Source organism: Anabrus simplex, chromosome 1, assembly GCF_040414725.1.
Source record: "Anabrus simplex isolate iqAnaSimp1 chromosome 1, ASM4041472v1, whole genome shotgun sequence".
In the NCBI taxonomy this organism is placed as follows: domain Eukaryota; kingdom Metazoa; phylum Arthropoda; class Insecta; order Orthoptera; family Tettigoniidae; genus Anabrus; species Anabrus simplex.
Genome location: NC_090265.1, coordinates 1048103804 through 1048247982, shown reverse-complemented (window position 1 = coordinate 1048247982; position 144179 = coordinate 1048103804). Strand labels below are relative to the sequence as shown.

Genomic DNA, 144179 nt, shown 5'->3' with positions numbered 1-144179 from the left:
ATTGTACAGATCTACCACTAACCTTTTGCGCGACTTGCCCATGCCGTTTGTCACAGGGACTAGTTATCTCTGTTATTTTCATATTTTATTAAAGCCAAAGATGAGCCTGAGACAAATAATGAAAAGTAAGGAACTTAATTTAGCTCATACCATAAGGCATAGTGCACTCTCAACACTGCATCTCACCAGTATGATGGGTATTGATCGTATGCTGTCTCTCCTTTCAGCCAAGTGTGTGGTTTTCCTATGAACCTCACTGAAATAGCCGTGCAGTCGTGACGAACTAACTAGTAGTAGTAGCAGTTGTTTCCCCTCCCAAGCCTTGGACACTGTTGTAACGAATAGCCAGCATTAGCAATGCAGCGAATCCCTATAGATAAGATAACAGAGCACGTGGGGTGATATACGAGGTCAGCAGGCGGGAAAGCCACCTCCAACCCCCCAGAGGAACGCTCGGCCGCGGACCGATCTGGCAACAGGTGAAATCCAACTGTACTTTGTCCTACACACCTACTGTATCCCGGTCAAGTGCTCCTCTAGTAGCTTTCGTGAGAACTTCAAGCGGGCACAGTATACTTTAATGTTATTTATATTGTATACGTCATTTGGTTTTCGGTCACGTTAGCGACACAGCAAGCAAAACGGTGAACATTCTGCGCAACAAAGTAAGATTACATTTATCTGAAAGCGATAATTACAGTATAATAATAGTTGAAGAGGAGTCTCCGTGGCTCACACGGCAGCGCGTCGCCTCTCACCGCTGGATACCGTGGTTCAAATCTCGGTCACTCCATGTGAGATTTGTGCTGGACAAAGTGGAGGCGGGACAGGTTTTTCTCCGGGTAGTCCGGTTTTCCCTGTCATCTTTCATTCCAGCAACACTCTCCATTCTCATTTCGTAGCATCTATCAGTCATTACTAAATCACTTTGGGAGTGGCGACCCCATCGTACTAATAGCCTATATCTGCTGCATTCATTCCATTCCTGACGCGGTCAATGACTGGAAAACAGGTTGTAGGTTTTCATTTTCAATAGTTGAAGAAGTGAGTTAACAGAGTAAGGTACTTGTAAAAGTTTATTTTTTTTATTATTTTTATTTTATTCCTTCACGGATTGTTCTAATGAATCACCTCGTATCAGAAACTCACAACATGTGTGTATTGTGTATTTGGGTCATCAGTCCATTGACTGGTTTGAAGCAGTTCTCCATGTCACTCTAGTTTGTGTTAATCTTTTCATTTCCACGCAACTGATACATCCTATTTTTACGCTAATCTGTTTGTTATATTCATACCCTGGTCATCCCTTGCCACTTTTACAGTCTACATTTCTTTCAAAAACCAACTGAAGAAGTCCTGGGTGTCTTAAGATGTATCGTATTCACATTTTGTGGTCAAATTTAGTCAAATCGTTCACCTCTCACCAATTCGGTTCAGTATCCCTTCATTCGTGATTCGATCTCCCCTTCTCACCTTCTTCTGCAAAACCTCATTTCAAAATCTTCTATTCTCTTCCTTTCCGAGCTACTTATTGTCCGTGTTTCAGTTCCATACAATGCCACACTCCAGACGATGGTCTTCAATGTTCGAAGTGAGCAAATTTATTTTCTACTGCTCAAGTAACAATATTCATCTGTCTACATCTTTTAAGACTCTTTCCTAATCTAATATTTCCTACGTCACCTGACTTCGACTTCATTCCATTACTTTATTATTTATTATACACAAAATAACACTAATTGTTTGCTGCGTGGCACGGTTATATTAGGATGCCAAGAGGGCGGCGCTATTGCATCACCTGATGACATCACACAGAGTTGTTAATAATAATAATAATAATAATAATAATAATAATAATGTTATTTGTTTTACGTCCCACTAACTGCTGTTTTACGGTTTTCGGAGACGCCGAGGTGCCGGAATTTAGTCCCGCAGGAGTTCTTTTACGTGCCAGTAAATCTACCGACACGAGGCTGACGTATTTGAGCACCTTCAAATACCAACGGACTGAGCCAGGATCGAACCTGCCAAGTTGGAGTCAGAAGGCGAGCCTCTGAACCGTCTGACCCACTCAGCCCAGCACGAGTGGTTTCCTGACAGAAGACTACCGAGTACCTATACGTTCCGAAATCTTGAACGACGATTGCAGACAGCTGGGACGCTTGGAATGGTACCTCCTGTTAGAGATGCTCCTATAACGTCTGATCCATGTGAAGAGGCTCCGTTTTCTTTAAACTCCAGTGGTTGTTGGAGAACGAGCCACTGCTCAAGCTTTTATGAATTAGGTTTCAAAAGGACGGAGCCCCACCTCACGGATCAGTAGTCGTCCGGAATCATCTTCATGCTTCATATCCTAATAAATGTATAGGAAAGGAAGGGGCCCGTTCCCTGGTCCGCCGGATCACCTGATCTTATGCCACTTGGCGTCTCACTGTGTGGGTCATTTTAAAGAAACAGTGTATGCACAGGAGCCTGAAAATCGACGTCACCTTCGGAAACTTATCAGCGAGGCATGCCAGACTGTTACATCTCACATGTTACAACGAGAAGAATGTTTTTACAGCGTCGTGTTGAAATTTGTATAAACCAAAGTGGTCGCATTTGGAGCACTTCCTATACAGAATATGCAGAACACACTGCCTCCTACCAAAAGATCATCATGGCGTTATCCAACCTGGTTAAGTAACATCCGATGAATGTGGTCCTTTCGAGGACCAAATAAAAATCATTGGAACAAGTAGATACGTGGCTAAAGCACATCCCCTGTAAACGTCATAGAGCGGAATACTAGGCTGGGAATTGAATCTGTTTCCTGACAGCTTGGCAATAGCAGCGATGCGTGATTTAGCCATCTTAGCTTCGAAGAGCCGTGGCGTATGACTGGCACGTATGAAATCTGTCCGTAGTACAATTTTTATTTTATTTTTTTGCTACGGACTTTACGTCGCACCGACACAGATAGGTCTTATGGCGACCGTAGTACAAATAATAAACTTTCTGTCCAAACGTAAGGTAGTGTTATTCGCAGCTGTGGTCGTTTTAACCATTCGTTATAGTGTACGTCGTTGAAATAACATTGGCACTAATGATTTCACTATAATCTCGAGCATGAACTCGACGGTACAGTTATACTAAGGCAATATAGGATCAGGTACCAATGTTTTTAGGTTGGCTATGATGTACACGCTCCTAGGGTCGTGTATTCCAAAAAGAAATACGGGGCGTTCGGGCCACCCGGTACAATACAGTGAAGTTGCTGCTGTTACTTGTTGAAGGAACTAACCCGTACTGCAATGCTGAAGACACTAAATCCATACTGCAGATATTCATCACAATATGTTCTTGTCTTTTTTCTTTACTGGAACATCTCGAGACGCAACTGAACTACTGTAGAAAGCGCACTTCCCAACAGCTTATTAATGTACCATGTTTACGATTCATTATTATTATTGTTATTATTTATTTATTTTATTGCTAGTGTCTTTACATCGCACCGACACAGATAGATCTTATGGTGACGGATTCATTATTATTAGGATAGGTTTAAACCAACAATGAAGATTATAAAAGAATATAAAAGGTTTTACAGACTTACACTGGAGAAGATTGCCGAAATTAAACGAATTTATAACTAATGCACTTGTAACATGATTTCCATAATACATTTAAATTCTTCTGAGTAAAGGAAAGAATTTTACTACCCACGATATTCGTCCGGGCGTCCCTGAAAGATATCTGGTTGCTCCGCGTAGTGCAGTCTCAGAATCACTGCTATAGATTTATTATACGTCAAAATGCAAGATAAACCATTGAAGCGATTTCTATTTCGGCTGCATGTGAAAGGTGATCCCACGATTTTCTGCCGCAAATCCTCGTCTAATTAAGAAGTAGCTTTACTGATTGCTCGCTTTCCTAGACAACGTCGAATCGGTGAGCCTCAACATCGGGATTTTCTCTTTGTTTATAGGCATGCGGTGCAGTTTGGAAAATAAGTGTAGTCAGTATGGAGTATACTATACACTGTCTGACAAAAATGTTAAGCACCAAGAAGGAGTGGTCCAGTTTTATGGTGTACATGCATACCATTGATGTGTGTGTAAATGATTAGATTTTTTTTTTTTTGCTAGGGGCTTTACGTCGCACCGACACAGATAGGTCTTATGGCGACGAAGGGATTGGAAAGGCCTAGGAGTTGGAAGGAAGCGGCCGTGGCCTTGATTAAGGTACAGCCCCAGCATTTGCCTGGTGTGAAAATGGGAAACCACGGAAAACCATCTTCAGGGCTGCCGATAGTGGGATTCGAACCTACTATCTCCCGGATGCAAGCTCACAGCCGCGCGCCTCTACGCGCACGGCCAACTCGCCCGGTAATGATTAGATTTGTAAGGATCTGTAATGTGTAGAACGCATTCATTATGGCACCGTCCTGTTGTTATTACCAGTCAACTGCTGTACGTCAGACAGTTAAGCAAGACGTGCAGAGAGGACTACGTACAGTACGAAGCAGCCGCGATGCTCGCAGACGCGTTATCCACCAACTGACAGCATTTGACAGTGATCGCATTGTGGAACTGCATGAGGCTGGTTGGTCGTATCGTGCAATTGCCAAGCATCTGGGCCCGATGTTGGACTCAGTGGCTACACGAGTACACGCACTCACGTCGTGCAGGTTCGGGTCGACCAAGAAATACCACCCCGAGGGTGGACCGTCGTATGGTGCGCCAAGTATTTCGGGATCCCATAACTTCGGTACCAGCCATCCGTGAACATGTACTGGAGAACTACATCATCCTGTGACTTCCCGCACAGTGTCTCGACGACTTGCATCCGCCGGATTGGGGTCCTACCGCCCCCTGCGTCGGTTACCATTGACACCAGAACACCAGCGCCTGCCTATGGAGTGGTGCCTTGCCCGGGAGGCATGGACAGAGGACGACTGGCGTCGCATCATATTCAGTGATGAGTTCCGCTTCTCCATAACCTCCGATGACTATCGTGTGCGGGTTTGGCGGCGTTGAGAACAGAGTGCAGATCTTTCCCATATTGTAGAAATATACAGTCGTAATCCCTGGCATCACGGTATGTAGAGCCATAGGATATGCGTTCAGGTCACCTCTAATAGTGCTTCGGCAGACTTTAACGGCACAGCGATACGTCACAGACATTCTGCGTCCGCACGTCCTACCCCTTGTGGCACAGCACCCTGGGACAGTGTTCCAGCAAGATAATGCACGTCCACACACAGCACGCGTGTCTTTGGACTGCCTAGAGCATGTTGAGGTCCGCCCGTGGCCAGCAAGATCCCCGGACATCTCCATCATTGAACACGTGTTGATGACATTGGAAGGGGACTCCGTCTCACTACCAACCTGCGGCAACAACTGTGGACGAACTTGCCTCAGGAGAGGATTCAAAGGTTGTTTGACACCATTCCAAACCGCGTAAGGGCATGCATTGCGGTCGGGCAGTGGGGGTGGGGTGGGGGTGGGGACAATCTACTAACCTGGCGCAAACATTCCACCTGTAACTGCCAACGGCCTTGTCTCTTTCATCCCATATTGTAATCAGTTCGATAAAGGCACATGGTATTTCAGCATATGTAGTTTCATTCACTTTCGATCACTCCTCCTGGGAGCTTAACATTTTTTGTTAGGCAGTGTATGTAAAACTTGTCTATGTGTACTTGTTTCACGATTATTAGATAATTTATGAAATTTTGCTTTCCTCACTAAATATTGTTTTTATCTACACGCTATTTATCCTATAATACACATACAGTACTAGTACCTTTCCTTAGGATATTTCCACTATTTATATCTGACTAAAAGTAAAATATTGTAGCAGTATTAACTGTTAGAAACGTCTGGAACTGATCATGAACGTACATTGTAGAAACATAACACACACGCATCTGGATGGTAGGCAACCTACATTTCGACCCCTCGCCAATTGTGCCCATTACGGCCAGAGCGATCCTTTCCTGATGACCAGTAGCATTACCAATGAACTATTAACTTCAAATTTTCGTCCTCTGCCTCCGTTCTTAGGAGTCTCGGCTTCTAAAGTTGGATTCCGTGAGTCTGTCTTGACCACTTTTCTCCCTTCATGAATGGCTGCGAAGCGTAGTTGTTTGAGATGCTCACCGTTTATGATCAAGATCCATTGCCGTCGGCTGGCATTTCTGAGTCCGTAGATGTGAGTGAGTTTATTTACCGACACATTAATTCAACGCGAAATTACGTCACTCGAGCTTCTTTTAAACTCTATAATACTACCTTTGAATGAAAAATATAACATCGTTATTTGTGGGAAGTACAATAATTTGAAGTCCCAATAAAACACACACACACACAAAGGTTTTTGAAAATGCTTGCATGGGAAAGTGCTCTGGGATTAGGAAAGTAGAGGTATGGCTTCAATTAAGATACAGCGTTGTCTGGTATGAGAAGGTGAAACCATGAAAAACTATATTTAGGGTTGCTGACTATGGGATCCGAAATCGCCACCTCACAGCGGTATGGCCAAAACCTGCGTTGCCAACTCGTTTGTTAATGTCCTCTAGATGCACTGCTGTATTCCATTTGCGATCTTTTCAATGCACATGTTTCTTGTAAGTTTCAGTTAAATTGGTCACAATCCGAGTGGACCCATTTTGGACGGATTCTTTACTCATTGACTGTGGAGCATGATAGTTGTCAGTGTGTCGTGCTGTCGGTCATATGTTTGTGAAGTTTGTGTGATTATATTTCATTGAGCCAATGTTATTTATACAGGAAGTAAGTGAACTGTGGACTGTAAACTTTGTCTCAATTCGGTCACAGTATTAAAAGTATCGCACACGAACTATTGTCAGTCTATTGGGCTTGGCATCAGGTTGGATGGCACTTCGCTTCCATAGTTACAGTAGTATGCTTATCAGGCACGGAAAAGTGGCACCCGCTACTACACACGGTAGGATGGTGATATGCGCGCTCATATAACATTGTTCGAGTTTGGGCAAGGACAGCACTGGAGTTCCAGGACGTGAGGCTTCAAAACCAGTCACGGAAGCAGCGATCTACTGAAGGTGGGAAGTAAATGAAAAATAACAGATATTAGGGCTGATCTGACTCATACAGAAACATTGTAAATTGTAATTGGTAAAATTATATATAGGCCTATCCTATATATAATTAGACCATATCTGAAAATCCCTAAATTAAAAAACTCACAAAAAACATTGTTTCGTTTATCCCAAAATCTCTTTGTAAACCTTTTGGGGCTAAGATGCCATGCGACATACTGTAGAAATTTTTATGTGAGAAACAGTCCTCTGTCAAGTCTAAAACAAAAAAAGTTTCTTTATTTTTAAAGGAGATTCCAAATACCTATTTCCACTTCTGTAACATTTTTAGTTCTTGCGATATAGGCCCTAAGTATCCTCATAAAAATAATTCAACTCCTATTTTCACTGCTTTTCACCTCAGTTAACTGGCTTTTCCTAAAACAAAAATACGCATATTCCTGTATAAAAGAAATTTCCAAATACCATATTTCACGTCTGTAACATGTGAGTTTTTGACATACTGTAGACATACTCATTTTAAAATTTCACCCGCTTTTCCAATTCTGTCCACCCCTAAAGTGGATTTTCCGGAAACAGAAAGGACATGTTTTCAATTTTAAAGGAGATTTTAAATACTAATTTACACGTCTGCAACATCTTCATTTTTTGAGATGTATGTATCTTCATAAAAGGAATTCAACTCCTTCACTTCTTTTCAGCCACCTCCCCCATTAAATGGACTTTCCGAAAACAAAAGTATGGGTTCTTTTATTTTTAAAGATGATTTTAGATACCAATTTTCACTTCTGTAACATCTTCAGTTTTTGAAATATAAATATCCTCAGGAGTTCAAATCCTTCTTCACTTCCTTTCACCCCCACTCCCCTTAAAGGATTTTCTGAAAACAAATATACAGGTTTCTTTATGTTTGAAGGAGATTCCAAGTACTAAATTTCACATCTGGTACATGTTGAGTTTTTGACATATAAGTATCCTCATAAAAAACAATTCAACCCCATTTTCCGTCTTTTTATCCCCCTTAATGAATTTTCCGAAAACAAACAAATACGTGTTCCTTTATTTTCAAAGGAGGTTCCAAATACAAATTTTCACATATATAACATATTAATTTTTTGAAACATAAGTACCCCACATTAAAGTATTCAACCCCTCTTTCAGTCCTTTCACCCCCCTCCACCCCTTTAAGTGGATTTTCCGAAAAAAATAGACGTGTTTATTTTTAAAGGAGATTCCAAATACTAATTTTTAGGTCTGTAAGATGTTAATTTTTTGATATATAGGGTGACCCACTTAAAACTTCCACCGCAAACATATCTGGAACAACAAGAGATATTGAAAAATGACTTTCTCGAGCATGAAGGCAGGGAAGGGGCTAATTAAAGTAAATACTATGAGGCAGTCAAAAACGTAAGAAGACATTATTTTCAACATGAACTTACGTTTATTTAAATGGACACCCTGTATTATTTCTTGCGCAATCGTTAACGTGAAAAATCTCATCAGGCATGGCGTCTGTTTCATTACAATAGGTCAATTACATTCCGAGATACTGCGACGTGAAGTTGACGCTTGAGATAACCCGAGATTCAAGTGCGAACCTCACTTTCCTCTTAATCGCGATGTGAATGACTTACTACGATACGACAGGCGCTGAAGTATAAATGAAAGAGTACAACAGTCCAATAGTGTCTTCACCTACCGACACGACTGCTGCCCATTCAGGTGGCCTGCAGATTCTGGAATGCCACATCGGTATTCCGACGACATCTTCAGCAGTATTGCTTGGTTTTCTTGGCCAGGTTCGCTGCCTTTCGTGTTAGGTAGTCTCACGAGAATGAGCGAACCCCTTTCCAGTCTTCAGTCCACAATTAAAATCCTTATACAGGCTGGAAATCAAACCAAGGCCCTCACGTGCACTGTGGTGCTGACTTTAAACCGCATTCATTTCATTTCAGAGAATTTGGTTTTTGAACGTTATTGGAAGTTCAGGAACACGTGTCCGTTTCCTTGTTCCCAGAAAATGAGAGATACTGATGGTAGAGTAACGTCAAAACAACACAAGTTCGGATGTACAGTAATTAATAATGCTGTGTGTTTAACACCCCTTTTGACCAGTATCATTCTTAAGAGAAACCGGAGGACCGGAATACCTGTAAATCATGGCACAAAACATTCCTATAAGCCCTGAAATTCTCAGTTCCATTAGTTAGTTTTCCCGGTTAAAATGAAGATGTAACTATATATATGTTCAGGTTACAAGTGATTTCGGTGGCTGCTAATCGATGATAGTCTTTTTTCTTCAAAATCACCTTTTCTTTGTTGTTTAGAATAGTTTTTATCATCCCCTAAGTGTTAGTATCTGGCTACCCTAATCGTAAAATAGATGACTGAAATCCTGCTATCGGGCGTGGTGGCAGAGTGCCATTGGTTTCCCACCAAAATCGCCACGGGTCAAATTTCGATCAATGTATTGTACCGGGAACGCCGCCACGGGAAAGAAGTTCGAAGTATGTGTGTTGAACTTCGCGCGAGGCGGAAGATAGGCAGCCCGCCGAACTCGCTGACGTACTCAGCCGTGACGTAGGCACTTCGGGTGTGCTCTACACGGCCAAGCGTGACCATATATGGTAATGTCCCGGCTCATGTGCAAAAGTCTATTTAGCGTTAAAATGTTGTTATTTTGACACTGCCATCGCGGAGGCCATCGTAATAGACGCATCCTGTCAAATTCTGAGGAAAATCCGCCGTGTACCCACGTTCTAGATGCTTCGCCACAATCTGGTATAAAAGGAGTGCGATCCGGACTACAGAGTTAGTGTATGTTACTCCACCGTCTCTGCGACACGGGTGACGGGTAGAGCGCTACGAGTGCGGACTGAACGTATGGTCGGACGAGTCTTTGCATTGCGAGTGTTTGGTTCCAGCGGAGTTGGAACTTTGATTTACTTCAAGTGCCATGTTAGGACTTATGTTTCAGTGACTAACTGAAGGAACTTAGAATTTCTTTCGTGAGTGTCGTAACTTGTACAAGTTCTACATTTAGAACTTGTATTTTCGTAAACAGACTTTGGGAACATAGAAATTTTCCAAGTGTCTAATTTGGACTTGTGTTTTTTTTCTTGCTATTGGCTTTACGTCGCGCCGACACAGATAGGTCTTATGGCGACGATGGGACAGAAAACGGCTAGGACTGGGAAGGAAGCGGCCGTGGCCTTAATTAAGGTACAGCCCCAATATTTGCCTGGTGTGAAAATGGGAAACCACGAAAACCATTTTCAGGGCTGCCGACAGTGGGGTTCGAACCCACTATCTCCCGAATACTGGATACTGGCTGCACTTAAGCGACTACAGCCATCGAGCTCGGTGGACTTGTGTTTTGCGACAAGCTGTGGAAACATAAACTTTTCGTGTGAATGTTACAATTTTCCAAGTACCACATTTAACTTGTGTTTCATGACAAACTGTGGAAACTTAAGAATATTTCGGAGTATTACGTTTGAACTTATGTTTCGTAACAGATTGTGGAAACATGAAATATTTTTCGAGTTCCGCATCTGGACTTGTGTTTAAACTTGTCATCGTAACGGACTGTGAAAACATAGAGTACCCATGCCATATCTGAGTTTGTGTTTTCCTTTCGTGATGTTCCGAGGGAACATAGAACTTTTCAGTGTCATAATTGAACTTACAATTTATGCTTCCTAATCATTTTTCATGGACAGTGTTAGACTCTTTCCAAGTGCAGTTTTACTTTAATGATCACTTAATTTTGTTTATCGACAGAATAGGACATTTCCGAGTACCATTTAATTTACCTAATTTATTACAAACGTGCCAATGTGTCCTGAACTTGCATAAACTGTGCATCTTGTGCTTAATATTGTGCTCTAATCATCAACTGACGAGATTAGTGAATTAAGAACTGTGATGACAATGATTAGTGACACAACAGAACATTCTAGTCTGTCATCCCAGTGTTAACAAGCTCATGTCATGAACTTGACATTATAAATTACACATTATTTTCTCAAGTATTAATTCGACTAACATCTAACACAAGGTCAGATATTCAGTCCAATCGTCTTATTTTCAAGTGACAATTTATGAACATTTACGATTCAGCGAGGTGTTTGAATCAAGATTTTAGTAACACTTGCCATATTTCATTTGCAATGAGTGAACGCAATAATTTAAAGGTCAATCTATTTAACAGTGCTGCAAGTAAGTTGAATGCCGTACGGGGAACTTGTATGTGAATCACGCTTCACCTTTCATCAACATTGTCGTGGGAGATCGAACCGAGAACTCTTAAATCCTCGAGAACTTCGAGAAATTCCAGAACGTCGAGAACTTCACATCCAGGACGGGCGTGGTTCCTGTCCAGACCGTGCCCAGCAACCATCCCAGGGTCCGGAGATCCCAGCCTGTTACGACGCTTCAACACAACTTGTATGAAGGTGATATTAATTTGTCTTCAGTGAACAATAAAATCAGATTATTTAAAAAAATCTCTAAGTTCAATGAACTAATACCTCTCTCTGTACCAACTCCAATGTTTTCATGCCACACCCTCAGAAATAGTCCATGCTCTTCAAGCTAGTGTCAGCGCCTCAAAAACAGACATTTTTCCTGGTACAGCATGTGGGATTATTGAAAGTTACGTTATTCGGATTCCACGTAAAATTGAAGATTCCATGGCTGAGATGACGATAGCAACAGCCACGCTTTGGAATCTTCCACATAAATTCGTTATAAGGAAATTTAATATCGTATTCCATAGCACTAGGTGGTGTCCGAAACAAGTCCGTGTCCAGCTTTATATGACAGCAAGTTTTATAGTGATGTTTTAGTCTGTAATTAGTGATTTGAAGGGCTGATAAACCGGTTGTTTTACCTCTTTAAAAGGATAAAATCACCAGCACGAACTACTGCAGTCACTGCTTCTCATCACTCTCATCTTATCGAACCCGTCAACTTGGGCTCAGAAGGCCAGCGCTCTATCGTATGAGCTGCCCAGCCAGGTATGTCTCAAGAATCGGTTTCCTACTTTACATATCATTTATAGCTACTGTAGGCACGTTTCAAACTGATGTTTAGTGTGTAATCAGTGATTGTGGCGCTGACTCCCGCTATTTCGCCTGTTAAAACAGTTTAGAATTAATTCTGTAATGATTGTGTGTGGACAATCCTTTATTTTATTGGGACTGGTAGCCATTGCTCTCTCTCTCTCTTCCATTAGTAAATCAGCTTTGTAGCGGAAGGAACATCGTTAAAAGCGAATATTTATGAAATATTATTGAAATGCAGCCTGACTTAATGGAGCAGAAAATGATACATTCCGGAACAATTAGAGAGCGGCTAACGGACATGCAGTATCATCCACCAGCCAGGTCTGCCACGCTTAGCCATGGAATTTCCCTGTCCTCACTGTGCTCGCTTTCTTCATGAAGCAGCGGAACGTACTAGAGTGTAAAGCACGTATTATTGTTTCGTGTCTGCAACAAAACAATTCGGATTTACCCTGAAATCATCTTAGAGTGGTAACTGGGGAGTGTTCTCGGCTCGGAGACAAGTGTGCTGGACCTCCTATGGTGTACAACAGAGTTCTGCATAGCAGACTGCAGTTCGAAGGCTCGGTCAGTTCGTGAGCCGTATCGACTTGCCTTTTTGTAGGCAAATATTATTATTATTATTATTATTATTATTATTAATAATAATTTGCATTCGGGAGATAGTGAGTTCGAACTCCTATCGGCAGCCCTGAAGATGGTTTCCCATTTTCACACTAGGCAAATGCTGGGCCTGTAACTTAATTAAGGACACGGTCACTTCCTTCCCACTCCTAGATCTCTCCAATCCCATCTCCGCCATAATACCTATCTGTGTCGGTGCGACGTAAAGCAGTTTGTAAAAAGTAAACAATTAAATTCTGTATAGCCTCAGCTACCGTGTGCATACATTTTAATTTGACACAATTTAGGCAGCCTGCGGGTCAGTTTTGATGTTTGATTCTAACCCATGATACTCATTGTTTCATATGGACCACCTGCACCACAAGGCTGGCGTAAAACGCATGCGATATGTGTTTATACGAAGTACGATCAAATATAAACGGGATTTTTGTTTCTGAACATCAACAGTTGGTAGGACTGGCCTCGCTCTTCTGCTATGCTTAGGCGGGACCGCTAAGAGTGGGGAGAGCGTGCTGTTATATATTTTTCGCCGTTTCGTCAATAACGCATGTAGGCTCTTTCCACCTATGTGATTTTTCCCTGGCCCTTACTACCACGCCTTAACACCACTTTACCAACACAAACCTTGCCTGGTAACGCGTCTGACGTGCAAACAGGCAGGTATCCCTACAGTACCTTTCCACTCTTCCCTGCTATCTCTTTCTTCTTAGAAATTAATGGCATGTCGGAGGCAATGTAGTTTGAGCTGATTGCCACGCGGGGGGAGCGGGCTTCACCCCCCACCCCCGAAAAAAGGTCAGTAACGTTCATTATGTCGGAGCAACGGGTGCACCCTTCCACTGGGCAACGCATAATTATAAAATGTCTTGCTCGTGAAGGAGTCATTTGCCAGAGATTGACTGCACAGTTCGGTGATGAAACATTGTCAAAGACGCGTGTTTGGCTGGCATAAAAAGTTCAGCAACACGATCGCCGTCCTCGGACCAGCATTGCGGACGAAAATATTCGTGCGGTTAAAGACTTATTGACGACGAGAGGCGGGCATGAGCGACTCACAGTCAGTGCTGCTTACTACTGCGAGCTTTTGAACAAGGCGAGGGTTGCATATCGCCGCAAAAGACGAGGCCATCGGATTCGACAGGTCGTCCTCCTCCATGACAATGTGCGGCCCCATACTGCAGCCCTGTCTCCAAGCTACAGGAAATGCACTGGACGACACTTGATCATCGTCCTTACAGCCCGGACTTATCGCCCTGCGATTTCCATTTTTTTGGACCACTTAAAGAAGCTCTAGGAGGGCAATGGTTTGAAGATGACAAGAGTGTGGAAGACTTCGTGTGCAACTGGCTGGTGACACGACTCTGTTCTTTTTACGATGAGGGCATCGAAAAGCTGCCCATATCCTGGGACAAATGCATTTCCAAAGCAGGAAACTATGTGGAAAAATAAATTGGAATTGCCTTGTGTTTTCCAATAAATGAATTGAAATAAAAGATAACATCCCGTTTGTATTTGAACTCCGCTCGTATAATGTACCATGCATTATCCAAAACTTTCCTAAGGCATACCTTGATTAAATCGTCTTCTTTTTCTTATATTGTAATATAAGATACATAACCAGTGTACGTGAATGGATGGCTTCTTTCTTATCCTTAAGCTCACTTCATTATAGAGTGACATTTGTAGATTGCCTTTCGTGGTCGGAAATAGCCGTGCTGCTAGATTAGTGGCCCTGCTTCACGAATCCAGGTCGGCGCTTCTTCGAGGTAAATGAATAACATTGCATAAGAAATGGCAGGTACACAGAAACGAGATGAACACGTCCAGAGCCTGTGAAGTACACTGTACGTCCCTACTGTAATGGAGAGCCTGAGATATTTCACCCACTCCTCAGCAAGCTGGGTAGAAGAAACAACAAAACACAATACCATAATGCTCTGTGTGTGCTTTTTTAACGTTCAGAACTTTGTTAGCTTTCTGGAAGTAACTTCGTCAATGATATGACCTGTTTTGTTCGTCTCCCGGGCCTCGAAAGAGTCATGCCTTGGACATTGTTAAACATTCCATTCAGAATGTCAAGTATTTACTTCCATATTCGTTATAATCAGGGCCAGGATTTGATGACCTAATGAACGCCTAATGAAGTGTGGTGTTCGTTATATAAAAATTGCCAAAAATATCGATTATTTTTGTGTCGATTCAGTGAATCTAACTTTTAAGATTTTCCAAGTTTGTCGATATACGAAATACAACGCCTAAAACACTACAAAATAAAACTATTAGGAGCCTAACAGAATGACATGTGTCGTTCTACAATTACATCCTCAGATTTTATCAAACCACTTTTAACCATGCGTGTACAATATTGTTTACGTTGCGCAAACTTGTCAATGGTTGTGAATTGGTGATATTATGAACAGGTTTGACAAATTATATGAATGTTGAAAGCTCTTATTGACACTTTAGCAAATCCGAGAAAGTTGTCTATACACGTTCAGTACCTGCTTCTCAGCGGGACACTTGAATGCCTGGATCGGCCATTTTTATGTCCGGCCCTCTTAACATGCACCACTTAACACAATTTACCATTACTCCTGAACTATAAATGTTAGAAACATGATACTTTGTGCTTACCTCTAGTAGATATTGAGGGTGTGATATCTGATGTCACAGGTTCCAGGATGGAGAGGAACACTTCACTTATTGCAGTAACATATAGTTTCACTTCTTTGTTTTTATGATAGGATCACTAATAACATAAATATTTGAGAATTACATTTTAGGCCTTCCCCTAAACTACCATTTTTCTCAGCGTCAGTACAATTATTTATATCCTAGAATGTAGCAACTTATTCCCCGACTTTGCATAACGATTCTCATTAAAATACGACCACTAATAACATAAATATTTGAGAATTAAATTTTAGACCTTCCCCTAAACTACCATTTGACTCAGGGTGAATACAATTATTTATGGCCTAGATTGTAGCGGCTTATTCCCCGGCTTTATATACCGATTTTCATTCAATTCTCTTCAGGCGTTTCCTCGTGATGCGTGTACATACAGACAGACGGACGGACGGACGGAGAGACAGACAGATGGACGGACATTACGGAAAATTAAGAAGTGCTTACTGTGGACATGACTGATACATAAATGCCATCCTTTTTAAATTGTGAGCAATGCCGAGACAAAACTCTTATTTTGTATATATATTCTACACTCGGTAAGAACGACACGAACTGCATTGGATTCTCAAGTACTGACTTGACGCACGAGGAAGTGCTGAGATATTCCCGCTAAAACAGCTGAGATAAACGTGAGCCTACTCAACGAGACGGTTATCGCAACAAGGTCAACCAACTTCCTGCTACAACCAATAACGCTGACTAAAGTGTAAGAATGCATAGATGACAAATATAAACAGCATTGCTTCGCGTGGAACATTAAACGTCTTACGCCGTCCACGGTCCGCAATGAGTTAAAACGTGCTCTGGCTTCACGTCAGTTACCTCCAGCACTACCAGCTGGACTGATTTCAGGTCACTGGCCTCAACTGTGGTCCTGGAGCCGCACCCCCGCGTGGCGATCGGCTCTAATCGACATCGCCTCCGACGTGCCGTTAGTTATTAAAGAGGAAAGAGACAGCAGAGAGGATTAGGAAGTGATACATGGAAGTATCTGCCTGTCCCCATGCTCAGCATGCTACCAGGCAGATGTAGTGATGGGTATCAATGGTGGTGGAATCAGGTATTCAGCGTCAGAAGAAAACCACATAAGCTTCGGCCGAAATAGACAAATCTGTATGTAAAACTTAACACTGGCCTCAACTGTGACTGGCTAACACAAATATATAGGGTCAATTCATAAGTTCGTGCGGTATTCTTTTGGGTTGGCAACAGTGCGGCGTGAAGGTATTGCATATCATTATTCCGTTGTTTTAACTGAGTTTGGAGTTTGTGTGTTTATTATGTGTGTATATTTCAGGCAAACGGATATGGAATGTCAAGTTGAGAAAAGTTAGCATTTCCGACACATTTAACTCTGAGTTTTTTTTTTTTTTTGCTATTTTGTTTTACGTCGCACCGACACAGATATGTCTTATGGCGACGATGGGAGAGGAAAGGAATATGAAGTGGAAGGAAGCGGCCGTGGCCTTAATTAAGGTACAGCCCCGGCATTTGCCTGGTGTGAAAATGGGAAACCACGGAAAACCATCTTCAGGGCTGCCGACAGTGGGGCTCGAACCCACTATCTCCCGATTACTGGATACTGGCCGCATTTAAGCGACTGCAGCTATCGAGCTCGGTAACTCTGAGTTTAACCGAGGATCTAGTGCAGCAGGAACTGGGAGAACAATTTGTGAAGTGTACGGGAATGAACTAATTGCCGAAAGAACAGCACAAAAATGGTTTTCCCGCTTTCGAGCAAGACGGTTTGACTTGTCTGATGATCCACGTTCTGGAAGACCTTCAGATTTTGACGAAAATCGCTTGAAAGAGTTGCTTCATGTGAATCCTCGTCAAACAACGCGGGAAATGGCGCAAGGTTTTTACTGTGATCAGTCAACTATTGTACGCCATTTGCATTCGGTGAGTAAGGTACGGTACAGAAATTGGATATATGGGTGCCACATGTGTTAAGTGACAGTAACAAAAATCAACGAGTAAACATCTGTTCGTCATTGCTTGCCCGACACCGGTTGGCTTGTGATAGGCACGAAGCATTCCTCTCGTACATTCTCACCGGTGACGAGAAATGGTGTCTGTATGTCAACATGAAGAAGAGGAAAGAGTGGCTCAGCCCATCACAAACAGCAACTCCCGGTGCCAAGAATAGTGCCCATCGACAGAAAATCACATTGTGTGTTTGATGGAACAAAGATGGCATTCTTCACCTTGAACTTCTTCCGAAAAATGTAACGATTACCTCTGCTGTGTATAGTGACCAAGTAAGACGGCTTGCCGTTGTTATTGACAACAAAACACAAACTCTCGTCCGCATACAGCGCAATTGACAAAAAGTGTGATTGTTGAACTAGGCTCGGAACCTCTTCCTCATCCTCCGTATAACCCTGACCTTGCCCTCTCAGATTTCCATCTTTTCCGCTCTATTTCTAACCGCATTCAGGGGCAAGTGTTTCCTGACGAAGCTTCTGTTGACCAATGGCTAACAGATTTCTTCCAGTCAAAACCAAAAGAGTTCTACAGGCGAGACATTCAATTGCTACCTGAACGGTTGGAATGTCATAGACAGTTGAGGTGAGTACATCACTGAGTGATTGTGATTGTGAGTTACAGTGCGTGACAGTGACAGTAAAATAAAATAAAATAAAACTAAAAAAATAAAATACCTAAGAATCGCACGAACTTTTGCATCGACCCAATATTTATAGGGGAGGTAAGGGAAGGTGGAGGGGAGGCAACTCTGCCTCCTTGTGGGTGGGGGTGGTAGAATAACACCCACGCTCTCCCCTGCCTGTCGTAAGACGCGACCAAAAGGGGCCTCAGGGGCTCTTAACTTGGGAGCGTGTGTTGGCGACCACGGGTCCCTTAGCTGATCTCTGGCATTGCTTCCACTTACTTGTGCCAGGCTCCTCACTTTCATATGTCTTATCCGACTTCCCGTTGTCAACTCTTGTTATTTTCCGACTCCGACGATGTTAGGTGTCGAGGCGTAGGGAGTCTTTCGTTTTCACGCCCTTCGTGGCCGTCGCCTTTCTTTGGCCGATATCTTCATTTTTCGAAGTGTCGGATTCTTTCCATGTTTCTCTCTGATTAGTGTTATATAAATGATGATTGCCTACTTGTGCTTCCTCTTAAAGCAATAATCGCCACCACCACCATAACGAGAGACATATTTATGATCATTGGATTTTCGACAAGCGAAAAGTGGCTTCATTTTTAAGGTGAGGGAGGATATGTGCTGTTAAAGTGCTTAATTTCAAACTGTTTAAGAATTGTGTAGGAAACTGAAGGAGTTATTTTTCATTTTCCATTATGTATAGCGGAAGTAGGCTTTGGAAAGAAAACTGTATGAGGGACGAAATATTATAGTGTTGTAACGGCCTATATCCCGGTCCCGTGGTGTAGGGGTAGCGTGCCTACCTCTTACCCGGAGGCTCCGGGTTCGGTTCCCGGCCACGTCAGGGATTTTCACCTGAACCTGAGGGCTGGTTAGACGTCCACTCAGCCTACGTGATTACAATTGAGAAGCTATCTGACGGTGAGATGGCGGCCCCGGTCTAGAAAGCCAAGAATAACGGCCGAGAGGATTCGTCGTGCTGAGCACACGACACCTCGTCAGCTGCAGGCCTTCGGGCTGAACAGCGGTCGCTTGGTAGGCCCTTTTAAGGGCTGTAGTGCCATGAGGTTTGGTTTGGTTTTTAATGGCATACATCAACATTAGTAGAGAAAAGTAATAATTAGTATTAGTAGTACCGTAGTCAAAACTTGTTTTATCATATTTGTATATTCTAAATAAACGATCAGGAAATAATTTACTAATACAGTGTAATTCAGCCTGACCACTGTACTTGACGTCCAAAAGCAGTAAATTTGCATATTCCGTAGAGAGGGAATCTACAGTTTAAGAACGGTCATAAACGAAGTCCGCATAACTTCCCCATTAATTTGTATTATTTTGGACTACTTGCAACCGTATTCCAGGAAGATTGATGCTTGTCGGCATTGAATAAAGAATGGGAAACAATTAGTCACCTAAAACGGTAACAGCATTCCGTGTCATTGCTAAAATAACCTCACAAAGGAGTTACAAGCTGTTTCAGTACAAAGTACGAAGTAAACAAATACTATAATTTGTGGACTTGCGGTATTTAATAGCGCGATCGTTTAGCTGCAAAATTATACAAATTGGTACGAATGTACGTACATGCGACTGTTAAATCGCGGTGATTAAAGAGAATGCAATCAAATATATTTTCTTGGTGACGCGATTGTCTGACCCGGAATGAGTCACAAAAGCAGGAACGGACCTGCGCACACAAGCAACTATTCCGTCGTAGGAGTGGAACCCGCCAAATGCAACAACCTGGTTTCCCAGAAACTTAGCTCAGTGAAAGGAGGGGGTGGGGGTGGGGGGATCGAACACATGTTTTGGATTATCCGTAGACACTCGATCGTTCCGGAAAAAATGACGGTCGAAGTTTCCGAATTGCTCTACATGCCTATTAGCGCGTAACAAATTCAATCGGCGTGATGGCGCAGTGGCTTTCGCCGCGGCTCCGTATTTTTCCGCATCCCGATGAATTGTTTTTTAAATTTCATTTATTTACTTTTGTTCATTGACGATTACTACACGAACAGTTTTATTCAATGTATTTTAAAATATCGTTTTCCGTGGTTTCCCATTTTCACACCAGGCAAATGCTGGGGCTATACCTTAATTAAGGACACGGCCGCTTCCTTCCCACTCCTAGCCTTTTCCTGTCCCATCATTGCCATAAGACCTATCTGCGTCGGTGCGACGTAAAGCAACTAGCAAATATATATCGTTGTCCTTATTCGTCTATGTTCTGTGTGGTAAATGAATTTTATGCTCAACGATGCCGAAATATAAATATACACCAGAAAACTGAATGAGGCCATTATAGGTCAAGCTTCGTTATGGTGCAGGTCATCCACCAATCAGAGTTCAGATTTTCATTATGATACAACTGTTTGACCAATTAGGTAAGGATAGCATCGCACCTGTGCTCAACGCACCAGATTCGCACTTGTTTCCAAAATCAAACATGTCGGACACACATATTAACATCAAGGCGCCTTCTACTTCCAATATTCGACAACAACACGGCACATTCCTGCAAATTCACTTCACCAACTGTACAACAAACAATTTGTATTTGAAATAATGCTAGGTTATGATATACTTATATCAAAGCTTTGAAAACATATGACATTGTCAAGGTCTCTGATCCACTCACGGAAAATCAATAACTCAACTGTCAAGCGATATCTCGACAGAAATTTATGAATATTTAAAAAAATAGAGTTGTAATTATCGTCGAGCATGAACATTCGTATGCAACAAGCCTATAATGGCAATAATTAAGACACGAGTATGTTTATAAAACGAGTGAAGCTATTAAAACATCACTTTATTTATTTATTTATTTATTTATTTATTTATTTATTTATTTATTTATTTATTTATTTATTTATTTATTTTATGGCTTTTTGGATATTATTATTATTATTATTATTATTATTATTATTATTATTATTATTATTATTATTATTCATTTCAGCCTGTCAGTTGAACATTGTTTAAGTAGCCTGCACTGCAATGTAATAATAATAATAATAATAATAATAATAATAATAATAATAATAATAATCGTGTTCGTTAACGTGTCTTCAACAACTATTGCTCTTAAGAGACGTCAAAAATCCCGAACAGGGCTTCTCTAACGTGCCAGTAAATCTGCTACAGTGGATGTCTCGCATTTAAGCCGTTTTAAAAGCCAACCGATTCTTCTTCTTTCTAACAATTTTCCTCAATTAGTTGTGGTCGGCACTTCATGTGGACTTGACCCAGTTATATGGCCGGTTGCCCTTCCTAGCATCAGCTCTGTTTCTGTGGCGGTTACTAGCGTGATTTGTTGTACATAAATTAACCTGAGTGTTAATACGAACACAAACACCTAGTTCCCGATGAAGAGGAATTAACCTCTACAATTAAAATCTCCAACCCGGCAGAGAATCGAACGCAAGGCCTTCTGAATGCTGATAATTTAACAAAGAAGCCAGGCCAACCGACTCTGCTAAGTTTGGAGTATATGAGACGAGAGTTTAACCAAAACGCTCATGAAATACCAATTTTTTAAGAATGCTACGTGGACTAAATAAGAGAATATACGAAGAGCAAATATAATTTTATACGTGCGTCGCGCCATATTCCATAGTTCCAGCTGTTTACTCGTGTCTCTCTTCAATCTGTTCTCGTCTTTTCACCTCGGAAAGCAACTATAAAGTATTTCTAAATACGTATGAGAATTCCATCCCTCTTTGTTCTAAGGAAGTGACATTTTGTGGACAAATCAGATACAAATTATTGTGTTTTGTTACCATTATAAGGTACGCTGTAGCAGAAAGTACAGTAGATAAATAACCTTATGCTGTTTCCCGATATCATCTCCAGTTTCTGTTTAGAGCAAGTAGGTTATCTGAAGTGACGTTAATTACGTACGGCGCCTGATGTCAGCGTCGGGGAACCCGAGAACAGCGCCACTGCAGCCATGGCTAACCGCAGCAGGCCAAAGGTTGCCTCGCCTTCATTGTTAAGCTGTCCGAGCATTAGATGTGTACAAGGAGATTGAGTGGTGCGACGTGGAGTGAGAAAACCGGGACACCCTCAGTTTGAATGTTGAGAGGTTTTCTCAATAAAGAGTAAAGTACGGGTTGCAAACGAACATTTCATTTTCCTTCAAAAACAACGTTCTCTTTGGTACTAAAATGTTCAACAATGATATCCATGTTGTTGCTTTATGTAAGGAACTTGAGACATCGTAGTCAGTTGTGTCGTATACTTAGTGTAAATAAAACTAATTATGGCTTGGATTGGACGTGAAACGGTCGTAATTTTGTATATTAGAGGTACTATCTCAGAACTCATTTGGAATAGAAAAGGGGATTTGAAAAGAAAAATATGTTTCAGTATGTCTGGTAGTAAGAGTTGGGCATCAACCTTCTTTTCTCCATACCATTGACTCAGTGGCCAGCTTCCCTATTTAGTCAATATTATAAACAGTTTTGGTACGTTGGTGATCGCTCGAGTGAACGAGCTAGCTTTAACTTTAATTTTGGAGGGTTCGAATCCCATCGTTGACGGCTATGAGGGATGATTGTTTATACTTTCCCATTTTCACCTAAATATGGCTCCGGATGCTACCGTCCGAGTCCTAGCCCAGCGTCGTCTATGATCTATGTGTGTTGGCACGACGTTAATACGATCGTGAAAAATTTTATTTTTGATTAAGTTATTATAATTTTAAGGAAGTTAATAATTATATACCCGGCGCGACAGTTTAGCGGTATCGAACCTGCCTCTTACCCGGAGGTCCCACGTTCGATTTTCGGTCAGGTCAGGGATTTTTACCTGGATACGAGGGCTGATTGGAGGTTGATTCAGCCTACGTGAGAACGATTGAGAAGCTATCTGACGTTGAGAAAGCTAAAAATGATTGAGAGGATTCGCCGCTTGGTAGGCTAAGGTCCATCAGGGCAATAGCGCTATGGGTAAGGGTGGGTGGATTATTTATATAAATGATTAATTTGAGATAACTTCCCATTTCGTTTTATAACTATGTATATAAGAGAGAGGAAATGATTATATCCGACCTCTGTAGCACATACAACCCATCAAGGCCTGAGCCTGCTACGACGTCAGCTGCCCGGCCAGAATGCTTGCAGATACTGGAGGAGCACGTGGTCAGTGTGACGACGTTTTCAGTCTACTGCTACGTTTTCTTAACAAAATATGCTGCCTTTCTTATCAGAGGTCATCATAAGGATCAGTGAAGCTCGTTTCAGTCCTCAGTTCAGAATTAGCATCCTTAGATTATCCGAGAATCGAACGTGGGATTTCCGAGTACGAGGCAAGCACACTACTCCTATACGAAGATGATTCGATACGTATGAGAGCTCTTCAAATAAAACTTTTTCTAAAAGAATTAAAGAAGGAATGCATTTATTTATTTATTTATTTATTTATTTATTTATTTATTTATTTATTTATTTATTTATTTATTTATTTATTTATTTATTTATTTGTCGTGACCCTAAGGGATGTTCAACAGACTGAGGACTTGGGTTCGAATTCTGGGAGCGTATAGTGAGATCGGCAAGTTTGAGATTTAATTATATTCTAAAACCAAGAATATTCACACACCAATATATACACAAGTAATATGTACAATTTTAAACACAATATCTCTGACACCATTTACCATTTAGATCTCTTTCAGATCTTGCTAAGAGTCTTTGAGTCTTTCCGTATCACACACAAGAATGCATATAGTACATATATTCACTGGTTGAATACTTAACTACGGGGTATAGTTGATCCTTGTACCGCTGAAGTCTTCGTTCTTCTTTCTTCTCTTCTGTATCTGCGTGGCGATCCCTGGAACCCGTTGTTTTACGCGACGAGGCGATCCTTTCCCAAATGAGATTGAGTTACTGACCTATGCGATTAATTTCTAACACCTACTTTGACAATCGGTGTGGTAAACCCTTGTGATCGCTTGTTGACGAATCGCACTTACATTCTGAGCCTAATATCCCTCTGACTAGCTTATTTTACTGCGTACTTGCGGCTCTACACAATATCTATCAGCACTCCAACAGTTCTATGAGCTAATTATTCACTTCTCTGCGCGATAGGGCCTACGACCGACACGAGCTAACAGTCAACTGCTGTCTTTGAGGTTTCAGAGTCAAAAAGCCTCCTTCGAGGGATGAAAGTTGAAAAGCCCTGTTGTTTACAAGTTACCAAGTTATATAGTTTCTTTCTATTCTTTCTCGAATAATCCTACTGATTCATATACCACCACCACAAGTCACTAGTTCACGTCACGGCTGCACTGTTCTGTGATTGCTTCTTTAGCATGGAACCACCCAGTCACGTTGCATTACACACATTGTTCCAGAGCACTTTGGAAACTGTTTCTATGTCTCTTACACGTGACTCCGTACATTTCCAACCCAAAAGAAGTGCGCATTTAACTTACACAATGCTTCACAATATTAAGACACAATGCTCTTGGCTTACGAGCTCCCATACAACATCGAATGTTCTAAATCCTTCTTTGAAATATTCTGTCATTTCTCTTATTATTATTATTATTTTTATCATTTATGAATTATGAGTTATGAACATACACAAACTCTCCTGTAATTTCCCTTCATATATATATATATACGTTTATATGCCTGCTACTTTTCAAATCATAGGCTTTCTACTCTGGAGTTCGCGGATTCTAATCCCGTTCGAGTCCGTTTGCTCACTCTGATATATGCGAAAGGCGTGTCTGGAATCGTCGTTCGCGACATATTTATCTATTTATTTATTTATCTATTTATTTATTTATTTATTTATTTATTTATTTATTTATTTATTTATTTATTTATTTATTAGCGGTAGCCTTGGGGTTCACTACGTCTTCAAATCGCAATGAATTGAAGGAAAACGTTCAGTGAAAAGCGTATATTATCGTTGGACTGATAAGTGTTTAATAATAATAATAATAATAATAATAATAATAATAATAATAATAATAATAAACAGAGGAGTTAGGTGCATGGAGTTTTCTAAATTTAAGGGCAAAACATTCACTTAGTAAGATATATTTCTTCTTTCCTATTGATTTACTCAACATTTGTATTCGTTTGAGTATCAGCAGACGTGTTTTATTCCTAACTACATGATTTCAGTATACCTAGATTAACTTAATTGTTCTAACATAAACGACCTGCAGTTAATACAGATAATGTTGTTTAGTTTTATTCTGTATTCGTATCAGCTTCCCCTCTTCTACCGTTAACCAATGGGACCACATCAATGGAGCATCCTTTATTGATCAGTTATGACCTTTATCGAAAATTTTTCCTCATCACTTTCTCGCCGGTATCTTCTAAGCTTATCAAAACTATAGGTCATCAGTTGAAAAACGTCTCGCACTGGGCGAAAAAATGCCTACGCTTACGGACCTCTGCCCCTTTTGCATCTGAGCTTTAATTTTGATCTTTCCTTCCTTCTCTTCCCTCGCTTTGCCTTCTTGAGGAATTATATATTTTTTCTATATTTTTCCCCAGGCATCGTAGGGATATAGCGGTCTCTGGTACCAAAGGTGTGAAGTATAATGTGTGAACAGCTCATTGTGGATGGTGGGCACGATATGGGCATACGAGCGACAAACAACTCTCTTTCCCTCTTTAAATACACGTATAGTGAAACGTTTCTCCGAGACTTTCAACACTTGATGGAGGATAACGATAGCTACTTAAGTCGAGACGTGCGTTACATGGAGTGCATCACCACATTACCAGAAACTCTTTCCCTTACCTAGTGCTTAACTTTTAAGAACCATGCCATTACACGAAGAGCACCAAGTTTCTCTCCATCATCCCCAGAGACACTTATCTTGTGAGAGTGCAGGTAGGGGTCACCACACAGCGCGGTCTGGTTTTTATTTCGCCTACCCAGTACTCTAACTAACTTACTGGCATCTTCTTCCATGGTCTTTGCCATTCATCAGTTCTTTTTATCCACGGTCTTTTATTTCCAGCATAAGAAACTTGCACCAATCCTACATTATTATTATTATTATTATTATTATTATTATTATTATTATTATTATTATTATTATTATTATTATTCAGTAATAGTAGTAACTTTATCATATATTTCTAAATACGAACAAGGACACCTCATTTCACACTGTATTGGTCCTGAAATACGCCTCGCCGGGATATAACCTGCACCTTTAAAAACTGAAGGAAGGAAAGGCAGACAAAAAGAAAGAAAGAAAGAAAGAAAGAAAGAAAGAAAGAAAGAAAGAAAGAAAGAAAGAAAGAAAGAACCTAGGAGAGATGAACTATCCATTTTATGGTGTTTGGAAAGCACTACAGAAGTACCATCGAGTGCATTCATCCTTAGTTACACTGCATCGTGGTGAAATAGGTACATCACCAAGAACTCGCTTACTAGAAGAGCAAATATACCAGTATAACTGTTACCTCCGTCCGACTCGTTGGCTGAATGGTCAGCGTACTGGCCTTCGGTTCTGAGGGTGCCGGGTTCGATTCCCGGCCGGATCGGGGATTTTAACCTTCATTGGTTAATTCCAATGGCCCGGGGGCTGGGTGTTTGTGCTGTCCCCAATCCCTGAAAGTCACAAACCACACATAACACTATCCTCCACCACCACAACACGCAGTTACCTACACATGGCAGATGCTGCCCACCCTCATCGGAGGGTCTGCCTTACAAGGGATGCACTCGGCTAGAAATAGCCACACGAAAAAGAACTGTTACCTCCTTGAATCAGCATTTATCCATTTTTGTTCTGATGTCATCGAACTTTGCCTATTAAGTTCGACGAACTGCTAGTTTACATCGTGCGTTCTAACTCACGCTTCTACCCTTTCCCTCAATTTTATTGGGATTGACAGTTGATGTAGACGTCGCCAGTTTTACGGCCGGTTGTCCGTCCTGACGCGATCTGTGTGGAGGAATACAGCCCCATTCACTAATCTTTGATGAATTGTAGTGTAATGCGTTCTATATATATGAAGATAAGTTTATTAATGCGAATATAAACACCCATTCCCTAAACCAGAGGAATTAACCATAATCAGTTAAAAATTCCCCGTCCCGGCCGATAATCGAACCCAAGGTCTTCAGAACCAAAGGCTGTTACGCTGATCATTTAGCTAAGGAACCGGACTATTAATGAATATTTATTTCTCCAATTTTAAAACAAAGAAATACGGTACTCATACGATCAACACGAATCACGAAAGTAGAGATCAAATGCTGTATTTTTACGCAACAGTGTAAACTACACTTGTTCCGTTTTCTCGTTTCTAGGCGTTAGCGGCATTGTTGAAATATTTCGAAATGAAAAACAAGCGCCACGTTTGACTATGCGACGGTCAGAAGTTGAATTCTGCAATAGTTCGCAGATTATGAATCTACTGTACATACAGGCATTTATGTCTGTTGAATGTTGTTATTAGGGCCCGGATTTTAGGATTTCAACTATTTTTTCCCTCGCTATTTAATGAACAAATTTGAAGATACTGTACATATTCATTTCACACTTTATGAAGCAAAATGTGTGAATTTCATTGTACCTAAAAATACATAAATGAGGGGTTGACACCTTAAATTACAAAAATAGCTGTTTTGCCTTTTTCGAATGAAAAATGCTATTTTACCGTAAAATTATTATACTCCAGTCGTCCACAGAGTGTACTTTAGGCAGAAAATATGGCGAATTGTTGCTGCAATTCTTTTCTAACTTTAATTGCTGTATAGCTAACCAATGCCTAATTTGGAAAATGGATTGGTGCAGATCGATACTTTACTACGGATGGTCAGGTAGTCTTCCGTCAGGAATGCTGCGAGCAAGTAAGATTCCCGTAACTAACCTGCACTGCAATATCCTAGCACGCTCAGTGAAATTTACTTACGATTTCTATATTTTATTTCTTGTTAAATGTGAGTAGAAATCCCATACTCAGCAGCTAAAATCATCAGTCGCGCAGTTGCTTGTGTAACTAGGAAAAATGAGTCCAACAGCAACAGTAGGCAAATAATCGTTTCTTCCACCATCTACAAACCTGAAGATAACTATGCCAGGTGTTTGGACGCAAACGTCTCATGGAACGTGCTAACCAAGCTAACATACAAGTAACCTAAAATGAAGGTTTAAACCACCTAAAAATCCGGGCCTTAGTTATTATAAAGATCAACTTCAGTCGAACTGGAGCTACTTTGTGGATCAAAAATAACCGCGATTTTTTTTCATTCTACACTCAACGAGATACAGTCTCCTCATACCCACAATTTATTGCAAGTTTGTAAAGTGTTGGCTTGAAACATACATGCAACTGATAAATACAGATATGATCAGTAGAAGGAGAACTGAAGAAAAGGAGGCATTTTTGACACAAAAATGCTAGAATGGCAAGATGGCACCACCTGCCGGTAAGACTACGTTTGAAGTGTGTCGTTTAAATGTCTTGCCATCACTTTTCAAACTGATACTTCAACTAAATTTTAACATAAAGTTAAACTGGCATTTAACTCTATTTTAACAAACGTAACTGATATTACTAAGCATTAAGAGTATCTTCTAACAATTTGTTTAACCCTACGAAGATTTTCATACCAATGCTGACGTCTCTGTAAAATGAGAAGGAAAATATTGTTGGTTAATGGGGCTGAAGTAATATCAACGGTGTCGAACTACTTAACTGGTTGGGGTAGAATTGGTAAACTCCAGTTGAGAGAATACCACTCGGCTAAGTTAATGAACTCTCTGCAGAGAATTGCATTTCCAGGTGCATAATCTTACCTCTGCATGTTTGAAAGTAACACTTATAAACTGTCACCTGCTGCTGACTAGCGCCTAGCATGGGTTTCACACGCAACACGCCATGATTTCATGCCATGCAGTGTTGTATTCTTCGCGCCTTTCAGTCCTGGAAGCTGATGGTTCCCAAGTTGGATATCTGAACAGCTTGTTTTAGCACGAAGTTGTTTCATTACGACCTGTAAGATAATATTCAGATCTAATTTGAAAATGTCCATTCTGTGTTCATGAAATGATACGAAAGAAATAATGCCTCTCTCTTGTTGCTAACATTCGCATGAGATGTAAGAAGGAAAGACTGCATGACGTACCGCAATGTTTAAACAATATTGCATCAATACCAGAGGGGAACAGAACAGCATCATTCACAAGCTTCTGGGCAAGGCATGGAGTACCAGTCCCACAACGTCAAGGTTCTCAGTATTGGTCCTATGCATCTCGGCCTCAGGATATCCATCACAAGTCTGGAGTGCCTCTGCACACGCTACGCGCCAAGTAAGTTCGCATTGTAGTAAAGGATGTGGCGCCAATTGTAACTAGTTGCCTAAAGCCAATACCTGTCCGGATGCTATTTCTACCTATTTTCATAGCACCACCACACATCCGGAGGGAAGTAGCAGCAGAAACGGAGTCGTCCACTACTCATACTCAGTTACCGGACAGCCAGACGAAGACTCGGGTCACGGAAGAATTTCCTTTCATGGGCCAAAAACCTGAAAGGGAAGAAAACTGCCTCTTAAGATGGAAGAGTGAGTTGGATGATTGTTTCTTGAAAGCCAAGGAAGATGGCCCTTAGTGGAGAGATATTTTATCCTGTACTGAGAACGTTCAATCGCCTGAGGATAGGAGTATCAAGGTGTAAGGTGACCATGAGGAAATGGAGCCTGCTACCACATGATGCAGTCGCCCTGTACGCATTTGTTGCTATTCAAGATCCAATCCATTTGTTAATTGGTATGCTCTCGCTGTTATGGTCCTTGTTCCGTGGACGATGGCTAGGCGATATCGGCCATTTGCTATTGGACACTTCAACTTTGAACAGTGTACGGTCAGAAAAGGAAGACATTATTATTATTATTATTATTATTATTATTATTATTATTATTATTATTATTATTATTATTTTCAAGCTGTTTAACGTCTCACCAACTCAGAACTTTTGTAACGATGGATTAGGAAAGGGCTAGAAGAGGAACAGAAACGACCGTAGCCATAGTGAAGGTACAGCCCCAGTTGCCTGGTGTGAAAACGAGAAACCACAGAAAACTATCTCAGAGCTGTCGATAGTGGAGTTCAAACCCATCATCTCCCGAGTATAAGCTAACAGCTATACGCCCCGTAGAGGGCAGCCAGCTCGCTTATTATTATTATTATTATTATTATTATTATTATTATTATTATTATTATTATTATTAACTGCAACTAGTAATTTCCATACACTAATACGATAATTCAGATGCACCCTCTGAACCGAAGGCCACTGCGCTGACCATTCAGTTAACGAGTCGGACGAGAAAGGATCTGATCAGTTATGTTAGCGTGTAGTCCTTGGTTGGGAGTAGACTTTTCTCAGGAGGATATTTTGATTCACAATGTCATATGCGGTAGTGAGATCGACACAGGCCACTCCAGTGATTTATCTGGGCTCGAACCCGTCTTCAGTATGTTTGATAAGATTAATAGTTTGTCCACAACGTGATTTTGAATTTGTTTTTCGTCTCTTGGTCTTGCCACTTAAGACTTGTCACATTGTCAGCTGTTATTTTGTTAAAGGTATCCTTTGGCTTTGTTGTTAAGAATTTTCAAGAGCTTCCAAGCACTCCTACTGTGTCACGGGTGGTGAGCAATACGTATTCGCAAGCTTGAGTTGTATCTTCAGCAAACGGACCTTTTTCGAAGAGGTCCTTGCAATGATCAAGTAGGGGATTGGTATCTTGCGATAGGCCAGCAATGTATTTGGTTCTGTGGCCTCTAGGTATTGCCATTTTTTGTACAATTTGCGTAACTTCGCACCGATACAGACAGGTCTTACGGCGGCAATGGGTCACAAAAGGGCTAGGAGTGGAACGGAAGCGGACGCGGCCTTAATTAATTAAGGTAGAGCCATTGCATTTGCCTGGAGTGGAAATACGAAACCACGGAAAACTATCTTCACGGCTGTCGGCAGTGGGATTTGAATCCATTATCTCCCGAATTCAAGCTCACACCTGCGCGACCCTAAACGCACGGCCAACTCGCTCGGTAGGTATTATCTCCTTGATGCATTCTTGAATAAATCAATGAAGGATCCCCCTCCCCACAAAAAAAGGAAAACTGCGATAATAACGGCAAGCGAGCGCACCTTAGGCAATATTGCCATAGTTAAAGCGCACTGGTTTCGAACTTTCAGACTGTGGAAATGAAGTGACATCTGCCGAAATTCTTTGGCTTCTCTGTTCGTTTTTACTTCGAAATAGAGGCATGTAGTCGTTTCAAACTGAATCCCGCTAATTCGTCTCCGAGCTCCCTGTCATAATCCCACCATAGTTACAGACATCAAGATTGCGATGACTAGATATGGGCAAAGAATGGATATCATATTCTGAAAAAAGTGGTTTACTTAAATCCAGAGAGCAGCCGCACCGAAAATCGTCCACTGCTCACGGAGGTTGACCTACGAAAGCTAGGAAAACGAAACTGGAGGATACTGATAACCTCTCGAGAATAATGCGATCAGTACAAGGGCGATTGCATGACAGGTGAACACCAGGCAGCCGTCCATCTGGCGAATACTGCATGAACATAAATTTCACCCATATCATCTTGAGTTACACCAAGAGCTCCATGGGAGGGATTTCGAAGTTCGAATGGAGTTCTGTCGGTGGCTATTAGGCAGGCTGAACAATGATGCAGCATTCGTATGGCATATCTTGTTCTCGGACGAATCGCGCTTCCGCAATAATGGGAAAGTCTATCGCCACAACATGCACTATTGGAATCTAGACAATCCTAACTGGGTGTGACAGGCGGCCCATCAAGTACGATGAGGAGTGAATGTTTGGTGTGGAATCTTGGGGTATCGCCCGATTGGACCTTAATTCTTTGAGGGTCATTGGACGGGCCCACGCATCTGCACTTTTTGCGTCAGGAACTCCCACTGCTGCTGGAGGATGTGCCCTTGCACGATCATTTGACGATCTGGTTGCTCCACCACGTTCGACTTTGCCCGTTAGTAACCATCTGAACGAGGAACTCCCAGGGAAATGGAAAGGACGAGGAAGTCCTGTTTCTTGGTCCACCAGAACACCGGATTTACCGCCGTTAGACTTCTTCTTGTGGGGACATTTGAAGAACGTCGTTTACATTCAAGCGCCGGAAAACCCCGACCAGCTCCTGCAACTCATCACGGATGCCTGCCGAGCAATTACACCTGGAATGCTTCAGCGCGAATGTACATAAACCAAAACGATCATCACATTGAGCATTTGCTGCGATAAAACATTGTGAGCAGTTGTGTTCCTAATATTTCCGGTCTGTGTGTGTCCGGTCTGCTAAATAATCGGCCCTTCTTAGGACCACAAACACATTCATTCACACACAATTTGCATGAAACTGGGTATTGAAATTTCATTGCGTGCGGTACATATTAAATATTTCAAAAGTGTGTAATCTCCGTCCCGCACTCGAACCTCCCGGCTGACATGCAAGGCCGCTCCACCACGCCTTTACCAACTACACTACGGTTCCGTACGTCAGACTGCGCAGCTTATAGCAAGTATTAGGTGTACTGCGGTCAAAATATCAATTTAGTGTTTCGCCGGCGTGTCAGCTTCATATGATCTAGAAGACACTCATGTCCTCCAGTGTTTAATACGAGTATAACATTACGGCGTCCTGTCATGGTGAGGCGGTAAATACCAAGTCATACGGTTGTGTTGTCAGCATACCGGCAGGGTAGATGTTTTCTCTTTTTAATGGGGTATGCATACTCAGAAGCATAAGTCGCTGACAGTCGTGAAAATTCCATTTCTATTTAAGGCAAACATGTGTAGGAGATACATATCTAAGAATTCGAACAATTCGCCTCTGCTACGCCGGAAGCGTATCATAAATCATAATACTAAAACTCCAGTTAAAGATAGGAATTTAAGGAGTTACCCAAATATTTTTAGCTGAAAAATACCATTTGATTTTTTTCTTTTTTTTCATTCACAACTTATACTTGAAAGAAACAATAACATTTCCAAACACTTTTTCAAGTGAAATCATCGTACGTCAGCCAGTTATTTTAAATCCATAGATGTAGCAGTTCCAGTGATAGTGTGTTGTGACCGAGATGCCTGTTATCATTATATGCTGTGGGACTGTCTGACTCTCTTGTTGATGGCATTAAGATTATCGGTTCCACTTAAGAATCACAGACAACGCAGTTCTTTATTCCGTTCCCATGTTACATTTGTTGCTAGTAAATGATCAGCGTTCTGTTTCAATGCTGCTGACAGTCTCACCCCTTCCAGCTCACTACGAAGTTTCTGCCTCCCTCGCAAACCACCTTGGAACAGCAACATTTGTGTCGGAATTGCGATGTATAATGCCACGCACAGAGGTTGAAATTAGTTTGTGTGTGACAGCATACGTCACGAGGCGTCCCAGAGACGCCAGACGCCGCGTCACCTCGACGCCCTACCGTTCCCCTACGAGGTTTACTCTGACTCAAACGGTGGTATGCATTTTAATGAGACGTATCTGGAAGGGGGGAAGTTTTTCTTCATCTGCCTTGCGTATCTCATTTATTGTTGCTTGTATTGCCTTCAATTTCACGGTACTAACACTGACAAATATTGTACATTACCATGTGACGAGTTACGGTACTGGTGTAAACTGCTGTCAGTTTTAGTAGGCTGGGTGGAATGTTAGTTTTTTATTATTTAAATACCAATTTAATACTTGATGTAGGAGATAAACGGGCCTTGGTTTTTCTCACCTGATAAACGTCACAAAATGAGCTAAAATTTTCTAAAGACGATTTAAGATGAGCAAGAAAACGATGCAAAATTATGAAGAAAATTATTTATTCAGTCAAGGTAATACACTTATTCGTTGTCCATATTATCTTTAATTGCTAAAGGAATGACTATTAATACATATCATTTATTATTATTAAATGGCGAGATTTAGACGGCTTTTACTTTGGCTTTCAAACACTTGAAATTAATTACATCAACATCCTTGTAAGTATGAATTTATACCTACCTTCGTCAGTGATAACTCCTTCATCCCTTCGTCAGCCCATTCCAGAAAGTTAATTTATTTCGTAATTTCCTAACTGAGGACTGAAACTTCTGATGTTTGAGTATCCATGCTTCTTCAAAGTTCTGATGATATTCAGGTACGTTACTGAATGTAAATTTATAACACTGCATAATTACGTAGAACAAAAAACAACGTATAAAAAAGAAATTAATAATGTGAGCTTTTATTCGAGAGATGGTGGACTCGAACCCCACTGTCGGCAGCCCTGAAGATAGTTTTCAGTGGTTTCCTATTTTCGCACCAAGCAAATTCTGGAGCTGTACCTTAATTAAGGGCATGGGCGCTTCATTTCCACTCTTAGCCCTTACCTATTCCATGTCGGCATAAGACCTGTCTGTGTCGGTGCGATGTAAACCCAATTGAAAAAAGAGTGTGTTTAAAGTTGGATTATAGAACATTATAAATACAAATTTTCATTTACACTTTTGCGTCGTTTGTTTTTTATAAATCACGCATTCTGTGCATGATGTCCCCAAGAAAACTATGTAAAATTCTTCTGTTTATTTTCTTTTATTCGTTAAACTTAAATTTGATACTCGGATTTTTCTGACAATCCTATTGTTTTCTCCCTAAAGCACCACTTCCACCACTACTCCTTCATAACATGTATATATATAGTTCCTCCACGTATTAACAGAACGATCGCGTCTTTTTGTGTATTTTTCTCTCTTCTCGGGTAACCTTTAGTCATATTATTGGCCGCTAAGTTTAGTGGCTCTGTTATGCCAGAGGAGCCTCAGAATATTTTCCCGACAATGACTACCATCTGCTCCGTGACTGCCTTACGGGAGATGGAGTTTCGTCTTGTCTTGATCAGGAGCATGGTTCCCTGATTAAGTATAGCACAGTAGCCTGGCTGAACCATACTCCGCTGCTGCACTCGGCCATGAGGACACTGGTGACAATAACTCTCGGTCAGCTAACCTTTTTTCTTTAGCTTTAATGTATAGTCCAGAGCCACTTTCTCTCTAACTCTAACATCAGGACAGACAGACAGACAGACAGACAGACAGACAGACGGGCTGAGTGGCTCAGACGGCTGAGGCGCTGGCCTTCTGATCCCAACTTGGCAGGTTCGATCCTGGCTCAGTCCGGTGGTATTTGAAGGTGCTCAAATACTTCAGCCTCATGTCGCTAAATTTACTGGCACGTAAAAGAACTCACGACACAATTCTGGCACCTCGGCGTCTCCGAAAACCATCAAAAGTAGTAGTAGTTAGTGGAATGTAAAAATCAGTAACATTATTATTAGGCCTAGTATTATTATTATTATTATTATTATTATTATTATTATTATTATTATTATTATTATTATTATTATTATTTGCTTTACGTCCCACTAACTACTTTTACGGTTTTCGGAGACGCCGAGGTGCCGGAATTTAGTCCCGCAGGAGTTCTTTTTACGTGCCAGTAAATCTACCGACACGGGGCTGTCGTATTTGAGCACCTTCAAATACCACCGGACTGAGCCAGGATCGAACCTGCCAAGTTGGGGTTAGAAGGCCAGCGCCTTAACCGTCTGAGCCACTCAGCCCGGCATTATTATTATTATTATTATTATTATTATTATTATTATTATTATTATTATTATTATTCAGTACAGATAACATAATGACTCAGGTTATCAGACATGTTTGAAACGCTCTGAGTATACGGGGCTGTACTATACTATGATGTTCTAATTTTCATATGTAATTCAACTATAACACTTGTCTGATTGTGGGCTTTAAATCTTCTTCGTATTATTCTTCTACCATTTTTCCCACATCTGTGGGGTCGCGGGTGCGAACTGTGTCGCACACGTGGACATGACCCTGTTTTATGGCCGGATGGACTTCCTGACGCCAACCCTATATGGAGGGATGTAATCAATATTGCGCGTTCTTGTGGTGGTTGGTAGTGTATTGTCTGAATATGAAGAGGAAGAGGTTGGGACAAACACAAACACCCATTCCCCGACTCAGAAGAATTAGTCAGACTCGATTAAAATCCCTGAACCAGTCGGGAATCGAACCCGGGACCCGCTGAACCGAAGGCCTAAACGCTGACCATTCAACCAAGAGTCGGACGATTGTGAATTTTTAATATTTTAATAAAATTATAAATTTGGCTGCACACTTCAAATGTTTGCCTCGTACTTAGTTTTTTCTTAGATTAGGTATACAAAAATGAAAGTATGTAGGTTTTGTTTTTTTGTTACGACATATGGGAAAACGGCTTAATAGAATTTCACGAAACTGGGTATTTAAGTTCAGGGATATCAGGGACTTACTTTATTTTGAGTGTCAGAGCACTAAAATGGACTACATATAAAATACAAATGGTACAAAGACTTTCATAGATATATTAATAACAAAAAAAAAACTTAATGAAAAGAAAGAAAGAAAGAAAGAAAGAAAGAAAGAAAGAAGGAAGGAAAGTCCAAGGTGGTGGATCTGGGCAGTGTAGTTGACTTAATATCGAACACACAGCTTGGAGATGATGCTGCGTTGTTATGTTGACTCCTTATTATGAGGCATTGAAAAGATCTTCCATAGAGCATGGTGTTGGGCACAGTCTGCATTGAAGAAGATGGGGTGTTGTCTTTGGCGACCCACGTTTACATATGATTCTATTTGAAAACCTCTCTGCAACAAGTTAGATTTGCATCTTGTAACACCTGAACGCAGTCTCTTCAGCGCTTTCCATATCAACCATCCTTCTGCATGACCAGGAGGAAGTTCTTCGCGCGGCGTTATCCATTCTCCAGGGCTGTTGAGTCTCGCTCGCCATTTACAAAGTCGAGCTTGGTGTGCTGTCCCTCCAAAGAGCCTCTGTTGCTCTGAGGAAGCTAGGCGAGGGCATGCTGGCTGATGGCAACACAGAGGGTGAGTTTAGGTTGTGATAGATTTTAATTTTTGCTGTATGGCGCTATCTCCCGACGGATGTCAAGAGGTCCAATTCCAGCAAAGTGATGTACTTTATCCAAATGCGTAGGCCATGATGCGGCAGGTTTCAGTAATACAGACGAACTTAGGTCGCGCGCGGCCACCCTGCTTTAAGTGTGTATACAGTCTTACAAGAAATCGTACCTGACAAAAGATGCTGCAAGTGTCGTCCCTGCTGGGTTATACAGGCATTGTATGTGGTAACCACATTCTGGCTAACGCGAGTGAGTTTCGCCACTCTAATGTTTCTCATTTCATTCGTAATGCTTTCTTGCAGTTCCTCCAGTGTGTGAGTTTTCTTTCAGTTGACCCCAAATGTAAAAATCACACAGTGTTAGAACGAGGGGGAAATAGACCAGCACTGATCACACTGTCTGCAAACACTTCCGAGATTGTAAAAAGGGAATCTTCTGCTGTATGAGCAGGGGCTGAATCTTTCTTCTTCCATTAACTGATGGAAGAACTGCGTTAAAATGTCATCTTGGTACATCTCTGCATTTACTGTCTTCTAAACAAAAAGGCCCAATTATTCTTCGAGCACTAACAACACACCAAACACGAATCTTCCCATCATAATGAGGGACTTCATAAACACCATTAGGATTTTCTACACACCAATAACTGTTCACACGACCATTAAGATGAAACCAGAACTTTTACATACGAACATACGGTGTTGCGATGATAATTGTCTCACCATGTTAACAACTGAGATTCAGACTGGCGACTGATGCTTGACAGGTCGAACAAGTGTAGTCTGGTTGCAAGGTCAAGAACTATGCGCGCGCCTCCCATACTGCAGGACCCCAATCGGATAGTAAAAACGCCGTTTCGACGGTCTTCGTTTATACGAGAGATCCTATACTTTGCAGCAGAACAGCACAGCGCGAATGGAAATGCCGTCTGTGTACTTAGCTGTGCTCCCCAGTTTTCGCACCACATTGTTCCCAGCTGAGACTTTTTGCTTGATGTTGGAGCAGTGTTTCTTAAAGGTGACAGCGCGATCCAAACACACTCCCGAATACTTTGGGGTTGCACAGTGTTCCAGGGCAACTTCTTCCCAAGTGATTTGGAGTGATCTAGCAGCCACTCTATTCTTCAGATAGAAAGTACAGATGTGCACTAGGCTATCTATTAGATATTAGTGCCGTATGCTCGCCTTCCGAGTGGGTAGGCTGCAAACGCGACTAATATAGTAATAATAATAATAATAATAATAATAATAATAATAATAATAATAATAATGTTACTGGTTTCACATGTTACTACCTACTTTTGCGGTTTTTGGAGACGCCGAGGTGCCAGAACTTTTTCCTTCAAGAGTTCTTTTACATGCGATACTGGTGTACATGAGCACTTTCAAATACTGGTGAACGGATAATAATGTTAGAGCTACATACATCGGTTGAAGTTTCGTAGTGGTATATATCGGTAAGAGAAGTTCTCAGTATCGTAGCGTTTTAAATATCTGTGTGCAGCCCTCCCAGCCCCATTTAGACCCTGTTAGACGCTGTTATACATTCGAAATTTTCGTCTTTTTGAGCAATAAAATACCTTATATTAATCTGATCTCCGATTTATAGCGTATTCAAAAAGGTCAAAATTCCAAAACAAAAATGCTCCTAATCGTGTAAACATTAGCAAAGTTGTTTACCTTAAGTTTTAATAATAATTTTTTAAAGTGTTATTTGTTTTACGTCCCACTAACTACTCTTTTACGGTTTTGGGAGACGCCGAGGTGCCGAAATTTAGTCCCGCAGGAGTTCTTTTACGTGCCAGTAAATCTACCGACACGAGGCTGACGTATTTGAGCACCTTGAATTACCACCGGACTGAGCCAGGATCGAACCTGCCAAGTTGGGGACAGAAGGCCAGCGCCTCAACCGTCTTAGCCACTCAGCCCAGCACCTTAAGTTTGAAATGTTTCTACGTGGTCGTACTGAATAGTATGCGAGTTTCTTTCATAGTCGTATTGAGATTGGAAAGCTATTCCAAATTCGCCTTCATATTTTACCCAGCGTACTGCCGCGGTAAATATATGAGCCATTTCACATTATCTTTCTCGACAGTTTCCTTTACGCACATTTTAAAATTCCTTCAATACATTCAGTTTCTCGCGTTTGGCAGTTTCCATCAAATGGGAAGTAAGAATTGGTCACGCTGACAAACGACGTGAAATTCATGAATCGTTGCAGGACGTGCGAAACCGCGTTTAAACCCCACTCTCTAAGCTTCCTTCAATAGATCTGTACCAAGTATGACTAAGAGGCCTTCTAATTTCGTTTGAGTTTTAAATACAAATTTTCGATTAACTAAATGAAGCTATTCCACTGCATGTAGTTCGAGCTTTTTGGAGATATTTCTAGCTGTTTATTATTATTATTATTATTATTATTATTATTATTATTATTATTATTATTATTATTATTATTATTATTATTATTATTATTATTTCTTAACATATATTTTTATTTTGAGTAGGGATGACAGAAGAGACATTTTGAATAGTCTGTAGGGACATGAGTTGGCAACACTCTGGTAATGGGAGCCAAAAGAGGTGCGAATGACCGCAATGATGTTATATTAGCACATCACAGGCCTCTCGTTTTTTTTCTTTGGAGTAACTACATTTTCCAGAATGGAACCAATCTCATCCACCATCATCTGACTTCGTTACGTCATACGAAATAATAATCCCCTTTGACCTGCTCCACCGATAGGATTACAGGGCCGCCAGATATGTGGCTTTCACAAATATAATAATTCGATCAAAGCATTTTAATTCCATCTCTCACTGGTCACTTTTCAGGTACAGTCGACATGACCCATGGAACGTACCGTAAGCACATAACCTGTTTGTAGAAACAAAACTGAGACCTGCCACTGTATCATACAAAAATCAGCATTTGACAGAACAAAGCCGTGTAATATTACTACTACTGCATTTAGAGAACTCATCGGGACACAGAAAACAGGTCAGCAGAATAATTTATGACAATGAATTTTGTAACCAATCGTGTCACGCCGCACAGTTCGGAATGCATTTAGCGTTGTAAAATTGCTAGGCTTATGAGCACGGGCTAAAACAGCGGAGAACTGTTGTGAGGTTAATTGCATCAGACTGTGTGAACTGTTGGCGGGAATTAGGTTTCTAATTTGTTGCCATAAAGCAAGCGTTCATAACGCGATTGGTAGACGTACAGTATGTACTGATGTAGAAAATACAATACCACAGGCCTAGAAATGAATGTTGAGATAAATGGTAGCTACTTTATGAGTTCAGCTGTCGTCTGGGCTCTTTGGTAGCTTGACCTGGAAGAAAGCAGAAAGGCGCTTCTCGTACTAGGCAAAGTTGTCCGTGTTCCTGCGGCACATAGTTATCGCCGAGGGTAGGGTAGCCTCAATGACACACAGTGGATCCTCTCTTCTATCCCTCGTCATGAGCTCAGCCAGGAGTTCGACCTTAGTGAGGGTCTCCTTGTCGGTGGTATACCATCAGCGCCGGGAGGGCAGGGTGCTAAGCGCCTTGACGAACGTCCGCACATCTGCCTTGAAGTCGTGGTTGTCTGGTCCTTTGAGCGTGCTTCTTCCTGGCATAAGAGAAATAGCATTGCCAACTGCTTTAGTGACAATGCTTTCAGTATGTACTGCTACAGACAATGCCCTCTTGGATGTGCTGCTCTTAGAGGTACGGGCGAGAAGAGTGTTTCGATCGGATAATATCACATGCGGAGCACTCCGCAAGATACTTCGAAGCATAACAGAATTAGCCCTTGTTTCGCGTTGATTATAATATGTCTGTATTCTTCAGCGAAGCTGAGAATAAGTTTTTATGGTAGCATGGTTTTTAAAGGTTGCTAGTAGCTTTTGGATACCATCCTGCCATCTGTAAGATAATACATTTTTTCCAGGACTAAATGATGTGTAGATCTTCATTGCACTTGTAATACCAAAATTATTTGTCCTCTCTACTTCTCATTTATTTCAAAGCGACCCTCAGTAAAGAGAAAGGCAATGCTTGGACTACTTCTCTCTGCCACATCTGTGCGTCCTACGATATAGAGGTAGCCTTCATGAGGTAGGGTGTACTGTATATATCTTGCTGGGTGATGATTCGAATTTCATATTGTTATTGGGTCCAAACGTAAGAGGTTCATGAGAATAAAGCTCACTTCGTACTGCACCTCTTGGGTTTCTACCGAGCTCATGATGTGTAGCATCTCTTCCACGTTGTTGTTGTAGCGTATAATTTTAAGTCTTGGAGAATCTACCTGTGCACATCTGTTAACCTTATGACTCCTCGCAAACATGTAATGTGTTTTCTCGAAGTACACCCCGTTTTATATTTTTTCATACTGTTTTAAGATGAAGTTTGTAAACTAAGTACTGTACATGTGACGATCTAAATTAATGATATGATTATGTTTATTTAGAAGTGTAAGAGTGATGTCACTGGTGTGCGTTAGTCACAATATGACAGAGCAGTATTGACGGTTTCTCACGTCCACCTTCTGGTATAATGATGAAGTCGTGCAGGGTGTATGAAAATGTATACACGTCTGTAATGATATTACCTGCATCGATTAGGTGTAAGCACGTTATCTTCTCTAACCCATATTTCATGTTATCGTTCACAGAAATCAGTGTTTTCTCGTCTGTGGACGTATGAATGAGTCCACATATCATTATGGATGTACCTAGAAGAGTGGACAGTCCTCGTGTGCAGACCTATGGATGGTCTGCGTTTAGAAATGAGGACGTCTACATATATCGATCACCCTGTCCGCCATCTTGCCTCACACCCGTCACAGTGCGATGACAAGAACACGTGCATTTCCGCTTACTCCGCTCTAACAAGTCTCAACCTACCAAAACACATATCTCGCTCTCTCTCGCTCTCTCTCTCTCTCTCTCTCTCTAATATGGCCATCTTGTACTCTGACAGTCATTTAAGGAACTCTGGTGTACACGTGCACGTGGTTTTGACGGCTGTCAACAAAACACGCGTTCTCTGTATCAAAACACATGTTCATACCGCTATCTAAGGAACTATTTTTCCCATGTGACAGCTGTCAGTATTCAAAATTCGCGCTCCCTGATTCAAAACATACCGCCATCTTTGGTCAGAACTGCGCTCTATCAGCTAACCTTTGTAAAGTGGTAAAGAGCGCGTATGCGCTGTAGACAGGGGCGTAACGAATGACACGGGCCCGCCTGCTAAAATAAATATTTGGGCCCCTAAAATAAAATATAAAACCTATGAATAACTTAATATAAATTTAATTACAGCCGATAGAATTTATGCAATGGACAGTCTAGTGACATGAACAAAGGGATTATTTGTTTTTGTAAGATTATTAAAAATAATGTTTAACATATTTCATTTTACTGTCCCCGTGGTTTAACGGCAAAGCTGCTGAACTAACAACCATGAACCACTTAGAAATTCGTAATTAAATTTAATTGGTTTCATTTTTTCAGTAACTACAGAACTAGTCCGGCCCCGCGGTGTAGGGGGCAACGCGTCCGCCTGTCACCCGGAGGCCCCAGGTTCGATTCCTGGCCTGGGGACTGGGTGTTTGAGTCGTCCTTTCCTCACATTCAACACTTTACACTTCCGCAATTACAATTACACGCAGGTTCATAACATATGGTGCAAGTAGTGGCAAAGATCTGCAGAGGTCGACGCCACGAACAAATACCTAATTTTTTATTAACTACAAAAGTGTAATCTGTTTCCGATACCGAAGTTTCGGTTACAATAATTTATTCGATTACAACGCAGAAAAATATCCGAACAAAATTAAATTAAGAAACTGTTCAAATAAAGTTTGAAAAATATCAAACCGCACAACTGATAAATTTATTACTAACTTCGCCCAAAGAGAGCTCGTTGGAAACTGAGTTGACTGACTGTTACTACAACTTCTTATTGGCATTATACATTGTTAAAAAAATACCTGGCGAGCTCGCCGTGCGGTTAGGGGCGCGCAGCTATGAGCTTGCATCCGGGAGATAAATGTGTTACAAAGTTAAATGTTCTCCAAAATTTGTGCATAATACTACATCAGGTGCATAATACTAAAGTATCATTTCCTAACTAAAATATGATATTTTGGTATCAATTTTCATCACTGTATTATATAATTTGGTACAGATCTTTTCTGAAGAGCGTCTCGCGGTGTTGTGTGAGCTGTGTTGTGTTACATTCAACGCAATAAACTTCTGCTATGTAATAAAAAAAAATTTAAAAAAAGGGAACTAAATTGAAACTTTCATTGGCACAAACGCGGAAACTACCGGATTCCTGTTCGGAATCACACATTTTGTCATGGTGTTGACAGCCTATGCAACAACGGCCAGTGTACATCGATGTTCTGATGTCTTAATTGATGATGATGATGATGATGGTGATGATAATGATGATGATCGGACGAGTTGGCCGTGCGGTTAGCGCCGTGCAGCTCTGAGCATGCATCCGGGAGATAGTGGGTTCGAACTCCACTGTCGACAGCCCTGAAGATGGTTTTCCGTGATTTCCCATTTTCACACCAGGCAAATGCTGAGACTGAACCTTAATTAAGGCCACGGCAGCCTCCTTCCCACTCCTAGCCCTTTCCTATCCCGTCGTCGCTATAAGACCTACCTGTGTAGGTGCCACGTAAAGCAAATTGTAAACAAAAAAAAAAAGGAAGAAGATATTAAGTTTACCTTCCACTTACTACTTTTAAGGTTTTCGGAGACGCCGAAGTGTCGGAATGTTGTCGTTTATGAGTTCCTTTACGTGCCAGTACATCTGGAGTGTTTGAACGCCTTCAAATATTACCGTACTGGGCTGGGTTCGAACCTGCCAATTTAAGCTCAGGAGACCAGAGCTACTCAGCCCGGCTGTCTTAATTGATCACCCTACTTCTTGTCTAACTCCGACCGATTCCTTGTTGGTCCCGAACTCAACTTTATTCACTCCGGAGTTCCCTTTGTATGGTCCTGACATACAGTAACAACGTGAACCTCCAAAGAACGCGCGATTACCTATATACAGCAATTTATTTTCCATGGCACCGTCGCAACATTTACGTTAAGAACTTCGAGAGGAGGAGAGAGTTTATTTCAGTAAAGCCGCGAAATGGCGTACTGGCGTACTGGCTCCGGACAGACTTCTGCTCCCAGATCCTAGTGCACGTGGCTGTCAATGCTAATCCAGTAATGGCGTAATAAACAAGAGTTAAGAGGTTTTGATGGTTTTAAATTCATTTTAAGGGTATTAAACTCTATGTCATTAGCTTCTCCATTCTGTGTTGATTCTTGGCAGAAGACATTAAGAGTTTCCTGCTGGTTTGTGTGCTGAGAGTTAATTGCACTGTCGTTGTCAACAACTGGTCATAACACCTCTCTGTAGTGAGGCTTCTTCAACTAAATATAGCAGTAACTAAGAACGCTATTGAAAGAAATGTCTGCCGCCGTCAGCGGCATGCATGCAGCCGGCTCTTGTTAATCAAGTAGAGATCTACATGCATCAGTAGAAATAGCTGAAGCATGAAATGCACTCTGTTTCTGAGAAAATAAATAGTGTTTAGAGTCAGAAGAATTGGACATGGGCAGGCGAACTAGATGACGTGGACAATAATAATAATAATAATAATAATAATAATAATAATAATAATAATAATAATAATGAAGAAGAAGGTTCTTTGTTTTACGTCCCACTAATTACTTTTACGGTTTTCGGAGACGCCGAGTTGCCGGAATTTAGTCCCGCAGGAGTCTTTTACGTGGCACCGACATGAGGCTGACGTATTTGAGCACCTTCAAATACCACCCGGAATGAACCAGAATCAAACCTGTCAAATTGGGGTCAGAAGGTCAGTGCCTCAACCGTCTGTGGCACTTAGCCCGGCATTATTATTATTATTATTATTATTATAGCTGCCTCCGTGGATCAGCGGTAGAGTGTCGGCCTCCAGATCCCAAGATAGCGGGTTCAAACCCGGCAGAGGTAGTCGGATTTTTGAAGGGCGGAAAAAAGCCCATTCGACACTCCATGTCGTACGATGTCGGCATGTAAAAGATCTCTGGTGACACATTTGGTGTTTACCCGACAAAATTCATTAAAATCTCAGCCATAGACGCTCAAGAGAGTTTCGATTTACTCGGTCTGCCATCTAGTGGGGGCCTAGAGTAAAACGGAACGTCGAAATTGACGAGCAGACAGCCAGATGGCGTCAAATTGAAATGTCTGCACACGGTAGCTGAGGCCATACGATTATTATTATTATTATTATTATTATTATTATTATTATTATTATTATTATTATTATTATTATTATTATTATTATTATTCGTGCCGCTGAATCAACCATAAATAAACATTCCTAAATTAAATGTGATGGAACTCAGAACAACCAAACCAGCAAATTCGACCTAGAGTATTTATTTCTATTCTCTTTGAATTCAATAAAAATAATGTTTTCCTTTACATCCCTTTCAGATATGTTACATCAACCCTGCGGTGTAGCTAACCTTCATTTTATTAAGGTTTAAACCAGTTACATGAACTTTCTTCATCACATTTACTGGGTTCTAATAACTGATCAACATGTTATATTGGATTACACACAATTTTTTGACAATAAGTCGCTGGTGCCTTGAGCTCAGTAGGTCCTTATATAGCGAGAAACTCCCCTCGATATCTATAGAAACCAATGGAGTATATCTTGTCAGCACTCGTAAAGGGATTTCAGTCGAAGTTGCAAAGGTTTCCACATCTGGGCTGTTCTTCAAATGTAATTCAAATTTCTCTTTAGCAGATCTGTCGGGGTTGTCCCTAACTTCTTCCACTGTTCCTGCTCAATACCTCCTCCTCAACTTTCGACATGAGTTTATGTTGTGAAAAACACTAACACGGCCAACAACAGAGTGCACAGTAGATAGGTAGAACAGTTAAATTCACGCCAGTACTAGCTGAATTCAGTTTAAACTATTGTAATATCATTTTTCAAATTTTAATTTGATTTCACAGTTGCAGATTGGCCGTTCTTGCTGGGATATGAATTACTGGTGGTTTCCATAAATTATATTTTAATATTTATTTATTGATTAGTGTTGATTTCTGATCAAGCAAAATGTTAAAAATATGTTCAAGAAAAGAATAAATTATAATCTTTAAACACGCAGGTAAATATGGAATGGAAAGGTGCTGAAACATGAAATAGAAGGGAAAAGGTGGCGAAATATAGTAACCTTACAAAAAAGGTGCAACAAATTTTGTTTATTTCGCTTCATTTCATGTCCCCACATACATACGTTGACTTATCTGTATGAAAATAGCTATATTTTTTAAAAAAAGGTGCTGCACTTTAAAATCCTTTTACTACATACACTTAAGAAAATGGAAATTGCAACACCATGAAGGCATTGGTCGTTTGTGTCGATTTTCAAGATATGGAACGATGCCATGTAGATGTGTAAACGATCGAAGTTTCAGACCCATTGGATTGTTGCTACAGGTCTCCCCACGTGATTGGTCGCGGAGGAATCAACTCCAGTATACGGACTCTAGTGTAGCGTAGTTGACTTGCAGTCTGTGCAGTGAACATGCCTCGACGACAGAGAAGAGCACACTATCAACAACTGTCGCCGTTTGAGAGGGCTCGGATAATTGGGCTGTGTGAGGCTGGATTATCGTTAAGGACTGTCGCTGCACGTGTTGGCCGACAGGCATCTACGGTACAACGTGTATGGCAGCAGTGGTCAAACGAAGGTACCCACACTCGTAGACCTGCCACAGGCCCAGCGCGACAGACAACTGTGAGAGAGGATCGCCGCATCATTCGGATGGCCCTCATGGAACCCCATGCAACAGCAGCGCAAAATCGAGCAGCTGTGGCACCCCACGTTACACAACAAACAGTTGGTAATCGCCTGCGTGCAGCTGGCTTACGAGCCCGTGTCCCTGTAGAAGGTGTTCCATTGACCCCACAACAGCGACGTGTAAGGCTGGCCTGGTGTCGAGAAAGATCGACGTGGGCCAACGAATGGCATAGGGTCGTCTTTAGTGATGAATCGCGCTTCTGTCTTGCCCGCAGTGATCGCCGGAATCGTGTGCGCCGACGTACCGGGGAGAGGGGCCGCCCAGATCTTATTGTCGAGAGGCACACAGGGCCAACACCAAGCATTATGGTCTGGGGAGCTATTGGCTTTAATGTGAAATCACAATTAGTGCTTGTTGAGGGCATTATGACTGCTCGACAGTACGTTGATAGGGTACTCAATCCAGTGGTTGTCCCTATGATGGCGAACATTGCTAATGGGATGTTTCAGCAGGACAATGGCCGGGTTCACACTGCACGCATCTCCAGAGAAGTTCTCCACGACATCACAACTTTAGAATGGCCCGCCAGATCCCCGGACCTCAGTCCTATTGAGCATTGACATGTGCGAGACATGATGGGTCGACAACTGGCCAACCGTCCCCAGCCACCCACAACTCTGGAACAACTGACCCGTGCAGTGCAGCAAGCATGGGCCACAATTCCTCAGGAAGCGATCCAGGGCCTTATTGACTCTATGCCTTGACGAATTCATCAATGTATTGCAGCTCGTGCTGGGCACATCCTGTATTGATTGTTGTTCAAACTTGCGGTCAGAGGGCCCTGAAAGTGTAATCATAGAATCACAACCGAACACTCGTCCTGCATGTTCAATTGCAGCAATGTAGCACCACTCCTCCTGGGTGTTGCAATTTCCATTTTCTTCAGTGTATCATACAGCAAAAAAAAAAAAAAAAATACCGAGCTCGATAGCTGAAGTCGCTTAAGTGCGGCCAGTATCCAGTATTCGGGAGATAGTAGGTTCGAACCCCACTGTCGGCAGCCCTGAAAATGGTTTTCCGTGGTTTCCCATTTTCACACCAGGCAAATGCTGGGGCTGTACCTTAATTAAGGCCACGGCCGCTTCCTTCCCACTCCTAGCCCTTCCCTGTCCCATCGTCGCCATAAGACCTATCTGTGTCGGTGCGACGTAAAGCACCTTGCAAAAAAAAAAAAAAAAAAAATGTTTATACAGAATTATCAGAGAGGACTAATAATTCTGTATTTTCATTGTAATCAGTCTTTTCATTGTATTTTTAGCACAGTTAGTAAACACTTTAAATTCTATTTTTTCCATAAATATTACTAAAAGCATTTTAAATGATTCACATTTATTTTTAACAGCAACGAATATATTTAGGCTTTCAAACATCCAACATTATGTGCATAAATTTGTAAATTATTATTCTTTATTACCTATGTTTATAATAAATAATGAATATAATCAGTAAAGTAATTGGAAATTTTTGGACCTATAGTTAATTAAAATGTTCTAAGGTTTATACTTGTGTAAAACAGGGCATACTAATATCCTCACCACAAGCCAGTGAGTGTTCCCAAGATCATTATAAACTGTTTTAACTGAACATCTGAAGTGCATGCGAGCTTCATCTGATGGTAATGTTTAGAGTAGTAACATGTATTTTTTTTTCTGTGTGTTTCAGCTGCTGGGTCTGGGAATCCTGGCGGTGGGTATCTGGGCCTGGACGGAGAAGGACACTTTCAACAACCTCAGCCGCTTGACGAACATTGCACTCGATCCTGCTTTCATCCTCATTCTCGTCGGTGAGTATTTATTTGTGTGTTTATACAACACTTCATGCTCTTTCTTCCGTGATGCGATTTCTCTGCCCTTTATAGGATTTTCGCTCCAACCCTCTGTGTTTCTCCCCCTTGCGTCGTGATGTGCTGCCTGTCGTTTGTCTGAGGGCTCTCTGAACGCGATCTGACTGCCCCACTGTATTCATGAGAGCGGTTCCGTCGTCAAACGAATGTGCCATAAATGACAGGCTAATAATAATATTAAGTAAATTAGTTAGGCTGTCATTTCCTGAGCTCAACACCGCGGGGTCGAATTCTGGCACAGTGTTAAATGTCAGCAAGACTTTTTTTCTTGTAGGAGCGCCGGAATGCAGTGCTGTGGCACCTATTAGAACGCAGGGAGAGTAATAATAATAATAATAATAATAATAATAATAATAATAATAATAATAATAATAATAATATGGTCCAAGCTACATTTTAATATAACGCTGTTTAGGCTGCCTGAGGGTAAATTTCGTTGCTCCGTTTTACTCTCTCGGATGGCAGAGAAACGAATCTCCGCTGGGCTACGTATGGCTGCGTTTTACTTAATTTTGCTGGGTAGACACAAGACGTGCCACCAGAGATATTTTATGTGCCGGCATCGTATAACATGGACTTCCTTTTTCGCCGTTCAAAAGTCCTACTTCCTTTTCCTGTTTTGAACCTACGACCTTATGGTTCAGATGCCCGACTCTCTACCAGTGACACACCGAGGGAGCTAAACGAGGTTGCGTAAGGATTAGATTCGTAAATCTTGACGCAAACTTCTGTGGAATATAATAATTGCCTCACGATGTTTTTTAATTATTTAAAACTAATTTAGCTATTTGCTTTACGTCGCACCGACACAGATAGATCTTATAGCGACGATGGGATAGGAAAGGCCTAGGAAGTGAAAGGAAGCGGCCGTGGCCGTAATTAAGGTGCAGCCCGGGCATTTGCTTGGTGTGTAAATGGGAAACCACGGAAACCCATTTTCAGGGCTGCCGAGAGTGGGGCTCGAACCCACTATCTCCCGATTACTGGATACTGGCCGCACTTACAGAATTTAGCTGTTCTCAATGGAAACAGTAGTGTGCAGGTGATTGAATAACCGAAGAATGTTTTGTTTGGTTACAATGGTTAGAAAAAAAGAAAGCAGGCAAATTTACTGTTTTACGTGTCTCTATATTGACATTGTGATCATCGCCACAGTACCTCTGGTTTTACGTGGAATTCGAACCACCGGCACGTGACTGCATTTGAAAAATCCGACATGCACTAGCAGAGTTTCGACCACGACCACCTTGGTGAAAAGCCGCTCGGTTATCTCGCGGGGCTGTTTCGGAGCCACGGCCGCAGGACCTTATGGGATAGAATACATCGCGTGGTTTTTAGAAATAAGTGAAAAGCGAGAGTTTAATTTAGAGAGAAGTTTTGACGTGAAAACTCCTATTCATTCAGTCCGAGGTATGGGCGGCAGTTTCAAAGTGACACGCGACACTTCGACACACCCGTGGTCAACGCTTATATCTCAACATTTATACAACAACCTAACATATACCATCGTACAGAGGACATAGTTGTGCACGAGAAAAGATAAGTCGCGTTTGCCGATAACGCTATGACAGCACAGCCCGGGAAAACAAAATGGTTCCGATTGGAGCGCCATTTTGTTTTGACATCGGCTGTATCTGCATACCAGGTGAACATATTTCAATGACCTAGGACAAAGATTTTCATTTCCCTGCGCAGGTATCAACAACATAAGCTCTGAAAGTCGTTATAATACAATGAGGTTTTCTAAAATATCTACCGGGCGAGTTGACCGTGCGGTTAGGGGCGCGCAGCTGTGAGCTTGCATCCGGGAGTTAATGGGTTCGAATCCCACTGTCGGCAGTTCTGAAGATGGTTTTCCGTGGTTTCCCATTTTCACACCAGGCATATGCTGGGGCTGTACCTTAATTAAGGCCACGGCCGCTTCCTTGCTATTCCTAGCCCCTTTGTGTACCATCGTCCCCATAAGACCTATCTGTGTCGGTGCGACATAAAGCAACTTATAAAAGGATACCCACAAAACCATTATATCTATAGGTTCAATTGTAACAATAAATAGGCTAATGTTACTTGTCTCCACTAACTACTTTTATGTCTTTCGGAATTTTATCTCTTAGGATTTATTTTATGTGTGGGTAGATATTTAGCGTATTACACTTTCAAGTACCACCGACCTGAGCCAAGATCGTGCCCGTCAACTTGATGTATCCACAAAGACGCACGCAAAATGCTGTCAGTTGTGTACCACTTATTTACAGATTATATATACATCTTCTGCACACACGCACTAATGAACCGCCATCTTGAAACAAAACACTACTACAAAGAATAAGAATAAGACTGTCATCCTGACAAGCATTTGACTGTTACAGTAGCATGTCGACAGAATCACAACACGAGTTCGCAAGACCAACTCTACTCTACCCTCAAGACAGCTTCTTTATATATGTTGCCTGGCCAAGCTTCTAGAAGAATATGATACGACATGTTTTCTCGTAAATTCGTGAGTCTCCAATAGCATATTTACAATGTAAGGAAGCTTCTACACAAATCTAGTCGCACACTGCATTGTTTTGGATTTATTAGTGTGTGTTGCACAATGTCACAATGTTGCATTGGATTATACACCATATATACAGGTAATAATAAATTATATACTATTAATTATGTGCTCTTACATTAACTATATATATATATATATACAGCAGATGTTTCATGACATAACCTCACAAATAATACGATCATGATTATAACACAAAGTCCGGACATAACTACGTAAACAATAATACTAATAGATGTAAACTTCGTAGCCACACCTCACAAGTAATAATAATAATAATAATAATAATAATAATAATAATAATAATAATAATAATAATAATAAATCGATATAATGAAACGGCGGATGGCTTTTAGTGCCGGGAGTGTACAAGGACATTGTCGGCTCGCCAGGTGCAGGTCTTTCAGGTGCAGGTCTTTCGATTTGATTCCCGCAGGCGACCTGCGCGTCGTGATGAGGATGAAATGATGGTGAAGATGACACATACACCCAGCCCCGTGCCAGCGAAATTAACCAATGATGGTTAAAATTCCCGACCCCGCCGGGAATCGAACCTGGGACCCCTGTGACCAAAGGCCAACACACTAACCATTTAGCCATGGAGCCGGACATAAATCGATATTTCCATTATTTACCCATGGGTTAGAGAATATTGTTTCCAAGTTATATTAGTCTATTACACTCGCGTCAAACTTCAGCTCAGAAGTCCAGCAGCGTTCTACCGTCTGAGCTACTCAGCCCGGCAGGTTCAGTTGTTTATGAGAAAACTGTACCTGTGAGGAATTTACACAATGTCATGCGCTCATTTATTGTTTTGTTTGAGTGACTGTACGTTATGAACATGTTTCTTTACTTTCCCATGCTTTACAGTAATCTTCATCCATAACGTGAATCAACGAGTAGTTAATTTAGTTGTATTCCTTATCCATAATGTGAATCAACGAGTAGCTGATTTAGTTGTAATCTTCATCCATAACGTGAATCAACGACTAGTTAATTTAGTTGTCGTATTCCTTACCCATAATGTGAATCAACGAGTAACTGATTTAGTTGTAATCTTCATTCATAATGTGAATCAACGAGTAGTTAATGTAGTTGTATCCTTATCTATAATGTGAATCAACGAGTAGCTGGTTTAGTTGCAATCTTCATCCATAACGTGAATGAACGAGTAGCTGATTTAGTTGTAATCTTCATCCATAATGTGAATCAACGAGTAGTTAATGTAGTTGTATCCTTATCGATAATGTGAATCAACGAGTAGCTGGTTTAGTTGTAATCTTCATCCATAATGTGAATGAACGAGTAGTTAATTTAGTTTATTCTTTATCCATAATGTGAATTAACGAGTAGTTGATTTAGTTGTATTCCTTATCCATAACGTGAATCAACAAGTAGTTGATTATAGTTATCGTATTCCTTATCCACGATGTGAATCGACAATTATTAGTCGATTTAAGCTGTTCAGAGAGACTTTCCATGGCGCAGCCCTTCCCTATCCGACATCATCGAAGACCTACATGTGTTAGTGTGACGTTAAGACTTTAGTAGACAAAAAAGAAGAAAAAGAGAGATGCATGATGATATTTATTCTGGTGCTGACGCGTCGTGTCGTTTGTTTCTTATTACGACCTTGAAGTACCACTATGGCCGAAATATGAAGTGTCAGGGAAAAACAGGTAACTTACCGAGCTCTATAGCTGCAGTCGCTTAAGTGCGGCCAGTATCCAGTATTCGGGAGATAGTAGGTTCGAACCCCACTGTCGGCAGCCCTGAAAATGGTTTTCCGTGGTTTCCCATTTTCACACCAGGCAAATGCTGGGGCTGTACCTTAATTAAGGCCACGGCCTCTTCCTTCCCACTCCCAGCCCTTCCCTGTCCCATCGTCGCCATAAGACCTATCTGTGTCAGTGCGACGTAAAGCAAATAGCAAACAGGTAACTTCTTTCAGAATTCAGAAAACGAAATTTTAATTTCAAAATGTTACTGGATAAACAAATAGAAAGTTACAAAATAATATACTTTAAATAACTGAAATTGGAAATGTAGCAAACAAAATTAAGTTTTGTCCGATGCCCAGTATGTCACCACTAACTTGATTACGACAAAAAGTTAACTTACCTTTTTTACCCCCTGACCCTTCATATGACTTTAAAGCACCAGTATAACAGAATATGTACTATTATGAACGAATTATATATATATACCTAAATGTGATAACATACATTCAATTCGTGGCTAATATAAATTTTTCGCTAAAATGGGAATCAAGGTTTAAAAAGGTATATCTTTAATATCCATCCTCTTAAAATTCCTAGTCATACACGAGCAATTCCACAGTGAGTGGAAGCCTCAAAAAGTAACATAATATTGCATCTTTTAAAGTTGCGTATACTGGTCAAGTCGCTATTCGTTTCATACAATACAACCAACCAATGGCGTACGTGGTCTCTGTCAAAGCAAGTTGTTCTTCTGGTGGTGACGTGTCATGACGTTTGTTGTAATTCGGTAGACGTTTTACCCATATTATGATGTGGTCTCATCGTGCTCGTTGAGAAAACCACATTTCACACATGTCATAATACGCTTTCAGCTTGATCATAACCATATAATAGCATGGACAGAACATCTGATGCTGTAATTTCTACACCAAGGTTAACACGCTCCACAACAGAAGAATGAACTTAAACTGTAAAAGTTGTTAACATTAACATTATTATTATTATTATTATTATTATTATTATTATTATTATTATTATTATTATTATTATTATTATCTTAGGCCACCGACTATCCACAGTTTATGAATACCCTCGCGTTTCGAGAATGGAATTAAATATGTCTTTGCCGGCCAATTTTTGTGGGGTTCATTGTACCTTAATAAGGTCACCGCCGCTTCCTTCCCAGTCCTAGCCATTTCTCACCCTTGCATCGCCGAAAAGCTATAGCAAATTACTTAAATACACTTAAAAATGCTGGAGAAACAAAGTACGAAGTCTGAAGTCTCGAAGAATAAGACAGTTCCATAAAAAGTGCGAAAGATCCTCCAAACATAATATCACGTTTCTAAAAGAAGTGTTATCAAACGGAAGAGAGACAAGTGTGGCGCGTGTGAAAGGTTCAATAAAGACCTCATATCTCATAAGTTGTAAATCTCTTGGTTTACAGACTTCTAATTTGTTTGTTAGAATTACTAAGCGTGATTGAATTATGCTCCTTTGAAGGCTGGAGTTATATGCCGCACAGCAGTTGATAGAATCCTCTCCTTGAAGTCGACTTGTGCCGTTCCATAGATCCATTGTGCCTGCGGAGAACAGTAAGAAGAATGATCAAGCTGTAAGCAAGTTGGCTTCCTTGTTCTCCCCCCCGGTTTGGCCCAAGGGTTCAAATTGGAAATGACAGCTGGTTTTGACAGCAACTGAGCGAGCGAGAGAGAGAGAACGTTTTAATTGAGTTGCCAGCCCTCGGGAGAGCTCAGATAAGACTCGGTCGGGCCGGACATTGGCCATTGTCTCGTGTTAAACTCTGTCCTTCAGCGCCGATAAGGAGATATACTCTTACTAGACTCGCGTTTGTCTCCACGACAGTGAATTAAATGTTTCCAGCTTAAGTTTGTACATCCGGAGGAAAGCTCTCTAGCTAGTAGATGTGGTAAAAGCTGTCCCCAAGATACAGACAACTTAGAACTGAGACGTGATGATAGATAATTCTTCTTCTGCGAATCTGTCTTGAGACAGGTATCAACTAGACATCCTCCATGATTCTCTCTCCTGAGCATCTTGCTTCAGTTGTCTATAGCTTCTCCCTTGTTTAACATCTGTTAACAGTCCAAAACTTCTGCTTCCTCTTGCTTTTCTTCCATGTATTTTACCATCCATCGCCCTCTGTTGAAGACAATTCCTACGTAGTATGTGATCCAACCAGGATATTTCCCTCTTCCTTATCGTTTTCATCAGGTAGTCTCTTGTCTCCTACTTTTCTTAGCACTTCATTATTTCTCACTTTATCTGTCCACTTCACTTTTTCCATTCTTCTCCACAACCATATTTTTTTTGCTAGGGGCTTTACGTCGCACCGACACAGATAGGTCTTATGGCGACGATGGGATAGGAAAGGCTTAGGAGTTGGAAGGAAGCGGCCGTGGCCTTAATTAAGGTACAGCCCCAGCATTTGCCTGGTGTGAAAATGGGAAACCACGGAAAACCATTTTCAGGGCTGCCGATAGTGGGATTCGAACCTACTATCTCCCGGATGCAAGCTCACAGTCGCGCGCCTCTACGCGCACGGCCAACTCGCCCGGTCAACCATATTTCAAAACTTTCCAAATACTTTGTTACTTTCTTTCTTGATGTCCATGTTTCAACTCTATATGGCACTACACTCAACACAAAATTGCGAACCTCTTTCTTAAATCAGTAGGGATTGCCTTAGATGTCAAAAGCCTTCTCACCTTTCCGAAAGCTTCTTTTCCCATATATATTATGCTTCTTATTTCTTCTGTACAGCTTCCATTCCATGTTAACAAACTTCCCAAATATCTGAATGACTTTACTCGTTCCAATTTCTTTCCCTCTAGTGTTATATTAACAGCAATCTTTGTTTATCTTTATCTTCATTTCGAACTCTTTGCCCACTCTGTCAGTATTTTCCAACATGACTTGCAGATTTTTTTTTTTCTAATTCCGCTAATACCGCCACATCATCTGCGTATTTTATGGTCTTTATTGGTTCTCCTCCCACTACAACGGCTCTTGATTTTTCCAGGGCCTTCTGTAACAGTTTATCGGCATATATATTGAACAGAGCCGGTGACATGCAACATCCCTGTCTCACTCCTCTTCCGATATCCACTTCTTCTGTTTCATATTCATTTACTCTAACCATCACTTTCTGATACTTATACAACTCTTTATCAGTCTTCTGTCTTTCCAGTCTACATCAATATATTTCAGAATCCTCATCAGAATTCACCAGTTCACTCTGTCAAACGCTTTTTCCCAATCAATGAAACATGTATACATTTCCCCATTCACTTCTAACATCCTGTCTGCAATCATCATTAGGCATCCAATTGCACCTCTGGTTCCTCTTCATTTTCTAAAACCAAACTGCTCATCGCCCATATTTTCCTCTCTTTTCTTTTCTACTCTTCTCAGCTCCATCTTGGTCATTGCCTTAGTAACATGCCATATAAACTAACTGTTCTATAGACTTTACATTGTTTAGCATTACATTTCTTCGGTAAGGGAACCATGATGGCCCTAACCAGATCTTCTGGCCATCTTCCTGTGTCGTATATTATGTTCACCAGATTGGTCAGTCTAACTATTCCTCCATTCCCTAAAACCTTTAATGCTTCAGATGGTATCTGTTCACAGCCCATCGCTTTCCTTTCCTTTAGGTCCTGAATTTCCTTCTCCACTTCCCATTTTTCTATCCTTGGTCCTCTGGATTCTTCGTCACAATCTTGCACGTTCTCCAGTATCATTGTCCCATGATCAGCTTGATGATCATATATATCGTTTATATATTCCGTCCACACCTCCCTACTTTCTTCTAAATTTGATATTATCTCTCCTTGTTTGTTCATTATTCCTTGCTTGCTTATCTTCTTTGGATTTCTCCTCATCAGGCTCCTTGCTGTTCGATACATCTATTTTTCCCTCGTTTTCCAACTTGAATATTCCTTAACATTAGTTTTTCATCCATTCTTCCCTGGCCTTATCAGTTGTCCGCCTCAGCTCATTGTTTAGTTTTCTTTATTGTATTTTTCCTTCATCTGAGGAGTCATTTTTCCATTTCCTGCGTTTATACATTTTATCTAACACCTCATTCGTTACCCATTCCTTTTTATTTCTTTTCCTTCCGAGTTTACCTACATTTTTCTCTAAGGTTTTTTACTATTGCAGTCCTGATGGTAAGCCACTCCTGTGATACATCTATACTCATTCTCGAGTTTTCAAACTTTTCTTCATTCCTTCTTGTATAGGTCCCGACATTTTCATTCCTTAGTTTTGCTACGTCCCACTTCCTTCCAGAGTGTTTATTCTGATATGTTTCAGTCGTGTTCTTATATCTGCTACTAGCAAGTTGTGGTCTGTATTTGCATCTGCCCCACGGAATCTTTTAGCTATTTTGATGTTGTTTTTTGAAACTTTGATTGAGAATAATTACATCAATTATCTGATATCTGGCTGTATCACCAGAACTCTTCCATGTATACAGCCTCCGTTTATGGTTCTTAATTCAAAAGTCAAGGCTCTCTCCTCTTGTATTGCTTTTCCCTAATCCATAATCTCCGACCACATTACTCTGTCTTTCAATTCTCACTACACTGTTCCAATATTCCATCATCACAGTTCTTACTGAACCTTTTCTATTCTCCTCAAACACTTCCTCTATCTGCTCATCAATTCGGTTTACCTCTTCCTCGTCCGCATGCGTTGTAGGCATATGCACTTGAATGATCAGTGTATCAAGAGGGTCACTCTGTATCTTGATTGTCAGTGACAGGCATCATCTTAATTATACTTCTCTCTAGAACTTTTCCTGGCCTGTGTTCTCCTCCCTTATAAACCACCTTGTGATCTCCAGGAAGACGCTCTCCTTCTCCTTGCATCGCACTTCACATAATCCTAAAATAATGATGTTCAACTTCTCCATTTCCTTCTTCATATTCTCTAGATTAGCTTTTTCATTCATCGTTCTGACATTCCAAGTACCAAACCTCAACAGTTCAGATTTCTTCTTCTTCCCATTTCGTTCGATCTTCACACCTCATGGTTCTCCTGACACAGCGCCCACCCGGTGATCCGAATGTGGGCGTATTACTCAGGAATTGAATTTCTTCTCAGGAACTACCATATAAATGGATATTGTCCAGTGGGACTAGGGATACGACAATAGTCGTTAATGAGGTGGTTTCCCCTTCTGCATCCTATGCCGTTGACCTCCAATAACTTCATACGCCTTTAGGGGTGATTTCTCACCCCAAGGACAAGAGGGTGTCCTTTTTCTCCACCCTCTCATCCACTCTCCTAAGAGACTGTTGACTCTTTGTATCGGGGGGCCACTCATACCGGTGATCGCCGGGTTCCTTAAAATTGTACTCGTATTTATCCCCGACTCTAGGGTTGCCTCTTCCGCCATCTCCACTGTACCGAAGTCCATCTTCTCCGCTGTGTATTCCGTTGAGATCTTCACTCATAACCCTGAGCTGGGGCCCATACCAGATGTTACACACCGGATCAGTGTGCTCTGGGACTCTAATAAGCAGGGGCGCCACTCCCTAGGTAGGGCTGCCTCCGAAGAGCCCTGCTAGTAATAATGCTATGTGTTTAAAGCGGCCCTTCAATTACTAACCAGTCTTAAGTGATGCCTTGTTTCCAGAATTTCGCTCCCATTCAAGTGGTTGAGAGTCAACAAACGGAGGAGCTATTTTGTCAAAGAATTCCTCTATACAGGCTGGTGAAATTGTATGGGCTCGTGGACTGTGATCTTCGTGGGGGAATGCTTTGATTTTGTTCCCGACGTCGGAAATGTTGGTATTCCTATCTAAGGATGCACAAAATTTCTTCCAGCTGTATCTTTTCCTTTCTTTCAAAAATCTTACTTGAGCTGTAGTGTTCAGGCATTGCTGGTACCTCTCAAAAGTGGGTTGTTCCTGATATTGCCGAAGCGCTGTCTGTCGTCGTACAACAGCCTGAGAGCAATCTAGGGTCCACCAGACTGGTGGATTTCCCGTGTGTGTAGATCCAACTTTCCTCAGGGGAATTGGATCGGATGAAGCATTCTCCATAGTGGAGATATAGAGATTGTAGCTGACACCACTAGAATTTTGCAGTGGAAGACGTAATATCTCTTCATCCATCTCTCTCTTTCTTAGCATTAATCCCGACTTGCAGGGTCTGCTGCTTTGCTACATCTCCTCCATTTCTGTCTGTCGTTGACATCTTCTGGTGTTAAGCCAACACTGTGCATGTCTGCCCTGATGTTGTCAGTCCATCTCTTTGCCGGTCTTCCTCGTGGTCTTGTTCCCTCTGGGTTGATGTGGAGCGCTGTTTTGGCAACTGAGTCGTCCTGTTTTCTCATGACGTGGCCGTACCAGGGGAGACGGGCTTCCCTCACTTCGTCTATGATGGGCTTGTCACCAAACCTTTGCCGGACGTCCGTGTTCCTTATGTGGTCACATCGGGTCAGCCCCATGGACCATCGAAGCATCTTCATCTCCATGGTTGTCAACATTTGCTCCTGTTGTTTCGTCATGGGGCGACATTCAGTCCCATAGATCGCTGCTGGCCGTACCACACTCTTATAAACTTTTGCCTTCATATATTGAGGCATCTTTTTATCACAGAGGACTCCAGTGACCTGTCTCCACTTGAGCCAAGCTGCATTTACCCTCATCCGAGTATCAGGAGTGGTGTCACAGTTTGAGGTGACGACGGATCCCAGGTACTTAAATTGCATGGTCTTCTGCAGGTCTTCTTCACTGATACTTATGGTACCTCTGGTTTGGGGGCCACATTCCAGGTATTCTGTCTTCTGGATATTGAGGTGCAGTCCATTTTCAGCCAGTCTGTCCTTCCACGTTTGAACCTGATGCTGGAGTTCAGGACGGGTTTCTTGTGCAAGTACCACATCATCGGCATAAAGAAGGGTCCAGGGATGTGAAGTTTGTATGTCAGCTGTTGCCAATTTGCTTTAGAACAGTTCCATTTTCCTGTCGACATTTTCTGGTTCTGAGTAAGAGGAGAAGTCTCTATTTTAATCAAGATGGGAAAGTAGTTGGAACCCCCAGAATCAGTAAGGATGGACCAATCGGTGGACAAAGATAAAGAGGGAGTGGTAATAGTGAGGTCAACTGCCGATTTCTGCCTATTCGGTGAAGGAACCAATGTACGGGAATAATCATTCAGGATGATTAAATTGTATTGTTCGACCAAATTGACAATATCATTGCCTGGTTGGACAACCCCATGCCGCGGAGTGAGCGTTAAAGCCTCCACGGATGATCTGTGGGTGGAGAAGTTGAGTCATGATTTCTTGCCAAATTTCCAATGTGATTCCTGTTCTCCGTGGGCAATATCCAGATGCTATCGTAAGAGTTTTAGAGGGTAGTTTAATACTAGCTGCAATCAGTTGAAATGGTGAAAGCGTAATACGTTGGATAGTTATTTGTCTGTAATATAGTGTGTGCCAGAATAGCTACACCACTATATCCATAATCACGATCTTCCTTTATAGTGGTATAGTTGCGAAAATGTATATATCCTTGAGGTTTGAACCTTGTTTCTGACAGGACAACATAAGGCTTTATAACGTAAAGTGCATTATCTAGACTCTCATTGTTTAAAATAGCCGATTGTGCATTCCATTGAAAAAAATTAAAATGCCATTATTAGATTGGAAAATCTGCAGTTGCATATTCTTGATCGCCATGGGTTGTAGAGTGTCAGATGTTTGAGACGAAGATTGTTGGATCAGTAAAGTCCCAGATAGTGCTGTTATAGATGTATTTCGGCCTTAAATCTCACGCTGTAGAACACCTCTGTTCAAGGTCACCAACCGGCCGTTCCATTGTAAGATTTTAAAGGCCATTTTCAGTAGTGAAAATATTGGTAATCATGTCGCAGATTACTGTTGGATAAATGTTGCTGGACGCTGAAGATTGAAGCTGACCTAACATGAGCATAATAATATTGAATATTTGCTCGTTAAGTTGGTCGTTGTTTTTAGCAGGATTTGATAGTGCCCGATGGAGTTGGAGAAGGTATGGATTGTGAGTAATTGGAGTAACAGGTAAATGTGGAGGAATATAGGCCAGTTGAGAAAGTGGAGGGAAATTGGGTTTGAAAGTTTGTAACGGTCGTCTTCACGAGTCTACAGGAACAGCCATTTTACGCTGAGAGGCGAATGGATGGTTAATGCTGAATGGGGAGAGTTCTGCTGTACTATATTCCATGGTGAATTCTCTTTCATCGGTGGTTCTGCTGTAACAATTGGTGCCAAGGGCTCATGTTGTCTTGGAATGTTTCTTAGTGTTGACATGTTAGAGGTTACAGAAATATTAGCTAGAGGGGGAAATTCCACCTGACTTTGATAATTAACAGGTGGGCGTGACGCTGAGTCCGCATACGGTCTGCTGTTATATCAAGCGCAGCCACTTGCGAGATGTTGTTAAATGTCATAAGTTCCCGAACAGAAATCCACTCTTTATATGCTGGGCAGTTTTATCACTGGAAAGATGAGCTCCTTTACAGTTAACACAACAGGGAGTAATTAAATCCGAATACTGACTAATAACTGAGCAACGGCTATAGCGTTCGGAACTTCGGCATTGCAGACTAGAATGATTGAATTTCAAACACCGTTCACATAATCGCACAGACATCACAAATGGTTGCACTGCGCATCGAGTTCCGAGTGAGCGGCAGTAGTTGTGCAGTTAACAGACAAACTGGAATAGGCCTTCTCTCCCCGCGAACAATCTTACTGAAGCGCTTTACACGAACAATTGGTAATAGGGCTTGTATCTCCCGTGATATTTCAGCTTCAAGTGTGGGGTCGATATTTTTTATTAAACCTTGTCTTTGAATTATACTAGACGGAATGTAAACGTCTAGATTTTGTTTACGAAAAAATTTCTGATTTCACTAGTTGATTCGCCACTGCTCCTGAAGTGGTTTCAACTCAAAGCCTGTTTCGCATTATGGTTTTCATGTCCAGGATGTTTTGACGGCACACGACCTGCTCGTTAAATAACAGCTTACCAAGCGCCATTGGATGGAGACTACCCACGTCTTTGTTTACACTTTCGACGATAACAATGAAACGGCCTTGATCATTTTGATTGTACCTATTTTCACTGCTATTGAGATAAACTCTTTGATTAGTGTTGGGATGATTTACAGATGGGGATAAAGCATTTATTTCTTCCATAGCTGCACCATTAGAACTGTTCGTAGTATCAGTTGAACCGGAACTGTTTATGATACTTTATACTTTATAGACCATTGAACATAACAGGCTTTCGTCCAGATACATGTTCACCATACCCATAAAAACAAATATACATCTTACTACCTCCTACTAAATATGATTACTAATTTACACCTAACCCAATATACAGTATATAGAACTGATAAAACAGAGAAATGATTCGCTCCTTATCGGAGACCTTGGCAGAACGGCAACATGAATATATATATATAAAATGCCTTTCGGCGATAAGAAGAGAAAAAAAAACATTAAAATAAATAAAACATATCGGAACTCTAGGGGGGTACATGACCTGCCCCCATCCTTAGTGTCAGCAACACTTGTCCATTCACTTCCTCCTCACACTAAGACATCTTAGCAAGCAGGCACTGTCTTTGAACCCTGTTCAATATGGTTGGACCTGTCTGCTTGCTCTTAAGGGCCCCACACACGCGCAGACTTAGTCGGAGGTAAGTCTGCGCAAACCAGTCTCTTCAGACATGTCTCTGTCTGTATGACCGATAAGTCTGCCGACAAGAAGTCTGCAGGCAAGTCTCTGACATTCTGGCGCTGCTTGAATTCAGCCGGAGACTTTGCGACGAAAGCGCTATCTCATAGTTGCGGCAGGAAATATAAATGTGATAACCTACAAATATGAAATCTGAAATTTTTTTGCGCGTCTTCTTCGTGCAGAGCGCTACATTGTGTCCAAATAACGACTCATCTTCTATACCGACTATCTAATTAATTTCAATCCATATACATGTTTCAACCATCCGAAGCGCATAATTTTAAACAGAAAAAACAGCTGAGCGCGACATATTCAAATTCGTCGGTAAATAATCATTTAGTCTGAGCGTGTGTGGGCAACTGCATACTTCCTACTTACCTCCCGGAGGCAAGTCTGTGCAGGTAAGTATTCCAGAAGTCTGCGCGTGTATGGGGCCCTTTAGACATCCTCTATTGTTCCATTTCGCTGCACACACAACTTCTATAGTCTGCTGAGTTATACACTAACTACTTCCAACTCGAAGTCTCGTAAACCCTGACTCATTATTTAAGAGCAGCATTGACCAGTTCCTTCTTCTATTTTGCCCACACATAATTTTTTTGCAGCACATAAGTATTTAAGTTACTAGTCCTGGTCCATTCATTCATTACTCATTTAGTAATTTTCCGTTCATCCCCCAGCGTAAGTATGGCTTGCTCCTCTGGATTCAACAATTTATTTCCCACTTTTTCTAGAGCAACACATTATTTCACCAAGTGCAGGTCATTGGACACTTTCTCGCACAACAAACACCGTGACTTATCAGCCCTTCTTGTCCATCCCTTATTTTTATGCATCTTCATTAACCACCATAACATACCTCTTCTCTAGGCTCTGTTTACATTGGTAATGCTTATTCTTGCTTCTTTCGTGATTTCATTATACAGGCTAAGGGAACACTTCTCCCTTCCTTCTTCTATCAGACGCTGCCTTTGAATGTATTTAACTCTCCCTACTATCTTCCTCAGTCTACAGCTCTCTTTCCCGTACCACACTGTCTTCCAGGTATACCCCATACCAATCTTATTCAAATATTCTTTAACTTTAGTAAGCCAACACCCCTTATACATATCCTTCGACTGTTGGAGATACGCTGCTTGTAAAACCACACCCTCTTATCCTATTTTAAGTCTCATCCAATATTTTAGTACTATTTTGACACAATCAGCTTCGATACACTCCCCACACATTAGTAATGCCCCGGCATTAGCCGTGCATTGTGGTAATTGCATTATTATTTTACTGAATCTGGATATAATGTTTGAACATGTCTTTTTTGTCCTCTAAACCCCATAGTTCCGCCCCGTACAGTACACTGCCTAGCACCAGCGTTTTAAAAACCAGTCTCTGCAGGCTGTAATTTATACCAGGGAATTTTGATTCTAGGATGTTGACCACCGAAAGTGCTGCAGCCCCCTTCCATTTTGCTGTCCTCACTTGTTCATTCCAGTCTCCTCTCTTGTTTATAATTACCCCCAGATATTCTAGTTTGCTTACCTCTTCAATCTTCACTCCCTGTACCACCCATATCCTTTCATTCTTCCTTCTCTTAGTTTTACTTACTACCATCACCTTCGACTTACTTCCATTGATTCTCAGGGACCATTTCCTTGCAAACTCCTCAACCCTGTTGAGGCTTTTCTGTAAACCTCCCCCTGTCAGGGCTAGTAGGATCACATCATCGGCAAATATTAAGCCTGGTACCTCTAACCAATTTACCGCTGGCACCGCCCAGCTATCTCTACCGTGGCCCTGTCATTAATGAACAGAAGAAATAATATGATCGATAACTTACAGCCCTGTTTCAGACCTACCTTACATTCTATTTGGCTGCTCAACCGATTATCGTCCAATCTAACTCTACAATATACCTTCCTATTATAGCTTCATTCGCTTTGATCATTTTCCTAGATACCCCCACTTTCCATAATTTTTCTAATAAAGCTCTTCTACTAACCGTATCAAATGCTTTCTCAAAGTCTATTGCAGCTAGGTACACTTTACCCCCTTTCCTATCTAGATATTTTTCTATGATCATCTTGACGGTCATTATGCTAGCTGTTGTTCTGCGTCGTCTCCTGAACCCCCCTTGATAGATTGACAATATCGACTGTCTCTCAGCCCAATCACTTAGCATGTTTACCAGTACCCCTGTGTAAACCTTACTCAGTGAGTCTAGCAGTGTTATTCCTCTATAATTCTTTGGTAGATTTCTGCGGCCTTTCTTTTTGTAAATAAGACATACTACACCAACTTCCCATTCTTTTGGGTAGTTCCCTCCTTCGAAAATCCTGTTGAAAAGTTTAACTATACCTTCTACTATCTGATTGTGTTTACCTATTTCCTTTCAAAAAACGTTACTTATACCATTACATCCTCTCGCTGATTTACTCTTAAGATTACTCAGTACCCTCATCACTTCATCCCTCGAGATCTCTTTATCCAGTTCCTGAATGTGAACCTCTAGATTTTTCCTCCTGTCATTTCCACTTCTACCTTTTTCCATTTGTCTTCACCTCCTAACATCTCACGAAAATAATCAAACCATTGATCGTCCGCTATATTCGGTTTGCCAACCCTTTTCCCTTCCTTGTTAATTTTATTAATTCTGTCCCATACTCTATCCACTTGTTTCATTTTGCACTCCTTGTTTATTAGCTCTGTTTGCTCTTTCATCCATATTCTCTTTCTCTCTGCGATTTTTAATTTGTATTCTTTTCTTAGGTTATAGAACGCTATTCTTTCTTGGCACCCTCCCTTCTTCCTAAACTCTTTTAGCGCCACCATCACTAATTTTATTTTTTCTTTACATTCATTGTTGTGCACGCACGCACATTAATGGTGTCTCGACATAAACAATCAACACTGCCCCACTCCAGTACTGAAAAGGAGGGGAGAGAGTGAAGGGATAGTGTTGAAGGCCACCCCAGTACCGAAAAGGAGGGGAAGGGAGTGAACAGGTAGTGCTGAATACACAGTGTGTGTATTCTGGCGTTATACTGTAACATTGTAAGATGGCTCCTATCTTATCACAAGTGAATCGAGGCCGTATTATTGGCATGTGTGAGGCTCACATGGTCCCCAAGCAATAGCTCAAACAATATCATGCAGTCTTAAGACAGTTTGGAGATGGGTAGAAATATGGCAAGAATGAGGTGAAGGACTGGTAGATCATAGGACACATGACAAGGCTCCTAGAAGAACTACTCCGGAACAGGATGCTGATATCGTTCAAACTATGGACAATTCTCCGTTTGCAACTATCGATAATGCGATTGCTGTATTGGAATTGCCAGTAAGCCGGACTACCATGAGTCGCCGACTCCACGCGACAGGTATTTACAATCGCCGAGCTGCAAAAAAGGGGCGACTTCTTCTTATCCACAGATAACTTCGCGTAGGCTTTGCACTACAAGAAAGTGTTACTCCACGACAGGAATGGGAAATTACAATTTGGTTGGATGAAAAGGAATTTTGCTCGAACCAGGTAAACAGCTCAAGTGCTGGCGACCAGTTGGAAGCCCTTTTTCCAGGTAACTAATCAGTCGGGTTGCGTCCCATGTGACGTACTGGGGTGGTTTTAAGTGTAGATATTATGTAGATATTATAGAAGGTGCCGTTCTTCCTAGTGTTCGAGCTATTTACCCCATAGAAGAAGTTCCCGTTATCAGGTTTGTGCAAGATAACTGCTCTGTTCACACTGCACATGTAACCTAAGTTTTCTTCAAACAGCATTCTGACATACACGTGCTTGACTGACTGGCCTCCCAAGTAGGCTGACTTAAATATAATAGAACATGTTTGGGCACGAATGGTAAACACGTGGCATCCAGGTCAGGAGAGGACAAGAGCGGCTCTGTTCATGCACTGCCATCGAGTTTGGGTGAATCTAAGGAATGAACCAGATTTTTTCCAACATATAATAAATTCCAATCCCAAGCGGCTAGAGCAAGTGATAAACAGCGACGGGGCATGGACTGATTATTGATTCTGGGAGGGAGGAGGAATCCGTCACTTACACTTGTTGTAATGTCAGTATCTGACACCACTCTTTAGTTATTTAATACCCATTTCACAGTTTTGAGTTGATTAACATTTTACTTTTCTTTAATTTATGTATCTATAGACAGTGCATTATATTTATTCTTTTACCGTACGTTTATTTTATTTATATATTTTCGAGGAAGATGCGATACGCTCATATTTTTATAAGATATTTCTGTAAAACGGTGTTAATTTTATAATAATTAATTATGTTGATATGTTGTAATAATAGCATTTTTGTTGTAAAGACGTTGTATTTTATGGAAACTGAATTTGAATGATATTAAATTATTTTTAGATGTATCTTGTTATTGCTCAAGAAGTTATTTTATAAAGAAATGCTTTACAGTTATACTTCAATATCTTATTTTAGCATATTAATTTTCTGTTCATAGAATTTATCGTAATTCGATATCCGAGGTGGTAAATTATGATAATATAACTTGAGTAAAATCCAGAACAAAGTTACGAACCAGTAAAAGGTATTTTCAAATTACGACCCGATATAACGCAGCTACAAAATATTCCTATCTAGTATAAAATACTTTTCGGTTAAAAACCTCGTTTACCTCTTGATACTGTAATTATCAGAGTAAATGCTGTACTTCAGTACATCCGCCACTGTGCCCATTTCAATCACAACAAAGTCTTGTAGCGGACTGTCTACATGCATCAATGCGTTAAGCGAGAAGGTGGGTCATTGTGCCTTCGGCACTACCCCTCCACTCCCTTCCCTCTTGTTTTGAACTGGAGTGGCCTTCAACACTACCCCTTCACTCTCTCCCTCCTTTTCAGTACTAGAGTGGGGCAGTGTTGATTGTTTATGTCGGGACACCATTAATGTGCACGTCTGTACCAGCACTCTTCATTCTTCTTCGACCTGCTAGGGACTCTATTAGCCTTTGCCACCCTTTTAATTGGGTATTCGATTAACTCAAGTGCTTTATCAGTCTTACCTTCTCTCAAGGCCTCTTCCCATCCATACCTAATTATATCCAGCTCCTTCTCTAAAAGGGCATTTAACTCCTGTGTTGGAACTGTTTATGATATCAAGGAGCATGTCAGACTCCTTGTAAGACCGGGTTCACTTCCACTAGGACGCACTTTCTTGCACTGCGAATTGAATTCACTTAAAAATTCAGAGTCAGAATTACCTGATTTGATGGCTGGCTGTGCTGAAATAGCGGGTAGTGATACCTGACCTCGTTGTAGTAATGCGGCAGATGTTCCTTGCATCTCTGCTGAGGGGATGTTCACAGGTTGTTGAGTCGACAGAAGTTGATGTGGATTCTGAGGGTTTTCGGCACTTAAAGTAAAGTCTGCAGTCATCGGTGGAGAGTTGCTGTAGCATGCTTGTAAGGCAACATTAATTACCTGACCCGTGTCAGGTGGATCATTCATGGTGCACTCACAAAAGCACACACAAACGAAATTTTCCAGCTGCTGCTAAAGGAAAAGAAAACACAGTCAACTTATTAACGGCAGATAAGTAAATTCTAACCGTACACAAACCATAGACCTATCACACACGTAAACACAGTACTTAGTACGCTGGAGCGACAGCGGAGCACTTGATGTGAGCAGGACCACGCCTCATGGTGAACTTGTTATCAAGTTGAGCACGTCAAAACGGGGAGTGATGATTCACGTCAGTACTGAGAACGAGTGTGGCAGTTAATGTTGGACGTCTGCGAGCCGACACTTGGAGATAACGATCCTGGGCTGGTGTTGTAACGCGAGGATGGCCAGAACGAGGCTTTTCGTTCACATTCCCCGTCTCTGTACTTTCACCACACCTTAGACACGCTGCTTTGTGTGACGTTTAACCGATCGGCAACATCTTGCTGTGTATAAAACCGCTCTCTGAAACCTGGCAAACATTAGTGTTCATCTACGTGACATGGATACAAACTGACTGTATGTTTGATGATGTGAGACAACGTACCATCGGCTACAGTACTCAGGGTATGTTCACGTGACTAGAATACGGGCACAAAGCATGCCTGCAATAAACACCGTCGAATTTCGGAGTTGCGATAGTCTTTTTTTACTATTTGCTTTACGTCCCACCGACACAGATAGGTCTTAGGGTGACGATGAGATAGAAAATACCTAGGAGTGGAAAGGAAGCGGCCGTGGCCTTAATTAAGGTACAGCCCCAGTATTTCCCTGGTGTTAAAATGGGAAACCACGGAAAACCATATTCAGGGCTGCCGACAGTGGGGTTCGAACCCACTATCTGTCGAATGCAAGCTCACTGCTGCGCCACCCTTACCGCACGGCCAACTAGCCCGGTTGTAATAGGATAGTCTAATGAATAGCGTCATGGAATATCTCAGAATACTCATTTTGGCCGTATTCCAAGCTTTTGTTGAGGTGGGTAGTTACATCAACACACACAATAACTCAAGTTAACAGACTTTCTACTCTCGTGTGAAGTGTACAGGGCAGTTAGGCCATAATGGCAAGAATCGGAACAAATAATAAATACCTAATAATTTTATTGGTTTTACGTCCCACTAACTACTTTTTACGTTCAGAAACGCCGAAGTGCCGGAATTTAGTCACTCAGGAGTTCTTTTACGAGTCTGTAAATCTACCGACATAAGGCTGACATATTTGAGCTTCTTCAAATACCACCGGACTGAGCCGGGATTGAACCCGCCAAGTTGGGGTCAGAAGACCAGCTCCTAACCGTCTGAGCTACCCAGCCCAGCTATCATAGAATTTGATGTCTTAAAAGTACCCAGATTAATAAATCGTATAACACTGTGTATTTGGATAGAGCCATATCTTTTTCAATAGTTTCTTTCTTTCCTGGTCTGTTCTCCATGATCTAGGCTCGTCAGTTGGAATGCTACACCTTTCCCGCTGCTACACTGCGACGAAACCGCTGGTAATTTCACAATCGAAGAGGATAGATCTCGAATATTTGCAACTGATCTAATGAAATTATGGTTTCCTTCTGGGAACTTAATTTTTCATATCGGGAATGTATGTGGAGAATGTGCACTCGGATAAATTGAAGATAGTAATTTATCCATTTCGAATCGTAAGATGATGTGTGTTTTGTGTTATAATGGGACAGTGTTCAAACTGTATGTGACATGTAAATTACAATAGTTCAAAACATGTCTTTGTTTTATTCCAAGTTGTTCTGTAGTTACTAGCCAATAGCTAGTATTTTGAAGGAGTCAAATATTCTAGGATATTGTCACACGAAAAATAAACTGAGGGATGAAGATTTATAATCTCTCTTCCCCATATATATCTTCTTTCCAGTTACTTCTGAGTGATACTATAGGAAATATCAACTTACTCTAACCTTTCTTTGTTTCAGGCACAGTTACATTCATCATTGGCTTCACGGGCTGCGTAGGAGCACTGCGGGAGAACACATGCTTGTTGGCTGCGGTGAGTCTCTTCATAGGACATGACTGGATAGCAATATTGTGATCTTTCATTCCTATCAGTTATTGAACTTTGAAGATTCTAGTATTATCGTTCACGATTTGTATTTTAATTTATGTTATAATAACAGTGATCAATAGCTTTTCTCTCCGAAACAAAACTCAACTTTTACGTGTAAATTGAAGATAGTAATTGATCCATTTCGAATCATAAGATTTGTTTGTGTGTTATAATGGGACAGTGTTCAAACTGCATGTGGCGTGTAAATTACAATAGTTCAAAATATGTCTGTTTTATTCCAAGTTGTTCTGTAGTTACTAGCCAATAGCTAGTATTTTGAAGGAGTCTAATATTCTAGAAATATTTGAATCATTTATTGTCACACGAAAAATAAACAGAGAGGGATGAAGATTTATAATCTTTCTTCCCCTTATATATCTTTTTCTAGTTACTTCTGAGTGATACTATAGGAAATATCAACTTACTCTAACCTTTACTTGTTAGAATATTTGATATGTCTTATAATATGTGCCATATAAGTCAATATATATGTATGACGTACCAAAGGTAGTCAAGTAGTTGTAGAAATAATGTGTCCTGATACAGTCAACAACACTAAAGTGTATCCAAAAAGAACCTTTGTGGAGGCTAGGTATTTTGTATAATAGACAATCGGTTGGGAGTAGGATATGAATTAAATTGTGCTATACAAAAAGTGCGTTCTCTTTATATCTCGTCTACATTGTATTTGGAGCACTTTTGTAATTTGCTACAAAAAGAGGAGGAAATTACGAGGGGGAGGGGGATCAAATATAAACGGGATTTTATTTATTGAAAAACACAAGTCAATTACAATTTTACTTTTCCACATAGTTTCCAGCTTTGGAAATGCATTTGTCCCAGCGTATAGGCAGATTTTTGATGACCTCATCGTGAAAGGAGCAGGGTCGTGTCACCAGCCAGTTGCGCACGAAATCCTCCACACTCTCATAATCTTCAAACCATTGACCTCCTAGAGCTTCTTTAAGCGGTCCGAACAAACGGAAATCGCAGGGCGATAAGTCCGGGCTATAAGGAGGATGATCAAGTGTAGTCTAGTTAATTTCCTGTAGCTTGTAGACAGTACCGCAGTATGGGGCCGCGCATTATCGCATTGTGATGATTGCCTGACAGCTCCCATAACTGATTACGACTTGTTCTGCAATTCCTGATACTGTTGCCCGTTAGTAATGTCCTTATCCGCACGAATGTTTTAGTCTGTAATGAGGACGGTGATCGTGTTGCTGATTTTCTACACGTTCTCGCCCTTCTTTAACTTTTTATGCCAGGCACACACACGCGTCCTTGACAATGTTTGATCACCGAACTGTGCAGTCAATCTGTGGCAAATTTCCACCGCTGTAATTCGTTCACAAGCAATACATTTTATAATTATGCCTTGCGCAGTGGAGGCGTGCACCTGTTGCTCCGACATCGTGAGCGTTACTGACGAAACGGCGGGAAATATATAACAGCACGCTCTCCCCACTCTTAACGGTCCCACCTAAGCATAGCAGAAGAGCGGGGACAGTCCTACCAACTGTTGATGTTCAGGAACAAAAATCCCGTTTATATTTGATCGACCTTCGTAAATCCTCATTAACTGGTTTGATAGTTGAAACTATAAGTGCATACTGTAGGCCGACCGTTCCCTTGAGAGTCCAGACTCCCCAACATTGCAGAGCACCTAAATAACTTGCAGTAATTTTTAACAGATCACTAACATACTTATGAATACTTCTGCCAAAATGAAAAAACGGAACAATATACTCCATAAACTAAGATTACATCTGGGATGCAATGGCCCTTTCTTACTAGTTGTTCTTCAACACGGTTAAACGACCCATAGCAAAGTAGTAGATTTGCACCTGAACCAATTCTCCTTAATACAATATGCATTCGTTGTACAGTACTGTGTACTGGAAGTAGTATAATATCACCGCACCTGAGAAGATCAAAATGTCTAATGAATACACGGAGAATAATCCCAGCTTCGCAGTCCACCTTGATTTAACAACAAGACAACCATCATGGTGCGCCAGACGTCCTCTCGTAGCATTTTTCAATTACCTGGCACATACTGAAAATCTGATCCTGACGGCCCCTCTGTGGTCTGAAACCAGACTGGTTTTCATCCAACTTCCTCTCAACCACTGATCGCACCCTCCCTTCCAAGATGCCAGTGAATACTTTGCCTGGTATACTAATCAATGAGATACCTCGATAGTTGTTGCGGTCTTTCCTGTTCCCTTGCTTATGGATAGGTGCAATTACTGCTTTTGTCCAATTTGAAGGTACCTTATCAACATTCCATGCTAATCATATTACTCTACGAGTATGAAGCCATTTCATCTCTGCCTTCCCACAATGCTTCACAATTTCAGGTCTAATTTAATCTATTCCTGCTGCGTTATGACAATGGAGTTTATTTACCACCTTTTCCACTTCCTCAAGCGTAATTTCACCTGCATCATTTTCCTCCTCCCCATAAGCACGGTTGTTCGCGACACCACCAGGAAGATTTCCTTTTACGTTGGGAAGATTTTCAAAACATCCCTCCACCTGCCCAGCGATTTCCTGGGATCTATTATGTGTCCACCTGAATTACCCAAAACACTGTTAATTTTTTCCCCTCCATTCCTAAGATTCTTTATTACTGTCCAGAAAGGTTTCCCTGCTGCTTGACTTAGCCTTTCCAGGTTATTACCAAAATCTTCTCACGAATTATTTTTGGATTCAACAACTATTTGTTTCGCTCTGTTTCTTTCATCTACGTATAATTCCCTGTCTGCATCAGCCCTTGTTTGGAGCCTGTTTTCTGATAAGCCTTTTTTTTAAATGTACAAGCTGCTTTCACTTCATCATTCCACCAAGATGTTCGCTTTTTCCCATTTTACGTACAGTTGTTCTTAGGCATTCCCTTGCGGTTTCTACTACAGCATCCCTGTATGCCACCCATTCTCTTTCTATATCCTGAACCTGCTTCCTGTCTACTGTTTGAAACTTCTCACTAATTATATCCATGTACTTTTGTCTAATTTCCTCGTTCTGGAGATTTTCTACCGTTATTCGTTTGCAGACAGATTTCACTTTATTTGTCCTAGACCTAGATATACTTAGTTCACAACAGATCAGATAGTGGTCTGTATCATCGGAAAATCCCCGGAAAACCCGTATATTCCTAACAGATTTCCTGAATTCGAAGTTTGTTAAGATATAGTATATTATTGATCTGGTTCCCCTACCCTCCCATGTGTAGCAGCGAATAGCCTTATGCTTGAATAATGTATTCGTAACTGCTAAACCCATACTAGCACAGAAGTCCAGCAAACGCTTCCCATTCCTATTAGTTTCCATATCTTCCCCAGATTTACCAATCACCATTTCGTATCCCTCAGTTCTATTTGCAACTCTCGCATTGAAATTGCCCATTAGCACTATTCTATCCTTGCTGTTGACCCTGACTACGATGTCACTCAATGCTTCATAAAACTCGCCAACTTCATCCTCATCTTCACCCTCACATGGTGAATACACTGAGACAATTCTAGTCCTAATTCCTCCAACTGCCACATTATTCGCTCATTTACGTGCCTAATAGAAACTATGTTGTGTGCAATAGTATTCCTGATGAACAGCCCTACCCCACACTCTGCCCTTCCCTTTTTAACACCTGTTAAGTACACTTTGTAATCTCATATTTCTTCCTCATTATCTCCCCTTACCCAAATATCACTTACTCCTAGGACATCCAGATGCACCTCTTCGCTGAATCAGCCAGTTCTACTTTCTTTCTTCCATAAGCCGCATTAATGTTGATAGATCCCCATCGAATTCCACTTCGTTCGCCAGGTTGTTTCCAAGGAGTCCCTCGCCTGTCAAATGGGAGTGAGACTCCGTTACTCCCATAGGTCCGAGGTTTGCGTAAAATGATCTGAGCTCGGTAAATTCACGAAGAAGGATGCTACCCTACTTACACATGTCCCAGTGAGGATCTCTTCTCCAACCGGTTAGAGGCCAATGGTGGATTGTATAGTCCTAGCCGCCTGAGCACATGGGGGGCCATGACTCGGAATATGTCCGAGATGTCCACTCCCATTTGTAGCAACTGGTATCCCGATTCTCAGGACCACTTACTAGGCCACTCAGCCGTTGCCCATGGTTCACGAACTAGGGCGTGACTACAGTACCCACATCATGAATCATACCCGCTTGTCATTGTGGAAGAATGTATCACATTTATTGAACATGAAATATATTTCCTCCAGTACCTTAGAACTCTGCATAAGTAAACATGAACAATTTATGGCAAAATATACAACACATACCTTGATCGTAGGAATCAGCGTTATTTCAAGTTCTAAATCAAACATTTTGTTGATGTAATTATCTCCACGTAACATTGCAATCATTTCAGATAGCCTACGTCACTTTAGACCATTACATTACCCGCTGTAGGTGAGGGACGTAGACGAATACACCCACGGTATCTCCTACCTGTTGTAAGAAGCGACTTAAAGGGGCGACCAAGGGATGATGAAATTAGAACCATCAGAATTATTGTGGTTAGTACCATTACGTGCGGAGCACCATGGTTCGACGTTACTTTGGACTAGTACCAGCTTGCAACGAATACCGTGGATCTTCGTTACATAGGAGCAGTACCATTATGCGAGAAACCTACGGGTCTGGGCTTTGTTTGTGATAATGGTCATCGAGTGTATTCCAACGGTCGTTTCCACTGTGTTCAGAATGGCTCTGCGTTGCCTGTGAGTAGTACCACTTCGTGAGAAATACAGCTATTTGGAAATACCATGGGTCTACGTTGCCTGTGATTAGTACTACTATGTGAGTAAAACCATGGTCTGCGTTGCATGATAGTAGTAGTACCATTATGTGACAAACACCTTGGGTTTGTGTTGCCTTTTAACGTTGCCATAATGTGTGATACACCGTGGGTCTACATTGCCTATGATTAGTACCACTATGTGAGCAACACCATGAGTACACGTGGCCTGTGATTACTTCCACTAAATGAGAAACACCACTGCTCTGCGTTGCTTGTGAGTAGTACCCTTTTGTACGAAACACCATAGGTTTGTGTTACCTGTGAGTGGTGCCATTGTGTGTGACATACCTTTGGTCTACATCACCTGTGATTAAGTATCACGATAGGAGGAACACCATGATTCTGCTTTACCAGTGATTAGTACCATTATGAGGGGCTGGTGATCTGGATTGTGGACCCTTTTAGATAATGAGTAAGATCCCAGTAATGAAGGCATTGTGAATTGGATCCACTGGTTGTTTTGTTTCTTGATTATGTTTTCATGATATTTCGTTTTAGATTCTAGTCAATGGATACATTATGAAGTTTTAATTTTCGCTTCGTTCACCTCGTACCATTAGAGGTCGACGACCTAGCTGTTAGGCCGCTGAAACAACAAACATCATCATCATCATCATCAGGATTACATTATTGTTAGTTTAACTCATTCATTCTTATAATAAATGTTAATGGTGATATACGGTAGAAGCCGGTAGCTCGAGGTTGCGTGTAATATTTGCACCGGTCGTACAAAAATTAAATTTTACAAAACACAGTGGGCCGATGACCTTCGATGTTAGGCCCCTTAAAACAAGCAAGCAAGCAAGCAACAAAACACAGTAAAACCCTGTTTGCACGTATCTCACTACTGTAGTGTGTTTTTCGTTCACAATATACCGGGTGTTTCAGACACATACTTCCTAGTATACTAGGTCTGCTGTAGGATCGTTCATTGTGATTACCCGCAGCAACAATAAGGCTGAAAACTTATAGGAGCGGAGAGCAGAGCGTCATTTTTTTCATGAGCAGAGAGCAAAGCGGAGCGTTCAAAATAAATTGATTTCGCTGCAGTATGGACGTCGAACAATTAATAAGTGTTTTGCCGAACACCACAATCGGTTTGTGTTAGGTAAGCTTTGGGACGAAGTTGCTGCAGAAATGAAAACAAGTAAGTACAGTAGATATACTAAATTACTGTACTGCAGTCCGACTCCGTAGCGTAACGGAGGCCAGGGTTCGATTCGCGGTACTGCCAGAAATTTAAGAATGGCAGGAGGGCTGGTATGTGGTTGCAATGGTAAATGCAGCCAACCTCCATTGGGTGTGTGTCTGAAAAGAGCAGCACCACCTCGGGATGAGCACACGAGTTTTTACTGGTAGTGTTTTACATGTTTTCACACGTGCCATGAATTTAAGGATGAAGACAAATCGTACGGTAATAACTGGTAGTTATATATACAGTGTGTACCACAACTCGACGGCAAAATCTTAGGAAAATATTCCTCGCATACAGAGAAGAAAAAAGGTTAACAACATGGATCCGGAAACGTATACTTAGAGATTTATTCGAACTTTCTGACACAAATTAATTATAGTAACAATTTACATGTCCTCATGCAATCATCCAATCGTCTCATCAACAGAGGTTCGCCATTAGCATCTGGGCAGGCATTGTTGGTGATTCCTTGTTGGGACCGTACGTTCTTCTGAGTAGGCTTACTGGATAGAACTACACGAATCTCTTGTGTACTGCATTGCCTGATTACTTGGAAGACATGCCACTCGCATCCCGTCGACAAATGCTTTCAATGCATGATGGTGCTCCCGCACATTTCAGTCTGCTGCCCGCAGGTACCTGAATACCCATTTTCCTGAGCGCTGGGTAGGTTGAGGAGGACCGATTGCTTCACCACCACCACGTTCTCCTGAATTGAACCCTCTGGACTTTTACCTGTGGGGACACGTTAAGTCTCTCGTGTATGCGACTCCTGTTGCTGATGAAGCAATTTTAGGTGAGCGCATTGTGACAACCTCTCACGCAGTACGCACTACACCAGGCATTTTTGATCGCGTGCCTAACTCCATGCGACGACGAGCGGAGGCTTGTATTCAAGCTGAAGGTCGTCACTTTGAACATCTCCTCTGATACATGCTCAAAGTGTTTCAGCTGCCGTTACAGACGTTCGGTGTAATTGTACAAACGTTTGAATAAATCTGTAAGTATACGTCTCCGGACCCATGTTGTCATAAACTTTTATCTTCTCTCTGTGTGAGGAATCCATTCGTAAATTTTCCCCGTCGAATTTTGTTACACCTGTATGTATATTTACAATTTGTTTTACGTCGCACAGATACGGATAGGTCTTATGGCGACGATGGGATAGGAAAGGTGTAGGAGTGGGAAGGAAGCGGCTGTGGCCTTAATTAAGGTACAGCCCCAGCATTTGCCTGGTGTGAAAATGGGAAACCACGGAAAACGATCCTCAGGTCTGCTGACAGTGGGGCTCGAACCCACTGTCTCCCGGATGCAAACTCACAGTTGTATATATTTATAGAAGAGGAGTTAATAACGTAAATACATGCATCTCATGTAATTCCGTGGTATATTTCATGTAGAATACAAACTGATTACGCCTTACGACAAATACAAGAGCGCTGATTATTATTATTATTATTATTATTATTATTATTATTATTATTATTATTATTATTATTCAGCGAGTGCCAGATTGTTAATGCAGAATTTTCCTGCATAAACAATTCGTCCATCATTCATTACTTGACTGCGAAGCCTTTTGGCGCGCACTGCTCGCTGCCTTGCTCTTCGCTCCACTATGAAGTGTATTCCTACCGCCGCGTAGGAATACAACGCTTTGTTCGCTGCTCTGCTCTCTGCTCGCTGCTCCACTGTGTTTTCATTAGTTGGACAGGTTGCCGAGTGGTGCAGCAAAATGACTTCTCGGTTAGTCTCTTGGTGGCCATCATCGTCAAGGTGTGAAATCAATATTGTCTGACACCGTGGTCAGCCGTTTCAAGTCCCGTTGGTCGAAAAACAATTTACCATCAGAATATTGGGCGGCAGGGTAGGAGAGATGGTGGTATACAATTTGTAATTCCTAGATTGCATGCCAAAAGCCTGGATTGTATTCCGAACCTTTCTGCAGTGTTCATATAGTATAAAGGCATATGCCGCTATTGATGGTGATTCGTACATTAGATGGGGACATTAAGCCTTGAGAGACCCCTTGATGCTATTCGATAGGAATAGACTGTGTACCGGCACTGAGTTTCACCTTCTCCCTTTTTATTATCATGTATCACTTCATTCACGTCCTCTGGTGAGGTTGACGTCAGAAAGTGCATCCAGTTGCAAAAACTCGCTATGAAGATTCATCTCACTTCATACACGACCCCGTAGAGAACAGGGCAAGGGTTGGACCATAATGGATGGACACACAATGAAAGCCGCGTACAGTGGACCAGGTAGACACCCGTTCTATTGCGAGTGCGTATCTGAAGGACACGGTACGTACATGAAGAACGCCGCATTGCGTTACGTTGAGCAGCAAACAGGTGGTAAAATGACTGACACTATCGTATAAGATTTGTGACTGCTGACGCCCTAAGAGGAAAGCAATACACAGTCTTCGAGTAGGTACATGGAGTCTTCGAGTAGGTACATGGATTGTCTCGGGATGGGTGAAGCCGGCGGATTGACATGATAGCTATAACACCGGGCTCAAGAAATGGGTTCATAATAGACCCCACAATTAAAACAGAGGCATCATCTACTCAACCACATGGTGTACGCAAAGAGAATTGTGATATATATGAACCTGCAATTCCATATTACGCTGAGAAATATCATCTGGAGTCCATAGAAGTATTAGGATTGGTGATAGGAGCAGGAGGCACCATTACTCAAATATTTCACAATTTTTGCAAGAAATGTAATTTATTAAGGACAATGGGTTAGCAGCCCTGAAAGGCTCTTTAACAATAGTCAAAAATTATTTATACACCTAGCAATACAGTAGAACCTCATTAATCTAGACTAACTGGGGCGCTAGGTTGTCCGAGTTAATGGAAGTCCCGAATAAAGAAAATAACTCCTGAAATGAGCCAAGGTAAAACTTCTGTTCAGTAAAAAGAACGATTACAGTACAGTATTTTAAATTTAAGAAATACAAATGTTATTTAGTGTACAAGATATAATGCAAGGCTATTAGGCTCTACAAAATAACAAGTGCAGTACAGAATTAGAACATGGCAATTAAAGCACACCTTCATTGACCACACTTGACGCGCTTACTGATTTGAAGGAACTGCTGACCTTTTTTTGTCTTTCTTTGACATTAATTTCATTAGTAATTATCTTACTCAGATGCCTCAGATAATCGTAATATGCGGATGTGTTTAATCGTTGTTATCTTAAGCGTATTTAATGACAATGTTCAGATGGTCTTTAATTTCACTAAGTTTTGGCTTAGGATTAATAATATCACCTGCTTCATCCTGGTCATATTCATCCGTTTCAGAGCTTTTTGCAGTGATCACACTTTTATCGATCTCCTCTGTTAAATTATGATAACCTTGATCATTTTCATTTGCTTCTAGCTACAACATTACGGTCGTAACTCAGAGATTCATACTGTAATTGCATTTATATATTATTATAAACGGCTGTCCGGATTAAGCGAAGCGCGGACTAATGGGGTCCGGATTAATGAGGTTCTGCTGTATCTTCATCCTATAAGGAGTTCCTCGTGGGTTTCAAAATTATTGATTGATACTATATTTACTGAGTAATTGGTATAATATGGTATACTAATCATTTATAGATAATATTTTTTACACGACCTATGTTGTTGTTAATCCAATCTGTTTGTGTAAGCTTTATCGTTTCTTGGCAGCCTCCAAATGTGGGAAACAGAAATAAATGCATTTCACTATCTCTCTCTAGAGCGGCATTGCCGCTCATAAAAACTAACTAAACTAAGTAACATAACTAACATGTAAATTTGTGTTTCCGTTAACTTACGTTAGCCCCTATCTGACACAGGTATGTAATGTATTGCTTAACCGTTCTTTGTACTTGGTAAACTTTTATTCACGCATTGCCCTTTGATTTGTTCTTGAGCGCGTGTAATGCAAGTTTTCCATAATTCACGGTACTGTCTGCCCCAGTTAGCTCTAAGTACCGTGGTTCTACTGTAAGTGTTTAAAATTACTTTTTGAGCTTGTAAATTTCAGTTTGGTAATTATAGTAATGTACTTTTCCAGTATGCTATTTTCCTGGCCATTCTGTTGCTCCTAGAGATGACTGCAGGCATTTTGGGATTCATCTGCAAAGATTCAGTAAGTTTTCTTTAGTAGCTTATATATTGTGTAATTGTGATATAATACAGATGGAGAATTACATGTCTGGAATGAATGCATGTATGTGAATATAACATTTCTTGTTAATTTGTAAATTATTTAGTCAGGAGTTTTATAGCATTCCATTCCTTGTGGCAGATGTAGAACACAGTGCCGGAGACAGAGGAATATTACATTTGGTACACTAATATTTTGTGCTCCGTGCACAGAAAATACTTATAAGACTGACGCGGAATGGACCCTTGTTAATGAACAGGAAAACTGTCCATCACACGAAATGCTGGAAACCCTGTTTTCGATGCACCAAACGGATGCTGTTACATGTCTACGCGTGCGCATCTCCCGCATGCTCTGTTCTGAGTACGCTACTGTGTTAGTGGTGGGGACGGAGCGGAGCAGTTGTTGTGACCTCATCACTCGGTTGTACCGAGTGAATGTTCTGTAGCGGCACGTTTAAACACGTTATTGGTACGACAACGTAAAGGTAATTCACCCGTCTATTCCATGCTCTTTTCTCACGACATAACTGTTTTGTTTAATATAGCAATGTTGTTTTCTGCTGCAGAATCCGATCTGCTCATTTCATCCTTGTGATGCCTCTTGATATGATCCCACAAATTTGATACACCACCACCCGTCGCGTAAATGCGGCCGCTAAATTTGCATTTTGCTGATTTTTACCATCAGTAATTTCAAAGAACTGCTATGCGTTAGACGGTTTTCGTGGAATTTGTGGTACACATTTGTGTAAAAAAAAAAAAAAAATTAAATATTCTATAACATGAATACATCTACAATGGAATTAAATATCAAACTAATACCACAATTATTATCTAATAATATACTTTGCATTATCTACAAAACACAACAAGCGGAGGAAATATAGACGCAAATTTAATAAGCGCAGACTGAATACATGTATAATATTCTTACAAGGGGAGGCCACGACGTTCGGATCACAGAGTCTTTACTACTACTACTGCTGCTGCTGCTGCTGCTGCTGCTGCTGCTACTACTACTACTACTACTACTACTACTACTACTACTACTAGAAAACTTTGGCATGAAAGGGGTGCGACTATATCTGCTGAAGAAAAGAAAGCCTTGAGGAACCAACTCTTACTAGACTGGCAAGACCGATGGGATGGCACAACCGATGTTGGCCAATGGACAAAAAAGCTAATACCCGACATAGGAGACTGGTTTAAATGTAGACATTGTCGCAGATCCTGACAGGACATGGAAGATTCAGCGTATACGCAATGAAGATGGGAAAGACGCAGAGAGATGGTTGTCGGTACTGTTCTGAAAGGGATACAGTAGAACACACTTTTTTCTACTGTGTTCGATGGGAAGAAGAACGAAGGAAAGCCTGCCAACAACTTGGCCGACGACTCACGCCAGGGAATCTGGTTCAGATTATGTTAGAGAGCCCGTTTGCCTGGAACACAGTAAAGGCAATGGCGACAAGCATTATGGGGATGAAGGAAAAAGAAGAGAAAGGAAGAACTTAGTAATATACATCACTCCACTCTGATGTCATGCCGACAAGTAGTTCCAGAATGGGCTGAGTGAAGAGGGCAGGGGTTTTTAGTTGGTGGAAATACAACTCCCACACAGAGTGGTGTCTTTAAAAGATTTTCCCCTGCCATAACAAAATACTACTACTACTACTACTACTACTACTACTACTACTACTACTACTACTACTACTACTACTACTACTACTACTACTACTACTAAAATGTTTTCATTCCTCCCCTGAAGGTGCTCACGGTAAAACAGCGCGTGTTCATTGTCTAGTGTTATGCGAAGTACGATTCGTGGAAAACCTGTGCAGAACTGATTGTGCAAGAATTTAAGACTGGAAGTATTTTGGCAAAACCTTCAGCAAAGTCTGCAATGCAAAAATTAGTGGCAAAATGGAGTGAAATAGCCTCTGTAGCGAATGAAAATGAAAATCCACAGCCTGTTTCCAGTCATTCGACCGGGTCAGGGATGGAATGAATGAAGCCCCCATCTAGCGGCGAGGATAGGAATTGTGCCGGCTGCCGAAGCCTGTCGCACTCCTCTGGGGCAATGATCAATGAATGACAGATGAAATGATATTGAAGAGTGTCGCTGGAATGAAATATGACAGGAAAACCCGGAGTACCCAAAAAAAAACCTGTCCCGCCTCCGCTTTGTCCAGCACAAATCTCACATAGAGTGACCAGGATTTGAACCAGGGAACCCAGCGGTGAGAGGCCAGCGCGCTGCCGCCTGAGCCACGGAGACTCTTCTGTAGCGAATAAAATCTGTAACTATCCTAAAAGAGTTCGAACACGAGGAAACATTGCTCGAGTGAAGGAAAGCCTGGAAATTTCAACGCCGTTTATCTGTGTAAGTGGGAATTACGAGATCGTCATATCGAAACATGTCAAAAAGGACCCACTTGTTTGAACTGAGAGATGAAGTTAAGATATTTCTTCTCGATGGGAGGTGCAACTTCAAAGATTTCCTCAATGATTTCTTGTGGCTTGTGAGACTTACTTATTTAGCAGATACATTTAGTCACTTGAATGAATAGAATTCAAGTCTGCAAGGAACACAAGTCAATCTCTTACACAGTCAAAGACAAAATAGGTGGAATAGTAAAGAAAATGAGTAAGTCTATATGAGCTTGACGAATCAATAACATCATTACAAGTAAAGATCAGGAAAAGACTGTCCTAGAAGGTACCTAGTCCGGGAAACACGTGTTCGATTTTGGACCCAATAACATTTCAATCCAGAATGTGGGTCCAGAATTAAGTACTGGTAATGACTTGGAGGGTGGGAATAGGCAGTTCAAAATATTTCATCAGAACATTCAATGTATTAAAAATAAAATTTTAGAATTACAAGTAATTTTAAATTCAATACAGGATGTTCACTTTGCCTTATATCTCAAACAAGCAGCATGGTTTTCTACCAGGTGGCTCTTGTCTAACAAACCTGGCCACTCTGCATAGCTTTGCATCACACGCCATTGCAGCTAAATCACAGCTGGATATCTGCTACGTAGACATTTCAAAAGCTTCGATTCTGCAGACCATACTCTGTTGCTCCATAAACTCTCCGAACGATTTAATATACATGGCAGTCTTCTGACCCTTCTTGCTGGCTTCCTACATAACCGTTGGCAGAGAGTGGTAATATCAGGCACTTCATCCTCATGGTTACCAGTCACCTCCGGTGTCCCACAAGGCAGTACTCTTGGCCCCTTGCTGTTTTCTTTGTTTATGGACGATCTGCCGTCCGAACTCAACGAAACAGCGAATACCCTACTCTTTGCTGATGACTGCAAGATATTTAGAGAGATCAGGAATCCAGCAGATGCAGTTCTGCTACAGTCCTCACTTAATGCCCTCTCGAACTGGTGCCGTGCTTGGAAACTTATCCCCAATCCACAAAAATGCAGCCACATGACCATAACACTACGCAAATCTCCTCTACCGACATCATATTACCTACTTGACAAGCCCATCACCGTGGTTACGCAACAGCGTGACCTAGGTGTAATATTCGATACAAAATTACAATTTAAGACCCATGTAGAAACATATACAACCAAGGCTATGAAATTACTAGTCATTTTCTATCGCTTCACAGAAATTTCTGACCCCATTGCTCTTCGTCACTTCTTCCTCACGATCATTCAACCTCTCTTAAACTACTGCTCTCCGATCTGGACAACAGCCGCCCCCTCCAATACTAAGCAGTTAGACAGAGCAGTGTCCTTCTTTGCTGCATTTGTAAGGAACAGAAACCCCAAGCTCAGAAATCTGTCTACGCAGCAGGTATTAATGGCAATTAATGTGTCACCGCTGCACATCAGGCGACAGGTAGCTGACCTGAGTTTCCTCCATGGGATCTTAAATGGACACTACCGCTCGGAACATCTTGTCTCACTCTTCTCTCTCCGCGTTCCTTCCCGCTCCACCAGAGCCAAAGACCTTCTCCACATTCCCCACACTCAGCACTCGATACTTCAACGATCTTTCCTAATCCGCCTCCCAGCACTCTTTAACAATATTAATAGGAGACAAGAGCTTGATATAGCATCAAGTAAAAGTGTATTCGAGAGGTGTGTGAATAGTATCTTAAAGATAAGTTGATGTGAAGGGATTATACCGCCATCTTGACCCACGACGACTTGGCTATGAACATGGACATTCTCAAGGTTTTTGATCTGGACAGTTATTAGTAGTCTGTGTACCTGATCCTGTTATATTTTGTTATGTTTGTTATATTTTATTATGAAAGTTTACGTTTGTTAAATAGTCTGTTGACAGTGCAAGTGAAATTTGCTCAATGTAGCTGTATCTTGTGCTTCGTGAATAAATAAATAAATAAATAAATAAATAAATAAATAAATAAATAAATAAATAAATAAATAAACGTTGGTGTAATAATGATGAACTTGAACTAATTAATATTGAAGGTTACTATCTGGCAAGAAGTTACAGTCGGATTAATAAAGAGCATGGGGGAGTTTGTATTTTTGCTAAGTCAGGAATTGAATGTAAAGAAAGGAAGGATCTTGAAGTGCATAATTCCGAATTAGAATTTGAACTACCTTCAGTGGAATTTAAGCTTCCCTGTGGTAAAAGGGTAATTCTGTTAACTGTGTACCGTTCACCAGATGCTGATGTGGAGATTTTCCTAGGAAAGCTAGATCAAGTCCTCCATAACATTTTCAGTAGGAATAGCAGCACAGAAGTAATACTTTGTTGTGATTTTAACATAGATTAAGCTGAAGAAAACCTTCCATCAACATCACAACTACTGCATGTTCTTCAAAGCTGTAATCTAAAACACTAAATTTTTACACCCACCCGGGTAACTGCCACCTCATCTACAACGATAGACAACATTTTGTACTAATTTCCATTGTTCTAAAATGCAAGCATCCAATATAAATTTTGGTATATCAGATCATCATGCTCAAATTTTACAACTAGAAATTGAGAATGCTAACAACCATTCAACCAAAATGAAGCAAGCACAATTAACTCGCCTTTTCTCTGCAGCTGCATGTGGCAGTTTCATTGAAAGTCTTAAACTTCAGACCTGGGCTCCAATAACATTTGGTCATAGCATTGACCAAAAGTATAGAACCTTTTTAAGCATTTTTAAAATGCAATTTTAATTACATTACTTGCAGTAATTAATGAATCTTCAAAAAAAGCCATGGATCATGAAGGGTATACGGATTTCAAGTCAAAAATGTAAATTTCTAAGTAGATTAGCACAGCAGAGTTGTGACCGTGGTTTTTTTATTTTATTTTTTATTTTTTTTTTATTTTTTTTTTTTATGTTAAAACAACAAATCAGTCTATCGAAGAGTTCTTAGGGCAGCTAAGATAATGCACAATAACAAGAAAGTTAAAGAGTCGTGCAATAAATCACGAACCATATGGAATGTAATCAAGGGAGAGACCAACAGACATGCAGTTGGAAATAAAGTTGCTGCCATAAAAAATGATAAGGGAATACAAATGAATGACCCTCATCATTTGGCTGATTATATAAATGATTTCTTTCTATCCCTACCATACAAACTTGAAAATGCAAATAAATCAGATGTATTACCAGAACTCCTAACCTTTGTGCAAAACTCTATGCAATTAACTCCAGTTACATAACTGGAAGTTCTTAAAATCATACAGTCTTTGAAAGAATAAAACTTCCACAGGTGTAGATGAAATTCCCACAAAACTCATTAAAAAATGTGCTCCTTATCTGGTAGAGCCTTTAACTTATCTCATCAAAGAATCATTTTCTAGTGGTCATTTTCCTAATCTCCTAAAAATAGCTAAAGTTATCCCAGACTTTAAAAGTGGAAACTTACACAATTTACATAATTACAGACCAATATCAGTACTTACTGTTATTTCAAATATATTTTATGTGCTATGAAAGATCAGCTTACTAAATTTTTAATCAAATATAACTGTTAAACAATGCACAACACGGGTTCAAAGCTGGCAGAAGTACCTTGTCTGCTTTATCACATTTTACACAGTTGGTCGTAAATGCCTGGATAAACGATCCCAGTTTGTTGAAATTACACATTGTAACAGTAAAGGGCATAATGAAACACATCACTCTCAAGCGTAGACTTAGGTATTCCACAGGGTAGTATTGTGGGGCCTGTTCTTTTCTTGACCTATGTGAATGATCTTCCTCACAATAATCAAGTAAAAACTGCAGTTCTGTATGCTGATGATACAAACATAATTATTAATAATCCTGATCCTATGTCTATAGAAACTGCAGCAAATACAGTCCTGTCTAGGTTAGAATCATAGTTCAGGAAAAACAAATAAACATTGAACTTAAAAAAAGACCCAATACATGGAATTCAAGGCATCTAACTACCATGACAAAACTGCAAATAAACACAACCTTATATTAAATGCAAAAGCAATTGAAAATACATTGACCACAAAATTTTTAGGTGACCATTGTTGTTGTATGAATCATCAGTCCATAGACTGGTTTGATGCAGCTCTCCATGCCACCGTATCTGGTGCTAACCTTTTCATTTCTACGCAACTACTGCGTCCTACATCTGCTCTAATCTGCTCCATATAGATGAAAAATTAAGATGGGATTGTCATATTTTAAAAAATAGGGAAGTCTCTGAGTTCTGTTTGTTTTGCCTTAAGGATTTTGTCTAATAGTTGTAGTGAAGAATATGTTAGAATAGCATATTTTGGATATTTCCACTCAGTCATCACTTATGCTATTGGTTTCTGGGGCTGCTACAAATCAAATCTTGATGTTATTTTTCGAATACAGAAACGAGCTATCAGAATTATATCGAGACGTAACAGGTTAGATCATTGCAGACCATTATTTAAGAGACTAAGGATACTCCCAGTACCAAGCATATACATCATGCAATGCATTCTATATGTGGGAAAAAAAAAAAAAAAAGATCACTTCAGAAAGAATTTTGACAATCACAGTTACCAGACGCGAACAAGAAATAATATTTTTATCAAGCACAAGAGTAAAACCATTGCCTTGAGACATGTAGACTCTGTTGGAATCAGATTGTATAATAAGCTTCCAAATAAGATTAAAGATATTAGTCCCGTCAGTTCATTTACCACAGCTTTAAAAAATCTTCTGCTGAGTAGTTGCTTCTATAGTACAGAAGAATACATGATCAAGTGCTGGTAATGATGCTATTACTTATTAACTTGTAAACATTCTTAATATCTAGTGCATAGCCTTAAAAATATGTTAATGTCACATTGATTATGTACATATTATTAACACCACACCAATAGATTTTTATTTTGTCTTGTAAATATTGGTTATTAATATTATTTATTATTTAAAAAATTAAGATGTGCTGTCCTAACATTAAGGTATTTGGTGTTTCTGTTGTTTTTTTTTTCCTTTATCTTCTTTTTCAAAATGTTCATTATTGTGCATATATATGATTGTTAGTATTAGGAAATCACTCAACAACTCCTATACTGTTGGCATATTTCAAAATATATATTTGTACAGTCTATGGAAGCTAAATAAATAAGTAAATGAATGAATGAATGAATGAATGAATGAATGAATGAATGAATGAATGAATGAAATTAAGTTACTGAAAGCCTGTTCCTTGATAAGTACTGCCTCATTATATGTCTTTGGAAAATATCTTGCAAAATTAAAATTCCAGGAAAGATTTTGATTTATTTTTTGGTTCTTATTCTTTGTCACGACTGCTATGATTAATTTTTTAAGGGAAGTTTTTTAAAAATTACCTATTCACCATTCACATGGTATGCTATTTCAAACGCCGTCTTCTTTTCTATGAATATTGCTTCATTTTCCCTTCGACATCTTGAATGAGATTTTCCTTTTGCACTTCCTCAATCAAGGCAAATGTGAGAATGGCTGTGCGGTTAGGAGCGCGTGGCTGTGAGCTTGCACCCGGGAGATGGTGGGTTCGAATCCCACTGTCGGCAGCCCTAGTTTTCCATGGTTTCACATTTTTACACCAGGCTAATGCTGGGGCTGTACCTTAATTAAGGCCACGGCCGCTTCCTTCCAACTCCTAGGCCTTTCCTATCCTATCGTCGCCATAAGACCTACCTGTGTCAGTGCGACGTAAAGCCATTAGAAAAAAAAAGAGTGAGAATACCTTTGTAAAGAAAGTTCAAGATACCTTTCCCATTCCCTAATTGTACTCAAATTACACTTATGTGCAGACTATATAGACATGACTCTAATGTGAATATGGGTAGAGGAGCTTTCCTTGCAGTGTATATATATATATCGTCGCTGGAACGGTAAAAGGTTGTATTCCACAATACTCTTCCTATCCATTATTCTCCTTAAGACTGGTCATGCCTCCCAGCCACATATGGATACGCAGTCCATCAGAACAATGTCCGTTGTGTTCGTTTTCCTATGTCGATGATTAAACGAAAATGAACCTTACATGCATTGTACACTAGGAGTGCGTAAATACGTAATGCAAACGTGCATTCCTACAGTACGGTACTGTAAGGTTCATTTTCCTTTACACATGGGCATAGGAAAATGAACGCAACAAAATTTGTTCTGATGGACTGCATATCCATACGTGGCTGGGAGGCGTGGCCAGTCTTAAGGAGAATAATTGATAGGAAGAGCTTTGTGAAATACAACCTTTTACCGTTCCAGCGACGATATGTTATGTAACCTATATTTATAAACTGGATATATACACAAACGGCTACCAAATTTTAAAATTGTTAGTGATCTTCAATGGATTATTGAGTAACTTCTTTTTGCAGATCAAGAAGCAAGCCACAGATGGATTCCAGGCATTCATCGTCCATTATCGTGAGGACCCAGATCAGCAAAACCTTATAGACTGGATACAAGAGGATTGGGTAAAGACATACATTCTTACTGGATTGTTCTGCTGTACTTAATTAAGATGTCCTCTGATTTTCTAAATATCATGAAAGTTTGGTTATTGGAGTGTATTAAATATAAGACTTTCAGTATTATATATCATACAAAATATACAGTGTTATTTCTTTTTTGTGGACTGAAATATACTTGGTATTAACAACTTATGCAATACAGTTGCAGTGCTGTGGAATAGAAGGACCCAAAGACTGGGATCGCAACAACTATTTTAACTGCTCATCAAGGAAAGTGGGGAGCAGAGAAGCGTGTGGTGTTCCTTTCTCGTGCTGCAAACGGAAACCTAATGTGAGTTTATTCCTGCTCTTGTTATGGTAAACATGCTAAGGTATGAAATATTCACTTGGAATATTTCTTCTCAGAATATAAAAGTATGCATAAATATTATATTGAATGTAGTTTATCACATTATTAATCATGGATACCACATACAGTTGCCAGAGTCCTTGGACTAGGGACGGAAGTTTTCTGTACTTTTCACTATTACATTTCCAGGAAAATTCTGGAATGTAATTTTTCTAAGGATAGTGACATCTGTTTAACACCAAGCAGAGTATCTAGTGAAATTTTTGGAGAAATGAGGATATGTCCACTTTTTTTTGAAGATGAAATAAGAAGACAGATTGTGAAGCATGTTTGCTCCCCAGACATGTAGATTTAGACGGGCAATGAGCAGCAGGATTCTGAAGCCGGAGTGTGCGGCCGCCGCCATCTTACGTCACTACACTATCCCGATGCTTTAATGTAAAATAGTAGCTGAAACAAGAATACTGGACAGGAGATAATTAAAATAATAACAATAACATTGATTAACTAGACCTATTAGGTCTTTTATTTTACTGTTAAATAAAAGACTGGTGTATAAATTTACCAATGCTTAAAAATAACCAACCTGTTTTAGACCAATTTTTAGTCAAATCTATTTCCGTTCAACTCCCTTACAGCATGATTCACTCGTATTTTCAGGTTTGTTTGTTTGTCCAATCCTTGTCCAATCCAGTTACATACAACTGAGCTGTGACGTCATTTGCTATGTTCTCGTTCATGACTGAGCTTAAACCATGGTTCTCTACGGGGTCGGGTTTGAGGTAAGATGAATCTCCCGTGGCAAGTTTTTATGACCGGATGCCCTTCCTGACATCAACCTCATCAGAGTTGATGAAATGAATCATATGATATATGATACTAGGAAGGGAGAGGATGAAACCCGGTGCCGGCACGTAGCCTACTCCTGTCGAATAGCACAAATGGGTCTGCTCAAGGCTTAACGTCGCCATCCGACAGATGAATCACCATCAACAGTGTCATATGAGTATTGCGGAGAGGTTTGGAATTTAATCGAGGCTTTGGTCACGCAATTTTGTGATCAGAAATTGTATACCACAACCTCTTCTACCCTGCCAGCCAACATTCTGATGGTGAAATGTTTTTCAACCAATGGTGTCAGACCGTTTAGACTTCAACGCCGTAACAATCATGGTCACCAGGCAGGCTCTTCCATGTATTTTTAGGTACAGTGATGAAATTACACTAATAAGACAATAAACATGTATGTCTTGTGAGTTTAGGTCTAAAGTATGTGTGCTTTAACTTGAAAAACCGAATGTTACATACAACTGAGCTGCGACTTCATTCTGTGTGTTCTCTTTTACAACTGAGCTTAAACCATTACATGTATTCTCTCCGAAATACATCTCAGTAAGTTTGCACACATGGACATCTTTTGTAGGAACATACAGATTACATCTATTCTCAAAAGAAATGAATGGATAAGGATCTTCTAATAATAATGTTTTATGTTATTTATTTTACGTCCCACTAATTACTTTTACGGTTTTCGGAGACGCCGAGGTGCCGGAATTTGGTCCCGGAGGAGTGTTATGTGTCAGTAAATGTATCGACACGAGGCTGACATATTTGAATACCGGTACTTTTAAATACTACGGGACTGAGCCAGGATTCAACCTGCCAAGATGGAGTTAGAAGGCCAGTGCCTCAACCGTCTGAGCTATTCAGCCCGGCTAAGGATTTTCTTTTCGCACAACAGCTTCCTTCCAAGTATCACGTTGTAGAGAATTGGCTAACATCTTTACCACAAATCCTGAAATATATTCAGTAGTATTCTGTGATAATAAACCTATTACCCTATTTCGATTGATGCAAGCTTTCCAATCCTTCGACTCTAATTTTAAGTAAGTTTGACATCCTTATTATATATCTTTAAACATTAGAATAGACCGAGACTGCTGTTATTCAATTACTAACACCAGAAAAACAAAAACTTAACTTGTAACCAAATGCTGTAGTAACATCATCATTATTATTATTATTATTATTATTATTATTATTATTATTATTATTATTATTATTATTATTATTATTATTATTGTTGTTATTGTTATTGTTATTGTTGTTATTGTTGTTGTTATTTTTATTGTTGTTATTATTATTGTTGTTATTATTATTATTATTATTATTATTCCCTATGCCACACTCTGGCCAGCCCCGTGGTGTAGGGGTAGCGTGCTTGCCTCTTACCCGGAGGCCCCGGGTTCGATTCCCGGCCAGACCAGAGATTTTTACCTGGATCTGAGGGCTGGTTCAAGGTCCACTCAGCCTGCATGATTACAATTGAGGAGCTATCTGACGGTGAGATAGCGGCCCCGGTCTCGAGAACCAAGATTAACGGCCGAGAGGATTCGTCGTGCTGACCACACGTCACCTCGCAATCTGCAGGCCTTCGGGCTGTGCAGTGGTCGCTTGGTAGGTCAAGGCCCTTCAAGGGCTTTTGTGCTATGGGGTTTGGTTTCATGCCACACTCCATCACAAGGGGTCTAACGCCAACAAATATACACTGGAAGGAAGTGAATTAGGCAACTTTAATCATAAATTTAATTGCATTAATAAGTAGGCAACAGGTGTACATGATCACAAGTACGCCACTTACCGGTCTATTCAAACTCTAATTCCTTCCTTATTCTTTCTTCTTGAATAGGAAAAACCACACCCAAACACTACAAGGGTATTCATCACTCTGCCACACAGTAGTTTTCCGAAAAATTAATGTGAAATGTACATAAAAACAACATAAAACAAAACTGCATGTTACATAGTAACATGCATGTTTACAGTGAATCTGTAGTGATGTAAGATGGCTGCGGCCGCAAGTTGCCGGCTTCACTAGCACTAATACTACGAGATACGGCGCTGCCTGTCTATTTACTATATGTCTGTGGTTTGCTCGTTGTATATCGTTAGCATGAGCAATCACAGTGCTATTGGCTGTACAGCAGCCTTACTTCTATCTCACTGCCTGAGGTCTGAGAATATAGAGGATGTGAAAAGACCAACATTATTTAAGAATATTGTCATGGAGGAGATAATGTGATTAAATGGAATATGGCTTTTAATGCTGGGAGTGTCCGAGGGCATGTTCGGCTCACCAAGTGCAAGTCTTTTGATTTGACACTCGTAGGCGACCTCCATGTTGTGATGAGGATGAAATGATAATGAAGACAACACACGCACCCAGCTCCCGTCCTAGTGAAATTAACCAATGATGATTAAAATTCTCAATCCTGCCGGGAATCAAACCCGGGTCCTTTGTGACTGAAGGCTAGCATGCTAACCATTTAGCCATGGAGTCGGATGGAGATAATGTAGTTCAGGTAGATTGCAACAAATTGACTCACATATATGGCGTAGAATCTGCAGGGGTTGTTTTTTGGTAACAGTTGCAATTCTATATGCACATTGCAAAGGCTTTAAAGAAAGAACACTTCCACCTTGATTATGTCTTTGGACCAGGCCTTGTGGCATCATCTGCTGTGCAGGGATGATAGTGATTTTGAAGTCACCAACTGTCTCTTCACTTGCAGATCCTACTGAATATGTATGTTTTGTTACCGGTTATGTTACATTGCAGTGCTGTTGTATCTATGTCAGTATGCTCTATCAGGTTCCTGCATAGACCATGTTCTAGTCTTCTTTCAGAAGAGTGACAGCTGCAATTGCTGATAACCTGCTGCTCAAGTAGTCTGCAAATAATTTTCATAGAGAATATGTTACACTTCCCGAATTTTCTTGTCCATTCACTCTGTATGCAGCCAGCCTGCATACCTGTTATCATCAACAGACTCTCTATCTTCTGTGAAACACCGGTATTAAATTTACGAGCAGGTAAAATCTTTATATACCTCGCAAGGTATTAACAGATTTGTGTAATTTGTGGTAAACCCTGATATTTCTTCACTACTGCAGTTATGATACAACACACTTCACTGCTAGTACTTCTGTACAAATTACGCCATTCTGCTTGCACTCATGTGACATGAGATGACCAATTGCTGTATCTGACAGACCAATGAATATATATGTTACTAATATAATAATTTCGTGTGGCTATTTCTAGCCGAGTGCAGCCCTTGTAAGGCAGACCCTTCGATGAGGGTAGGCAGCATCTGTCATGTGTAGGTAACTGCGTGTTATTGTGGCGGAGGGTAGTGTTATGTGTGGTGTATGAGTTGCAGGGATGTTGAGGACAGCACAAACACCCAGCCCCCGGGCCATTGGAATTAACCAATGAAGGTTAAAATCCCCGACCTGGCCGCGAATCGAACCCAGGACCATCTGATCTGAAGGCCAGTACATGTATGTTACTGATATCTCATCACTCGTAAATAAAGCATACTGTAGTCAGTCCTCAAATTTTTGACTGCTGCTATTGCTACTGCTGCTGCTTTTGGTCAACTCTTTGCCAGCATTATTTGGATTTAAATGGTGAAATAGTTTTATAGCTTTTTGTGACTCATTTGTTGTGTTATTCAACTAACTCATTCTTCAAGGGTTCATTCATTCTTCAGTGTTTAGAAGAGCTGCCCCTGATGTTCTACATTTTATGTCCCTTGGAGTTACACCACACATAACTGTAGTCCCCAATCCTCTCCATTCCTCCCTTTTAGTGTGGAATGCAAGAGACATCAATGGAGCAGGTTGCAGATATGTGACAGCACCATCAGAGGTCATCTTTGACCCAAACTCTCCCTCCCTACTAATGTCATCTGTACACTACTCTGTCATTTTCAGGAGAATTCCACAATCTGTTTTCATTGAAAAAAATACATTTGAATGTGTACGATACTTCAGCCTTGGCAATCTGCCAATGAGAGTGGTGTTAAAGACACTGGGGCTAAATCAGGGACACAATTTTATCATAAGAATGAAGAAGCTGGGCACAAGATGGTTACAAAAAGCAAAAAGAAAATTAGAGAAGAAATGCAGAAGGTCTGCTAAGACAGAGCATAGCAGAAGGAAACATAAGACCTGTATCGGAAAAGATGGAGACTCTGACAACTGGAATGTTCTGAGATTTGTATTTCTTGACTGTGATGTAGTCTTGATGAACCATTTCCCAGGTGTTCTTCATGAAATCTTAAACATTTTAACATGTGAATATCTTCCCAATAGAGGAGTAACAGAATTTTTAAAATATACAGTAGTTTTCATGTTGTTTATATATTTTAAAAAATTGTCTGTTTAGAAAAGGGTCATACAAAATCACTCAAACTCCCATAAGAATATCTTGCTTCCTTCACCATGATCTAGGGGTTAGCACAGTAACTTCCTACCCATTTGATCCAAGTTTGATTCCTGGCTCTGTTTTGAATGAGGGCACACTCGGCCTCGTAATTTAAACCCTCACTCACAGCTATCCTTAAAGTGGCCTTCCAATTTCAGGTTAAATGTCAGAATGGTGTGTAGCGTTTCTGTCCCCAATCCTCTTCCTAATGTCATGAGATGAGAGTAATGAGATGACCAATTGCTATACATGACAGACCAATGAATATACAGTATATGTTACTGATATCTCATCACTCATAAATAAAGCATACTGTAATCAGTCCTCAAGCTCTTTGACTCTGCCACTATTACTACAGCTGCTTTTGGTCAACTCTTTGCCAGCACTACTTGTATTTTAATGGTGAAATAGTTTTATAGCTTTTAGTGACTCATTCTTCAAGGGTTCATTCATTCTTCAGTGCTTAGAAGAGCTTGCAGAAACAATTACATCATATGATTTCAAACACAAAGGACATGAGACTACAGACTAGAATATTCCCAATCATGAATATCACACAAAAATCTTCAGGAAAAGAAATACGTTCTTTAACAGTCAGTAAGATAGAAGCAGTGCCTTGTTTGACTACATTAATTCTTCACATTTGCTAAAAGGGATCAGAACCTTATCATCAGAATTGACCCTTCCTGCTCAGAATAACTCCTAATGGAGGAAATTTTCTGTTTCTTATTTTGACAACTTTCTTGAGTTGACCTGGAGCAACCTCAATCAAACTTAGACCTTTTCCCATTTGCAAGGTTACGGCTTGCCTATTCAACTTCTGCAGCACTCTAATGCTGTTTTATACTGCTATTTATACACGATGATTTTCTGTTGTTTTAGTTTATGTGTTTTCTTCAATTCCTTTTGTGTTTTTAATGGAGCCATTCAGAGTAAACTTGATAAACTTAATATATTTTTTTGTTTTCAGGAAATCATTAAAAACAAGCAATGTGGATATGATGTTAGGAAAGAAGAATACGTAAGTAGTAACTGTGAGGAAAGCTTGGTTTGCATGGTGTTATTTTCCCTCACAAGCATGTGATTGTAGTGTTTGAAATACACAGTTCATTTCCTTAAGAGAGCAAAGTTCACAATGAAATCAAGGAATATTATTTTATTTCTTTAGGAACTGTTTTGGAAATACAGAATGATGTGCCCCATGAGTTGATAAGAGGACAAAATACTGAAACAGTATTTTGTTATTGCTGCTGTTGTTGTGAGAATACAGCAGCACTGTTGTGGTTTTTACCAGTAAGAGAATACAGTAATATTTATAACAAATTATATTGACTTCACTACTGTTTTCTAACAGTAAATTAAACCTTGTTGGGGTGCTTTTTGGGAATGGCGGCCCCAACAACTGTTCCTGTATATAGTGTATGTTTGAATTGTCTCTGTTGATTCATGTATCACACTACAATAATATACAATATTACAATTCAGTTCTTCTTCTTCTTTGTCTATATCTGTCCACTACCGAGTGTAGGCCTCTTCCATTATTCTTGTGCAGCTTGGCATCACTGAGTTCATGCTACCTTCTTTACATTATCAAACCATCCCTACTGAGTTCTTCCTACACTCCTGTTTTCAAATGTTTTCATAGGTGATCATCTCAGATGATAATTCTTTGTAGAGGAATAGTTATAGAATCTTTTGAATGAACAACCTTTGTTTTATTGATAACAAAAATCGGAATAGTATGTTATAGCACACTACACACAGATTAATAGAAGGATAATAGGTCCGAGAGAGATCCCGGAGATCAAAACAATACCCAAGCTCCCCTAAAGGGGAGGAAAGTAAAAGGGAACTAGCCCCACAGGATTGTTGACAATTTTCAAATACATTTCATAGATCACGATCTCAGATAATAATATTCACTGTAAATCTCAGCAATATAAGGGAACTAGAACACAGGATTAGTTTACAATTTTCAAAAAAGAAGGAGTGACATACATAATCATCTCAGATGATTTTCTTCGTAGGGAAATAGACATGAAAAAAAACTTTGGAAAGAACAACTATCCTTTTTCTACGAAGATCGTAACATTTGGCCACACTTAGAAAACCAAACACCTCCAGGGCGCTTTATTATAAAAACCAAATAAACCAAGTAAGAGAGAAAAGGGAACGGAAAAGAGGGGGATCAGAACAACAAGGACATGTAAGGAAGAGAAAAAAGGAACTCCGACTGCGCGATACTGGAGAAAGCTCATCCGCCAATTAATGTCCAAATCATGAAAGCTTGAGAAAATTCTGTTGGCGATGTTTACCCTCAGTTCACATCAACAATTTGCAGAACGTTAAAAATAATGATTTTTAATAAGTTGAAAGTGGTAAGAAGTTAGGCACGAACCAAGGCCTTGAAGATCAAAATATATCATCACTCAACACACCAAACTGGCAGAGTTAAATTTTTCCATCAATTTTGTATGTGAAGTGTTTTAGCTCACTGAAGTCCGACGATGTTAACTTCTCCAGGTGGACGGGAATGAAATGCGCACCGCACGGGGAGCCATGCGAGGTCAGTGGTCCCTCCACACACACACACACACACACACACACTCTCTCTCTCTCTCTCTCTCTCTCTCTCTGCCAGTCTGCTTAAGACGGGCGAAGCAGTCCAATATATACACGCCCGGAAGTGAAGACCAGTCTGTTCGAGAAGGTTTAAGTGACGTGGCAGATGACGTAGTTGGTGTTAAGCAGACAGGAGGACGACAATCAGAATGTCGAGAGATGCCGGAGCGGAAAGGCGGTGAGCACAAAGCAAGGTTAATCCAATAATACATAGAGGTATAGATGATGATAATAATAATAGTAGAAAGCATATAGTCGAGTAGAAACGTAGATATTGCAGAGTATATGGAGACATAGATACGACGATATTTCCAAAAGCTTGTAGAAACGTAGATCGAGGGGTTATGGCAGGAGCACGTTACAGTACTGTGTCCTTATTGGTCAGGATGAATCGCTCTGCTAAACTCAGTCCTATGTTTCAAGGGATTTCTACAATTTGATTGTTCCTTTCTAGTTGGATTTTATGGCCAAGGAAGATGTATTCATCAACAGCTTCAGTGGTCTGATGCACAGTTTTGAGATGTTTCTTTTTGGGTCTTTCCTCATTGTTCATCTCCAGATGAATTTCTGCTGAGGCATACTATTAAGTTCTTTCAGATTTTTAATCATAAGTATAATATTGTCAACAAATCAAAGATGATACAGGTGTACAAGCCATCGACTGTTATTCTTTTGCCGTCCCAGTCTACAATTTTGAACACATCTTTCATTGCGAGAGTGAACAACTTCAGAGAGATCATGTTCCCTTGATAAACTCCTTTGTTTACTAGGATATTGCTGGTTGTAAGATCTTCATCCACACTGACCATCATCATTGCATGCATATAGATGCCTTCAAAAGCCCTATTTATTCACAGTGCAAGTGAGTTAAGAGACAGTCGGCAAGTCCTTTGCATCCACAAGTACGGTATTGTAGTGAACTCCTGCTCTCCATCGGGTGCAGAGGTCTTGCAGTGTAACCTCACTCCAGAACAGTTCCTTGCATCTTCATAACTGGCCATATTTCCACTGAATCAAAAGCTGTAGAATGGTCAATAAAGGCTAGATAAATCTTAATATTATGTCTAGTGGTTTTCTCATAAAGGCGGCTAGTTGATAGAAATCTAATTCTGTGGAAAGTCTATTAGTTTAAATCTTGATCAGGAGCTTGTAATGGTGAGACAGCAGACTTATGGGGCGATAGTTTTCCATACTTTTTTTTTTTTTTGCCCCTCTTGAAGAGCAGTATCACTTAGGCTCACAGGTTCAAACCTGGCAAAGGTAATTGGATTTTTAAAGGATGAAAGAAAGTCCACTCTTGACACTCCATGTCATATGAAATGGCGTATGGCTTTTAGTGCCAGGAGTGTCCGAGGACAAGTTCGGCTCGCCAGATGCAGGTCTTTTGATTTAATTCCCGTAGGCGACCTGCGCGTCGTGATGAGGATGAAATGATGATGAAGAGGACAAATACACCCAGCCCCCCTGCCAACTAAATTAACCAATTATGGTTAAAATTCCCGACCCTGCCAGGAATCGAACCCGGGACCCCTGTAACCAAAGGCCAGAATGCTAACAATTTAGCCACGGAGCCGGACCGTGTCATATGATGCCAGCATGTGAAAAATCTGTGGTGACACATTTGGTGTTTACCTGACAGAAGTAATTAAAACTCAGCCTACTCTGGTCTACTCTGCAATCTAGTAGAGTAAAATAGAACATCAGAATTGATGAGCAGGCTGCCTAAATTGCATCAAATTAAAATGGCTGCACATAGTTTTAATACAGTTTAATTAAAAGGAATGAAGGATAGATACTACTTAACCAAGTACTGTGCTCTGATGGAACTTGGTGTCAGCTAAGGATTTTAAATCCTTTCCTCTTTTGTGTAAGGCTTAGTCTGCGAAAACAAGTGTTAGGTTTTCTCTCTTTTCCATTTGTATGATAACATTATTCCGGAGATACCGTCCTGGACAGAGGTGAATGTGTGGATATACAAAAGTCGAAATATTAATTTAAAACCTTAAAATTTAAGCTGTATTTCTTTTCCTTTTTTATTATTTTCTTTTCAAATTTTACACTTTGCTAAGCAAATAACAAAATCAGGTACAAAGTGTAGCTCGTGAGCTTGAGTAACAATACAAGAATAATGAGATAACAATTTAACAACATGAGCTTGAAGCTCCCTAGTTACCAGTTTAACAAGAGCACCATTGCTCCCTTCAATCAAGGAGACTGAGTTCCAAATTTTACACCTAGTAAGATGAACGTCTTTACTCTACCCAGTTACTTCCTAGGAGACTATTCTCCAAAATTACAAGTTCCAGGCTTATTCAGGCACCTACCTACATTGAACAAAACCAAACGGTAAACACTGTCTTCTATGCTCAACAGTCTGATTTACCTTAAAAGTAAAAAATTTAAGTTGACTTTAACAGGGGTAACAAGTATCCATACTACATGGCCTTTGCTAAAAAGGAAAGGTTAAAGTTATTGGCCAAAAATCAAAATGTTAGGGGGCGAACACTTGCACTCCTTGAAGTTTACATAAACTACTTAAAACCCTATGTGGGCTTATGGCCCGACGTTACAGAGGTTAAGCCTAGACTACGGAGATGACTAGATGGAGAGAAAGTTTACAAAATTAAGAGATAGATTTAAAGGTTACAACATCATAGTCGCCTCAATATCAAGTTGAGAGGGAATACAAGAGGGTTCCTCACTCTTTATTCCTTAAGTTCGGTTAAGTTCTGAAGACTTGTTTGAGAATTTACATTGAGAAATAAAAGTTACATTGCGAAAGAAATTTGAAACCTTCCACTCGAGCTAGCTTTCAAAGTCTATTACATTGTTAAACAGAATCTGCCATTACCTTGAGCTGGTGGACCTCCCGAAGCTGGATGAGGGAGCCCTTCCCCTGCCTCTGCTACTAACACACTCTGAACATCTTGACTGGAGCGATCACAAAGACAACATGGCCTGAAATGTCCCAGCTTTTATAGTGAAGAGGGAGGTTCTAGATTTCTCTGGGCCGAAACCCTGACACACCCCCAATTTTCATTGGACAGTCAAATAAATATCAAAAACAGTGATTGGTTACTTAAATAAATGTACAAATATTCTTACAGGCTAACAAATTAAATTGGCAGGAAGAGATAGAAATGTTGATAACTTCAGAACACCAAAAACAAACTATAAACAATTCAGTTTAGGAAACCTTGACACACAAAATTACTTTGAAAATTAATAGTTCATCTTCACCCCAGAGAGCGCACATAAGTTGATAGTGGCAACATCTGTCGAGGAATGTTCAAACCATTTCCGAAATGAGTTTCCGATTTTTTATTATAGATGGTCTTCTGCAAGGCGCTAGTTTTAAATGCACGGGGCACGGGTACCTCCGGTACAGTTACCATTAACTTTTGCTTCATTTAAAAGTAATTGTTTAAGATTGTTTTAGGTTAAAATTGGTTAAGTGTAACAAAGGGAGTATATCCCTAACTGTGCCAGGATAAATAAAACATCTTATAAAAACAGTATAGGGAGCAACTTAAAATTAGTCTGTCACACATGCGACGTGTCTACATCACAATAACTTTGGAGTACTACTAGGTCCATTTATGACTGAAATCATGCTTAACTAACATGATGAATAAGATATTCCACTTAAAAATTTGCACTTCATCCCTGAACAAAACAGAGAGAAGCAAAACTTATTCTTGGATTTCATTGCAGAGAATTGTTCTCATAAGGAACTTCGTTGTACCTACCATATTCATGCTTTTGTTTCAATATTAGAACTGGATGCTGCATGCAGTTCACATTCTAATTTATGGGGAGACTCAACTGGAACTTTTTCCTATTTGACCAATCTTTTTCATATTTGGAAGATAGGTTGAACATAAGCTTTAGAAATAAGGCTTCCCACACTGCCTCCAATCCCTCTTCTGCTTTTTATTCAGTGTTACTAAGAGACAAAAATTTACTTCTACCTCTGTATTCTATTACTTTCGACTGGATACCTCGGTGGTGCATATGGCCCTGAGGTTCACTCAGCCTACACCAAAAATGAGTACCAGGTTAATTCCTTGGGGCAAAGGTGACCGGGTGTAGATCTAACCACTCTACACCATCACGGACTGAGGTTAACAATGGTGGAAGCCTTTACCTTCCACTCCTCCAAGGGCCTTCATGGCCTGTACGGAGGTGACTTTGCTTTGCTTTGCTTTGCTTTGCTTTGCTTTGCTTTGCTGTGCTTTGCTAGATACCTCAGTATATGGAACATGAAGAAACATCTAACCTGTAATATTGCTGTCACTATGTTCAAGAGTTTGTACTTTCAGCAAAGAGTGTAAACAATGATCCTTAATAATGAAAATGTTTATTTATGTATTCTACACAAACACAACTTACAGAGTTCAGGTACAGTACATATGATTCTGATCAACAGTCCATTTCACTGCTTTTAGTATGATCCCAAAGTCAGAAATTCTGGCATTGAATACATTTTTTTGTGATATTTAGATTTTGAGTAGAGGCTGTTACAATAAGAATAATGGTGTGTGGCCTCCGAAGAGGCCTGGTGCAGGTCTTTTGAGTTGACGCCGTATAGGCGACCTACGCATCTATGAGCATGGGGCCCTACCTGTGATGAATTCTAATGCTGAAGACGACACACACACACACACACACACACACAGCCCCGAGCAATCAGAATTAACCAATTAAGGTTAAAATTTCCAACCCAACTGGGAATCGAACCCAGAACCCTCTGGACTAAAGGCCAGAACGCTAACCATTTAGCCATGGAGCTGGACAGCTGCTATAGTAAATACAGACATCATCATCATCATCATCTTCAAACATTTCCATCATGTTATCATCTCCTCCTCCTCCTCCTCCTCCTCCTCCTCTGTCAGAACATTTTTGATTTGAAACTGGGTACACCGGGCGAGTTGGCTGTGCGGTTAGGAGCGTGCAGCTGTGAGCTCGCATCCGGGAGATAGTGGGTTCGAACCCCACTGTCGGCAGCCCTGAAGATGGTTTTCCGTGGTTTCCCATTTTCACACCAGGCAAATGCTGGGTCTGTACCTTAATTAAGGCCACGGCTGCTTCCTTCCCATTCCTAGGCCTTTCCTGTCCCATCATCGCCATAAGACCTATCTGTGTCGGTGCGACATAAAGCAACTAGCAAAAAAAAAAAAAAAAAAGGGTACATTCGTTATTATTCTCACTACAAGATGGTCCAGCATGATTTTGTACATCAGTTTTTTTGGGAGGTTTCTCTAAATCTTAGTCACTGATGAAGGTGTGAAGAATTCATCTTCAAAAGCTGAAGGTTTTTAGGGGAATAATACCTGCAGCTTTGAATTAATTGACTGCTTTCTCAACAGAAGCTGACTTTGTTTAAGCTGTCCCAAAACTTTCTTCAACCTGGTAAATTATAATGGGCCGACCTGGGTTTAATCCAGCAATTGCATTCTTCTGAGTTGAACTGCTCAAGTGGCCTGAAGTGGGATAAGTCAAGCAGCTGCAGTTTATGGCTAGCATGCAGGAGCAAAGACAGAAAAATGATGCAAAATGATGAAGATGTCGAACAGGAAGGTGTCAAAATCTTGATACAAATTTCATGTGACAATGCAGCTACTGGACAAACCTTGCATCTTGTTTGCTTGCTGGCGCGGCGCACAGCAGAGTACAGTTGAAGTTGCGCTGGAGAGCGATAGAATGATCTGGCAATTTAAGGTGCACCAAGGTCACTTTACTCTTCGGGAATGAATGTGAAACATAAATGAGGTATGTTAATCACATGATAAAAACACAAATATTTTTGGCACCATGCACAATGAATATGCACTTTAATGTCACATTGTTCTTCACAGTTTTCCTTACTTGTTTGAAGGCAATATTTTGCAGGCACTTTGAACTCGGGAGGTCCCTCTGTTGTGTAGTTGGTTGTGAGCCATGAATATTTAATCATGTCTTTGAATCATACCAAAGAAAATTGGAAATAAATGAAGGATTGCATTTTCAACATGCTGTTTCTCTGATAAACATCAAACTGAACATCTTCACAAGCTGGCACAGTGTTTGTTAAACAGCGAACAAAACCTTCCACGCTGGAAGAAAAACCTAATCCAATGGCTGTATTTTCTCTGTAGTGCCAGGAGGAATCTGGAGAATTTCTATACTGTTGCCTGGAGGAATGTCTTCAAGACAATCTAACAGTAGCAAACACTTGTCTTCCGTGAATGGGAAGAAAGATTCTTAAAACCAATATTTTAATTTCTTTTTTCCCATTATCCCTGATTTTATGGCTGTTACCATTATATTTTTGGCATTAAACATTTCTTTGGTCCAAAAGTTCCAGTTGCCTCCTATAGTACAATGAATAATTTCAGGTAAAGAGTACTGGCTATACTAATTGTAGGCATAATTGTGTATGAATGGGTGAGTGCACTAACTGAGTGATGTATGTATGTTCTGTATGTTTCTCACCAACAAATAATAAGAGTCCTTGTTGCTTTGATTTTGTGCACTAAACCACTCTGATTTGTATTGTACATTGAAGAAGGTGTGTAGTCTAAAAATCACTCTGAAGGTGCTTCCACAAATTTCTTTGCAACTTTATCTTTATCCTCTTGTTCTTGTAGATATGCATGGGATACAAATTTTGTGATTTTTCTATGTATGATTCTGTAATTTTTCTTGAAACAACTCAACCAACCAGTAGATGTGACATATAATGACTTAATAACTAATTCTGGCATAGATAAGTTGCATGCTAGGAGAACATTAACGGCTGTAAAATACCTAGGCCTACATAGAATTCTCAAAAGTAAAGCAGAAAACCTAGAGGTACTCTACCAATTAAACCTGTATGCACCGTTTGAAAGTAACAGAAATAATGTAACTTTCTTTATTAAAAGTTCAAACAAAAATCACCATATGAATTCACCTTTAAACAGAATATGTCAGTCAATTAATAAAATGCCAAACATGGACAAGTCTCCTTAAGGTCAGTCAGAAGGCAACTCAGAGAGAAGACATAAATTAAATGGAGTACCATATTTATGTACCATGAATAGTCTAGTCCTTCGATTAATTTAGATTAACAACATATATTTTAGGAGAAATTAAAATATTAAGTTGAAACACACACTTACCACTGTCCATAGTTTATAAGTATAGTATTAGGTTTCATATTTTAATGTATTGTATATTATTTATAACATTAGAAATAAGAAATGGAAATATTCTGTAAGTGAGCAGAAATGCCCATTGAACAATAATTCAAATAAATAAATAATAAATAAAATATCTTTGTCCCATTGAAATCTCTTGAAAGTTCCAAGGCCCAGTCGCAGTTCTTGATCGCAAACAGTCCGCTTTAACCTCCTTGTTTCCATAAAGTGAGAAAACAATTTATAAATCAATTTCCCGTGTTCAGTGGGACTTACTAACATAGTTTCTAATTGGTTCTTCTACGTGTACAGTTGCTGTAGCGATATCACCAAAGACAAATTTTGTGAACAGTGGTTAATGATAGCCGCTTCTCACCCCGTTCCTTGTTTAACCATAAAGTTATAGCTTTTCTCTTGTATGCAAGAACTACAGTGTGTTTCACTTTCTTCTGTTGACTGGAAGCATAACTTGAACTGGTAGAATTGTCACGTGACTGTGGTGTCGCTTCACTGAATTGATGGAAATCAGACACCGAGCTCAAACTCAGATCTGTAACACTTCTTGTACCTGGCAATAGTGTGCTGCCTTCTCTTTCAAATAATGCCAATGAGGTGTTGTTGCTTCCACTATCACTATCATTTTCGCTATCCGTGCTGACATTGCTGGCACCCATGGGATGATTTTCAATTAGTTCAATCACATGTCGACCCATCTCCCTTTCTTCCAAAGTTATTTCATGGGAAGAGGAGAAACCTTTTTTTTTTTTTTTTTCTCTGGAAATAACATAATTCATACTTTAGAAAATTAGCCAGATTCATGACTGCTCTCTCAAAGGAATATGTGTTAACTGCCCGGCACAGAAAGCTCAAGGTAACGTACTCACTTCAGCTGGTCACCAGGGCTGTCCATGTCCAGGTATATGCTAATACATGCATTCTTATTATTTCTGTGTCAATTTCAGGATCTTAGAGCTCGAAATGGCAGCTAAATTTTCGTACATTGCTTTTTTATGGTTCCCTCATCCTCTCTCCGAAATTTCATTGTCAGTCTCGATATGCACTTATCAATAGTTCCCTTGCAAGTAACCTTATTATTTATTAATTAACGAACAGGGTGCTGTCTGCATATTAGTAAACTCACCTTTTTTAATCTTTTCCTTAGTGTTGCTGCATGTATTTCCAAATATTTTGCAGTATCTCTCATACTGCAGCAGTTCTTTCTGTTGCTGTATTAAGCTGTTCAAGAATGAACAACTGCCTCTCAGATTTAAAGTGATGTTTAGATGACATACTGGCTAGCATATTAAGAAACTGCATTACAGTCAAAAGCTTCGAAGTGTCCTAAGAGTACGCACTTGAAATGTAATGTGAACCCTTAGGATATGGCATCACATTTCACGTCAAACTACTTAGTCAAAACCATTATATTATATAACAAAATTTATATCTGAATATTGAGCAGAAATACATACTAATTATGACACAGTATCATACATCAGCCATTACAAATCAAAAGCAGTCTCTCTCTATGAGAAAAAAAATAAATGAAATGGTGTATGGCTTTTAGTGCCGGGAGTGTCTGAGAACAAGTTCGGCTCGCCAGATGCAGATTTTTTTAAATTTGATGCCCGTAGGCAACCTGTGCGTCGTGATGAGGTTGAAATGATGATGAAAACGACACATACACCCAGCCACCGTGCCAGCGAAATGAAGCAATTAAAATTCCTGACCCTGCCAAGAATCGAACCCGGAACCCCTGTGACCAAAGGCCAGCACGCTAACCATTTAGCCATGGAGCCGGACTCTATGAGAAATATAATTACAGAGTAACAGTTTGAATTCGTATGGCTATTTATAGCCGGGTGCAGCCCTTGTAAGGCAGACCCTCCGATGAGGGTGGGGGGCATCTGCCATGTGTAGGTAACTGCGTGTTATTGTGGTGCAGGATAGTGTTATGTGTGGTTTGTGACTTGCAGGGATGTTGGGGACAGCACAAATACCCAGCCTCCGAGCCATTGGAATTAACCAATGATGATTAAAATCCCCGACCCGACTGGGAATCGAACCCAGGACCCTCTGAACTGAAGGCCAGTACGCTGACCATTAAGCCAACGAGTTGGACACAGAGTAACAGTTAAAAATCTACATTCTTTCTCCCACAGTGTTTCATTCTCAACTAAAGCTTGCCAGTATTCACAACTAAGTATTTTTTTTATTTTCCACCTTGTCGATACACTAAATTGCTTAAGGCAACTTATTGGTTAAAAGTGGTACATGTTTTGTATATTATAAACATCTTCAGCCACATAACACTGTTTTGATGAAAAATATATATAATGACAAAGTTTCAATGCTTTAGAGGAAGTGTCCTTAAAATTAACATAAGAAGATTGACAATATTAAAAACAAAATACTTAAGAGAAATTATATAAATTATTTCTACAATTGAAAGCAGTTGTCAAGGAAACACTTGTATAATAATCCATAGAGAATATGTCACCATAAATGGTAATAAAATCAAAATAGTAACTCAGTTTAAATATCTTGGAGAAGTAATAACACATAACTTAAATGAAAAAATCTCAATCCAAGTAAGAACAAATAGATTAGCTAAAGCACAAAAATTAACATGGGGTATCTACAAAAAGAAATGTTTATCAATAAATACAAAAATAAAACACTACAACACAGTTATAAAACTGGAAGCTACATATGCAGCAGAAACACTCTTTTACCTGAATAAACAATCAAAGACTGACAGACTTCAGAAAATTGAAAGGAGGATTAGAAGAACCTGCATCAACAAAAAATACCAGAAAGATGGACAGTGGCGGTTAATACCTAACAAAGTCGTGTACAAAGAGCTAGAACCCATTATGGATACTATGCGTAAGAGGAGACTGGGATTCTTTGGACATATCATGAGGATGCAGGATTCGAGACTTCTGAAACAACTAGTACAACACAATCTTGTCTCAAAAAATACCACAACAGGATGTAAATGGATCAGAGAAGTAAGAGAGGATCTGAAGGAAATAGGCCTTACAACAGAAGACACCACAAATAAGATAAAATTGAATACAAAACTCAAGAATACAAACCTCCGCTTTACCCTTACACAAAACAAACCAACAACACGTACATTTTCAACTGAGGAAAGGGCACGAAGATCAGAGCGTCTGAAGAAGTACTGGGAGGACCGCAAAGCCCGAACAATCCCTTCAAAGAGACCTGAACGACGGACTGACTAAAGTGATCCTATGTGGTCATAAAAGAAGAAGAAGAAGAAGAAGAAGAAGAAGAAGAAGAAGAAGAAGAAGAAGAAGAAGAAGAAGAAGAAGAAGAAGAAGAAGAAGAAAAGGTTAGCTGGCCAGTATGTCGACCAACATAAAACTTGCATCCACAGCGCTTGGTAGCTTTCTCTGGCAGTGTAATAGATGAAACGTGAACCTCAATGCAACTCTTGAGCAGTACATAATTTTGGGCAGTCTTACCCTATAGTTGACAGCATTTCAAAATATACTGGCATCTAGTTTGCATTACCAATTTGCAAGAGTGAATACAAATTTCTCTGACACAAACTGATATCTGTGGGAATCCACAATCTTTTCTTCATAATTGGCTGGAAGATGTTCTGCAATGCAAGTTTTCTTATGCTCACGTACAGAACATTCCCATTTCTTGTTTCTAATTTTATAAATACTATGCAATAAAAATTAAAATATGAAACCTAATACTATACTTACGAACAATGGACAGTGGTAAGTATGTGTTTCAAGTTAATATTTATTTTCTCCTAAAATATACATAGTTAGTTTTAGTTAATCCAAGGGCTAGAACTATTCATGGTATGCAAGTATGGTACTCTATTTAATTTATGTCTTCTCTCTGGGTGAGTTGCCTTCTGACTGACCTTAAGAAGACATGTCCACTTTCAAAAACACGCAGGAGCCATCCATAGCTAACCTTACAACTTGTAATTTTTAACTCTTTTGCCATTGCTGTAGCTTGCAAACGACACATTTCACTCATGACATCCAAACTGCCTCTTTTCAGACACATATCACATATCGTGTTTTCAATTTCTTGAAACTTCTCTTTGTTATAGTGGAAACCAATTCTTTTCAGTTTCACCTGAATTAATATATAACTGTTAGGTTCTTCAGTATGGTTGTTTCTATAATGTATTGTTAAATGTTTTCTTTTTCAGGTATTTTCTAAATTCTAATTAATCATACATTAGTTTTGACAGACTGAAGAAAATGCTCAGAAATTACAGTTTATTTGTTCAAGACGAGCTTCGTTTTTCCTCCAACCAAGTACGAGAACCCTCATCCACATCATACTTTCTTCCTACTGTGAAATTACTAATTTGCTTTGGTTCTTCAGTAACATTGTGTTCTTCTTTAGCTGTTTATGTGTTCTACAATCACATCTTAATGACTCAACCAAATTCTGTGAAATTTTCAGAATAAAATACACAGCTACTCTACAGACTATTTTTTTTTAAACTTTCTAAACTCACCATAATCTGAAATTTTCAGAGTTAAATGGCTTCAAATGAAACTTTTCTCATATCACTTTTAGAAAGGAAAATATGAGAAGATATTTTTCTGTAATTTATTCAATTTAACTCTTGTTTGCATGTTGGTAACATTAATTTGATTGTTAACCAAATGGATGGCTCCTAATTTAAATTGCATGATCACTAGGGCCCAGATTTTTATGTGATATTGAAGTGCAAAATATGTACATAAAAATGTAGTATCAGTGAAATGTGTAATTAAATATGTAATAGTATTAATTCACTAAATTTCTGAAAATGTTTGTACATGGCATATGGTTAAGATGAGACAATATTGTTTTAAATACGGTACCTGCATTCGAAACAGACTTTCAACGTATTAGGTCGTGTTACGTACATGTAGTACGTAGCTGTAGCTCAGATCCTTTCAAACAGAACAAAGATGGCCTAGGCCACCATAGCTCAATTGGTAGAGCAACCGACGCGAAATCGGGAGGTTGTGGGTTCGGATCCCACTGGTGTCCGGCTGGCCATTTTTGTTCTGTACTTAACATCTCTTCAACACGTACTACGTGTACATAACACGACCTAATACGTTGAAAGTCTGTTTCGATTACAATGTGGTCGTGAAAATTCAGTATTCACTGTACCTGCATATTTTATGACAAAGTCGTCATTGTTGCTTTAGATAATTTATGTAGCCTACCGCTTTCTAATTTTGGCAGTATTAAATAATCAGATTAAAGGCATAATCAAAATACTGTACTTCAAATATTTAAAAATAATAATATGCACTTTAAATCGTGGAGTATATTACACAATATACACTGACTGACAGAGCAAATGCAACACCAAGAAGGAGTGGTTCGAAAGGGATGAAAGTTGGGGAAAAAACAGAGACGGCATGGACGAATAATTGATGTTTATATCAAACCGATATGCAGGTTACACAATGTGCACGGCATCGACTCAGTAGGATGTAGGACCACCGCGAGCGGCGATGCACGCAGAAACACGTCGAGGTACAGAGTCAATAAGAGTGCAGATGGTGTCCTGAGGGATGGTTCTCCATTCTCTGTCAACCATTTGCCACAGTTGGTCGTCCGTACGAGGCTGGGGCAGAGTTTGCAAACGGCGTCCAATGAGATCCCACACGTGTTCGATTGGTGAGAGATCCGGAGAGTACGCTGGCCACGGAAGCATCTGTACACCTCGTAGAGCCTGTTGGGAGATGCGAGCAGTGTGTGGGCGGGCATTATCCTGCTGAAACAGAGCATTGGGCAGCCCCTGAAGGTACGAGAGTGCCACCGGCCGCAGCACATGCTGCACGTAGCGGTGGGCATTTAACGTGCCTTGAATACGCACTAGAGGTGACGTGGAATCATACGCAATAGCGCCCCAAACCATGATGCCACGTTGTCTAGCGGTAGGGCGCTCCACAGTTACTGCCGGATTTGACCTTTCTCCACGCCGACGCCACACTCGTCTGCGGTGACTATCACTGACAGAACAGAAGCGTGACTCATCAGAGAACACGACGTTCCGCCATTCCCTCATCCAAGTCGCTCTAGCCCGGCACCATGCCAGGCGTGCACGTCTATGCTGTGGAGTCAATGGTAGTCTTCTGAGCGGACGCCAGGAGTGCAGGCCTCCTTCAACCAATCGACGGGAAATTGTTCTGGTCGATATTGGAACAGCCAGGGTGTCTTGCACATGCTGAAGAATGGCGGTTGACGTGGTGTGCGGGGCTGCCACCGCTTGGCGGCGGATGCGCCGATCCTCGCGTGCTGACGTCACTCGGGCTGCGCCTGGACCCCTCGCACGTGCCACATGTCCCTGCGCCAACCATCTTCGCCACAGGCGCTGCACCGTGGACACATCCCTATGGTTATCGGCTGCGATTTGACGAAGCGACCAACCTGCCCTTCTCAGCCCGATCACCATACCCCTCGTAAAGTCGTCTGTCTGCTGGAAATGCCTCCGTTGACGGCAGCCTGGCATTCTTAGCTATACACGTGTCCTGTGGCACACGACAATACGTTCTACAATGACTGTCGGCTGAGAAATCACGGTACGAAGTGGGCCATTCGCCAACGCCGTGTCCCATTTATCGTTCGCTACGTGCGCAGCACAGCGGCGCATTTCACATCATGAGCATACCTCAGTGACGTCAGTCTACCCTGCAATTGGCATAAAGTTTTGACCACTCCTTCTTGGTGTTGCATTTGCTCTGTCAGTCAGTGTATTTTTGTAACTAATTTCCTCTTGCCCTCATGCCTAAAAGTGAAACAAATATTACTAATAAAATTAATATAGAATCTGTCCTTAAACCACTATTAAGTAACACAAATAATATGGTAACTTTTTAATCATGATGTGCAGTGTGTCGCCAAGTATTTATCGAAGTTTTCCATTGTGATGTTTTCACACTGATCAATTCTGTTGTAAGTTCAGAAGGACTGTTCAACATCATAGGAGGGGATATTTTCAAAAGAAATACTAGCTGGGTGAAATATCCTCCAGGAGTGCTTCTTGTTCGCCACTAATGATCTTGCAAACAGATGGAGAGCTTGAATATCGTAGATTACATTTCAAGACTGCTTGGAGTTTGTTATAAACTCTGACCAGTGAAAGGCACCTAGCCATCCAACATTCTGAGAAAGGATTAGTGCTGTTGTACAGTATACAGTTGAAGCATTCAAACCTATTCCCTATTTTAAAGGAATCTTAAAGCCAACTTTAGGAATTTATGTTCTATATGAGATAAAATTCTCCAATTAATTTACTGTATTCTAAAAATTAAACAAACTGACATTCATAAAAAAATAATTACCTAGATATGTACAAGAATGTTACATTCTTTACATATGTAAAAATATGTAATATTACTAAAAATATATAAAATGAAACACAAGTATAATCATATGAGAACCACAATTTTGCCAACATTGTTCATGTTCAGTTGTCTACAAGTAAAGGAATGGAGTATGTAATTGCTTAAGAATCTGGCCCCTATTGCTTAACTTCCTCTTTTGCTGTTTCATCTCGTATGGTGGTAGTAAATAATAATCAGCTTACTTTCAAATCTTAAGAAGGTGATGGATATCAACAACATACTTTCTGTTGTACGTAGTCTGGTGAGCGCAACATCTTTGAACGAGGTTGCTTACGAGCTGGGGAAGAATGGGTGGAAGCTAATTTAGTCCCTGTGGCAGGTGTAGCAGTAGGGGTGGCAGTCCTTCAGGTAATGGTCTCCTTTCCTCTCTGTGTATGTATCTATGTGTGTGTTTTATTTGTGAGTGTATCTTTCATAAAATAATTATGCAGTATGTGTGTGTAACAGAAAGCAATAAGAGAGTATGATGCTTGTTACCTTACTACCACATTTGCTTCTATTAATATATGCTTAACTTATAATTCCCATTCACAGCTAGTATGAAATGTAGCTCTCAGCTAATATTTCAGCAATATTTTGCTTTATGTTTTATTTTTTATTTTTTTATAAGGAGCAATGCTTTCTCTGCAGTCGCATCCTGTACATTAACATCTGCAAACTGATAATAATTCACTTTCCTGGATATACCACATCTGAGATAAGTGATGTCAAGTTCAAAGATCTTTTCAAGATTTTTATACAAAAGTAGAGGCTGTCGACTAAAATGTTCATCTTAAATAACTCATAAATAGCTAAAGATATTTAAAATCTTTCCAATTTCACGAATGTTACAGAGGGGCTCAAAATTGAACTTGCAGTGATTTTCGAGGAAGCCAGTTCCTGCCGAGGAAATGGTACGGTACTTTGTTTTTTAAAAGGAGCCAAACTGCTTTATACACCTAGAATTAGAGATATGAGCATTGCAAATTTGGCAGTGTGATTTTGCATGAGTTCAGTCAGTCAGTTGAAGTTATAGTTGTTGGAAGAGTTAAGAGTTGTAGAGCTGTTGACATTGTGAGTTATCTCATGTATCAATCAATTTAATGCATACATATTTTTACATGTTATTTTATTGTATTTGTGTTAAGTGAAAATATATATGGTATGTATACCATATTTACGCTAATCTAATGCACCATCGGATGTAATGCGCACCCCAGTTTAAACAATTAAAATCATAAAAATGTTTGTTGGTGCATCACTAGTAGAGTACATATATTTTACACAATGGATGTATACATGAACTATCAAAACAACAATTTTTAAGTGGCTCATTGCTAACTGACACTGTCTTTTTTAATAATGATTAATAATGATTGATTCACCATGAGCAAGTTGAAACAACTGATTTAAGACTAACACCATCACAACACTCAACTCACTCTTACAACTCCACTGAACACAAGCTTGTAACTGCATAATTCTAACTTCAACACTTATACAGCAGGCATGAAGTTAATCACAATTGATCTACCATAATAGTATCAACATCATGACTCCATAACTCTAGTTGATTTCAACTTCTCTCTCATTATGTTGTTCTCACATGCTATCAACAACACACCAACTATCAACTCATCACTCTACTTAACTTCTGTTCCCTTAATTTCAACACTCTGTATGTCTGACTCGTTGGCTGAATGGACAGCGTACTGGCCTTCGGTTCAGAGGGTCCCGGGTTCGATTCCCGGCCGGGTCAGGGATTTTAACCTTCATTGGTTAATTCCAGTGGCTCGAAGGCTGGGTGTTTGTGCTGTCCCCAACATCCCTACAACTCACACCCACACATAACACTATCCTCCACCACAATACCACGCAGATACCTACACATGGCAGATGCCGCCCACCCTCCTCGGAGGGTCTGTCTTACAAGGGCTGCACTCGGCTAGAAATAGCCACACGAAAATTTTTATTATTAACACTCGGTATACTTCACTGGCTATGATTCTAGATAATTCTGCTTGTTTACAACATAGTATTAATACAAGATTTCTGGAAGATTCTACAATTGTATTGAGAATTTGAGGAATTCTTGGTAAGTTCGTGTTCTAAAATTTATCTTGACGTAAGTTTAGCATTAGGCCTACAGCTTATTGCCTCAGGATAATAGAAGCATGTAGAATACTACAGAGAGGTCCTTGGTACATGAAGATTACAGAGCTTACTTACATCAACACACATACAACTGGAGGTTGCCTGAGCAAATTTCTTATAAGTGATAAGCATGATGTAACCTTAACCTAAGTTCCCTTGAGTTAATATACATCCAACCAGAAGTTTCCTGAATTTCTATGACCACATGAAAGATTATTTACAAGAAATAAATGTAACCTAACCTATAAAACATGAACTGAATACCAGTACCTGTACACATGATTAAACCAAAAAATATAACTTAACCTATAATACATGAAAAGTTGTTGTCAGTCATACACATAACCTAACTTGCATCAGTATTTACACGCACAAGAGAGTGGATGCTTAGCTGTCAGAAGAAGGTCAAAGAGCTCCCTGTAAATTGTGCTTTGTCCACTTGGTTAGTGAATATTTTGAATAAGTCCCATGATTGTCAATGACTGCCAATGGAAGCATGTTTGAAAATGTTCCATTTTCTTCAGAACTACTTGTCAGATTTTGAAAATAATCACAACCCTAAATTTGCAATGTCTACATCTCTAATGCTAGGGTATGGTAACCTGTGCAGGTCCTTTATAAAAACAAATATAGTTCCATTATCTCGGCATATACTGACACTCTGGAAAGATACTGCAAGTTGGATTATCAGCCCCTTAGTAATAATATTGAAAGTGAGTTATTTTAGGTGAATATATTAGCTGCAAATAACACCTCTCTGGGTACTACTAACTTGGAGGCTGATTCTGTTAATGGCTCTGCTCAGAAATTTAAGGCGACTAGTATGGGCCAATATAATGGATACTGCCTAATACTGTGGTGCTTTAGAGAGGTGGAGAGGCTTTGACCAATATACTACACATACCGAGCATGTGGCTATGCTGTTCACTTGCATTCAGGAAATAGTGGGTTTGAATCCCACTGTTGGCAGCCCTGAAAATGGTTTCCCATTTTCACATTAGGCAAATGCTGGGGCTATACCTTAATTAAAGCCACAGTCGCTTCCTTCCCAGTCCTAGCCCTTTCCTATCTCATGTCGCCATAAGACCTATCTGTGTCGCTGTGGTGCAAAGCAAACCATGTTATAATGATATGGACTCATTGATTCCTTAAGAGGTTCTTATTCTTAACTGGATTTGTGATTAGTGTTGCCTGGTTAAGCACTCATCTCGTGTGCTCAGAGACTGAATCCTGGCATAGTCAGATGATATTTGGGTCTCTTTAATCAATAGATTTACTAGAGTGCAAAAGTCTGTAGTTTATGAAAAACTCTTTGTAGTTAATGAAACATACAGCATTACTATTAAAATTATTCATTGCTTGCAAGAAATATGAATCCTCTGTCCCATCAGAATAACATGACGCTATAGTCATGTTGTCACCATCCTCACTGTAGCAACGTACATTTAGTGTGCTTTGTCATAGCTCAGATGGTAAGAGCAATAGATTCCAAGTGTAAGGTTTGAATTCTGGTGTTGTTAGCACACTTTTGAGTGTTTCTTCCTAGTTTCTTTTCTTATTCTCTCAGGGCACTTTTCCCAATCTTAACACACAGATAATTATAATTACACATACCAGTAATAATAATGGCGTATGGCCTCCGGAGAGGCCTGGTGCAGGTCTTTTTCTAGTAGATGGCCTATTAGGCGACCTGCATATCTGTGAAGATGGGAGCCCTACCTAGGATGATTTCTAATGTTGAATACACCACACACACCCAGCCCCCGAGCCAATGGAATTAACCAATTAAGGTTAAAATCCCCGATCCAGCCGGGAATCGAACCTGGGACCCTCTGAACCAAAGGCCAGTACGCTGACCATTCAGCCAACGAGTCGGACACACATATCAGTGTAAGCATTACAATAGTACTGGCACTGTAAGTACATAGTGCTTAAGACTACGTACTATCTGTTTCATAAAACAAATAACAATGAAAACAACATCTGGAAAATATTTTTTCATTGTGATCATATAAAAGTAAGCTTGTGTTCTCCTATTCCTCGAGGCAGCTCTTTGCCGGTACACCCCTAATGGAGGTGAGCTGTACATACCTTTTTAACCACCCACCAACTATCTTGCTATTTGTAAATCTCTGGCAGTAAAGGGAATTCAGCCTGGGCCTCTGAGGACAACAGCTAATGCTAACCATTATACTGAGGTGGACATTGTGATCCTATGAAGGAGCTATTCTCTGTCTGCATGGTCCATTTGTGTTAGAAAGTATCAAACACTTTTCATCATTTCAATATCCATCCTTCATCCTTTTCTTCTCTTCATTCTGTATGTTGACTGTGTAAATGTCTGTATACTCTCACAAACTTTCTTTAAGAAATGACAACATTTCTTAAGTGTTCGGCATACAACCTAATACTTTAATTATATTATTCAACTACATAACTAAACATCACTTTCTCAGATAAATTTCTTCTTGTTTTGCCTCCTAAATCTTTATACTAATGAGCTGCTAGAAAGGTAGATAGGTGATGGTTGGACAAAAGGAAGTCTGCTTGGGCTGTGGGACTTGTCAGCTGTTAACCAGGTAACCTATTGACTCTGAGATTTCCACAGCCATACGACGTTGCCAAGATAATAAACGAGAAGGGCTGTGTCCAAGCTGGAGAAGAATGGATGGAACGAAACCTGCTGATTGTGGCCATTGTAGCTGTAGCAACTGCATTCCTTCAGGTAAAGTATTAGTATTTCATAGTTGAGGATCGAGAGAATGAGACTGCTTCTTTATACAAGGCAACTGATGGTAAAATAGACCAATTAGATGTATCAAGTGAGGGTATCTACACTAGTGATAAGCTGATCATAATTATATTGCAATACAGTAAAAGATACAGAAGAAAAATGGATGAATTGTGACTTTTCTTTGTAGTTTGTGAACCATGTAAATATTAAGAAATGTATCTTTTGGACCATGGTAACGGTTTAGAGAGAGTTTTCTTTTCAACTGTGATGTACTTGATCTTAACTCAAGGTAATCTGGCAATCTAACTAGACTGATCACTTTTTGTAGATGGGGACAAGTTCATTTACTGTGTGATTTGTTTTTGCTGGTATTAAAACTGAAGCAGCACTGCTGCCTTATGTATGCTAGTGCTGGAAGCCAAACCCTATTTCCTTCTTCTTCATGATTTAAGTGGGTATATTTCTCTAATTCAACTGCCCTTCAGTGTAAGTGAGCATACAACTTGTAGGAAATAACCATGAAGTATTCTTGAGGGCCTTATCTTCAATGGACTTTGGTGGTCAATCTGTTCCAGTCCTTCCTACTAACAACTACTCTAAATAAGTCAGCTAATGATGAATTGGATCGCTGATGCAGGTTTTCCAACCAGAAAATATAGATCCTCTTCTTCCTTTTACTTTTCCTTGCAGTATGAGTTGTTGAAGATGTATATCTCACTGCTAATAATGTGGCCAAAGTATGCTATCTTCCTTTCCTTGATGGTTTTTCTTATTTCTAATTGTTTCCTCATGTGCTGCATACCCATATCATTTGTTATGTAATGCATCCAAGATATTCTGAGCATACAACAACAGCACTAGAGTTCAAAGGCATTTAACCATTTTTTCATTACAATCCTGGATGTCCATACCTCTGTACCGGTACTGAATAACAAAGTGGAGATCTTGGGTTCTAATATGGGAGTTTAGGTTCAGATTACTTAATACTTTTAAAATCCGATAGAATGCATTTGTGCCTTTTTTCTTTTTCAGTTCAAATTTTTATTTCTGATATTGCTCCCATCTCTCATTTAGCAAACATCCTAAATAGTCAGTCCTCTGTACTCCTTGCAGTTGTTTCCCATTAACATAGATCAGATAATAATTCAAGCGGTTACTCAAATAAGGGCCCGTTAGGTTTTTTTCAAAATTAAATTTTTTTCCTTTTTCTTGCACTTCTTAAGAAGGCACATGTGATGAGTAGAACAAGGACTCAGCCATGTTTGTACTTGCTGGAGGAACCACACGTTAAAGTACATGGTCGGTAGAAGAAGGACCCAATTATTCCGCTTGGGACTTTGTTATAACTCGACTGTTTTAAGTTTGCAGAAGAAGGGTCCAACAGATTATATTTGGCTCTTATTCTGCCAGCTGGGATGTTTTATACTAGTAATACTCTACTACAATAATTAATGCACTCTTTGAATATTTATATTGTTCATGTTTGTATTTACTCTGATTTCTGATCTCAAGTATACAGGAAAGGTCCCAAAAGACTTACAAGGGTAACACACAACACAAAGCCAGAAAGGAAAACCGTAGATGTAGTGCAGAAAATCAGTGATCACATTGAAAGCTAGATATTTTTCACCGGCTCTAAAAATAATAAAACAAAGCTCAATAAATGCAGTCGCTTAAGTGCGGCCACTATCTAGTATTCGGGAGATTGTGGGTTCGAACGCCACTGCGGCAATCCTGAAGATGGTTTTGTGTGGTTTCCCATTTTCACACCAGAAAAGGCTCTGGTAAGACCCCAACTGTACCTTAATTAAGGTCATGAGCACTTCCTTCCCACTCCTAGCCCTTTCCGATCCCATTGTTGCCATAAGACCTATCTGTGTTAGTGCAACATAAAGCAACTTGTGAAAAGAAGTATATATAATAAAACTGTATGACATGTTTCTGGAAAAGCATTTCCCAGATGTCTACAGAGAACTTAGAGCAAAGAAGCAAAACTCCAAAACTATATCATGCAAAGTACCTTATTAATATTTCTTAAAGTATTATAGGGACAAATAATACCCTTCTGGCCTGCCTAGAAGTGATGTCTGCTCAACACACGAAGAACTGAAAGCAAAAATCCAGCTAGAAGTTCGTGAAACACTTAAGATATCACTTGAGGAGGATCTTAAAAGCCATAACCATAAAGCTCATGTATTTTTTGTTAAGCTTAAAGAAGCAGAATCTAGGTGTTAATGTAAGAAAAGATCTTCATTGGGGTAATCACATAAATGGGATTGTAAATAAAGGGTACAGATCTCTGCACATGATTATGAGGGTGTTTAGGGGTTGTAGTAAGGATGTAAAGGAGGGGGCTCTAAGTATCTGGTAAGACCCCAACTAGAGTATGGTTCCAGTGTATAGGACCCTCAACAGGATTACTTGATTCAATAACTGTCAAAAATCCAAAGAAAAGCAGCTTGATTTGTTCTAGGTGATTTCCAACAAAAGAGTAGCGTTACGAAAGTGCTGCAAAGTTTGGGCTAGGAAGAATTGGGAGAAAGAAAACGAGCTGTTAGACTAAGTGGTATGTAATACCAATATAAATGGCCCGTTATTGGACATTATAAATTTTCCAGCGAACTCATTCCTGGTTGCCAGCATTTCGCACCAGTGTGCTAAGTTGGGCTCATCAGTTGGTAAATAGCACACCCACCAAGACGCATGGCTTGTGTATACCCTGGAGGCCACTGCGTAGGCTCCCAATGGGAATCAACATCTTTATCATCTGATGGCCAGGCAAGCATCAATTCTTTAAAATGAGACAAAGTCTCTCATAGTGCATTGGCACTACCGGTGGCTCCAAGTAGCCTACGCAGTTGCCTTCATGGTATGCACTAGCCATGCGTCTTAGTGGATGTGCTATTTACCAACTGATGAGCCAACTTAGCACAATGGGGCAAAATGCTGGCAACCACGAATGAGTTACCTAGGAAAATTTATAATGTCCAGTAACTGACCAACTATATTGGTATTATAAGTGGTATGTTCTGAGCTGTCAGTGGAGAGATGGCATGGGAGGACATCAGTAGACAAATAAGTTTGAGTGGTGTCTTTAAAAGAAGGGAAGAGAACAATATGAAGATAAAGTTGGAATTCAAGAGGACAAATTGGGGCAAATATTCGTTTATAGAAAGGGGAGTTAGGGATTGGAATAACTTACCAAGGAAGATGTTCAATAAATTTCTAATTTCTTTGCAATCATTTAAGAAAAAGCTAGGAAAACAACAGATAGGAAATCTGCAACCTGGGCAACTGCTCTAAATGTAGATCAGGATTGATTGATTGATTGATTGATTGATTGATTGATTGATTGATTGATTGATTGATTGATTGATTGATTGATTGATTGATTGATTGACATGAAACATTTGCTCTATATATATTTAATGTAGGAACCTGTAATTAATAGTATATAATTTGTTATTACCTGTACATAATATGATGTATAATCAACAGTAACATTGTGCAACATGCTGTAACATCCAGAATAACGTATCTTTGACACTACAGGGTCCTAGGATGTTTTTTACATTATAACTATGTTATTCCACACTCTAGAATATACTGGAAGATATGTTGTGACATATCCTTCTATAAGCCTGGCCAGGCAACACATACCGTATATAAGGAAGCGGTCTTGATGGTGGAGTTGAGTTATTGTTTGACAGGAGTTGTTCTTGCGCATTCGTGGTGTGCCGACATGCTAAAGTAAACAGTCAGCAGTCAACTGTTTCAAGGTTGCAGTCTCCATGTGCTTAGTGGTAAGCATTTGTTAAACATAGTGGTTTGTTGGTGTGTGTGTTTTTAATGTGAGGTTAAGTTGTAATTAATAAATTAATGTACGAAACGGACAGCATTTTCTGTGCATCTTTGTGAATACATCATTGGCGACCATGGACAGGAAGTAAGAATTTACGAGTGAATATGAGTGTAATGCGAAATAGAACAAAATGAAATTGATGCTAGAAAGAATATGTCCGTTCAACAACTCTAAGTAAAAGCCTGCCAAGAGAAATCTTCTGACGAACGGCAAGAAGAAATTGCTGCAGATGTGATTACGGGAGGTTCTCTTCAAAAAAAGAGATCCCGAAAAGTTTTTCATTGAGGCCGACGAAGATTCGCAGTCAGAAGATGAAGTAAATATTCCCAAAATGTTTTCTAATTTAATGACCAAGTTGCAGGCACTCAATCACAAAATCTCAGACATTGATTCACAAGTTAATTCCAACTTAACACATCAAATTTCAAAAGTAAATGACAAACTTTCAAACAAAATTTCAGACGTCTATTCCGCCGTAACAGAACAGATTGCAGACCAAATTTTGAAAGTAAATGACAAAATTTCAGATGAAATTTCTCAAGCTAATACAGTTTTAACTGGACAAATAGCACAAGTGTACACGCAGGTTTACAGTGTTGAACAGAGCCTTGAATCGAAAATTTCAACAGTAGATGACAAAAAATTTCATCGCAAATTAGCGACGTCATCAATCGATTAACGCAGCAGATATCGGACATCAAGTCAAAACTGGGACAGGTTGAACAGATTAATAGTAGGGTAAGCCAGCTGGAAGGGGATATCTCAAACCTCAAGGAGGAGGTGGAAATCCAGATTTCCGGCATGAAGTAACAGGTTGAGGGGAGAATTTCTACCATCGAGGGAAATTTTGAAGGCCGTATCTGCCGTCGAGGGAAATTTTGGGAGCCGTATTTCTGCTGTTGAAGGAAGGTTAGAAAACCGGAATTCGACCATCAGGGGAGATGTGCAGAATATAAGAGAAAGCATCCTTCATGTGGTAGGAGATAGATTAACTCAAACAGGATGTATCGCCAGATCTCTAACCCCCTCAAACCTTACCAGCAATACAGGACACCTAGACATGAAGGTGATTATAGAAAGCCTTCAGGAATTCCACCAGCGACTGGAAGAGAACCCGACTAGCTTCATCAAGGGATCGGTCAGTCTATTAGGGAGGACTAATCTACCAGAGGATATCTTCGTGCAACTCATCACACCGCAATTAAAGGGGCAAGCCGCTATTCGGTGGAATAACTTGAAGGGCTTAAATTTAAACTGGATGGACTTCAAGAGGGAATTCCTCACGAGGCTTAATTCCGAAGGAGTGAAGAGCTCCATGAAAAGGAAGCTACTGACTGAGGCACAAGCCACTGGCATGAGAGCTAGCGCCTTCAGAAGTACTAGCTCTTCAAGCGTCTGCACCCAGAAAGAAGCGAGAATAAGGTCTTACCAGACATCACAGAGCTACTCCATGATAAGATTCGACCCCTAGTGAAAGTATCACAACCGAGACCCTTAGATGATCTACTTAGAATCATCACCCAATTGGAGGAGGAACACAAGAGCAAAGCTATAGAAGAGATCAGCGCAGTTAGGAAGTGTTACCAGTGTGGAAGAACGGGACACCTGAAGAACAAGTGCCCAGCCTTGACGTCGGAAGACTAGGTCTGGCCCATTCTGGATTGAGATGGGGGGGACTCGGGAACAGGAATGCGCCTCAAGACACGACAGACAAGCAACCCTGGCAAAGTAGGAGAGGGATTGGTCAGATTGTGAATAGAACAGGCCAACCCCGCCCAGCTATCATCTTAAGGAGAGGCAATGAGAACTTTTCAGCCATACTCGACAGCTAAGCAAGCCATTCATTTGTCAGCGGGACTGTTACCAGATTACTACCGCCTATAAAGTATCACTATCTCAGAAGGGTAGTGGGAGCAGCGGACGGGGTAACGTATTCCATGCAAGGACAGACTAACCTAACCGCTAAATGCATGGACCTGCCTATTGTAATTGACATTACAGTGATTCAGAACCTAATACCTGACATCACATTAGATCATGACTTTCTGGTGGAATACAAGGTGATCCTAGACTATGCAGCTCATGAATTCTTTCTGGGAAAGGACAGACATCTGAGGGTCGCCTGGCACGATGGAAATCTCCAGACTCGGAAGGATGCGGAAGTCGACGTAGACCTGGGAGATATCCAGTTAACGCATCTTCAACCAAGTGAAGAAGCGGAGCTGAGATGCGCCTTAAAGGACTTTCCGGAAGTAATCACCAATAAAATAGGAAGGACTACCACTGTAACACACACCATTGAATGCAGCACTTCTTTACTCATCAAGCAACATCCATATCCAATCAACCTGGATAAGAGCGCAACTTTGTCATTCAGAAGATTCAAGAGATGGAAGGACAAGGTCTTGTCGAACCATCTACATCCTGTTGGGCTTCACCTATCATCTTACCAAAAAAGAAATATGGGGAGTATCGACTGTGTGTGGACTTCTGCAGGTTGAATCAGAAGACCGTTAGTGACGCCTACCCCGTACCTGACTGAAAGACTTGCTGAAACAAGTAAATGGGTCAAGGATTTTCTGCACACTGGATCTCAACTCTGGATACTGGCAGGTGGAGGTCGAGGAAGGTCCTGGACCACTGACCACCTTCATGACACAGAGAGGATTGTACCAGTTTACAGTAATGCCTTTTGGATTGAAGAATGCTCCTGCCACCTTCATGCGACTGATGCATAAGGTATTATCAGGATATGTTGGAGATTTCTGCCAAGTGTATCTCAATGACATTTTAATTCACACCAAGAATTTTCAGAAACGCCTTGTACACCTGAGGAAAGTACTGGAACGACTGAAGATTCGACTTGCCAACTGAAGAAGTGCCACTTCGCCCAGCCCTGCCTAGAATATCTTGGCTATGTCCTAACATCTGAAGGCTTAGAAAGACAACCGGAGAAGAATCGAGCTATTGAAGAAGCTGAACACCCGTGGACCAAGTGACAAGTATGTCAGTTCCTTGGCTTGTGCGGATGGTATAGCAGCTTCGTGCCACACACTGAAGAGAAGGCAATACCACTCACCGATCTACTCCATAACAACCGCCCATTCCGATGGACCAGCAAGGAAGAGGTAGCATTCCAAGACATTAAGGCTGTGATATGCAATGCTCTCGGTCTAGCCCATCCCGACCCTCAACAAAAGATGTGCCTGCAGATGGACGCCAGCGACTCTGGCTTAGGAGCAGTATTATTCCAGGAGAGGAGTGACGGCGGATGGGACATCATCGAATATGCCAGCAGGAAGCTATCTCCTACAACGCTACTGCACTGCCAAGAAGGAAACCTTAGCCGTGGTGTGGGCCATGGGCAAATTCAGAGGCTACTTGAAGGGAAGGAAGTTCCAGCTCTACACCAATAATGCCGCTCTCAAATGGTTGAACTCGGTCTCTGGCTCAAAATCTAAATTGATGTGATGAGTTCTGTTAATTGCAGAATTTGATTTCAATTTGTGGCACGTCCCAGGACTGATGAACATAGGAGCGAACAGTTTATCTAGGCACACGGCGATGGAACAAGAAGCGAGGAGCACCATTGTCGATAGGGAGTTCCCACGAAAACACCAGAGTGAGCCTAAGGAACCTGTCCTTATGACCATCAAGAAGGAACTTGACCTGAGAGTAATCAAACAGTGGCAAGAACAAGACAAGCCCTGTAGGACCATGACGCAGTGGATTAGGAGCCAAAACACCGATAGTCGACTTGTCCCAAGGGAATTCAAGATATGCTACAAGAACTTCGGGTTGACGGAGGACTCTTGATGTACAGATCGCACCTCTCCGATACACCTGCAGTAGTGGTGATGCCTAGACTGCACACGGTGGACATTCTCGAAACGTTCCACAACAGCACTGAAGCCGGACATCCAGGAGGTGAAGAGACATACCAGTCTATCCGACGAAGATTCTTCTGGGTCAATATGCGGAAAGACATCCTGGGCTATGTGAAGAGGTGCTACATCTGTGCCTGCACCAAGACAAGCAACAGGAAGGCAGATTCCAGTCAACGACGAAGATGGCCGCAACGTCCGTGGGAGGTCATAGCCCTGGACTTGATGGGTCCTTACCCTAGAACACCTCAGGGTAAAACAGGACTCCTAGTAATCACCGATCTCTTTACAAGATGGATTGAGGCCTTTCCGATACCAGAAGCCATGACGGGACGCATCACCAGCCTTCTACAAAATGAGGTATTCAGCCGCTATGGTTATCCAAGGTGCATTCTGTCCGATAACATGAGTCAATTCACGTCGAGGAAATGGCAGCAAATGATGACAGAATGAGGTGTGGAACACTGGACCACCCCTGTCTACAACGCAAGGGCCAATCCCACGGAACGACAGAACCAGGAGCCCCAGCGAAGCTGTTCCTTGGTCAACAGCTGTACAGCACCGGGGATTGGGAGATTTGTCCGCCATCCACTTCTGGTCAAGAAGATGCAGCTGTTTTCCTAGCAGAGTGGCAGCAGCAGCAGCAGTAGGACATCAAGGAGAAGCAAGCTTTGGCCGAGAAGAGATCCCGTGCCCAGTCCAAGGCTCAAGATGTCAACGAGACCCAGATCTTCCTACCAGGCCACCCACGAGGGTTTGCATGCTGAGTGTAACGTCAGGAGTCTCGTATGGTTGTTTCAACCAGAAATCAATAAAACACCAAATGCTTACTTAATATGCTATTTATTGTTACAATAATACAAGGTAATACTATTTAAACACAGACAAACACTTTTCAACATAATTATTATAATAATGAGATTGCCTTTTGTTGATGAAATTGAAAAAACATTTCAAGTTCTGTTCATGGAAAATACTTTTAAAATGATGTTTAATTTCATTTAACACACATCAAGACAATGCTGCTTCTCTCTCTACTCAACAATGAATGACAACAGTGCACTTTCCCCATTATAAATAATTCTACGTCATGAGATGGGTATGGTTGAATAGACTGGAAACAGGTAACGTGAGGAGTCGCGTGCGAATGAAACGACCGTATAGCCAGCTTGCCACTCACTGAAGGAGTGGAGAGGGATAACAGTGGTGTGACAGAAGTGTGGACGAGTCCATTGAAAGGTACTGAAGGAGAGGAAGTATAATAAACAGTGTTCGCAGAAGGATTCATCAAAATAAACAGAAATGGTTGAAACGATCCGACGCAACCCCTCAGGGGTTAAAGTTTATGAGCACTACTTTCCAAATCCTAACCCTTTCCCATCCTTCTGTCACTAAAAACATTTCGTGTGTTAGTTGATTAAACTACTTGTAAAAAAAAAAATTAAATTTGAATGGCTTCTTTGGTTTGAATTCTTTCCTTTCTTACTCCCTTGTCTTTCTGCAGTTTTTATCCATGTAGTACAACCATTTAGCATTTCATTTTTGCATTTCAAGAAAAAGTGTTCAAAAGAAGTATAGAATACATTAAATTAACAGTCCATTAGTTCACAAATATGTTTGTAAAAAAAGGCACAGAAAATGGTACTAAAGATTCGTCTGTTAATTTTGAAATCAACTGATTACAGACTACATTCTTATGTCAATAACAGAGATGTCCTTTGAAAGTGGGAGGATAAGGCAGACTTGTCAAAAAGATAGTTGCAATTTCATGAACAAGAATGAAATAAGTTTGCAAGAAGACACTAATTCTATTTTTTTAACCCACATTTTAAAACATCTCTGACCAGCATGTAATCAGGCATTATAACACACAAAGTTGAACTTTCCCTGGAGATGAGAACAAAATAGTAACCATGAATACACAGTAATCTTCTGGGCTGTACATATTTTTTTTACCAGCAGTGATAATGATTCCTTTGATTGAGCCTGCAAGTAAAAAGTTAGAAAATTATTATAACAGTACAGTGAAAAAATAGTGATATTTCATCCTTGTAGATCAGTTGTACAATTTTTAATAGTAATTTCTTGAAATTAAATATTCATTGAAATCCTGCAATCATTTTGAGTGGAACCTTTATCACTCTGTGACTTCTCATTTCTAAAATCTCTCGGACTGATCAGGAATCAAACTGCAGTCACCTCGGTGTGAAGGTACTGTGAATTATTCTAGCCATTTCTTAGGAAGTAATTAATTTATAAAACATCCTCTTTCCTTTTGTAATATTATGTAGATAATTTCACTAGTTGAATTAATTCAAACTATTAACACACTGATTTCAGGCCACTTTCTTATTCCTTCAAAGTGCCTTCCACCATATGTAAACCTAGGACTAGATTTCACAAAACACTGGGAAAAATAGCAGCCTACACTAAATCAGTATCAATGTTCCTCTTTCCTGGTCTCCAACGTTGCACATGTTTTGTTCATTCTATATATTTGCTGATGCCTCATTTAATCCTCAACTTGTGAGGTCATATTTCTGGGACTTAAGTTCTGAGCTGAGGTCACAAAGACCACCAATAGATCACTCATACTGGCAGTGATAAATTACAAGTGATAAGGTAATTAAGAATATGTGTGTTGCTAGTTCAAGTTATTTGCCACGTGGTATGTACAAATATACATTCATAGTAAATGTGAATCACAAGAGCTATCATCCAAAAATTGTATAATTATTATTGAACTGTGAAGAGATAAAAAAATTAGGAAACTACACAGTATAATTCTGCAGGAAACAATGACAGAAGGTCATGTATTTCAACCTGAGAATATACTTGCAAAATAGGGGACTGCACCTCATAAGATGAGGGTTAAAAATTATTCCGTATGGCCTTCAGCCCCTGTCTCTGGTCTACATTGCAGGGTTTTGCACCCCATAGCTCTGAGCCTGAGCAGGTTCATTTTGAGCAACTGACTTTTTAAATGTAAACTTAAAAGCTTTTCAGTCTGTCGAACACACAATTTCAATACAAATATTACACTGTAACATACCTGTAAAAATTTTTTTAAAAACACTTCTTAAACAAGGAATAAAACGCACACTAGCAACCTTCCACTGGTCGAGCCATTTTTTTGTATCGCTGCTGCTGCTACTACTACTACTACTACTAATACTACTACTATTACTACTACTGCTACTACTACTACTACTACTACTACTACTACTACTACTACTACTACTTGAAATGAGTGCTGGCGTTCCACAGGGATCTGTCCTAGGACCCACCTTGCGGAACATTCTATATGATGGTGTCTTACGCCTGCAGCTGACAAAAGGGACAACATCTATTGGTTATGCAGATGACCTTGCAATAGTGGTAATAGCAGAGAATGTAGAAGAACTGACCTTCCGAGTAAATGAATCACTGAGACGAGTTAACCTTTAGATGGTAAATAATAAGTTGAGATTGGCTCCATATAAGACTGAGGCTGTAATTTTGAAAGGTTCCAGGAATTGGAAAAATGTCTGTTTCTTATTAAATGATACAGAGATTATCCCAGGAAAGTCTGTACGATACCTTGGGGTTCTTATTGATAGGAATTGCACATTTGGTGCACATGTGAAGGCAGTAACCCAAAAGGCAGAGAAGAAGGCATCGGCATTAGCCAGACTTATGCCTAACATCGGGGGACCAAGAACAGTTAAGAGACAGATTATTTGCTCTGCAGTATATTCCATTTTACTTTATGCTGCACCTATCTGGCACAATGCACTCAGGAGGAAGATTCACCGAAGAGCTATGGAAAGAGTACAGAGCAAAATGCTGCTCAGAGTTACCTGTGCATATCGAACTGTTTCGACAGCAGCTTTACAAGTTGTAGCTGCCAGTATTCCCATCGACCTCCTCGTTGTAGAGAGAAAACTTTGGCATGAAACGGGTGCAACTATATCTGCTGAAGAAAAGAAAGCCTCGAGGATCCAACTCTTACTAGATTGGCAAGACCGATGGGATGGCACAACTGATGTTGGCCAATGGACAAAAAAGCTAATACCCAACATAGGAGACTGGCTTAAATGTAGACATCGGCAGGTAGATTACTATCTGTTGCAGATCCTGACAGGACATGGAAGATTCGGCGTATACGCCACGAAGATGGGAAAGACGCAGGGAGATGGTTGTCGGTACTGTTCTGAAAGGGATACAGTAGAACACACTTTTTTCTACTGTGTTCGATGGGAAGAAGAACGAAGAAAAGCCTGCCAACAACTTGGCCGACGACTCACGCCAGGGAATCTGGTTCAGATTATGTTAGAGAGCCCATCTGCCTGGAACACAGTAAAGGCAATGGCGACAAGCATTATGGGGATGAAGGAGAAAGAAGAGAAAGGAAGAACTTAATAATATACATCACTCCATTCTGATGTCATGCCGACTAGCAGTTCCAGAATGGTCTGAGTGAAGAGGGCAGGGGTTTTTAGTTGGTGGAAATCCAACTCCCACACAGAGTGGTGTCTTTAAAAGATTTTCCCCTGCCATAACAAAAAAACTACTACTACAGTGTTTTTTCACAAGTTTGTATAAATAATACAATGTTAAGACTCTTGACTTATATATATATAAAAAATAAACACTCCAATTTTGGCAGAAGTTAAAACTTAAATGTATTAGTTGTAAAACAGATTTGGTCAAAATAAACAGACAATAGCAAAATATATTACAACAGAAATGTCACTAAAGGATAATATAAACAGTACAGTCAAACAAACAGTGATAATATCTAATAAACAAGCAACATCATTCAGAGAGAAGTTATATTCACATGATTCCTTATATTGAGTCCTGTACCTAGTCTACTCATTAATCACTATCATTGGAGAGTAATATGGCATTTTCGTAGCATATCTGACAGATATGTACAGTGTGCTCACCACATACTGCCGACTAACATTTGGCACATCGTACTGCTGTTTTCCTGTGGGTTTTTTTTTTTTTTTTTTTCTCCTTAGGGTAGTAGGCACATTCGACTCATCTGTGGCTCCCTTGGGGCTGAAATTCTGGCTATTCATGAGGCAGGCCAACAATTTGCTGGATTTTCAACTCTAGATCGGAATGAATGTCACTGTATGAGGCCCTAGTTATCAAGTGATCCTTTACTAGAGCCAATGCTAATGTTTTCAGATATTTCTTCAAGGGATATTTTCTGATGTGTTACGTGGAAGAATGATGTGGGCATTGATCCAGACATCCAGCAAAGTAAAGAATATATGAAGGGGCCAACGGTAACAAACCCTAGCGACTGAGTACTAGGCTTTCAGTTTGTCTACCATGTCCACCCCACCTTTTGTGAAGTTATAAAATGTATTAACACATGGTGTACTCGAGTCACCAGACAGTTCATCAATTTCATCTGAATCTTGCATGCTGGAGACCAATATCAGATTCTTGCACCTTTTTGGAACGTTTGATACTAACATTAGATCCTCACTAAAAGCTTAGGTGGTGAGTTCACAACTTCAGCTGGGATTTCATGATTATTTTTCCTTAAAGTACCAACCATCGTAAAGTTGTACTCCCGCACAAGCTTCTTCACAACCAGTTGTCTATCATAACGTTGCAACCAGTGTTCACAATACTTTTGGCCTGTTATCTGACACAAATGGGCCTTCTAGTTAAACAAAAACAGACGTCCGTGAATCGACCATAGCGTAGTTCTTGAGTCCATACTTTGCCAGCTTTCTAGGCATGAATTGCTTAAAACTGCATCATTCACGGAAGGACTCTAACATCTCATCCACTGTAACCTATTCCCCTAGAGAATAGAGCTCTTGGCATCATTCCACAAACTTTTCAAAAACATCTCTGATTGGTGCAAGTTTATCACAGGCTTTTTTGGCCTGCCTTGTCTGAGCATCATCAAACTGAAGTGATCTCAACAATAAATATCATCTGCAGCAAGGCATAACCGCACGAAAAATTTCAGAAGCCCAGAGATCTTCAATATTACAATGGGATGACTTACTCCACCCAAATATAGCACACCTATAACAGCCTTTATTTCTTCAAGGTGGATGTCACATCACTTTTCCTAAAATAATTGTATCTTATATGATGTAACCTAGTATTTGTATAATGTACTATTTTTTCAACATTTTATCTGGGAAAAACGGAGACCACGAATCATATTCAGGATCGCTATTTGCAGGCTGTTCAGCATCTGAATCCTCTGATTCATCAGTATTCCCTTGGCATATACTGTATCCTAGGGAACATCATCTACTCTCTCTTCAATCAGCCACTGTCTAATCTTCTTGTCTTGAGCCTTTGTTTACCACCAAATTATCAAGAATGAACAGTTTAACATAAAATCCTGGACAATAACTGGTTGTATGAACACCGCAGGTCTAGGGTGCGTGTAGGACTCATTCTTAGTGCACTGTTGACAGAAACAATGTCTTGTTGCTACAGACAGCAACAATATCCCACACCAATGCCATTACTCAACTCATGAAACCCTAACTGCCAGCTACACAGATATTCAAAATTTTACCCCTCGACCAACGAAAGGTTAAACAAAGACTGGAAAGCTTTTAAACTTCAATATTTGTACATGAGTCAACATTGAAAAGTATGGCTTCCTTCTTAGCAAACTGACTTTTTGGAGAGAAGACTACTTCATATGTTATGTTTATAATGAGTGTTGAAGTTAGGAAGATCTGATATTTGTGATAATTATGGCAGAAAATGCTCCCAAAAACATGCTTAAATGTGTTATCACCATAGATTTTTCAGTGATGTTCAAGAATATTCATAGTAATATTAGTTACAATGAATACTGTTAAGTTGATTGATGTTTAGAATTCAAGTATTTTTGAACACTTCTTGGCTACAATATTTGTACATGATTATCATCATTTAGTCTTTTATGTCTTTTAGTTAGTCATGTATTTTCAGGATATCGGTCATATTTCATCTTCAGGAGCAGAATAGAATTGCTTTGTAACATATGAAATATGCTGTTTATTTTAATCTTTTCTATCCTGCTAATGACACACATTGGATACAGTATGTAATTACAAATAGTCCTATAATGACACAGTCTAATTTTGAATTACTCTTACTTTTCAGATTTTGGGGATATGTTTTGCACAGAACCTACGAGCGGACATATTTGCCCAAAAAGCGAAATGGCATTGACAATTACGGGCCCCCACTGCTGTCTAGTGACAGAAAAGTATTGAAGTAAGATGACCTGAGGCAGGTATAAACTGCACGATCATCTTCTTCACGGTGAGGGGCCCCTTTGCTGCTGTCTACTCTGCACTTGGAAGTATGGACTATCTGTGAACCAGTGCACAAGAACACATTGCTTTGTGTCTAAAACTCATGAACCTATAACATAATAATACCAGAGGTGACAAAAAGAAATTATTTTCTATACTCAACGTGATACATCATTTCTGCCAATTGACTAATTATTAATCGCATATCCAAAATTGAGCTGTAGTGTGATTTTTTTTTAACAAATGTGGAATGCATGTATGTAAATGTTTTATTTCTGTGGATATGTGTGGTGTGGTTATTATATTAATTAATCTTGTACTTGATAATTTTTTTACTATCACTCATATTAGTTCAATTTTTATGTGATCATATTATTTTATAAACATTTTTATATTAAAAATTTGAACTAACAGATGTTTTTATCCTATGCCATAGTGATTCATGTCCACACTGTGGTCCTCATGATGTTTTGGGTAATGCTAAAATTTTCACTATTAAGGACCATACTACAGAGAATGTGAGATTTTACATAATTAGACAGCAAGAGAAAGTTCTGAATATTTCTCATGTTTGTCCATTCTTCTGAGGATTAGTTTATCACTCAAAAATAGTAACAAATGTCTACTTTTGAAGTTGTAACCAGTGTCTCAGTCAGCTTAACAACTAGAAAACAGCAAAACACATACTTTATTTAGTATTATTAATCATTACAGACTATATACTGTACCGGTACTATGCAACCGATAATAATAATTATTATACTTTTTCTTTCTTATTGCTTGTCCTGTATTTTGTTGTTATGAGCTCAAGTTGGAATGAGATTATTATAGCTTTTAGAAACAGGGTCATAATCCTTTTTATAATGCATTTTATAATATGTAATACATTTGTGCTCTACTGTGTGTTGTTGGTTTTTTGCTGTTAAGAGTGTTTTTACATAGGCAATGTTATTCAACCAGCAACCTTTATATTTTATTCTGAGTAAAATATAACCAAGGTCATTTCAATGGGAAAAAACAAATACAAGTGTATTCCTTTGTTTTAAAATGTTTCCAAAACAGTGGTGGCTTGTGCATAGCAACAAAAAGTAAAAGAAACCTTCTTTAATTTCTTTTGTTTAGGTATTGATGTTTTGAACTTGGTATGTAAGAGAATATTGCTTTGAAATGAGTGTGAATGAATCTGTGCATTGTATCACTGTTTGTTCTTTATTTCAGTTGCACCTTTCTCCTCTTACTCTCATACTTACTTCCTAACATCAGGCAAGCATTCTTAGCTCCATTGCTTGTTTAATAATTAAATGTGATGATGTCAGGGGATGAACTTGAACTCCAATATTCTCATATTAATTTTATACTACATAGAAAATGTGATACTGTGCATTATAACAGTAACTGAAAACATAATGTAAGGTGAATTATTATACCGACAATAAAAAAAAATCTCCAACTACCCTTTCCCTGTTCAATTCTCAGCCCTTTATTTTGTATATTTGCTCTCCGTTAATGGTACACAAAGGGTATAACTCTATGAACATTATCTTTACTAGAAGAGGATTCTGCCATATTTCTCAATCATTTCCGTCATCGACCACATCCCTGATATACTGGGGAGACCAGCGTTGTAAGCTTGTGTTCTGTACAGTCCATGTTCAATTTCCAATTCTGCCACATATATAAGATTGGTTTGAAGTATGGCATTGAGTTCCCTCAGAATTGTGAAAACAATTGAGTGACTTTGTATCTAATGCAAAATGTATCAGCCTACATATAACACACATGATGACTGGAGCAATAAACATATTTTTCTGACCCAAGGAAAACAGTTGTTGGTCATTAGGCAGAGTTTGTATCCTAGGTAATATTCTAAGAATAGCCTTGAAGTTGTACAGGTCTTAAAGAATTCAGGAAACACACAAAGTGTATTCAACTTGATTGTTATTATTATAATCAATACTTTGTTAGATGAAACTGGATGTAGTTCCTTTGTGAGACTCTCTGTTTGATTCTGTCTACCTATAGAAGTTCTTCCATTTGTTGCTGTAGATTGGCCTGATACATCCATAACAGCAAAAAATCTTGCTAAATATGCTCTGGGCACCATTTCTTCTTATCATCTCATTCTACGTCTGACTTGTCGGCTGAATGGTCAGCATACTGGTCTTCGGTTCCGAGGGTCCCGGGTTTGATTCCCGGCCGGACCGAGAATTTTAACCTTCATTGGTTAATTCCAGTGGCTCAGGGGCTGGGTGTTTGTACTGTCCCCAACATCTCTACAACTTACACAGCACACATAACACTACCCTTCACCACAATAACACGCAGTTACCTACACATGGCAGATGCCGCCCACCCTCATCGGAGGGTCTGCCTTACAAGGGCTGCACCCGGTTAGAAATAGCCACACGAAATTAAATTATTAAATCTCATTTTACATACCAGTATTTATCATCTTAACAGGCCATCTTTTCAAGTTATTACAAATGTCCTTGTTTTAAATTTTGACTGTTTGGCATACGTATGAGGGAGCTTCATATAATTTGTCTGAAGATCACAGTTGCATGATCTAGTGTAAGTCTAAATGTTAATGTACAGTATAGTAGATACAGTTAAGTTAATAAATTTCATTATAGTAGATACATGTTTATTAAGTACAGTTTCAATATAGAAAAAAAGTAATGCAATTTTTTTACATGTAAGCTTGTACCTTAAACTATTTCTCTACATAATTTCCAAGCATAATTAAAGCAGTTATCATATCATGAAACAAGCTTCTGAATTCCATCCTCATAGGAATCTGCCGCCTGATGTGCCAGACACTGCAGCACAGTCGTTTTTAGGTCATCATCAAAGTTATGCCGCTGACCTCCTAAATGCTTTTTCAAGTGCAGGAACATGTGGTAGTCTCATGGTTCTAGGTAGGGCTATATGGAGGAGGATCAAACTTTCCCAACCAAATGAAGCCATGAGGTCTCAGGTTCGATTAGCCGTGTGAGGTCACACATTGTTATGAAGCAAAAGAATCCCCTGTGTGTGCATACCACGCCGTTTGTCTTGAATTGCATGATGGAGTTTACATAAGGTCCTGCAATAAGTCTCGCCATTTATTGTGTCGCCCCGGTGAAAAAAATCCACAAGCAACACACCCTGCCTATCCCAAAACGTAGTGCACATGAGTTTGCAAGCTGAAATTGTTTGCTTGCACTTCACTTTCTTGTCTGATGTTGAGTGCCTCCATTCCATGGATTGCTGTTTTGATTCTGACAATTCAGCTTGGGAACACATCAGCTTCATTAGTAAGGAAAGTCAAAGTGCTGCCTACACGCTTGGTTTTGTGCACCTCCCTGTCAGCAACCTCAGTATCCAGAGTAAGCACAACTTCTGATAAACTAATCATCCTTCCACAATTTCATAAAGAACACTCCTTGAAATTTCAGGCAACTCATAACTTAATGATGAAATCATAAAGCATCTGTTTTCTTGAACCTTTGCATCAACTTTCTGCACCAAGTCTTCAGTAATGACAGACGATCGCCCACTACACTTCTCGTCAAGGATATTAGTAGGCTGCCTTTAAGTGCTCTGACCCATTTTCTTGCCATTCCTTCACTCATAATTTGTTCTCCATATACTTAACTAATCTGCTAATAAATTTTAATAGCTTTCACGTCTTTTGTATTTAGAAAATGAACCACAGTGCGTACTTCACACTCAGTGGGACCGTTAAATGTCAGAAGCATTTTCAATGTGCACAGACAAATGTAAATCCAGATGAATGCTTCTGTAATGGCATTTGTGGCTATCTTACAGAGGTACTCTCTCATAGTGCATTGGCATGGCACTGCCAGTGGCTCCAAATAGCCTACGGTCTCTCATAGTGCAATGGCACTGCTGGTGGCTCCAAATAGCCTACGGTCTCTCATAGTGCAATGGCATGGCACTGCTGGTGGCTCCAAATAGCCTACGGTCTCTCATAGTGCAATGGCACTGCTGGTGGCTCTAAATAGCCTACGGTCTCTCATAGTGCAATGGCACTGCCAGTGGCTCCAAGTAGCCTACGGTCTCTCATAGTGCAATGGCACTGCTGGTGGCTCCAAATAGCCTATGGTCTCTCATAGTGCAATGGCACTGCTGGTGGCTCCAAATAGCCTACGGTCTCTCATAGTGCAATGGCACTGCTGGTGGCTCCAAATAGCCTACGGTCTCTCATAGTGCAATGGCACTGCTGGTGGCTCCAAATAGCCTACGGTCTCTCATAGTGCAATGGCATGGCACTGCTGGCGGCTCCAAATAGCCTACGGTCTCTCATAGTGCAATGGCACTGCTGGTGGCTCCAAATAGCCTACGGTCTCTCATAGTGCAATGGCACTGCTGGTGGCTCCAAATAGCCTACGCAGTGGCCTTCACAGTATGCACTAGCCATGTGTCTTGGTGGGTGTGCTATTTACCAACTGGTGAGCCCAACGTACCACAATGGGGCAAACGCTGGCAACCAGGAATGAGTTAGCTGGAAAATTTCATTGGCCCATAATGGTGTACCTAAGGTGGTCCATTTATTTTTCTTTAAGGATTTGGTACGGGAAACAAAACATTAACTTGTAAAACAATTAAAATAACAAAAAACAGTACTGTGTTCAATTCATTAACAATCTTATTTGTAATTTAATGCATCAAAATATTGTGAGGAACTGTTAGGATGGAACCGCAAATTCCAAATTCACTCAGAGCCTCATATGGACAGTGCACAGGAGGTCTTTAAATTTTGTCTTTACTAATCTGCTTCCCTTGTAGGAAACAGCAAGAGGAATGGCATGACCTAATGTATCTGCACAGCGATAGTAGTGCAGTTCTTGCCATGGTCACTGGCTATATTATGTATACCAGTGATGGGCAGTGCTCTCGCTTGAGACTCTCGCAATAATCTTGAGACTGATTTTCCTGTGCTGCAATTCCAGTAACTATGAACGTAAGCTTAATGATGTATCATCATCAGTTATTGTGTGAAATAATGTTCTCATATGGAAACATGTGTGCTGATAAATTTTGTCTAAAGCCTGGAAAAGTACTGCATGTTCAACTATGAGCCCCTTAATACCATTAACAAAAGTGAAAACAGAATGTCACTACCTTAAACGGTTCATGAGTTATTTGAGGTGAATATCTTAGTTAAATAACCCTATATAACTTGTTAATAACTGTAGATAGGATGTACACCTACCTGGATACATCTCAATTGTTGTCGACAGGGTAGCTTCTTGTGATGCAGGCTGGGCCAGAGGTGTTCTCTGTGACGATTCTCATTCAGTGATATCATGTGCTTTTAGGTGCCGGATCATCCCAGAAGTATTTCTGCTGACATATTTTACTTCTTTTGAACAAACAACATAGCGGACTGTGCTACGTGGCATTTTTTCAAAGTAATCCCACATCCACGCCTTGCGTTACGTTTTGGACATTGTCTTAAAGTTTTTGCGTACAATTAGAAATAATTACACATTGCACCATCATATACCGAAGTACCTAATTTATAACACAAATACTCTGTGACATTGTAAGGAACTATTTCCTTTGTTGCCATGTTGGTAAATACAAGCAGTGGACAAATGGATATTGAATGTGGGTCTAATAAATTGTGAGTGATAACGATGTATACCTACAGTAGCCCTTAGTTTCTGTACTTAGCCTACTCAATAGTGTACTTACTGCTCCATTCAATTCCAGAATGCGTATCCTTTGTAATTATGATATTCTGTGTCGAAATAGACCTTGGTAGAAATGAAAGAAATGAACAGCCTAGTCGCTTGTTGACGTGTATTTACAGAATGGAGAAGGCCCCTGGATGGATATTCGCATACTCGGCACAAACAACATTCAGCTCCGTCTACCTGTAGGCCTATGACATGCTTCTCATTGCACAGTGTGGGGACAGCTCTCTCATGATCTCTAAATTTCTCGCAAGAAACAGGTGCTTGCGCTAGTCTCAAGAAATCTCGAGACCTTATCTCAGACTGTCCACCGCTAATGTATACGTCTAGCTCCTTTTTCTAGCTAGCACAGTTTGTGCGATATGGAGGCAGAGTTGGTTGTCTTTCTAATCCATATTGTAAATGGACTGTGGCTTGTCCATTACACCAAGTTCCAGAATTACAGTTTGAAATGATCATTTATAATAAATTTGTCAAGTTTTTGTAAGCTTGCTTGATTTATATTTTGTGGCTTCCTCCTTGATATATTTGGATGTGTCTGCAGAAACAACTTAACCTAATTCTTGTTGATGGTTAAATGGGTTTTGTATTCCATTTATATTGCAGAAATTATACACAGTGAGTTTCAGCACCTTTCAAGTAAGAGACATACCTACATCAGCTGATCTGTGGATCCTCTAACAGAGCTGAAGCTCTTCAGCAGCAGATAAAACATGTTTCCTCCCTGTAACTTTGTCAACTACCAGAATGTAAATGATTTGTCAATGTCCTCCTGGGAATGCCAATGGTGTCGTCAGCATTTCTAACAGATATAAATCTTATACATTGCCTTTGTGAGGTCATGTTTTGTCCATGTTTTCCCTAGTACTCTTCCCATAGTGCTCTGAAAGTATAAGTAACACCATGATATTGCTTGGATTGGTTCTTTAGGTAGACACCCATGGCTATCCTTTTTTGGTATGTCTACCTTACTTGATACTTAGAGCATATTTATGTTTTGTATGTACAGACAAATTCTTCCAGAAAATGAATTATATTTAAAATGAACTACATTAAGAATCCATTTTTATTCATTCTCAAATTGTGAACACACGTGGCTATCAATGCACTTTACAAACAATAGTTCAGAAAAAGCTTCCTTTACACCAAGGCAGTTGACTTATTTTTCTATATCAGATTCACACCATGCTATATACTTTTATGACATCAAGTTGCTAATGGCTACCCTGAAACCCTGGGCCACCTTTGATTCATTTACTAAGACCTATATATGTACAGGAAATAGATGGAGAGGAACAACTTACCATGTAAGCACATACAGACAGAGTACACATTAAAGAAAGACATGGGTCCAAAATTTTCAGCTACAGCCTTCGTCATTGCAGGACAGGTCTATAATTTCTCTAGAAATACTAGTAGAATTTCTTAAAACTTGATCCCATTGCTGGACAGGAAGGATTGAAATAAGTTATTTTAGGAACTACATGAAGGAACATTTTGCCATATCCTCCTCCAGACTGCCAATCACAATGAACACAGAGGGATTTCATTCTATCAATGACCGAGCTCGATAGCTGCAGTCGCTTAAGTGCGGCCAGTATCCAGTATTCGGGAGATAGTAGGTTCGATCCCCACTATCGGCAGCCCTGAAGATGGTTTTCCGTGGTTTCCCATTTTCACACCAGGCAAATGCTGGGGCTGTACCTTAATTAAGGCCATGGCCGCTTCCTTCCCACTCCTAGCCCTTTCCTGTCCTATTATTGCCATAAGACCTGTGTCGGTGCGGCGGAAAGCCAATAGCAAAAAAAAAAAAAATTCTATCAAAGTGTAATGGCACACAAACAAAAACAAAAAAATTAAGATGTCAGGCCCCTTTAAACAATCATCATCATCATCAAGCAAAAATTTTCAAATAATTTGTGCTCTCTGGTGACTCAAATGTAATAAATTTTGACAGTCTCTTGATGTCCTATTCTATCAACATTACACAAGTAATTTTAGTGTAGTTTCAAATTTGTCATATACTTCAATAATAAGCTTAATGAAATTGTTTAATTAATCTATATGGTACATGTACAGTCAAAGAAGTAATGGTGAAAAGATTTCGGTAACAACCTGGAAAAGCTTGCTCAAGTGGCAAGAAAACCTTTCTGGACCATACTAAGGGATCTTAGAACGGTAAGAAAAAGAGAAATGAATAGTGTTTTGGGTAAATCATGTAAACTCATTGTAGACCTCAGGGAATCACTAAACAGATGGAAGGAATATTTTGAAAATCTTCTCACGGTGAAAGGAAATCTTTCTGTTGAAGTCGCGAACAATCAAATTCATGGGGAGAAGAAAAATTATGGCAGTGAAATTACTTTCGAGGAAATGGGAAGGATGGTAAATAAACTACATTGCCATAAAACAGCAGGAATAGATGAAATTAGACCTGAAATTATTAAATATATTGGGAAAGCAGGGAAAAACTTTAATGGAAACCTTTTGATTGGACAAAAGCAGTTATTGCACCTGTATATATGCATGAGAATAGGAAAGATTGCAACAACTATTAAGGTATTTCATTGATCAGTACACGAGGCAATGTATTTGCTGGAATTATGAAAAGGAGGATGCAATCAATGGTTTAGAGTAAGTTAGATGAAAACCTGTGTGGTTTCAGACCACAGCGGGACTGTCAGGACCAGATTTTCAGTACCGGTATGTGCCAAATATGACAAATGTTACAAGAGGAATAAATGGTTAACGTTTATATTCCATAGATCAAGTGAAGGATATCACAGAGTGCCGAGGTATAGGATGTGAGACTTACTGGGTATTATGGAATTAGGGATAGGCATTTAAATCCACAATTGGTCCACAATTAGCATTGACGGTAGAATGAGTTCATGGTATAAGGTACTTACAGGGGTTAGACAAGCCTGTAATATTTCAGTTTTGTTGTTCATACTATACATGGATCATTTACTGAAAGGGAGGGATTCAGTTAGGTGGAAATGTAATAAGCAGTTTGTCTATGCCAATAACTTGATCTTAATGGCAGACTGTGCTGAAAGCCTGCAGTCTAATATCTTGGAACTTCAAAATAGGTGTGATGTGAAAATAAATCTTTCCAAGACTAAAGCGATGTCAGTAGGAAAGAAACCCAAGAGAACTGAACGTCAGGTTGGGAATGCAAAACTGGAACAGGTAGATCATTTCAAGTATGCAGGATGTGTATTCTCCCAGAATGATTGTATAGTAAGTGAGATTGAATCAAGGTGCAGCAAAGCTAACACAGTGAGCTCGCAGTTGTGATCAATAGTATTTTGTAAGAAAGAAGTCGGCTCCCAGACAAAAGTATCTTTACATTGGTCTGTGCCCAGACCAACTTTTCTGCATGGGAGTGAAATCTGGGTGGACTCAGTATATCCTATTCATAAAAGTAACTGACATGAAAGTGGTAAGACTGATTGCTGGAACAAACAGGTGAAAACAATGGCAGGAGTGTACTTGGAACAAGGAGATAAAGTCTAAGTTAGGAATGAACTCGATGGATGAAGCGGTACGGTATGCATAAACTGGCTTTGGTGGTAAGGTTCATCGGAGGTGAATGGAAGAGGATAGGATACCTTAGGAATATTATGGACTCAGTCATTGAGGGTAAGAGAAGTAGAGAGAGAACCAGATCACAAAGATTAGACTCAGTTTCTAATAATTTAAAGATAAGAAGTATGGAACTAAATGAGGCCACAGTGCTGCAGTACCGGTAGTTATAAATAGAGGATTGTAGAGGCATTTAGTAAATACATAGATGGTTGCAGACTGAACTCTTGAAAGGCATAACAATCTGTAATGAGAATGTATGATGCTATGTACAGTAGGCTTATACAGTATTGGTATATGTTGATATCCAGACACAAATGGAAAATTTGCTAATTACCCTTCTAGTCTGAGACAAAAAAGTATGTGGAAAAAGAAAATTTACAGTCAAAAGGAGTATTTTATTTATATACTGTATGCAATTTATAACCTCACTTCCTTTCATTCAACTCATCTGCCTTTAATGAGAAACACTGTTAAAGAAATAGCTTTAATTTTGTTATTGTAAGATAACTTTCCAAAATTGAAGTGCAAGCCACCTCTGAATGATGACATTGATTTTTATGTAGTACATTAATCTGACAACTTCCCATGATGCCATTTCCTGTGTCAACTTCTGTTGTAAGTTTATTACCTACCCAAGTAGAATGTACTTCCTTGTTGGAAGGTTGAGAAACAGTGTCCAGTGTCATTGTTTTATGCTGATAACACAAAGATATTTCTTCAGCAATGAAAAAAAGCAGCTCATTACATAATTTCCTATAGTTAAATAAATCTTATAAATCTGAAATATTGTCTAGCTATCCACTTGATTTTCCAAAGACATATTTAATAAAAAGAACATGATAGATGGAACCTTCCCTTTCTCAGGACACTATACAGTATGTTAAATATATTATCTTAGGTGACAAAAAATACAATTACAGTGTGATGGATTATTTCTGTCACTCGACCAGTAATTTATCTTCTCAGTACTCCTGACCACATTGCCCACCAGAACAAGCATAACACCATCATAAGATTGGTAATATGGAAATTACTATATTTATTGCATTTGTTTCTGAGTGTTTATCAGTTTGATATATGATTGTATGCATTTTGGAAGAAGAAAGCAATATAAAAAGTTTTCATAAAAGCAAAGTTGATTTATTTCTATCCAGTAAAATTGAGGATAAAGTTTTACAATACCTTATATGTTACTTTTATAATATTTTATTAAATATTTCTTACCATTATATGAGGGCCATCCAAAAATTAAGTTCTCCTATTAAAAAGAACAAAACAACATTATTACATGAAAAACTTTATTGGCACACGATACAGCAATGTTGGAGCTATTTTTCAACATAATCACCACCAGAATTGAGACACTTGTCATACTGTGGGATCTACTTTTTTATGCCAGTGTTGTAGATGGCTGCTGTGTGGAAATGGACATTCATCTTCAGCTCTTCATCCATGTGTAAATGCTGACAGGAGGACAGGAATTTCTTGAGGTGCAAGAAAAGATTAAAATCTTGGGAGCAAGATCAGGACTGTACGGTGGCCAGCCAAACTCCTCCAGAACAGTTGCTGAGAGCCAAGCTATATATGGGAGAGCATTGCCATGGATCAGCACAATATCTGCACTGAGCATTCCATGCCTCTTGACTTGAATGCCCATTGCAATTTCCGCAGAAACTTTATCACAGACCAAACCTCGCAGGCGGCCAGACAAAGAATACGAGCCGCCATTTCAAGCCACCGCTGCTGCGCTACTGACACCAGGTGGGACTTGTCTGGCCAATATATGATTGCTACATCATAGATCTGTTGTGCATACTCATTTTTCCCAGCTACTTACGTTCACTTTACATGAAAAGAAATCGGGAAACTTAATTTCTGAATAGCCTATGTACCATAGCTTACAAATATTACTGGTAAATCAGAATGGTTATAGGACCTAAAGATGTTAACACATTCACTTTCATCTCCTTCCATGGGTATTTAATCATGCAGCCCAGCAATTTTTAGATGCCACCCTGACTTGCTAGCTAACATGTAACACACGGATTCAACTTAGTATCACTCCTATACTATAAACTAAAAAATCTGAAAATTTGTACACACCTTCACAAGATGATCTAGTATGACTTTTTACTTGCCATGACTATTCATTTCATCACTTGAACTTCAGCTGCACACTTCAGAGACCTTGGGACTGGCACGTGTTTATTTAGATCACATATCCCACAATACGAAAAATTACCCAAGCTGTAGTAAAGTGTGCATCTGCCCACTGTCTACTGGCAAACTGCTATACTGTGTCATCTAATGTACATTTGATTGTAAAAAATTGCTGCAAATTCAGTATGGTATATTACACGCTTGAAATCTAATCCGACTAAGGTCGGATATGGGAGTGAATGTGTTAAGTAAGAGTGCTGATTAATGATAATTGCAGCTATTTGAAGTTAACAAAGTTCTTGGGTTATGTGATAGTCCAGGAAATATAATACATAATAATAGTGAAGCCCAGAACAACCCTAAAGAAATCTGTCACATAGGCATGAATGTGCCTATTGTAGTTACTTTCCATGTCTGGTCAAACCTAAAAATTTCCTCTAATTAACAGCTGAGATGGCCTTGCCAGTTGCTTGAGAGATGT

The 144179-nt window shown here is 40.1% G+C and overlaps 1 protein-coding gene across 4 annotated transcripts; it reads left to right on the top strand.

Annotated features, from left to right (window-relative positions):
• Window positions 1-48526: 48526 nt before the first annotated feature.
• Window positions 48527-133437, top strand: Tsp26A (Tetraspanin 26A). 4 transcript variants are annotated; one of them, XM_067137008.2, is made up of 9 exons: window positions 48533-48759; window positions 70291-70364; window positions 80512-80586; window positions 89424-89522; window positions 89722-89850; window positions 96111-96161; window positions 112584-112694; window positions 117088-117204; window positions 132088-133437. In XM_067137008.2, exons 1-9 carry the CDS (start codon window positions 48612-48614, stop codon window positions 132154-132156), a joined length of 873 nt encoding a protein of 290 aa, XP_066993109.2. In that variant the 5' UTR covers window positions 48533-48611; the 3' UTR covers window positions 132157-133437. The 4 variants fall into 4 exon arrangements, with proteins under 4 accessions (XP_068081468.1, XP_068081469.1, XP_066993109.2 ...); XM_068225367.1 differs by lacking the exon at window positions 117088-117204 and having other exon boundaries at window positions 48527-48759; XM_068225368.1 differs by lacking the exons at window positions 117088-117204; window positions 132088-133437 and adding an exon at window positions 120814-120898 and having other exon boundaries at window positions 48527-48759.
• The last annotated feature ends 10742 nt before the right edge of the window (window positions 133438-144179 follow it).

What these genes read in the sequence shown, in the direction of transcription:
- Tsp26A (XM_067137008.2), top strand. Translation starts at nt 48,612, where the DNA reads ATGTATTTTTTTTTCTGTGTGTTTCAGCTGCTGGGTCTGGGAATCCTG. An exon ending in GATTCATCTGCAAAGATTCA is followed by an intron (nt 80,587 to 89,423) that starts GTAAGTTTTCTT and finishes TTCTTTTTGCAG; the next exon opens with ATCAAGAAGCAAGCCACAGA. An exon ending in ACTGGATACAAGAGGATTGG is followed by an intron (nt 89,523 to 89,721) that starts GTAAAGACATAC and finishes TATGCAATACAG; the next exon opens with TTGCAGTGCTGTGGAATAGA.